Here is a 132,430-nt window from a genome sequence, read left to right as displayed (position 1 = left end):
TGTTGAGAGAGGGGGAGAGAAATGGTGATTGTCGAGGGATATTTTTATATTTATCTTTCATTACTGATTTGGTAGTGTATAAAGATTTGAAATACAAAATGATAACTATCTTTGAGTCCCTCTTCATCGAGTTCGATCAAACGAAGTACGAAGAATACTTGTCTTCGACTTCCTCTTGTGGCAAAACATCACGCAAGCACCGAAAGGTTATGCGTGTAAGTCGGCCTAAGAAAATCGAGAATTCTACCCAAGGAAGCGCTGGGGGTTCTATTCCCCCCAAGGCTGTTGAGACCAACCAAGAGGCCGAGAACAAGTGCCAAGTTCCCAATTCAGGTTAACTACGTCAATCAGGCGAGCCCACCTCCTCAGGCGGGCTTTGCTCCGTTAGCAAATTTCTCAAATTTGATGAACTGTCCAAACCTAGCATACTCAACAATTTAGGTGAAGTTCCTAATTCTGGCAAACTTCAAAAATCTGGCAAACTCTGTAGTTCGAGCGGGCTTCATAAAACAAGCAGACTTCATCAAGCTCGCCAGACAGCCAAAGCTCACTTGCAATTTAAAATAGGCGGACTTCACCAAGATCACCTGATGTCCTAAGTTCGCCAGACGGTGGAACTTTGCCAACAAACCAGAGCTCACCTAACGGCCCAACTTCACCCGCAAGCTGACCTTTGCCAGAGAGGCAAAGCTATAGCTCGCCCAACAGGCAAACCTCGGCAGGCCGAACCTCGCCAACACATGCGAGCTGGCCAACAGATGCAAGGTTGTCGACCACGCGAACCTCGCCTAAATGAACTGGAGTTTGAACTTCGCCAATAGGCCCAAGCTCACCTATCTAGGCAAGGTCGTCTGAATTCAATGCTTAGGAAATTTCCCAAGTGTTACCTTTTGGACTCACCTGAGTCTCCTTCATTTGAGTGCCAGCAGTCGTCTGAGGCTCAGGCTTGCCTTGAACCTCGCCTGAACGACCAGTCGGCCAGACCTCGCCAGCACTCGACTAAAGGTCGCCCAAATGTTCGAGCTCGCCTGCAGTCGGCTAGAGCTCACCCATATTCTAGACCTCGCCTGTCTCGGCAAGGTCGGTTGGATCCGACACTTAGGGAATTTTCCGGGTGTCCTCATTCTGACTCCTTTGAGTCTCCTGTATGTGATTGTGCACTTGGTCCTTCAGACGCTGGGGGTTGCCACCACCAACCCGTAGGGAATCTCAGTGACCATCTGATTCGCAAACGCACTCTTCATGAGACAAACCCTCAGTGCCATTGCGAGAGACTCATCTAGGCAGTACTTGTGGATTGCCGATGTTCCGAGGAGCCAAAGTCATTAGTGTTCGGGAGGCTTTCTCAACAGTCTCCTAAGCCGAGACCTCTCCTCCAGAGATGCAATCGTCAGAGGAGACGAGCTTCCGATGATCTAGAGCTCCCCGCTACAACTATCAATGTGACGGGAAAATCCAAGGCCATTGAGCGTGAAGGTATCCACCAACGCACTCGTGCCCAAATGGGGGTAGCCATTCCTTTTGACTACACATGCTTAGTACCCGTCTCTGACGACGATGATGATGATTGCTTGGCAGTGGCAACGTCACAGGCTTCAAGCTCTATTCAGGATGAAAGTACGGAAGTGCACATGACCAACACCCCTGATGAGATATCTAGGAGACTCGACGAGCAACAAGCAACCATCAATTCCCTGAAGGAGATTTTGGAACAGCTTCTGAACGAGAAGAAGAAGAAGAAGAGAGAGAGGACTTCGCGTGCTTCACATAAATCCTCGAAGCACAAATAGCGGATGCCTACTCCATCTCACTCCTCATCCGAGTCATCTGGAAGAGCATCATAGAGCGTCATCTTTGGGTCATAATCCAAGGGACAAAAGGGTTGACGAATTCCAAAGTCAACTCGACGTCTTAAAGCTCCTGAAGCATATGGACAAGCTTAGGTTGTCAGACCGTATCTAATCAAATGAGATACAGTCTCATACCCGGCGAAGTTTCAGCCACTAGACCTCCTGCAGTCCGATGACAAGGGTTCTCCTACCCAGCACATTTACTATTTCTAGGCGCAAACTGGACACATAGTGGGGAATGATCCCATTATGACCCGACTGTTCATTGGCACCCTCAAAGGGATCGCTTTTGAATGGTTTCGCAGATTAGATCCTAAATCCATCACCTGTTAGAAGGACATGGAAAATCTCTTCATGGCCAGATTCTTCGACGATGACAAAGAAGTATCTGTGACCACCCTACTAACTTCAAAGCAGGGAAAGACAGAGTCTGTAAGAAGCTTTGTCAAGAGGTTCAGGAACCAATCGCTGCATACACGTGATCAGGTTTCTGAGGCCACCCTCATTGAGATGTGCCGGAACAATCTCTCCATCGACACCCTATCTAATATGGGCGCAGTCGTAGCTTGCTCGTGGAAAGACTTAATCCGCCAAGGAGAACAAGTCGAGAGCATGCTCAAGCGTATGGATATTGAAGAGCCACGTGGATTTGAAGGAGATAATGACCAAAGCAATTTCACTTTGGTAGTGGAAACCACTTCCCCTCTCGATGCCTTCCAAGAATGAGAGGTCCACTTTCTGGACGATCAATCCTTCTCACAGTCCGGTGCATCCCAAATCTTCCACTTGGTCAAACCTTCCTACTGTTAGGGCCAAAGCTAAATTCCCTCGCCGATCCTTTCTAATAAGACGGTGGGTCCCCGGAACTATCAAGTTAACTGCCACCTCTGATAGCCATTTCTCCATCAGTTTCGTTCAACTGGACGATGGATCTGGTAAGACTATCAAGTTAACCATTACCTCTGATAGTCTCCTCCAAATTTCTTCTGTCGATCCTCTCCAATAGGACAATGGGACCACTCCCACTTTCATGTTAACAGTCATTTCTGACAAATCAACTTACCAGTCCTCTTCAATAGGATGGTAAGTCCATAGAGTTACTTAAATCGCAACAAACTCCCACTGTCATGTTAACACTACACCTCTGACAGAATCAACTTTCCAATCCTCTTTTATAGGATGGTAGGTCCTCAAAGTCGTTCCGATCGCGACATTCCCTATCATGTTAGCATCACACATCTGACCAGAATCTACTTACTTACTCTCTTCAATGGAGCGGTAGGTTCACAAAGTCGCTCCAATCGCGGTAATTCCTATCAGGTTAATGATCACCTCTGATAGCCGACATCGTCATTCCTGCAAATGACGTGGTCTGATCAGTCGTCGTACTCATATGTCCCTGAACGACCTAATCCTTTCCGAGCATTCTAATATTCTTAGAACAATCAATGGGTAGTGGCCTACCATGCGATGGCTCCTATAACAATCAATCGTCACACTCATACGTCCCTGAACGATTTGATTTCCCCAGCATTGTCTTTCCTGCAAAAGGCGTTGCTATTTGATAATGGCCTACCAGGTGATGTACCTTTATCCAAATTGTGGCCTACCATACGATGTGCTGCTAAATCAGGGTTCGTCTTTGTCCTAAGAGAAGACAAATTCAGGTTCGTCTTTGCCCCAAGAGAAGACAAATCAGGGTTCGTCTTCGCCCCAAGAGAAGAAAAATCAGGGTTCGTATTCGCCCCAAGAGAAGACAAATCAGGGTTCATCTTCGCCCCAAGAGAAGACAAATCAAAACTCCAATAGGTATACGAGTATAAACTGTTTCTCAAACCTCCAACTGGTATACGAGGCTAAACTGTTCCCTTACTTTCAACCGGTACACGAGGCTAAACTGCTCCCTTTACTCCGACAAGTATACGAGTATAAACTGCTGCTCCTTACCTCCAACTGGTATACGAGGCTAAACTGTTCCCTTTCCTCTAACCGGTGCACGAGGCAAAACTACTCATTTCCTCCAACCGGTGCGTGAGGCTAAACTGCTCCCTTACCTCCAACCGGTACACGAGGCTAAACTGCTACCTTTACTCTGACAAGTATACAAGTATAAACTGCTGCTTCTTTCCTCCAACCGGTGCATGAGGCTAAACTGCTCCCTATACTCCCACTAGTGCAAAGGTCTAAATTGCTCCTTTCCTCCAACCGGTGCATGAGGCTAAACTGCTCCCTATCCTCCAACCGGTGCATGAGGCTAAACTGCTCCTTTCCTCTAATCGGTGCATGAGGCTAAACTGTTCCCTATCCTACAACTAATGCACAAGGCTAAACTGCTCCTTTCCTCCAACCGGTGCACGAGGCTAAACTGCTCCCTATCCTCCAACCGGTGCATGAGGCTAAACTGCTCCCTATCCTCCAACCGGTGCACGAGGTTAAACTGTCCCCTTATACTCCCACTGGTGCAAGAGTCTAAACTACTTTTTTCCTCCAACCAGTGCATGAGGCTAAACTGCTCCCTATACTCCCACTGGTGCAAGAGTCTAAACTGCTCCTTTCCTCCAACCGATTCATGAGGCTAAACTGTTCCCTATCCTCCAACCAGTGCACGAGACTAAACTGATCCTTTCCTCTAACCGGTGCATGAGGTGAAACTACCCCAATCCTCCAACCGGTGCATGAGGCTAAGCTGCTCCTTTCCTCTGACTGGTACACGAGGTTAAACTGCTCCTTACGTCCAAACACCTCAAATGGCTAAGGATAGAGGAGAAATCTTAGTATTGAGCCTAAGAGAAGCTTCTCAAAAACCTAGCATGCTAAGGGCAAGAGCATGGCTAGTCCAACTCAAACGACAGTTGGTAAAGATAAATCAAGTCCGTTGATAGCTGAGGGTTTGCTAAAAATCCTAATCTTGTCGAGTTCGATTGGAAGGTGCCTCGCTCCATTTGAGCAGTGATCACTTTACAAGTCTTCATATCCATAATGTTCTAGACCCCATGTAACCTGATTCAGGTATGAAAACTTTGGAGGGAGTTCTGTAGGCAATAAAAATTATCTTTATCCCTATCAGAGAAGTTCAGAACAAGACTGCTAAAGCCTCATCCGAAAGAGCAAAAAGAGGGAAAACGCTGATATCTCTCAAACCGTAAGGAATTTAAAAAAACGGAGGTGGTAAACACCCTTTGAAGGATTGGTTGGCCCCATCTCGTCGAGATAATCGATTTTCATATATAATTTGTCAAATTCTGACTTACGGTTTGAAAGTTATGGCCTTTTCTTCGAAGCATGTTCAGTAGCTCGCCTAAAGGCTGAAGCTCTCCTGTAAAGGCTGAAGCTCGCCTGCAAGGAAGTCTGTCTGCAAGGATAGAGCTCGTCTAACAGCATTGAAGCTCGCCTGAATGAGATTCGCCTACAAAGCTCGCCTGCACAGCTTCGCCTGCACAGCCTCGCCTGCACATTAAACCAAGCTCTCCTGTAAAGGCTGAAGCTCGCCTGTAAGAAAGTCCGTCTGTAAGGATAGTGCTCGCCTAACAGCATTGAAGCTCGCCTGAATGAGATTCGCCTACACAGCTCACCTGCATAGCCTCGACTGCACATTGAACCAAGCTCGCCTGAAGGTTTAAAGCTCGCCTGAAGACTGAAACTCGCCTGCTTGACCCATGCTCGCCTGAAGGCCTAGCTCGTCCGATAGCTCGAAGCTCGCCTGTTTGGCCGACTTGCCAGCATGAAGGTTGGAGCTCGCCTGAAGGCCAAGCTCGCCTGACAGCCTGCACCTCGCCTGCGCAGACTAAGCTCACCTAACAACTAGAAAACCGCCAGCATTGTCAGCTGCCCACTTGGAGTATGGTAACAGTCACGTTAGTAGTCAAATCCCACGAAACCCGCCAGCATTGTCAGCTGCCCACTTGGAGTATGGTAACAGTCACGTTAGTAGTCAAATCCCACGAATCAAGGGAGAAAGCATGACGCTCCTCACCTAGCAAGAATAGGGCGGCTGACAGGATCCCCTAAGTGGTCACATCCTACAGCTAGGGCGGCTAGCTCCCCCACCCCTACTAGTGGTCAAATCCCACAAATCAAGGGGTGACCCATGCCATCCCTTGTCTATTTAAAGCCACATTCAGCCAACGTGAAAAAGGTTAATTGGCTGCTGCTTGCTTGGTTGGCTAATCTTCCAAAGGTTGAACCTTGACTCATTTGCTAAAGAGTCCCTCATTTGAAGAGACTCGTCTGAACTCTCAGACTTGAGGCTCTTAGGCTCTTTGCAAGCTCTTGCATGGTAGCCCTCTCCAAGCAGTCAGTCGACAAGCACAAGCCCCGTGTTTGGCCTCGGGTATAGTCAAACTCGATCAGCACAAGCTTCTACTGTGTATTGAAGCTTGCCCACAACTTCAATCGGATCGTTCAAGGGAAGCAACCTCGGTGCAAGAACCGAGGGAGGCGTCCTATCGCTACCAAAGTCCCCACGTTAAACAAGGAGGGTATTCCCTCCGCTTCTGTTGTAAATTTTGATTCATTAGTTTGTAATAAGCTATTCTTATAAATACAAACGAAATCCATATTTCGGGAGATCAAAATTTACACCTACAGAAGATGGCGACCACAGTGGGAGTAACCATTCGTTCAGATGAATTGGTGGTGGCGTAGTTCGATGAAGTTGTAGAAGGGACTATCGTTGAGTCCCTCTTCATCGAGTTCAATTAAACGAAGTGCGAAGAATACTTGTCTTCGACTTTCTCTTGTGGCAAAACATCATGCAAGCACCGAAAGGTTATGCGTGTAAGTCGGCCCAAGAAAATCATAAGTTCTACCCAAGGAAGCGCTGGAGGTTCTATTCCCCCCAAGGCTGTTGAGACCAACCAAGAGGCTGAGAACAAGTGCCAAGTTCCCAATTCAGTTTAACTATGTAAATCATGCGAGCCCACCTACTCAGGCAGGCTTCGTTCCGTTAGCAAATTTCTCAAATTTGGTGAACTGCCCAAACCTGGCGTACTCAAAAATTTAGGCGAAGTTCCTAATTCTGGCGAACTTCACAAATTTGGGAAACTCTACAGTTCGAGCGGGCTTCATAAAACAAGCAGACTTCATCATACTCGCTTGACAGCCCGAGCTCGCCTGCAATTTAAAATAGGCGGACTTCACCAAGATTGCCTAACGGCCCAAGTTCGCCAGACGGCGGAACTTTGCCAACAAACCAGAGCTCGCCTAACGACCAACTTCGCCCGCAAGCTGACCTTCGCCAGAAAGGCAAAGCTGTAGCTCGCCTAATAGGCAAACCTCGGCAGGCCGAACCTCGCCAACACATGCGAGCTGGCCAACAGATGCAAGGTTGTCGACCACGCGAACCTCGCCTGAATGAACTGGAGTTTGAACTTCGCCAACAGGCCCAAGCTCACCTATCTAGGCAAGGTCGCCTGAATTCAATGCTTAGGAAATTTCCCAAGTGTTACCTTTTGGACTCACCTGAGTCTCCTTCATTTGAGTGCCAGCAGTCGTCTGAGGCTTAGGCTTGCCTTGAACCTCGCCTGAACGACCAGTCGGCCAGACCTCGCCAGCACTCGACTAAAGGTCGCCCAAATGTTCGAGCTCGCCTGCAGTCGGCTAGAGCTCACCCATATTCTAGACCTCGCCTGTCTCGGCAAGGTCGGTTGGATCCGACACTTAGGGAATTTTCCGGGTGTCCTCATTCTGACTCCTTTGAGTCTCCTGTATGTGATTGTGCACTTGGTCCTTTTGACGCTGGGGGTTGCCACCACCAACCCGTACGGGATCTCAGTGACCATCTGATTCGCAAACGCACTCTTCATGAGACAAACCTTCAGTGCCATTGCGAGAGACTCATCTAGGCAGTACTTGCGGATTGCCGATGTTCCGAGGAGCCAAAGTCATTAGTGTTCGGGAGGCTTTCTTAACAGTCTCCTAAGCCGAGACCTCTCCTCCAGAGATGCAATCGTCAGAGGAGACGAGCTTCTGATGATCTAGAGCTCCCCGCTGCAACTATCAATGTGACGGGAAAATCCAAGGCCATTGAGCGTGAAGGTATCCACCAACGCACTCGTGCCCAAATGGGGGTAGCCATTCCTTTTGACTACACATGCTTAGTACCCGTCTCTGATGACGATGATGATGATTGCTTGGCAGTGGCAACGTCACAGGCTTCAAGCTCTATTCAGGGTGAAAGTACGGAAGTGCACATGACCAACACCCCTGATGAGATATCTAGGAGACTCGACGAGCAACAAGCAACCATCAATTCCCTGAAGGAGATGTTAGAACAGCTTCTGAGCGAGAAGAAGAAGAAGAGAGAGAGGACTTCGCGGGCTTCACATAAATTCTCGAAGCACAAAGAGCGGATGCTGACTCCATCTCCTAGAAGAGCGTCATCTTTGGGTCATAATCCAAGGGACAAAAGGCTCGACGAATTCCAAAGTCAACTCGACGCCTTGAAGCTCCTGAAGCATATGGACATGCTGGGGGTTGTCAGACTGTATCCAATCGAATGGGATACAGTCTCATACCCGGCGAAGTTTCAGCCACTAGACCTCTTACAGTCCGATGGCATGGGTTCTCCTACCCAGCACATTTACTATTTTCAGGCGCAAACTGGACACATAGTGGGGAATGATCCCATTATGAACCGACTGTTCATTGGCACATTCAAAGGGATCGCTTTTGAATGGTTCCGCAGATTAGAGCATGGATCCATCACCTACTGGAAGAACATGCAAAAGCTCTTCATGGCCAGATTCTTCGACGATGACAAAGAAGTATCTGTGACCACCCTACTAACTTCAAAGCAGGGAAAGACAGAGTCTGTAAGGAGCTTTGTCAAGAGGTTCAGGAACCAATCGCTGCATACACGTGATCAGGTTTCTGAGGCCATCCTCATTGAGATGTGCCGGAACAATCTCTCCATCGACACCCTATCTAATATGGGCGCAGTCATAGCTTGCTCGTGGAAAGACTTAATCCGCCAAGGAGAACAAGTCGAGAGCATGATCAAGCGTATGGATGATGAAGAGCCACGTGGATTTGAAGGAGATGATGACCAAAGCAATTTCACTTTGGTAGTGGAAACCACTTCCCCTCTCGATGCCTTCCAAGAATGAGAGGTCCACTTTCTGGACGATCAATCCTTCTCACAGTCCGGTGCATACCAAATCTTCCACTTGGTCAAACTTTCCTACTGCTAGGGCCAAAGCTAAATTCCCTCGCCGATCCTTTCTAATAAGGCGGTGGGTCCCCGGAACTATCAAGTTAACTGCCACCTCTGATAGCCATTTCTCCATCAGTTTCGTTCAACTGGACGATGGATCTGGTAAGACTATCAAGTTAACCATTACCTCTGATAGTCTCCTCCAAATTTCTTCCGTCGATCCTCTCTAATAGGACAATAGGACCACTCCCACTGTCATGTTAACAGTCACCTCTGACAAATCAACTTACCAGTCCTCTTCAATAGGATGGTAAGTCCATAGAGTTACTTAAATCACAACAAACTCCCACTGTCATGTTAACACTACACCTCTGACAGAATCAACTTACCAATCCTCTTTAATAGGATCGTAGGTCCTCAAAGTCGTTCCGATCGCGACATTCCCTATCATGTTAGCATCACACATCTGACCAGAATCTACTTACCGACTCTCTTCAATAGAGCGGTAGGTCCACAAAGTCGCTCCAATCATGGCAATTCCTATCAGGTTAACGATCACCTCTGATAGCCGACACCGTCATTCCTACAAATGACATTATCCGATCAGTCGTCGTACTCATACGTCCCTGAACGACCTGATCCTTTCCGAGCGTTCTAATATCCTTACAACAATCGATGGGTAGTGGCCTACCATGTGATGGCTCCTATAACAATCAATCGTCACACTCATACGTCCCTGAATGATTTGATTCCCCCAGCATCATCTTTCCTGCAAAAGGCGTTGCTATTTGATAATGGCCTACCAAGTGATGTACCTTTATCCAAATAGTGGCCTACCATGCGATGTGCTGCTAAATCAGGGTTCGTCTTTGCGCTAAGAGAAGACAAATCCGGGTTCGTCTTTGCCCCAAGAGAAGACAAATCAGGGTTCATCTTTGCCCCAATAGAAGACAAGCTTCTCCTCAAGACTCCAATGGGTATACGAGTATAAACTGTTTCTCAAACCTCCAACTGGTATACGAGGCTAAACTGTTCCCTTACCTCCAACTGGTGCACGAGGCTAAACTGCTCCCTTTACTCCGACAAGTATACGAGTATAAACTGCTGCTCCTTACCTCCAATTGGTATACGAGGCTAAACTGTTCCCTTTCCTCCAACCGGTGCAAGATGCGAAACTGCTCATTTCCTCCAACTGGTGCGCGAGGCTAAATTGCTCCCTTACCTCCAACCGGTGCATAAGGCTAAACTGCTACCTTTACTCTGACAAGTATACGAGTATAAACTGGTGCTCCTTTCCTCCAACCGGTGCATGGTGCTAAACTGCTCCCTATACTCCCACTGGTGCAAGAGTCTAAATTTCTCCTTTCCTCCAACCGGTGCATGAGGGTAAACTGCTCCCTATCCTCTAACCGGTACACGAGGCTAAACTGCTCCTTTCCTCCAACCGGTGCATGAGGCTAAACTGTTCCCTATCCTACAACCGGTGCACGAGGCTAAACTACTCATTTCCTCCAACCGGTGCACGAGGCTAAACTGCTCCCTATCCTCCAACCAGTGCAGGAGGCTAAACTGCTCCCTATCTTCCAACCGGTGCACGAAGTTAAACTGCCCCCTTATACTCCTACTGGTGCAAGAGTCTAAACTTCTCCTTTCCTCCAACAGGTGCATGAGGCTAAACTTCTCCCTATACTCCCACTGGTGCAAGAGTCTAAACTGCTCCTTTCGTCCAACCGGTGCATGAGGCTAAACTGCTCCCTATCCTCTAACCGGTGCCCGAGGCTAAACTGCTGCTTTCCTCCACCCGATGCACGAGGTGAAACTGCCCTTATCCTCCAACCAGTGCATGTGGCTAAAAACTGCTCCTTTCCTCCGACTGGTACACGAGGTTAAACTGCTCCCTACGTCTAAACGCCTCAAATGGCTAAGGATAGAGGAGAAATCTTAGCATTGAGCCTAAGAGAAGCATCTCAACAACCTATCATGCTAAGGGCAAGAGCATGGCTAGTCCAACTTAAAAGGCAGTTGGTAAAGAAAAATCAAGCCCGTTGATAGCTAAGGGTTTGCTAAAAATCCTATTCCCGCCGAGTTCGATTGGAAGGTGCCTCACTCCATTTGAGCAGTGATCACTTTACAAGTCTTCATATCCAAAGTGTTCCAGACCCCATGCGGCCTGATTCAGGTTTGAAAACTTTGGAGGGGCAATAAAAATTATCTTTATCCCTATCAGAGAAGTTCAGAACAAGACTGCTAAAGCCTCATCCGAAAGAGCAAAAGGAGGGAAAATGCTGATATCTCTCAAACCGTAAGGAATTTAGAAAAATGGAGGTGGCAAACCCCCTTTGGAGGATTGGGTGGCCCCATCTCGTCGAGATAGTCGATTTTCATATGTAATTCGTCAAATTCCGACTTACGGTTTGAAAGTTATGGCCTATTCTTCGAAGCATGTTCAGTAGCTCGCCTAAAGGCTGAAGCTCGCCTGTAAAGGCTGAAGCTCTCCTGCAAGAAAGTCCGCTGCAAGGATAGAGCTTGTCTAACAGCATTGAAGCTCGCCTGAATGAGATTCGCCTGCACAGCTCGCATGCACAGCTTCGCCTGCACATTAAACCAAGCTCTCCTGTAAAGACTGAAGCTCACCTACAAGAAAGTCCGTCTGCAAGGATAGAGCTCGCCTTACAGCATTGAAGCTCGCCTGAATGAGATTCGCTTGCACAGCTCGCTTGCACAGCTTCGCCTGCACAGCCTCGCCTGCACATTGAACCAAGCTCGCTTGAAGGCTTAAAGCTCGCTTGAAGACTGAAACTCGCCTGCTTGACCTAGGCTCGCCTGAAGGCCTAGCTCGTCCGATAACTCGAAGCTTGCCTGTTTGGCCGACTCGCCAGCACGAAGGTTAGAGCTCGCTTGAAGGCCAAGCTTGCCTGACAGCCTACACCTCACCTGCGCGGACTAAGCTCGCCTAACAACTAGAAACCCGCCAGCATTGTTAGCTGCCCACTTAGAGTATGGTAAAAGTCACGTCAGTAGTCAAATCCCACGAATCAAGGGAGAAAGCATGACGCTCCTCACCTAGCAAGAATAGGGCGGCTGACTGGACCCTCTAAGTGATCACATCCCACAGCTAGGGCGGCTGGCTCCCTCACCCCTACTAGTGGTCAAATCCCACAAATCAAGGGGTGACCCATGCCATCCCTTACCTATTTAAAGCCACTTTCAGCCAACGTGAAAAAGGTTGATTGGTTGTTGTTTGCTTGGCTGGCTAATCTTCCAAAGGTTGAACTTGGCTCATTTGCTAAAGGCTCCCTCATTTGAAGAGACTCGTCTGAACTCTCAAACTTGAGGCTCTTAGGCTCTTTGCAAGCTCTTGCATGGTAGCCCTCTCCAAGCAGTCAGTCGAAAAGCACAAGCCTCGTGTTTGGCCTCAGGTATAATCGAACTCGATCAGCACAAGCTTCTACTGCATACTGAAGCTTGCCTGCAACTTCGATCGGATCGTCCAAGGGAAGCAAACTCGGCGCGAGAACCGAGGGAGGCATCCTATCGCTACCAAAGTCCCCACATTAAACAAGGAGGGCATTCCCTCCGCTTCTGTTATAAATTTCGATTCATTAGTTTGTAATAAGCTATTCTTATAAATAAAAACGAAATCCCTATTTCAGGAGATCAAAATTTACACCTACGGTTACCTCTTGGAGATCTTGGTAACCCTGTGATAAAATTCATTGTAATTTTCTCCCACTTCTATATTGGTATGTCGAGATTTTGAATTAATCTGGCACGTCTCTAATGCTCTACTTTTACTTGCTGACATATTTCACACTCTGAAACATATTTGCTAGTATCTCTCTTCATATTATTCCACCAGTATATCTCCTTCAAATCTTTGTACATTTTGGTTCCACCAGGATGCATTGTATATCCCGAACGATGAGCCTCCGTCAAAATCTTCTTCTTCAATTTGAATTATTCGGAACACAGAGTTGATTTCTAAACCTAAGGGAGCCATCACCGCATATAACAAAATCTGGTTGTTTACCATCTTCCACTCATTTTCGAATGGCTTTCAAATCCAAGTCATCTTTTTGGGTAACCTTAATCTCATCAACCAGAGTAGGTTGTACCTGCATGTTATTTAATTCGGTCGATAGTTGTTGACATCGGATCTCAATTCTTAACTGATCCAAATCTTCTAATATATGCCTTTGTCGAGTAATGAGACAAGCTATATTACTCTTTTGACTAAGGGCGTCAACAACTACATTTGTTTTCCCTAGGTGATAATTAATACTAACATCATAATCTTTAAGTAGCTCTAACCATCTCAACTACATTTGTTTTCCCTAGGTGATAATTAATACTAACATCATAATCTTTAAGTAGCTCTAACCATCTCCTATGCCTCATGTTCAACTCCTTTTAAATTAATACTAACATCATAATCTTTAAGTAGCTCTAACCATCTCCTATGCCTCATGTTCAACTCCTTTTAAGTAAAAATATATTTTAAACTCTTGTGATTGGTGTAAATATCACACTGCACTCCATAAAGATAATGTCTCCAAATTTTCAAGGAAAAAATAACAGTCGCCAACTCTAAATCATGTGATGGATAATTTTGCTCATAAGGTTTCAATTGTCGAGAACCATAAGCTACCACTTTTCCATTTTACATGAGCACACATCCCAAACCTTTATGAGAGGCATCACTATACAAAGTGAAATCTTCTCCTATAATTAGTATAGTGAGAATTGGTGCAGATACTAGTATGTTCTTTAACTCTTGAAAACTCATTTTGCTTCCTTTAGACCAAACAAATATGACTCCCTGTTGAGTCAAACAGGTCAAAAGTGAGGCAATACGAGAAAATCCTTCTACAAACCTCCGATAATAACCCGCCATGCTAAGAAAGCTGCGGATTTCATGAACATTTGTTAGTCATTTCCAATTCACAACTGCTTTAATTTTTGTTGGATCTACTGAGACTCCATCCTTCAAAATAACATGTCCTAGAAAAGACACATTATCTAACCAAAACTCGCACTTCTTAAATTTTACATAGAGTTTTTCCTTTCTCAAAAGACCAAGCACACGTCATAGATGTTCCTCATGCTCCTTCTGGTTCTTCGAATATATCAAGATATCATCTATAAATATCACATCAAAATGAGCTAAGAAGGACTTGAAGACCCTATTCATGAGATCCATGCAAAATGTAGGTGCATTCATTAACCCGAATGGTAACACAAGAAATTCATAATGACCATAACGGATACGAAATGCAGTCTTTGGAATATCTTCATCCTTAATCTTAAATTAATGATAGCCCAATCATAGATCAATCTTGGAAAACACCTGAGCTCCTTGTAATTGGTCGAACAAATTGTCAATTCTTGGTAAGGGATATTTATTCCGTATAGTCACCTTATTAAGCTCTCGATAATCAATACATAACTGCAAGCTACCATCTTTCTTCTTCACAAATAACACTGGTCCGCCCCAAGGTGAAACACTGGGTCTAATAAATCCTTTATCCAGAAGTTCTTGCAACTACACCTTAAGTTCCTTTAGCTCTGTTGGAGCCATTCTATAAGGGGCCTTTGAGATCGGACTTGTCTCTAGAACTAATTCAATAGTTTAGCTCTGTTGGAGCCATTCTATAAGGGGCCTTTGAGATCGGACTTGTCTCTAGAACTAATTCAATAGAAAATTCTATTTCCCTATCAGGTGAAAGGGGCCTTTGAGATCGGACTTGTCTCTAGAACTAATTCAATAGAAAATTCTATTTCCCTATCAGGTGACATTCCAGGGAGATCTTTTGGAAAGAAATCGGGAAATTTACGCACGATAGGAATATGATGCGGACTAACTTCTTTTTGGCTTAAGACTTGCATTGATGCTAGAAAACCAATGCACCCGCTTCTCAACATGGGATGAGCTTGAAGGGCTGATATAATGTGCATAGGTTTTTGCACATTACTATCCTCAAAGAAAAACTCTGATTAATCGGGAATTCTAAACACCACTCTTTTCTCTCGACATAGAATAGATACATGATTTCTAGATAACTAATCCATTCCTAGAATGATGTCATAATAATGCATATTAAGGATGAGCAGTTCCGCTGGAAGCTTCATATCCACTATTTTTATCTTAAATTTGTAATACTTATTAGATATTATTATGCTATCTCCTGGTGTGCTAACATACATTTCATGCTCTAGTGTATGACATTGCAACCCTTGCTTTCTAACAAATTGTTCAGCAATAAAAGAATGCGAAGCTCCAGAATCAAATAGAACTCGAGCAAAAATAGAAAATATAGGTATAGTACCTAACACCAAATCATTATTTGCCAGACCCTCTTGCTCGGTTAGAGAGTAAACTCGAGCCTTCACTTGAGGACGCTGATCACATTGAGATGTCTTATGACCTGGAGTTTTTTCAACTTAGGGCAATCTGCAATCTTGTTATCCTTTTGGGCACACCTCAGACAAGCACCTGTAACTCTCCAGCAATTATTCGCTTCATGATTAGGCTTGTCACATATAGTGCATCTCATCAACTTCTGGTTCATAGTCTGCTTTCCTTTTGAATCCACATTTTGTCTGTTGTTTTGCCAGTTCTTGTTGTGACCTCCACATCCATCCGATCTGAACCTGTTCTTCATATCATCATTCTTGCGATCATCAATCGAAAAAATTTCTTGTCATTTCTTTTTCAATCACTAAAGCTTTCTTCAATACCGCTGCATAACTGGAGAGTTCAAATGAGCTCACTTGAAATCTTATCTTGGGTTGAAGACCGTCCTCAAAACGACGTGCTCTATCTTCTTCAGTTGTAACAAACTAGGGTGCAAACTTGGATAGATAAGTAAATTCCTCCTCATATTTAGCCATAGTCTTATCATTTTGCTTCAGCTCATGGAATTCCTTCTCTTCTGCTAGCGAACAGTCTTTGGAAATTATTTCTCATAGAAGACTTTCTTAATTTCTTCCCAAGATATTTGGTCAGCACCATCTCCTAGAATCCTCTGCTGCATTTTCCACCAGCCATATGCACGTCCTTTAAACATATATTGCATAAGCCACTTTTTCTCCATCGAGACACTTCATATAAGTAAAGACTTTCTACATCACCGTGATCCAGTCTTTAGCTACCATATGATCTACATTTCCTTCGAAGGTAGGTGGTTACAACCTCTTAAACTCTACCATACTGCTTCGCAATTGAGGATGATCATTGTCTCGAGAATTTTGCTGTTTGTTAAGTTATTGCTACTGATTTTGTATCACAGTAGTGAGATTTTGCATCATATGCATCATAGTATTTGCATCCATTTGATTTTCTCTAGAACCAAATCTACGTACACTTCTACAACCAAACATTTGCCCCAAAGTCTGGTGCAAATCAATTTCTTGAGTTGAAGTAGTGTTCGTGTTGTTCCTAGCCATCTAGTTATAAAGCAAACAAATAATATATCAATAATCCAGTTGAAGTAGTGTTCGTGTTGTTCCTAGCCATCTAGTTATAAAGCAAACAAATAATATATCAATAATCCCTAAAAGCAATTCTAAAATTTATTTGTTATAAAGCAAACAAATAATATATCAATAATCCCTAAAAGCAATTCTAAAATTTATTTCTAAATGCTACTGTCTATAGATTTATAAGCCTAGAACTTCTAAACCTAGGTTTTGATCCCACAACTTGTCACTCCCCCAAATTGCACAACTTATTTTGAGATACGTGACAATGAAAATATGTGCACAAAATACATGTTAAGCCTACGGTGCACTTACATAATACAATAAACTTCATTTAAAAAAAAATTATTGGCAAATAGAGAAGTCTCAGAGCAAAGCTACATTATAATAAGTTCACTCTAATGAGTCAAAAGACTCTTATTACATATGCATAGTAGCAAGATTTGTATAACTTTAACTTTCATCATCAAACACCCTAAATGTTCATTCTCATATTCCAAAGCTCTGAGATATAGATAGAGCTATATAGTTTTTATCTGAAAAGATTGAAAAACAATGGGGTGAGTTTACACTCAGTGAGCAGAAAACTTATCATTAGCGGATCAGACAAGTTTAAGAATTTATCAATACTAAAATTTAAATAAGTTATCGTCAAAAAAGACGATTAAGAAACACATAATATTTTGAATAAGAGGAATTTCAAAGAATAGATGTGATATTTCATAAAAGAAAATTCACAAATTATGAAATAATACGAATGAACACTAAATACTTTTAAAATCATAATTATCCATCTAAATTCACACTTGCAAAACTTCCTCAGTTGTCACACTAAGGAATTATAGCCTAGTAGCATGGGAATGCGTATCAAATTACTATAAGTCAAACCGGGGACAGAATGTACCTAACACTAGCATAGGTTGCTCGAGGGCCACTTCACTTTTGCCAAAAGGCCACTTTATCACTGGTCGGTACATTCATACCATATGGTAGGCTTCAACAAATTACTTCAGTCCATAGCGGACTTTTGAGGATTTTTAATATTAAAACACTTTTCTTTTTTGCTCAAAGTATCACTCACAATTTCCACTTGTACGTAAAGCAATATAAAAACTTAAACACTTTTGCAAACTTTTCTCATATCAATTTCATGAAAATAGAATATTCATGAATTTAAAAAAATAAATACTTTTTTTTGTTAAATAGAACTCTTCAAATAATGCATTTGAACAGTAAATTTGAAATGATATATTTTCAAAAAATCTCATATACTAAACAATATTTATCTTGTAAAAGATTAATAGCTATCACAATCAAATTTGTTAACAATTACTATAAATGAATAGAATAACATGTCTGATCCCTAATTTCTCTACACAAAAATAAAATTATTATTTAAATAATATATAATAGAAAATAACCAATGATAAGAAATCTACTCACATCAAAAGATTTGACAATGATTTAGAGAACCGTAGTCTAAGAACCTACTCCTCGATCAAACCTATAATCACACAAGATGCATAAAAACTAAAGATTCTATACTCAAACTATTTTGGATATAAAACTAATATTTTTAGTTTCCAACTAATATTTTTAGTTTCTAACTAATATTTTTAGTTTCTAGGGGGGTTTCTAAAATTTATTTCTATTCTTTTTAAATAGAACTTGGGCCTAACAGCAACGTTTCTAGTTTAATGGGTCAAAATGAGAATCTTTTCATTAATTAGGTTTTGTACAAAATCACCTTTCCAAAGATTTTGTACTCAAACCTAATTTCTGTAATTCTAGGGGTCTAGCAATAATTTTCCTTTTCTTCTTCCTCTTATTTTCCTTTTTTTTACGGCTTATGAACCCAAATGGGTTTTCTTGGGTTCGGCGGTCATAGAGGACACCACCGATGAAACCGACGACCGTGGATGACCGGAGTTCTTCTGATGTCGCCGGAGATAGCATCGATGGCCGGAAAAAGGTTATTATTTATCTATTCTATTTATGTTTCTAACCAAAACAAAAATAACTAACCTCTTAGAAGCTAGCATTCGTCCTCTTCCTTCTCTGATTCTTCCAGAACACTTTCTTTCTCTTTTTGTTTGTGTGCATGAAGGCAAGGGATTCTGCCATCTTATATAGGATTTCCAATGACTCTTGAGATTTGTAACTGCTTTCATATTACCTCCAAACAACATTTATTCCTAATTAAAGAAACTGAAAGGCCCACTAGTGATCCTGATACATAATTTAACTTGGAAGACCTTTGATTTTCCTCTTTTTATTAATTGAGAAAAGAAATGGCTCTCTACAGGATAAGCTAAGAAGATGCTAAGAAGGCGAAATAGACTAATCTACATTTCTTAATCAAGGCATCATGAATGCCGCCATAACACAAAGATATGTAGTGAAATAATAACAATAACAAGCAAAACAGTAAACAATGCAAATCACAGAAAATAATCGCAGCCATAACACATACAATATTATAGTGGTTCAGATAATTAAATAATCCTGCATCCACTCTTGCTTCTCGCGAAGAGGCATCTTAACAATGTGAGAGTTCTCTAAATTACACACCTGATTCAAGAGACTTATAAGTCCGAAAACTTAGTTTCTCCTAAACTAGTCATCTAACCTAATTCTTCATAGTGAGTAATCCTAGCCCTAGCTAGTAATTAATCAATTCCTCAACTAATACCGACTTAGAGTAAGCCGTAAATTATCAATTCACATCGGCTTGTGTGCATCGTAAAAACAAGTTTAATGTAAGGAAGTAAATATCAATTAAGCATAACTAGAAAGGTATTACAGTTCTTAGATTATACAAGTGTAATAAATTGATATTAATCCCTCTGTTATATAATCCATTCAAATAAGTTACTGGGGTTTTTCAATATTAGTCCCTTAAATCTATAGTGTTTTGCTACTAGTTCTCTAAATCATTAAAATTTGTTATTAGTCTCCCAAATCTCAATATCATACTGATATTAATCCCTTTCTCATATAATCCGTTCAAATAACATTGTTTAGTTCCAAATTATTTACAAAGTCTTTGTTTGTAGTAAGAACGTGAGGATAATGTCCAGTGGAGTCGCGTCAAAAACATCAAGGAAAGATACTGAAATTAAAAAAAAATCAAGGAGAGGTGCATGTAACATTCATGGATTTTGGGTTTAATATTTAATACGGGTCAAACCCGTTTTCATGAAACCTATTCATAATGGGTTTGGGTTTTTAAAACCCACTAGAAAGATAAACTCAATAAATTCCCCGCCACTATTCCACATGCAATTCTGAAGTTTGGGTGACGATTTTAGTTTTGTAATCAAACATATTTTAGGTTTGAATTTGATTGGTTATCGTTAACTAATGAAAAGCTTACTTGTTGTTTAGTTTTGTTGTACCCATTAATGACGTATTCGTGAAAGAAAGTAATACATTCTCCCACATGTGAAATGTAAATTATTCTATTTCTTTCAAGGAAGTATATAGTAAGAAAATTTCATAATTTAAAATCATTCAGAAACTAGCACTCAATTCTTGTTTTATTAATTTATTTTTTCCCATTCCTCGAAACATTTTGTGATCGGAGTGTGAAAGCATCTAATACGTATCTTTTGTTAAGCAAGTATCTGATACATATCATCAAATATGATATTTAAAATGTATTGTCTATGATATAATATTTGCATCTCTAACGATGATTTAAGGCTCATTTACATCAAAATATATCATTTCTTGCTATAATTTTGTTATTGCTAATTACTGTGAAGTCCCAAGGCAAATTAACATCATAATCACCATCAAGATAGTTCCTTATGCAAAAGGTTAAAACACTCTGTACCTTGGTTTTTAAGCTTGAACAAACGTATCTTAAGAATCCTTTTTTTATTTCAAATGACAACAGGAGATTTGGATACAAAGCATCTCGTGCAGATACGTAAAATCTATGAGAAGCTCATATTAGCGCATTCATCCCTGACCTCATCAAACAACTGTGTGCTGATATATCTCTCTCCTCCACTTGAAAACATCGTAACAATCATCTTGCCTTTGTTTTCAACTCTCTTCGCAACCTGTCAAACAATAGAAGTAGGAACTGTTAATGTGATCATGTAAACAACATTGATAGCGTTGACTATAAAATTATAGCCCTCAATCCTTATAACAACTTTGAAGGTTATGCATTCAAAGAGACTTTAAGCTCAAGTCATACAGGACATTAAAGGTGGAGTTTAAGAAAATAGTATTTATACGTAAAATAGTTCAGATTATAATCCATGGAAATAGTATTTATACGTAAAATAGTTAAGAAAATAGTATTTATACGTAAAATAGTATTTAAACGTAATTTCTGTATTACCCTTTTCGGGTAACTATAGAAAGAGTAGATTAGACTTTTTTTAATCTCTCTGTTAACACAGTTTATAAGGAAAAAATAAAAAAGGTAGAGCATATATAACCTTTAAGCATGCAGTTAAGTTTGCTCCTGAGGATATGCCTACAAGCAAACCTTCTTCTCTTGCAATCCTTCTTGCATGAACCATTACTTCCTCTGTGGTTACTGTTATGATCTCATCAACATGCGACATATCCACATTCTTTGGAATGATACCCGGCCCTATCCCTTGGATATTGTGAGGACCCGGTTGACCCCCTGTATAAAATTATCAAAATCCATGGTTATGGTTTTAGTAAGGAGCTTTGCTACAGGGACCCAAAATATGCGACCAATAAAGGGGACAAGTGAGGTGTCCCCCTCCTATTGGATAATGAGTTGGTTATCATTAATGATGGCCAACTTATTATCTAATAGGAGGGGAACACCTCACTTGTCTCCTTTATTGGTCTCATATTTTGGGTCCTTAAAGAATTTTTCTTTAGTAAGTCATAAGCTAAGAACTTATGCCTATGGTTCCTTTGTTACGTATTTAATGAGTATATCAGTGGAAAATAAATTGAAGTGTCCTGAGTCCAGATCACATTTACTGTAGAATCCTCTATAGAAGTTTGTACCAAATTGAAACTACTACTTTTCTCTGATTCCAAAATCAAAATTACCTGAAAGGACTGCACTTTCTGCAGGTTCAACGCAAATTATTTTGATATCGGGATTTTTCATTTTGAGATATTTTCCTACACCGGTCAATGTACCTCCTGATCCAGTACCACATACAAAGATGTCTACCTTTCCCGCCGTGTCATTCCAAATCTCTGGTCCTGAAATTCGATGCAATAGGTTACGATTAGAACTCTCGACAATTTATTATAATCTTTATCAGAGTGATCATTATAAGAGAGAGAAATAGCTAGACAGAAAAAATTTCTTCAATGGAAATTAATTTTACTTGAAAGATAACCAAACTTGAGTTACTTATGTAAGCATGTTATGACAAACTGGATAAAGGATACTGATGCCCAACTGTCAGAGATAAATATTATTAATGAAGTATTCAGGAGATTAGATAGTGAATAATCTGAATAAACACAACGTAACGTAAAGAAGCATCAACAGAGTCACTAAATATTACATTATGTACTCAACATCCAAATTTGGGTTTTGTAACATGTCGATAAAGTCACTTCTTCTGGTACGATGGATGCTGTCAAAGTCCATTCGACTACCACAAACTTCAAAGCTATCATATTCCTACAGATTCTTAGTACTTTTCGTGGACTAAAACTTGAGCTTTTTTTACATGGCCATACCTTTTCCTAATATGCTTCAAGTACAAGCCTGGTGAAATTTGAACCTGGATTATTCTGTTACTAAAACCCTTCCAGTACGCCAAATTTGGAAGTTGCACTAAAAACTTCGGTCATAATTATATTTACAGCATTAGTCTGCCTACTTGCTTGACTAGCAAAATGGCATGTTCTAATTCTCTTCAGGAATGAAAAATTGCGATGAACTAATTGAAATATATCACTAAGAATTAGCAAAGTTGCATAAAAGTACCGGTGCCTGTAAAATGTGCATCAGGATTTGCTGGATTGGTAAACTGATCAAGAACATAAACATTTGGATCATTCTCTTTCAGCTGCTCAATTCTTTCAACCATTCCCTGAAATCCATGTTTAGGATCTACGAAAACACCAAGCAATAGAATCTATAATTAGTTAAATGGTATTATGAATCGAAAAAGGAAAAGAGACTATCTGAATATAATTGCAACATATAAATAAAAGAAAGAACAAGAAAACCACAATATGAACTTTCTCCTCTCCAAAAGTCTACTCCACCATATCAAAACTCCAAAATATGGATCAAAACAAGACATCACAGGTTCAACTTCCCTTTCTTATGAACAAATTAAACCTGAGGTTTTTTATGCAATGTTATTTTTTTAAGTCTGCTTTAAAATACACACCCGTTCAGCTATGAACATGGATTGCTCTGATACCATCTCCACTTACTTATAATCAAAAGTAACTTTCAACAATGATATGTATTACCAGAACAAGTAGGAAGTACAGTAATCAAGTAATTCTTTTGCATAAATTGTGAACGTGGGGCCACATGAGGAGATAAGGCAGTGGGGAAACCCGTGAACAGCGAATGTGGGCGCCACAAGCATGAGTCTTTTGGGCCTGGAATTTTTTTCCACGTGTTGTACAACCGCATCCGTTTATCAGCCTATAAATAGGAACATAGTCTGTTCCTAGGTTAGTGTGCAAATGAAAAGAGGGGACGTGCAGAGAAGAAAACCGCAGATCTTTTTTTGGCTGATGCAAGGGGAGAAAGCATAGGAGAAAAAGGGTATTGGCAACAGTCCTTTTGGGGGAGATATTTGTGTGAGATTTGAGAGCTTGTTTGAGGGTTTAATTTGTGAGATTATAAACCCTATTTGTATTCTCTCTCTAATAGTAGATCTCCCTCCTCGTTGCCCCATGAACATAGGCAATTTGTCGAACCACGTAAATTTCGTTTGTTTCACTGTTTGTGTGGTTTGTAATAGCTTATTTAGGTTCCCTCGACAAGTCAATCATAGAACTGATGAGAGGAAGAGCTGATATCCCACTTTGTTAAGATATTTTGTTTTTGATTCTTGTTTTCTTGGTGAAACAGGAATTCCTATTGTGATCTTACTCTCTTGTTGGGCCGAGGTGCTGCCGAAATTTCTGATTCGCACAACAAGTGGTATCAGAGCTCAGATTTTAGATCTAGGGTTTTAGAATTAGGTGGAGGAAAATTCTTGTGTGAATCTTGGTTCTCTGGGTTCTAGGTTTCGGTGGAGATAGCATTAGGAGTTGCCGTTGGAGATTTTGCTATCCTCGTGTGGACAGATGATCTATTTAGAATCTGATCTAGAGTTTTGTTGGGTAATTCTTAATTTCTATGAAAGTTTAATTCATTCTCTACAATTTGGAGTTAGTTTGCAATGGGAGAAGAAGGTGAAAGCAGCGAGACGATGGAGATCATAGTTCAAGTTGGTTTTCAAAACACCAAAATTAGTATGGTAAAGTATGACAGTAAAATTAACTTTGGTTTGTAGATGAGCGATGTACAACATGCGCTCAATGTTCAGAACTTGGAGGAGACCATCATGGTCCATGAGAGACTACCAATATATGAAGAGGTGATATGAGAAAAGATGAATAGGAACGCTTGTGGGATGATCAGGTCATGCTTGGAACAGGAACTAAAGTATGATGTGATTGAGATGACATCTGTAATGAAGATGTGAGAAATTCTTAACAATAAGTACCTTACAAAGAGTGTTGAGAATCGGTTGCACTTGCTGCGTAGGTTATTCAGATTCCAGATGTCCAGAGGCACCTCGCTTGCGACTTATGTGAACAACTATACGAAGTTGTTGTCGGTCTTGGAGAATGTTGATAAGAAGATTTCGGATGAGGACAAGGCTATCATATTATTGGGCCCCTTACCGGACGAGGAATATGACACTTTTGTGCTCACTTTGTTAAACGGGAGAACTTCTATCAGCTATAGTGAAGTTACTAATACATTGACAAATTATAATTTGATGAGGAAGGACAATGAGACTTCTCGTGTTAGTACTTCAGGTGAGACCTTGTCGACGAGAGGTAGAAGCCCATATCTGAAAGGTGGTAATAGAGGGGGGTCAAAGTCAAGAAGCTGCCACCAATTAGCAAAGAACAATGTGCATTCTGTAAGGAGCAGGGATATTGGAAGAGAGACTACCGGATGCTCAAGGAGAAGGAGAATGACAAGAAAAGGGGCTCGAAAGATAATGAGGTGAATATTACGAAAGGCAATGATTCTGATGATTCGAGCTTTTCTCTACTGATTACTCCAGAGGTGAACCACTTGGATGCATCAGATTGGATGCTTGATTCCGGTGCTACCTATCATGTGACCCCTAGGCGAGATTGGTTTGCATCTTTTGAGAAGCTCGATGGAGGAGTTGTAGTCATGGAAAATGATCAGTCCTATGACATTTGTAGGATAGGTACTGTGAGGATTCGGATGCACGATGGAATAGTTCGTGAATTGAAGAAGGTGAGATTTGTTCCCTAGCTGAAGAAGAATCTTATTTCTGTTGGAGCTTTGGAGGCAAAAGGATTCAAAGTGACCTTTAAGAATACTGCAGAAAATGTTACTAAGGGATCTATAGTGGTGATGAAGGGAGTCCGCAGTCAAAACTTGTATTATCTGAAGTGGAGCATCGAGATTGGCTAGGTAGCTTCAGCTATTTTAGAGGCGGACATGAGTAGACTTTGACATTACAGATTAGGACACATAGGTGAGAAGTTACTACAGGCACTATGCAAGAAGGGACTATTTAAAGGAGCCAAGAGTGGGAAGATTAAGTTCTATGAGTATTGTGTTCTTGGCAAAAAGACGAAGGTGAAGTTCGGGACTACCATGCATCAGACGAGGGGTATTCTGGACTATGTGCACACAGACCATTGGGGTCCTACCAAGACTGCATTACTTGGTGGTCGACATTGGTTCGTCACGTTCGTTGATGACTATTCTGGTCCTACCAAGACTGCATTACTTGGTGGTCGACATTGGTTCGTCACGTTCGTTGATGACTATTCTAGGCGATGTTGGGTGTACACCATGTGGTCGACATTGGTTCGTCACGTTCGTTGATGACTATTCTAGGCGATGTTGGGTGTACACCATGGCAAATAAGAGTGAAGTCCTAGATATATTCGTGGAGTGGAAAAAGATGTTGGAACTACAGGCTGGGAGAAAGATCAAGACGTTGCGATTCGATAACAGCGACGAGTACATATCAGACCCCTTTCTGCAGCTATGTCGAGATGAGGGCATAGAGAGGCACTTTACGGTTATTCATACATCGTAGCAGAATGGGGTGGCAGAGAGGTTAAATTGGTCTTTGCTGGAGAAGATCCGATGTTTGTTGGCGCATAGTGGTTTAGAGAAGATCCTTTGGACTGAGGCACTTTCATATGCGAGCCACCTCATTAATAGGTTGCCTTCATCTGTGATCAAAGGGAAGATCCATATGGAGTTATGGTTGGGAGTGCTAGCACGAGATTATGACCAGCTCAAGGTATTTGGGTGCCCTACATTTTATCATGTGAGAACAGATAAGTTGGAACCTCGATCTAGGAAGACCATATTTGTAGGATTCAAGTGTGGTGTCAAAGGATACAAGCTATGGGATCCAGTTGATAGGAAGATTGTGCTGAGTAAACACGCCACATTCGATGAGGCTTCTATCTTGAAGCTTCCCATTTCTCATCAAGTGGAGAGAGACCCGACAGAGGAGATATCATAGGTGGTGGAGATCGATACAGTTCCACATTGTCCAGATAGTACAATATCCATTAAGGTGTCAACTAAGGTGATGCCAGGCGAGCACATCGACTTCGAGGAGGATACGGGTACAGCTCAAGTACAAGATTCTATTATGGTTCGGAGACAGATGAGAGACATACGGATACCGGTATGGTATGCCGACAAAGTTACGTATGTACTTCTGATAGAGAGTATCGATGAGATGGTACCTACTACATTCAGAGAGGCCGAGCATAGTTCGGAGGCTGATTCATGGTAGGTAGCTATGCTGGAGGAGATGAAGTCTCTTCACAAGAATGATATGTGGGAGCTTGTTGAGCTTCCAAATGGGCGGAAGGTAATTGGTTGTAAGTGGGTATACACAATGAAATGAGGGCATTGAGGGCACTCCAATGAGGTTCAAAGCTATATTAGTTGCGAAGGGCCATGCACAAGAGGAAGGTATTGACTATAATGAGGTTTAGTCACCGGTTGTAAAGCACTCTTCGATTCGGATTTTGCTAGCTTTGGTGGCATAGTATGGTTTGGATTTAGATCAGTTAGATGTAAAGATAACATTTCTTCATGGTGATCTTGATGAAGAAATATATATGACTCAGCCATTGGGATTCCGAGCTGCAGGGAAGAAAAAATTGGTTCGCATATTGAAAAAATCGCTATACGGTTTGAAACAGTCTCCTCGACAGTGATATAGACGATTCGATGGTTTTATGATTAGTCATTTGTACACTCGAAGCCAGTTTGATCCTTGCGTATATTTTCGCAAGTTAAAAGGAAGTGCGTATATCAATTTTTTACTTTATGTTGATGACATGTTGGTTGCCTTTATTTCTACATATGCTATAGATGAGTTAAAGGCACAACTTTCAAAGGAGTTTGAGATGAAGGGTTTGGGTAAGGCAAAATGTATTTTAGGAATGGAGATTGGCAGAGACAAGAAGAATGGCAGAATTTGTTTGACACATGTGGCTTATTTGAAGAAGGTTCTATAACGATTTCATGTTAGCATGGATACGAAGCTACTTAGTGTACCATTGGGAGCCTATTTAAAGCTTTTAACTGATCTTTCATTGAAGACAGTTGAAGATTGAGAGTTGATGTTGAAGACTCCATATATGAGAGCGGTTGGGAACTTGATGTACGTGATGGATACGAAGCACATTAATGTTCGCTATTACTTCGTTCGGGATGTTCTTGAAGATGACGATGTGGAGATTGTGAAAGTCCACATGAAGGATAATCCGATGGATATGCTCACTAAGGTGGTTCCGAACAACAAGTTTGGTCATTGTGGAAACATGTTGCACATTCGTGATTATTGAGGCCGTTGGCGGCCATTCAGGTGAATTACGTGAGGCTTGATTCCTTGGGCAAAAGGATACATAAGCAGTCTTTACGATGTAGCGAGTTTAGATTAGTTGATTTTGATGAGGCTGAGATTGTTTGTAGTCTCGTTCGGGTTCCCAACTTGTTGTGGATTGAGTCCGTTATTGTGAATTAACTTCATAACGTACTGAACACAACAAGTGAGACATTTGGATGCTTTGGTGTCGGCTCAGTTTTGGGAAAACTTCACCGAGGTAGAGAATTATGAATGTGGGGCCACATGAGGAGATAAAGCAGTGGGGAAAACCGTGAACAACGAATGTGGGGGCCACAAGCACGAGTCTTTTGGGTGTGGAATTTTTTTCCGCGTGTTGTACAACCTCATCCATTTATTAGCCTATAAATAGGAACATGGTCTGTTCATAGGTTAGTGTGCAAGTGAAAAGAGGGGACGTGTAGAGGAGAAAACCGCAGATCTTTTTTCGGCTATTTCAAGGGGAGAAAGCAGAGGAGAAAAAGGGTATTGGCGGTTGTCCTTTTGAGGAAGATATTTGTGTGAGATTTGAGAGCTTGTTTGAGGGTTTAATTTGTGTGATTGTAAACCCTATTTGTATTCTCTCTCTCTCTAATAGTAGATCTCCCCCCTCCTTGCCCCGTGGACGAAGGCAATTTGCCGAACTACGTAAAATTCGTTTGTCTCGCTGTTTGTATAGTTTGTAATAGCTTATTTAGGTCTGCTCGACTAGTCAGTCCTAGAAATAATGAGAGGAAGAGCTGATATCCCACTTTGTTGAGATATTTTGTTTTTGGTTCTTTTTTCCTTGGTAAAACGGGAATTCCTATTGTGATCTTACTCTCTTATTGTGCCGAGGTGTTGTCAAGTTGCTGCCGAAATTTCCGCTTCGCACAACATAAATTTGCACAATATAATCCAAATTCTCCTTTTAAAATGGTAATGATACAAAACTCTCCTAAATTTTGTGGTGTTTGCGCAAAACTCTTCGCTGCATGAATTGTAGAAAATCACCACGAACTTGATTCACTTGAATCCTCTGACCGATGGAAAATAGTTTAAGTTGTCATGTGCAAAATTATCGAGAGAGTTTTTTAGATTAGTATTAATAAATAAATAAGAATAGTTTAAAAGTCAACCTGTCTATGACAATTTCAAATAGTTCTGTTGGATTTTGTATAATTTTATAAGTTTTAGCTGGTTCTGTGTAGAACAACTGAAAGTCTTGGGGCTATGAAATTTAGCTTGAACAACAACAAAAAAGTGTGGAAAGAGAGCCAATAAAGTTCATTATAATAAGAAATTCTTCCTCACCAGTTATGTAAACTTCGGCGCCCAAATATTTCAATAGCATCCTTTTATCAAGTGAATAATAAGCAGGCATGACTCCAATGAACTTGTAACCTTTTCTTGCAGCTACGTAAGCCAAAGCAATCCCTAAATTTCCACCTGTGCCTTCAACTAATATCGTGATCCCAGGTTTAATCAGACCCTTCTCCTCAGCATCCTCCATCATTCTACAGAAAAAGAAAATATATGTAATTAATGTGAGAAAATATTTTATTACATTGCTTATAGTAACTTAGAGTAGAAGAATCACTTGATAGATTGCATGAAATCATCACACCAATGCTCTTCTCATTATTTGAGTAACCAAGAAATTTATTAACTAGAGAAAATAAATGCAGAGTATACATAAAGAAGAGAGAAAAGTACAGTAGGATGAGCTAAGAAGATGCTAAGAAGACGAAAAAGACTAATCTACATTTCTTAATCAAGGCATCATGAATGCCGCTCTACGATGGTCATCTACTTGGATGTTGAGGAATGTTGTCATACTAGATGAAAATGATCATACAATCAAGCTATGGGGAACGTTAGCACCTCTGAGTTAATTCTTAAATGATCATATCGAAGTAGCATGCTAGGAAAGAACAATCTGACTGATTAAGGAGATGTAATAAATTATCTGATGCCACGAGTCCCAAAATGCTGCATTCACTGATGATAGCGGATTGGAGCAATATTCAACGAGAATAGGGTTCCAAATATAGTAAGTGTAAGAGCAATGGAGGAAGATCACTGTGACACTGTCCGTCGACCTAATTTTGTTGCCGTTCTCATCATTGCATACTTGTGATAAAGCTTTTGTGACTGAATAACTTAATTGGAGATGCATGGTTTGATCAGATTCAACACAAAGAAATGTACTAGATATCTACCTTCAGTGACTTTTCGTTAGATTTTTGTTCAAAAAAACACTGGTCGGGGAAGTTACCAAATGTTACCAATTGCTGCTTGAGGACTTAAGTTTTTGGGTAAAACGATTGCTGACATTCATAAACAAACAAGCCAAATAAGAGGCAATCAGTAAATCAAAAAGCTTCATTGCGTAAATAGGAAACGACATGCAAGTACAGAGAGCCAAATTGGCATGGACTTTCACTAAGGACATTGTTACTTGTGTATGTTCTTTGCGTCATTTAGCTCAAAAGGCATCATCACTTCCTTCATTCCTAATTGTATACAGTAAGAACATACTTCCTTTTATGATCTACTGTGGGATAAATAGGGTAGGTTTCACAAAGCACCACTGAATTTTGGGCATTTTGCACAGCCACTGAGCTTTCCAGACTTTAAATATACACCTATGGACTATTAGAAAGTCTCATAGACAATGTTACTTGGTAGAGTAGTTTGAATTATGGTAAATAATGATTATTGATGAAAATTTTTAATGAACAATATTCATGTAGGAGAACAAGATAAAACAATCAGCTCACATTTTTAAATTTTCTACTTTGCAAGTCAATGCTATTTATCAGATCTTCCAATAGTTCGGAGAGGTTTAGCATGGGATTTTCTCTTATTTATAAAGTTCTCATGTTTTTGTACAAAAGTTCAGGGGAGTTTGTCAAGGTTCTGAATGTAATCTGTTATGGTATTTTCAAATGCCAAAGTGCAGCCCTTTGCCAACAACGTGTTGTGCTGACGGCGGCGTCGAGGAACCAAAACAAACGCCGATGCAAGAAGGCCAAAAACAACCAAATATCAATGCACAAACCAAACACCAATTTTAACGTGGTTCGGCAATTGCCTACGTCCACGGGGCAAGAAGGGGGAGGGTTTCCACTAATAGAGAAGGAGAGTACAAATTGAGATTACAAATCGCTCAAACGAACCAACTAATCTCACCAACAAATCTCTCAACCTCTCAACCAATAACCCTAACAAATAGCTCAGAAAGATCTCTCTTTTTGTGCTCAAAATCCCCCAAAACGCTCCTACAAAACCCTCAAATCGTATTGGTATTTATACCAAAACAGAAACCCAAACAGACTGCAAATAGGAACCTGAACTTTCCAAAAAACCCGTCGTAAGTCGACTTATCAGTCTGCAAAAGTCGACTTGGCAGAGCGAAAAACGACAACTGGAGAAGAGATCATAAGTCGACTTATCAGACCTGATAAGTCAACTTGCCAGAGCCCAAAATCAACAATCCAGAGCAGATCGTAAGTCGACTTACGACACAAACATAAGTCGACTTACCATAAGTCGACTTATGCCTGTGCATGAGTCGACTTATGACCAAAAAACTGCTTTTTCCAAGTTCTCCTCCACAATTCTCCACCTCGGCGAAGTTTTCCCAAAACTGAGCCGACACCAACCAAACAAATGCCTCACGTGTTGAGACCCAAATGGGAGTGCGAACACTCACCCCAAATGACGATATTGCTCACCAAATCGGCTGCATCATAAAGACTGCCTACGTATCCTCTTGCCCAAGGAATCAAGCCTTCACGTAGTTCACCCAAACGGCCTCCAAAGGCCCTCAAACAAATAGAAAAGTATGCAACTCTTCCCTAATATCGTCGACGGATCTGCAACTGATAGCGGCCCCAAACTGATACAAATCAAACACCTCCATATGAGGTGAACCAATGGCCGTATCCAAATCATGTCCACCAGCTGCAACCGAATCCAAAACCAATCCATCATCTGCATCCGAAATCAAATGATTCCCAACCTGTGTCACCTCAGCTGGAATCCCAAATGACGCAGTATGATCTGGAGTACGTGGAGTAATCTCCACCCAACGTGGAGTTGCATCACTCTCCACCTGCTGCGATATCTAAACGACCTGATCAACACTCTCCACCTGCTGAGAGTCAAAAGTGACATACCTGCTCAGAACAAAATCAGAAGCTCCCAAACGATAATCAACTGAGCCTCCGAACCCCAAACGCGCAATCGGATCAAATCTCACATCCTTAATGTGACCAAATGCCGGGTATCCAAATATCCAATGCAACCCAAAATCTGAATCAGCTCTACCAGATCCAATAACTCCTAATGCAGTAGTCGGCGACCTGTGACTAAGATGACCCAAATATGTCGAAGCTCCAGAACCAATGCTCGACAACCAACGCTGATCCTCCTCCAGAAAGGAACGACCCATCGAAACTGTCATCTCATCTCGTCGTCCCAAAGTCTCCACACCAATGAAGTGTCTCCTACTGCCGTGAGCTCGGCACAAACGCAAGAAAGGACCCCTACCAAAGCTGAAACAACGAGTTACCTTTCTGCCAATACACTTCTTCCAACTGTTGTTGACTTCTAGGACTTTACACCAACGAGAACTGGTCGCGACCCAATAATGCCTAGATCAATCATCAACTGCGGAAACCAAGATACGATTACCTCCCAATGATGCCTCCTTGGAAGGCCCCCAAATGCCTGACTGAACACCTCCTAAAAGACCCCTCGCTCGATGGATAGGAGTGCCAAACTCCACCACGGTCTTGCTCATCCCAATGTGCTCACAGGACTTCAATCTGCAGGTCAAAGCACTCCTCAACAACCCATGTTACCAATCATATACCCCAGCACCAAACAATGCCACAGTCTAGCCGAATCTGATGAAGTCGTCATTTCCCTATCAATCACCGTGCTTCCGTGCAAATAATACAAATTTCTTCTTCTGACGCCCTTCATCACAATCATGGACCCAAATGTAACCTTCAAGCGTGCATCCGCCAAGGTCACCCTATAGCCTGCTGCCTCCAAAGCTCCAAGTGAAATGATGTTCTTCTTCAACTTAGGAATGAACCTCACTCCAACCAACTCCCGAATCACCCCGTCACTCATCCTGATCCGAACGGTACCGATACCACCAATAGAGCATTTGTGATCATTCCCCATGAGCACAAAATCCCCTCTTTCTAACTCCTAAAAGCTGGAGAACCAATCCCTCCTAGGGCAAATATGGTATGTAGCCCCCGAATCCAACATCCACTCTATAGAGTAGGCAACACAAACTGACGGCAGTGCAGATAACGAGTAGCCCGAAGAATCCGAATCTGAATCGTTGCCATTTGCCTTGACAACATTCGCCTCTGAAGCTTGAATAGCTTTTCCCTTATTCTTCCCGGCTCGATCAACTAACTTTGGGCATTCGGCTTTCCAATGTCCATCCTCTTTGCAAAAGGCACACTGATTCTTACGAACTCCAAGATGTGCCCCTCTAGACTGCGACCTCCCACTACGGTTTGGACCCTTTGCTCTTGCGACCAACGCCCCCGCTACCGGCTCAAACGAAGTCTCCTTATCCTTCTTTCGAAGCTGATAATTCACAAGTGCAGCGGTGACCTCACTATACGAAAGAGATGCCTTCCCATTAATAAGAGTAAGAACGAAGGTCTCATATTCCTCGTCAGGCAAGGAACTCAATAGCAACAACGCCTTGTCCTCATCTTCAATCTTAACATCCACATTCGCCAAATCCGCAAGAAGCTTCGTGTAGTGGTTCATGTGATCACCAATGGAGGTTCCTTTCTTCAACTGGAAGCGGTAAAGCCTCCTCTTCAAATGCAAGCGATTCTCCACACTCTTGGTCAAATACTTGCTCTCAAGGATCTCCCAAATCTTCTTTGCAGAAGTCTCATTGATCACATCATACTTTAGATCTTGAGTGAGACAAGACCTAATCACACCACACGCCGTTCGATTCATCTTTTTCCAAACCTTCTCATCAATGTTGTCCGGTTTCCCGTCCAACTCCAACGTATCTTCCAAATTTTGCGCGTTGAGCGCATCCATGACTTCGCATCGCCAAAGTCCAAAATTGTTTGTGCCATTGAACTTTTCCACATCAATCTTCATTGAGTGGATATTCAAGCTTTGGACGGTCTTCACGCCGGAAGTACTGCCCACAACTCCTTCTTTCTCGGCCATAATCCTCAAGGCACCACCAAACCAATGCGGAAACAAACGAGAAATAGATCCAAACTGAAAAAGACGAGATTTTTACCAAAAAGATCTCACCTTTATCACAAAACGAAGCCCTAGATGAACTTCCAAAGCGATCTACTCCTCCAAATAGCCCAAGCGTAGCCCGAGCTCTGATACCACTAGTTGTGCTGATGGCGGCGCCGAGGAACCAAAACAAACACCGATCTAAGAAGGCCAAAAACAACCAAATATCAATGCACAAACCAAACACCAATTTTAACGTGGTTCGGCAATTGCCTACGTCCACGGGGCAAGAAGGGGGAGGGTTTCCACTAATAGAGAAGGAGAGTACAAATTGAGATTACAAATCGCTCAAACGAACCAACTAATCTCACCAACAAATCTCTCAACCTCTCAACCAATAACCCTAACAAATAGCTCAGAAAGATCTCTCTTTTCTGTGCTCCAAAATCCCCAAATATGCTCCTACAAAACCCTCAAATCGTATTGGTATTTATACCAAAACAGAAACCCAAACAGACTGCAAATAGGAACCTGAACTTTCCAAAAAACCCGTCATAAGTCGACTTATCAGTCTGCATAAGTCGACTTGGCAGAGCGAAAAACAACAACTGGAGAACAGATCGTAAGTCGACTTATCAGACCTGATAAGTCGACTTGGCAGAGCAAAAAACCAACAATCCAGAGCAGAACGTAAGTCGACTCATGCACCAACATAAGTCGACTTACCATAAGTCGACTTATGCCTGTGCATGAGTCGACTTATGACACAATGCCCTCTTTGTTTTGTGTGGGGACTTTAGGGTGCTATAGGATGCTTCGCTCGATGCTCGTGTCGAGTCTGCTTCCCTTGGACCGTTCGATCGAGGTTGCTGGAGAGCTTCAGTTCGTAGTAGAAGCTCGAATCGATGGAGTTCGGGTATGCTTAGTTCGCCGGCGATCGGAGCTCGGAACTAGACAGTGGTGCTGCAATGCAAAGATTATGCAGAGAGCTTGGTCTCAACTCTTTTCTCTAAGTTTGCGACCTCTCCTCCAGTGTGCTGGAAGGGGCTTTTAAATGGAAGAAGGACAGCTTGACTACTCCTTGAATTATGGGATGTGACCAGGAGAGTACAAATTGAGATTACAAATCGCTCAAACGAACCAACTAATCTCACCAACAAATCTCTCAATCTCTCAACCAATAACCCTAACAAATAGCTCAGAAAGATCTCTCTTTTTCTGTGCTCCAAAACCCCAAAACTCTCCTCACAAAACCCTCAAATCGTATTGGTATTTATACCAAAACAGAAACCCAAACAGACTGCAAATAGGAACCTGAACTTTCCAAAAAACCCGTCATAAGTCGACTTATCAGTCTGCATAAGTCGACTTGGCAGAGCGAAAAACAGCAACTGGAGAAGAGATCATAAGTCGACTTATCAGACCTGATAAGTCGACTTGGCAGAGCAAAAAACCAACAATCCAGAGCAGAACGTAAGTCGACTCATGCACCAACATAAGTCGACTTACCATAAGTCGACTTATGCCTGTGCATGAGTCGACTTATGACCAAAAATCTGCTTTTTCCAATTCTTCTCCACAATTCTCCACCTCGGCGAAGTTTTCCCAAAACTGAGCCGACACCAACCAAACAAATGCCTCACATGCTGAGACCCAAATGAGAGTGTGAACACTCACCCCAAATGTCGATGTCGCTCACCAAATCGGCTGCATCAAAATGACTGCCTACGTATCCTTTGCCCAAGGAATCAAGCCTTCACGTAGTTCACCCAAACGGCCTCCAAAGGCCCTCAATCAAATAGAAAAGTCTGCAACTCTTCTCCAATATCACCAAACGATCTGCAACTGATAGTATTCCCAATGACCCCAAATTGAGACAAATCAAACACCTCCACCTGAGGTAAACCAATGGCCATATCCAAACTATATCTACCAGCTGCAACTGAATCCAAAACCAATCCATCATCTGCATCCAAAACCAAATGATCTCCAACCTGTGTCACCTTAGCTGGAATCCCAAATGACGCAGTATGATCTGGAGTATGTGGAGTAATCTCCACCCAACGTGGAGTAGCATCACTCTCCACCTGCTGCGATATCCAAATGACCTGATCAACACTCTCCACCTGCCGAGAGTCAAAAGTGACATACCTGCTCAGAACAAAATCAGAAGCTCCCAAACGATAATCAACTGAGCCTCCGAACCCCAAACGCGCAATCGGATCCAATCTCACATCCACGATGTGACCAAATGCTGGGTATCCAAATATCCGACGCGACCCAAAATCTGAAGCAGCTCCACCAGATCTAATAACTCCTAAAGCAGCAGTCGGCGACCTATGCATAAGATGACCCAAATATGTCGAAGCCCGCACACCAATGCCAATGCTCGACATCAAACGCCGATCCTCCTCCAGAAAGGAACGACCCATCGAAACTGTCATCTCATCTCGTCGCCCCAAAGTCTCCACACCAATGAAGTGTCTCCTATTGCCGTGAGCTCGGCACCAACGCAAGAAAGGACCCCTACCAAAGCTGAAACAATGAGTTACCTTTCTGCCAATACACTTCTTCCAATTGTTGTTGACTTCTAGGACTTTACACCAACGGGAACTGGTCGCGACCCAATAATGCCTAGAACAATCACCAACTGTGGAAACCAAGATACGATTACCTCCCAATGATGCCTCCTTGGAAGGCCCCCAAATGCCTGACTGAACACCTCCAAAAAGACCCCTCGCTCGATGGATAGAAGTGCCAAACTCCACCACGGTCTCGCTCATCCTAATGTGCTCACAGGACTTCAATCTGCAGGTCATAGCACTCCTCAACAACCAATGCACGGTATTACCAATCATATACCCCAGCACCAAACAATGCCACAGTCTAGCCGAATCTGATGAAGTCGTCATTTCCCTATCAATCACCGTGCTTCCGTGCAAATAATACAAATTTCTTCTTCTGACGCCCTTCATCACAATCATGGACCCAAATGTAACCTTCAAGCGTGCATCCGCCAAGGTCACCCTATAGCCAGCTGCCTCCAAAGCTCCAAGTGAAATGATGTTCTTCTTCAACTGAGGAACGAACCTCACTCCAACCAACTCCCGAATCACCCCGTCACTCATCCTGATCCGAACAGTACCAATACCACCAATAGAGCATTTGTGATCATTCCCCATGAGCACGAAATCCCCTCTTTCCAACTCCTGAAAGCTGGAGAACCAATCCCTCCTAGGGCAAATGTGGTATGTAGCACCCGAATCCAATATCCACTCTGTAGAGTAGGCAACACAAACTGACGGCAGTGCAGATAACGAGTAGCCCGAAGAATCCGAATCTGAATCGTTGCCACTAGCCTTGACAACATTCGCCTCTGAAGCTTGAATAGCTTTTCCCTTATTCTTCCCGGCTCGATCAACTAACTTTGGGCAATCGGCTTTCCAATGTCCATCTTCTTTGCAAAAGGCACATTGATTCTTACGAACTCCAAGATGTGCCCCTCTAGACTGCGACCTCCCACTACGGTTTGGACCCTTTGCTCTTGCGACCAACGCCCCCGCTACCGGCTCAAACGAAGTCTCCTTATCCTTCTTTCGAAGCTGATAATTCACAAGTGCAGCGGTGACCTCACTATACGAAAGAGATGCCTTCCCATTAATAAGAGTAAGAACGAAGGTCTCATATTCCTCGTCAGGCAAGGAACTCAATAGCAACAACGCCTTGTCCTCATCTTCAATCTTAACATCCACATTCGCCAAATCCGCAAGAAGCTTCGTGTAGTGGTTCATGTGATCACCAATGGAGGTTCCTTTCTTCAACTGGAAGCGGTAAAGCCTCCTCTTCAAATGCAAGCGATTCTCCACACTCTTGGTCAAATACTTGCTCTCAAGGATCTCCCAAATCTTCTTTGCAGAAGTCTCATTGATCACATCATACTTTAGATCTTGAGTGAGACAAGACCTAATCACACCACACGCCGTTCGATTCATCTTTTTCCAAACCTTCTCATCAATGTTGTCCGGTTTCCCGTCCAACTCCAACGTATCTTCCAAATTTTGCGCGTTGAGCGCATCCATGACTTCGCATCGCCAAAGTCCAAAATTGTTTGTGCCATTGAACTTTTCCACATCAATCTTCATTGAGTGGATATTCAAGCTTTGGACGGTCTTCACGCCGGAAGTACTGCCCACAACTCCTTCTTTCTCGGCCATAATCCTCAAGGCACCACCAAACCAATGCGGAAACAAACGAGAAATAGATCCAAACTGAAAAAGACGAGATTTTTACAAAAAAAGATCCCACCTTTATCACCAAACGAAGCCCTAGATGAACTTCCAAAGCGATCTACTCCTCCAAATAGCCCAAGCGTTGCCCGTGCTCTGATACCACTTGTTGTGACTGATGCTTTGAGAAACCAAACCAACGAACGCCGAGAGAAAGACCAAACAAAACACAAACACCAAGGTTTTACGTGGTTCGGCAAATTGCCTACGTCCACGGGGCAAGAAGGGGGTGGGTTTTCACTAATAGAGAAGGAGAGTACAAATTGAGATTACAAATCGCTCAAACGAACCAACTAATCTCACCAACAAATCTCTCAATCTCTCAACCAATAACCCTAACAAATAGCTCAGAAAGATCTCTCTTTTTCTGTGCTCCAAAACCCCAAAACTCTCCTCACAAAACCCTCAAATCGTATTGGTATTTATACCAAAACAGAAACCCAAACAGACTGCAAATAGGAACCTGAACTTTCCAAAAAACCCGTCATAAGTCGACTTATCAGTCTGCATAAGTCGACTTGGCAGAGCGAAAAACAGCAACTGGAGAAGAGATCATAAGTCGACTTATCAGACCTGATAAGTCGACTTGGCAGAGCAAAAAACCAACAATCCAGAGCAGAACGTAAGTCGACTCATGCACCAACATAAGTCGACTTACCATAAGTCGACTTATGCCTGTGCATGAGTCGACTTATGACCAAAAATCTGCTTTTTCCAATTCTTCTCCACAATTCTCCACCTCGGCGAAGTTTTCCCAAAACTGAGCCGACACCAACCAAACAAATGCCTCACATGCTGAGACCCAAATGAGAGTGTGAACACTCACCCCAAATGTCGATGTCGCTCACCAAATCGGCTGCATCAAAATGACTGCCTACGTATCCTTTGCCCAAGGAATCAAGCCTTCACGTAGTTCACCCAAACGGCCTCCAAAGGCCCTCAATCAAATAGAAAAGTCTGCAACTCTTCTCCAATATCACCAAACGATCTGCAACTGATAGTATTCCCAATGACCCCAAATTGAGACAAATCAAACACCTCCACCTGAGGTAAACCAATGGCCATATCCAAACTATATCTACCAGCTGCAACTGAATCCAAAACCAATCCATCATCTGCATCCAAAACCAAATGATCTCCAACCTGTGTCACCTTAGCTGGAATCCCAAATGACGCAGTATGATCTGGAGTATGTGGAGTAATCTCCACCCAACGTGGAGTAGCATCACTCTCCACCTGCTGCGATATCCAAATGACCTGATCAACACTCTCCACCTGCCGAGAGTCAAAAGTGACATACCTGCTCAGAACAAAATCAGAAGCTCCCAAACGATAATCAACTGAGCCTCCGAACCCCAAACGCGCAATCGGATCCAATCTCACATCCACGATGTGACCAAATGCTGGGTATCCAAATATCCGACGCGACCCAAAATCTGAAGCAGCTCCACCAGATCTAATAACTCCTAAAGCAGCAGTCGGCGACCTATGCATAAGATGACCCAAATATGTCGAAGCCCGCACACCAATGCCAATGCTCGACATCAAACGCCGATCCTCCTCCAGAAAGGAACGACCCATCGAAACTGTCATCTCATCTCGTCGCCCCAAAGTCTCCACACCAATGAAGTGTCTCCTATTGCCGTGAGCTCGGCACCAACGCAAGAAAGGACCCCTACCAAAGCTGAAACAATGAGTTACCTTTCTGCCAATACACTTCTTCCAATTGTTGTTGACTTCTAGGACTTTACACCAACGGGAACTGGTCGCGACCCAATAATGCCTAGAACAATCACCAACTGTGGAAACCAAGATACGATTACCTCCCAATGATGCCTCCTTGGAAGGCCCCCAAATGCCTGACTGAACACCTCCAAAAAGACCCCTCGCTCGATGGATAGAAGTGCCAAACTCCACCACGGTCTCGCTCATCCTAATGTGCTCACAGGACTTCAATCTGCAGGTCATAGCACTCCTCAACAACCAATGCACGGTATTACCAATCATATACCCCAGCACCAAACAATGCCACAGTCTAGCCGAATCTGATGAAGTCGTCATTTCCCTATCAATCACCGTGCTTCCGTGCAAATAATACAAATTTCTTCTTCTGACGCCCTTCATCACAATCATGGACCCAAATGTAACCTTCAAGCGTGCATCCGCCAAGGTCACCCTATAGCCAGCTGCCTCCAAAGCTCCAAGTGAAATGATGTTCTTCTTCAACTGAGGAACGAACCTCACTCCAACCAACTCCCGAATCACCCCGTCACTCATCCTGATCCGAACAGTACCAATACCACCAATAGAGCATTTGTGATCATTCCCCATGAGCACGAAATCCCCTCTTTCCAACTCCTGAAAGCTGGAGAACCAATCCCTCCTAGGGCAAATGTGGTATGTAGCACCCGAATCCAATATCCACTCTGTAGAGTAGGCAACACAAACTGACGGCAGTGCAGATAACGAGTAGCCCGAAGAATCCGAATCTGAATCGTTGCCACTAGCCTTGACAACATTCGCCTCTGAAGCTTGAATAGCTTTTCCCTTATTCTTCCCGGCTCGATCAACTAACTTTGGGCAATCGGCTTTCCAATGTCCATCTTCTTTGCAAAAGGCACATTGATTCTTACGAACTCCAAGATGTGCCCCTCTAGACTGCGACCTCCCACTACGGTTTGGACCCTTTGCTCTTGCGACCAACGCCCCCGCTACCGGCTCAAACGAAGTCTCCTTATCCTTCTTTCGAAGCTGATAATTCACAAGTGCAGCGGTGACCTCACTATACGAAAGAGATGCCTTCCCATTAATAAGAGTAAGAACGAAGGTCTCATATTCCTCGTCAGGCAAGGAACTCAATAGCAACAACGCCTTGTCCTCATCTTCAATCTTAACATCCACATTCGCCAAATCCGCAAGAAGCTTCGTGTAGTGGTTCATGTGATCACCAATGGAGGTTCCTTTCTTCAACTGGAAGCGGTAAAGCCTCCTCTTCAAATGCAAGCGATTCTCCACACTCTTGGTCAAATACTTGCTCTCAAGGATCTCCCAAATCTTCTTTGCAGAAGTCTCATTGATCACATCATACTTTAGATCTTGAGTGAGACAAGACCTAATCACACCACACGCCGTTCGATTCATCTTTTTCCAAACCTTCTCATCAATGTTGTCCGGTTTCCCGTCCAACTCCAACGTATCTTCCAAATTTTGCGCGTTGAGCGCATCCATGACTTCGCATCGCCAAAGTCCAAAATTGTTTGTGCCATTGAACTTTTCCACATCAATCTTCATTGAGTGGATATTCAAGCTTTGGACGGTCTTCACGCCGGAAGTACTGCCCACAACTCCTTCTTTCTCGGCCATAATCCTCAAGGCACCACCAAACCAATGCGGAAACAAACGAGAAATAGATCCAAACTGAAAAAGACGAGATTTTTACAAAAAAAGATCCCACCTTTATCACCAAACGAAGCCCTAGATGAACTTCCAAAGCGATCTACTCCTCCAAATAGCCCAAGCGTTGCCCGTGCTCTGATACCACTTGTTGTGACTGATGCTTTGAGAAACCAAACCAACGAACGCCGAGAGAAAGACCAAACAAAACACAAACACCAAGGTTTTACGTGGTTCGGCAAATTGCCTACGTCCACGGGGCAAGAAGGGGGTGGGTTTTCACTAATAGAGAAGGAGAGTACAAATTGAGATTACAAATCGCTCAAACGAACCAACTAATCTCACCAACAAATCTCTCAATCTCTCAACCAATAACCCTAACAAATAGCTCAGAAAGATCTCTCTTTTTCTGTGCTCCAAAACCCCAAAACTCTCCTCACAAAACCCTCAAATCGTATTGGTATTTATACCAAAACAGAAACCCAAACAGACTGCAAATAGGAACCTGAACTTTCCAAAAAACCCGTCATAAGTCGACTTATCAGTCTGCATAAGTCGACTTGGCAGAGCGAAAAACAGCAACTGGAGAAGAGATCATAAGTCGACTTATCAGACCTGATAAGTCGACTTGGCAGAGCAAAAAACCAACAATCCAGAGCAGAACGTAAGTCGACTCATGCACCAACATAAGTCGACTTACCATAAGTCGACTTATGCCTGTGCATGAGTCGACTTATGACCAAAAATCTGCTTTTTCCAATTCTTCTCCACAATTCTCCACCTCGGCGAAGTTTTCCCAAAACTGAGCCGACACCAACCAAACAAATGCCTCACATGCTGAGACCCAAATGAGAGTGTGAACACTCACCCCAAATGTCGATGTCGCTCACCAAATCGGCTGCATCAAAATGACTGCCTACGTATCCTTTGCCCAAGGAATCAAGCCTTCACGTAGTTCACCCAAACGGCCTCCAAAGGCCCTCAATCAAATAGAAAAGTCTGCAACTCTTCTCCAATATCACCAAACGATCTGCAACTGATAGTATTCCCAATGACCCCAAATTGAGACAAATCAAACACCTCCACCTGAGGTAAACCAATGGCCATATCCAAACTATATCTACCAGCTGCAACTGAATCCAAAACCAATCCATCATCTGCATCCAAAACCAAATGATCTCCAACCTGTGTCACCTTAGCTGGAATCCCAAATGACGCAGTATGATCTGGAGTATGTGGAGTAATCTCCACCCAACGTGGAGTAGCATCACTCTCCACCTGCTGCGATATCCAAATGACCTGATCAACACTCTCCACCTGCCGAGAGTCAAAAGTGACATACCTGCTCAGAACAAAATCAGAAGCTCCCAAACGATAATCAACTGAGCCTCCGAACCCCAAACGCGCAATCGGATCCAATCTCACATCCACGATGTGACCAAATGCTGGGTATCCAAATATCCGACGCGACCCAAAATCTGAAGCAGCTCCACCAGATCTAATAACTCCTAAAGCAGCAGTCGGCGACCTATGCATAAGATGACCCAAATATGTCGAAGCCCGCACACCAATGCCAATGCTCGACATCAAACGCCGATCCTCCTCCAGAAAGGAACGACCCATCGAAACTGTCATCTCATCTCGTCGCCCCAAAGTCTCCACACCAATGAAGTGTCTCCTATTGCCGTGAGCTCGGCACCAACGCAAGAAAGGACCCCTACCAAAGCTGAAACAATGAGTTACCTTTCTGCCAATACACTTCTTCCAATTGTTGTTGACTTCTAGGACTTTACACCAACGGGAACTGGTCGCGACCCAATAATGCCTAGAACAATCACCAACTGTGGAAACCAAGATACGATTACCTCCCAATGATGCCTCCTTGGAAGGCCCCCAAATGCCTGACTGAACACCTCCAAAAAGACCCCTCGCTCGATGGATAGAAGTGCCAAACTCCACCACGGTCTCGCTCATCCTAATGTGCTCACAGGACTTCAATCTGCAGGTCATAGCACTCCTCAACAACCAATGCACGGTATTACCAATCATATACCCCAGCACCAAACAATGCCACAGTCTAGCCGAATCTGATGAAGTCGTCATTTCCCTATCAATCACCGTGCTTCCGTGCAAATAATACAAATTTCTTCTTCTGACGCCCTTCATCACAATCATGGACCCAAATGTAACCTTCAAGCGTGCATCCGCCAAGGTCACCCTATAGCCAGCTGCCTCCAAAGCTCCAAGTGAAATGATGTTCTTCTTCAACTGAGGAACGAACCTCACTCCAACCAACTCCCGAATCACCCCGTCACTCATCCTGATCCGAACAGTACCAATACCACCAATAGAGCATTTGTGATCATTCCCCATGAGCACGAAATCCCCTCTTTCCAACTCCTGAAAGCTGGAGAACCAATCCCTCCTAGGGCAAATGTGGTATGTAGCACCCGAATCCAATATCCACTCTGTAGAGTAGGCAACACAAACTGACGGCAGTGCAGATAACGAGTAGCCCGAAGAATCCGAATCTGAATCGTTGCCACTAGCCTTGACAACATTCGCCTCTGAAGCTTGAATAGCTTTTCCCTTATTCTTCCCGGCTCGATCAACTAACTTTGGGCAATCGGCTTTCCAATGTCCATCTTCTTTGCAAAAGGCACATTGATTCTTACGAACTCCAAGATGTGCCCCTCTAGACTGCGACCTCCCACTACGGTTTGGACCCTTTGCTCTTGCGACCAACGCCCCCGCTACCGGCTCAAACGAAGTCTCCTTATCCTTCTTTCGAAGCTGATAATTCACAAGTGCAGCGGTGACCTCACTATACGAAAGAGATGCCTTCCCATTAATAAGAGTAAGAACGAAGGTCTCATATTCCTCGTCAGGCAAGGAACTCAATAGCAACAACGCCTTGTCCTCATCTTCAATCTTAACATCCACATTCGCCAAATCCGCAAGAAGCTTCGTGTAGTGGTTCATGTGATCACCAATGGAGGTTCCTTTCTTCAACTGGAAGCGGTAAAGCCTCCTCTTCAAATGCAAGCGATTCTCCACACTCTTGGTCAAATACTTGCTCTCAAGGATCTCCCAAATCTTCTTTGCAGAAGTCTCATTGATCACATCATACTTTAGATCTTGAGTGAGACAAGACCTAATCACACCACACGCCGTTCGATTCATCTTTTTCCAAACCTTCTCATCAATGTTGTCCGGTTTCCCGTCCAACTCCAACGTATCTTCCAAATTTTGCGCGTTGAGCGCATCCATGACTTCGCATCGCCAAAGTCCAAAATTGTTTGTGCCATTGAACTTTTCCACATCAATCTTCATTGAGTGGATATTCAAGCTTTGGACGGTCTTCACGCCGGAAGTACTGCCCACAACTCCTTCTTTCTCGGCCATAATCCTCAAGGCACCACCAAACCAATGCGGAAACAAACGAGAAATAGATCCAAACTGAAAAAGACGAGATTTTTACAAAAAAAGATCCCACCTTTATCACCAAACGAAGCCCTAGATGAACTTCCAAAGCGATCTACTCCTCCAAATAGCCCAAGCGTTGCCCGTGCTCTGATACCACTTGTTGTGACTGATGCTTTGAGAAACCAAACCAACGAACGCCGAGAGAAAGACCAAACAAAACACAAACACCAAGGTTTTACGTGGTTCGGCAAATTGCCTACGTCCACGGGGCAAGAAGGGGGTGGGTTTTCACTAATAGAGAAGGAGAGTACAAATTGAGATTACAAATCGCTCAAACGAACCAACTAATCTCACCAACAAATCTCTCAATCTCTCAACCAATAACCCTAACAAATAGCTCAGAAAGATCTCTCTTTTTCTGTGCTCCAAAACCCCAAAACTCTCCTCACAAAACCCTCAAATCGTATTGGTATTTATACCAAAACAGAAACCCAAACAGACTGCAAATAGGAACCTGAACTTTCCAAAAAACCCGTCATAAGTCGACTTATCAGTCTGCATAAGTCGACTTGGCAGAGCGAAAAACAGCAACTGGAGAAGAGATCATAAGTCGACTTATCAGACCTGATAAGTCGACTTGGCAGAGCAAAAAACCAACAATCCAGAGCAGAACGTAAGTCGACTCATGCACCAACATAAGTCGACTTACCATAAGTCGACTTATGCCTGTGCATGAGTCGACTTATGACCAAAAATCTGCTTTTTCCAATTCTTCTCCACAATTCTCCACCTCGGCGAAGTTTTCCCAAAACTGAGCCGACACCAACCAAACAAATGCCTCACATGCTGAGACCCAAATGAGAGTGTGAACACTCACCCCAAATGTCGATGTCGCTCACCAAATCGGCTGCATCAAAATGACTGCCTACGTATCCTTTGCCCAAGGAATCAAGCCTTCACGTAGTTCACCCAAACGGCCTCCAAAGGCCCTCAATCAAATAGAAAAGTCTGCAACTCTTCTCCAATATCACCAAACGATCTGCAACTGATAGTATTCCCAATGACCCCAAATTGAGACAAATCAAACACCTCCACCTGAGGTAAACCAATGGCCATATCCAAACTATATCTACCAGCTGCAACTGAATCCAAAACCAATCCATCATCTGCATCCAAAACCAAATGATCTCCAACCTGTGTCACCTTAGCTGGAATCCCAAATGACGCAGTATGATCTGGAGTATGTGGAGTAATCTCCACCCAACGTGGAGTAGCATCACTCTCCACCTGCTGCGATATCCAAATGACCTGATCAACACTCTCCACCTGCCGAGAGTCAAAAGTGACATACCTGCTCAGAACAAAATCAGAAGCTCCCAAACGATAATCAACTGAGCCTCCGAACCCCAAACGCGCAATCGGATCCAATCTCACATCCACGATGTGACCAAATGCTGGGTATCCAAATATCCGACGCGACCCAAAATCTGAAGCAGCTCCACCAGATCTAATAACTCCTAAAGCAGCAGTCGGCGACCTATGCATAAGATGACCCAAATATGTCGAAGCCCGCACACCAATGCCAATGCTCGACATCAAACGCCGATCCTCCTCCAGAAAGGAACGACCCATCGAAACTGTCATCTCATCTCGTCGCCCCAAAGTCTCCACACCAATGAAGTGTCTCCTATTGCCGTGAGCTCGGCACCAACGCAAGAAAGGACCCCTACCAAAGCTGAAACAATGAGTTACCTTTCTGCCAATACACTTCTTCCAATTGTTGTTGACTTCTAGGACTTTACACCAACGGGAACTGGTCGCGACCCAATAATGCCTAGAACAATCACCAACTGTGGAAACCAAGATACGATTACCTCCCAATGATGCCTCCTTGGAAGGCCCCCAAATGCCTGACTGAACACCTCCAAAAAGACCCCTCGCTCGATGGATAGAAGTGCCAAACTCCACCACGGTCTCGCTCATCCTAATGTGCTCACAGGACTTCAATCTGCAGGTCATAGCACTCCTCAACAACCAATGCACGGTATTACCAATCATATACCCCAGCACCAAACAATGCCACAGTCTAGCCGAATCTGATGAAGTCGTCATTTCCCTATCAATCACCGTGCTTCCGTGCAAATAATACAAATTTCTTCTTCTGACGCCCTTCATCACAATCATGGACCCAAATGTAACCTTCAAGCGTGCATCCGCCAAGGTCACCCTATAGCCAGCTGCCTCCAAAGCTCCAAGTGAAATGATGTTCTTCTTCAACTGAGGAACGAACCTCACTCCAACCAACTCCCGAATCACCCCGTCACTCATCCTGATCCGAACAGTACCAATACCACCAATAGAGCATTTGTGATCATTCCCCATGAGCACGAAATCCCCTCTTTCCAACTCCTGAAAGCTGGAGAACCAATCCCTCCTAGGGCAAATGTGGTATGTAGCACCCGAATCCAATATCCACTCTGTAGAGTAGGCAACACAAACTGACGGCAGTGCAGATAACGAGTAGCCCGAAGAATCCGAATCTGAATCGTTGCCACTAGCCTTGACAACATTCGCCTCTGAAGCTTGAATAGCTTTTCCCTTATTCTTCCCGGCTCGATCAACTAACTTTGGGCAATCGGCTTTCCAATGTCCATCTTCTTTGCAAAAGGCACATTGATTCTTACGAACTCCAAGATGTGCCCCTCTAGACTGCGACCTCCCACTACGGTTTGGACCCTTTGCTCTTGCGACCAACGCCCCCGCTACCGGCTCAAACGAAGTCTCCTTATCCTTCTTTCGAAGCTGATAATTCACAAGTGCAGCGGTGACCTCACTATACGAAAGAGATGCCTTCCCATTAATAAGAGTAAGAACGAAGGTCTCATATTCCTCGTCAGGCAAGGAACTCAATAGCAACAACGCCTTGTCCTCATCTTCAATCTTAACATCCACATTCGCCAAATCCGCAAGAAGCTTCGTGTAGTGGTTCATGTGATCACCAATGGAGGTTCCTTTCTTCAACTGGAAGCGGTAAAGCCTCCTCTTCAAATGCAAGCGATTCTCCACACTCTTGGTCAAATACTTGCTCTCAAGGATCTCCCAAATCTTCTTTGCAGAAGTCTCATTGATCACATCATACTTTAGATCTTGAGTGAGACAAGACCTAATCACACCACACGCCGTTCGATTCATCTTTTTCCAAACCTTCTCATCAATGTTGTCCGGTTTCCCGTCCAACTCCAACGTATCTTCCAAATTTTGCGCGTTGAGCGCATCCATGACTTCGCATCGCCAAAGTCCAAAATTGTTTGTGCCATTGAACTTTTCCACATCAATCTTCATTGAGTGGATATTCAAGCTTTGGACGGTCTTCACGCCGGAAGTACTGCCCACAACTCCTTCTTTCTCGGCCATAATCCTCAAGGCACCACCAAACCAATGCGGAAACAAACGAGAAATAGATCCAAACTGAAAAAGACGAGATTTTTACAAAAAAAGATCCCACCTTTATCACCAAACGAAGCCCTAGATGAACTTCCAAAGCGATCTACTCCTCCAAATAGCCCAAGCGTTGCCCGTGCTCTGATACCACTTGTTGTGACTGATGCTTTGAGAAACCAAACCAACGAACGCCGAGAGAAAGACCAAACAAAACACAAACACCAAGGTTTTACGTGGTTCGGCAAATTGCCTACGTCCACGGGGCAAGAAGGGGGTGGGTTTTCACTAATAGAGAAGGAGAGTACAAATTGAGATTACAAATCGCTCAAACGAACCAACTAATCTCACCAACAAATCTCTCAATCTCTCAACCAATAACCCTAACAAATAGCTCAGAAAGATCTCTCTTTTTCTGTGCTCCAAAACCCCAAAACTCTCCTCACAAAACCCTCAAATCGTATTGGTATTTATACCAAAACAGAAACCCAAACAGACTGCAAATAGGAACCTGAACTTTCCAAAAAACCCGTCATAAGTCGACTTATCAGTCTGCATAAGTCGACTTGGCAGAGCGAAAAACAGCAACTGGAGAAGAGATCATAAGTCGACTTATCAGACCTGATAAGTCGACTTGGCAGAGCAAAAAACCAACAATCCAGAGCAGAACGTAAGTCGACTCATGCACCAACATAAGTCGACTTACCATAAGTCGACTTATGCCTGTGCATGAGTCGACTTATGACCAAAAATCTGCTTTTTCCAATTCTTCTCCACAATTCTCCACCTCGGCGAAGTTTTCCCAAAACTGAGCCGACACCAACCAAACAAATGCCTCACATGCTGAGACCCAAATGAGAGTGTGAACACTCACCCCAAATGTCGATGTCGCTCACCAAATCGGCTGCATCAAAATGACTGCCTACGTATCCTTTGCCCAAGGAATCAAGCCTTCACGTAGTTCACCCAAACGGCCTCCAAAGGCCCTCAATCAAATAGAAAAGTCTGCAACTCTTCTCCAATATCACCAAACGATCTGCAACTGATAGTATTCCCAATGACCCCAAATTGAGACAAATCAAACACCTCCACCTGAGGTAAACCAATGGCCATATCCAAACTATATCTACCAGCTGCAACTGAATCCAAAACCAATCCATCATCTGCATCCAAAACCAAATGATCTCCAACCTGTGTCACCTTAGCTGGAATCCCAAATGACGCAGTATGATCTGGAGTATGTGGAGTAATCTCCACCCAACGTGGAGTAGCATCACTCTCCACCTGCTGCGATATCCAAATGACCTGATCAACACTCTCCACCTGCCGAGAGTCAAAAGTGACATACCTGCTCAGAACAAAATCAGAAGCTCCCAAACGATAATCAACTGAGCCTCCGAACCCCAAACGCGCAATCGGATCCAATCTCACATCCACGATGTGACCAAATGCTGGGTATCCAAATATCCGACGCGACCCAAAATCTGAAGCAGCTCCACCAGATCTAATAACTCCTAAAGCAGCAGTCGGCGACCTATGCATAAGATGACCCAAATATGTCGAAGCCCGCACACCAATGCCAATGCTCGACATCAAACGCCGATCCTCCTCCAGAAAGGAACGACCCATCGAAACTGTCATCTCATCTCGTCGCCCCAAAGTCTCCACACCAATGAAGTGTCTCCTATTGCCGTGAGCTCGGCACCAACGCAAGAAAGGACCCCTACCAAAGCTGAAACAATGAGTTACCTTTCTGCCAATACACTTCTTCCAATTGTTGTTGACTTCTAGGACTTTACACCAACGGGAACTGGTCGCGACCCAATAATGCCTAGAACAATCACCAACTGTGGAAACCAAGATACGATTACCTCCCAATGATGCCTCCTTGGAAGGCCCCCAAATGCCTGACTGAACACCTCCAAAAAGACCCCTCGCTCGATGGATAGAAGTGCCAAACTCCACCACGGTCTCGCTCATCCTAATGTGCTCACAGGACTTCAATCTGCAGGTCATAGCACTCCTCAACAACCAATGCACGGTATTACCAATCATATACCCCAGCACCAAACAATGCCACAGTCTAGCCGAATCTGATGAAGTCGTCATTTCCCTATCAATCACCGTGCTTCCGTGCAAATAATACAAATTTCTTCTTCTGACGCCCTTCATCACAATCATGGACCCAAATGTAACCTTCAAGCGTGCATCCGCCAAGGTCACCCTATAGCCAGCTGCCTCCAAAGCTCCAAGTGAAATGATGTTCTTCTTCAACTGAGGAACGAACCTCACTCCAACCAACTCCCGAATCACCCCGTCACTCATCCTGATCCGAACAGTACCAATACCACCAATAGAGCATTTGTGATCATTCCCCATGAGCACGAAATCCCCTCTTTCCAACTCCTGAAAGCTGGAGAACCAATCCCTCCTAGGGCAAATGTGGTATGTAGCACCCGAATCCAATATCCACTCTGTAGAGTAGGCAACACAAACTGACGGCAGTGCAGATAACGAGTAGCCCGAAGAATCCGAATCTGAATCGTTGCCACTAGCCTTGACAACATTCGCCTCTGAAGCTTGAATAGCTTTTCCCTTATTCTTCCCGGCTCGATCAACTAACTTTGGGCAATCGGCTTTCCAATGTCCATCTTCTTTGCAAAAGGCACATTGATTCTTACGAACTCCAAGATGTGCCCCTCTAGACTGCGACCTCCCACTACGGTTTGGACCCTTTGCTCTTGCGACCAACGCCCCCGCTACCGGCTCAAACGAAGTCTCCTTATCCTTCTTTCGAAGCTGATAATTCACAAGTGCAGCGGTGACCTCACTATACGAAAGAGATGCCTTCCCATTAATAAGAGTAAGAACGAAGGTCTCATATTCCTCGTCAGGCAAGGAACTCAATAGCAACAACGCCTTGTCCTCATCTTCAATCTTAACATCCACATTCGCCAAATCCGCAAGAAGCTTCGTGTAGTGGTTCATGTGATCACCAATGGAGGTTCCTTTCTTCAACTGGAAGCGGTAAAGCCTCCTCTTCAAATGCAAGCGATTCTCCACACTCTTGGTCAAATACTTGCTCTCAAGGATCTCCCAAATCTTCTTTGCAGAAGTCTCATTGATCACATCATACTTTAGATCTTGAGTGAGACAAGACCTAATCACACCACACGCCGTTCGATTCATCTTTTTCCAAACCTTCTCATCAATGTTGTCCGGTTTCCCGTCCAACTCCAACGTATCTTCCAAATTTTGCGCGTTGAGCGCATCCATGACTTCGCATCGCCAAAGTCCAAAATTGTTTGTGCCATTGAACTTTTCCACATCAATCTTCATTGAGTGGATATTCAAGCTTTGGACGGTCTTCACGCCGGAAGTACTGCCCACAACTCCTTCTTTCTCGGCCATAATCCTCAAGGCACCACCAAACCAATGCGGAAACAAACGAGAAATAGATCCAAACTGAAAAAGACGAGATTTTTACAAAAAAAGATCCCACCTTTATCACCAAACGAAGCCCTAGATGAACTTCCAAAGCGATCTACTCCTCCAAATAGCCCAAGCGTTGCCCGTGCTCTGATACCACTTGTTGTGACTGATGCTTTGAGAAACCAAACCAACGAACGCCGAGAGAAAGACCAAACAAAACACAAACACCAAGGTTTTACGTGGTTCGGCAAATTGCCTACGTCCACGGGGCAAGAAGGGGGTGGGTTTTCACTAATAGAGAAGGAGAGTACAAATTGAGATTACAAATCGCTCAAACGAACCAACTAATCTCACCAACAAATCTCTCAATCTCTCAACCAATAACCCTAACAAATAGCTCAGAAAGATCTCTCTTTTTCTGTGCTCCAAAACCCCAAAACTCTCCTCACAAAACCCTCAAATCGTATTGGTATTTATACCAAAACAGAAACCCAAACAGACTGCAAATAGGAACCTGAACTTTCCAAAAAACCCGTCATAAGTCGACTTATCAGTCTGCATAAGTCGACTTGGCAGAGCGAAAAACAGCAACTGGAGAAGAGATCATAAGTCGACTTATCAGACCTGATAAGTCGACTTGGCAGAGCAAAAAACCAACAATCCAGAGCAGAACGTAAGTCGACTCATGCACCAACATAAGTCGACTTACCATAAGTCGACTTATGCCTGTGCATGAGTCGACTTATGACCAAAAATCTGCTTTTTCCAATTCTTCTCCACAATTCTCCACCTCGGCGAAGTTTTCCCAAAACTGAGCCGACACCAACCAAACAAATGCCTCACATGCTGAGACCCAAATGAGAGTGTGAACACTCACCCCAAATGTCGATGTCGCTCACCAAATCGGCTGCATCAAAATGACTGCCTACGTATCCTTTGCCCAAGGAATCAAGCCTTCACGTAGTTCACCCAAACGGCCTCCAAAGGCCCTCAATCAAATAGAAAAGTCTGCAACTCTTCTCCAATATCACCAAACGATCTGCAACTGATAGTATTCCCAATGACCCCAAATTGAGACAAATCAAACACCTCCACCTGAGGTAAACCAATGGCCATATCCAAACTATATCTACCAGCTGCAACTGAATCCAAAACCAATCCATCATCTGCATCCAAAACCAAATGATCTCCAACCTGTGTCACCTTAGCTGGAATCCCAAATGACGCAGTATGATCTGGAGTATGTGGAGTAATCTCCACCCAACGTGGAGTAGCATCACTCTCCACCTGCTGCGATATCCAAATGACCTGATCAACACTCTCCACCTGCCGAGAGTCAAAAGTGACATACCTGCTCAGAACAAAATCAGAAGCTCCCAAACGATAATCAACTGAGCCTCCGAACCCCAAACGCGCAATCGGATCCAATCTCACATCCACGATGTGACCAAATGCTGGGTATCCAAATATCCGACGCGACCCAAAATCTGAAGCAGCTCCACCAGATCTAATAACTCCTAAAGCAGCAGTCGGCGACCTATGCATAAGATGACCCAAATATGTCGAAGCCCGCACACCAATGCCAATGCTCGACATCAAACGCCGATCCTCCTCCAGAAAGGAACGACCCATCGAAACTGTCATCTCATCTCGTCGCCCCAAAGTCTCCACACCAATGAAGTGTCTCCTATTGCCGTGAGCTCGGCACCAACGCAAGAAAGGACCCCTACCAAAGCTGAAACAATGAGTTACCTTTCTGCCAATACACTTCTTCCAATTGTTGTTGACTTCTAGGACTTTACACCAACGGGAACTGGTCGCGACCCAATAATGCCTAGAACAATCACCAACTGTGGAAACCAAGATACGATTACCTCCCAATGATGCCTCCTTGGAAGGCCCCCAAATGCCTGACTGAACACCTCCAAAAAGACCCCTCGCTCGATGGATAGAAGTGCCAAACTCCACCACGGTCTCGCTCATCCTAATGTGCTCACAGGACTTCAATCTGCAGGTCATAGCACTCCTCAACAACCAATGCACGGTATTACCAATCATATACCCCAGCACCAAACAATGCCACAGTCTAGCCGAATCTGATGAAGTCGTCATTTCCCTATCAATCACCGTGCTTCCGTGCAAATAATACAAATTTCTTCTTCTGACGCCCTTCATCACAATCATGGACCCAAATGTAACCTTCAAGCGTGCATCCGCCAAGGTCACCCTATAGCCAGCTGCCTCCAAAGCTCCAAGTGAAATGATGTTCTTCTTCAACTGAGGAACGAACCTCACTCCAACCAACTCCCGAATCACCCCGTCACTCATCCTGATCCGAACAGTACCAATACCACCAATAGAGCATTTGTGATCATTCCCCATGAGCACGAAATCCCCTCTTTCCAACTCCTGAAAGCTGGAGAACCAATCCCTCCTAGGGCAAATGTGGTATGTAGCACCCGAATCCAATATCCACTCTGTAGAGTAGGCAACACAAACTGACGGCAGTGCAGATAACGAGTAGCCCGAAGAATCCGAATCTGAATCGTTGCCACTAGCCTTGACAACATTCGCCTCTGAAGCTTGAATAGCTTTTCCCTTATTCTTCCCGGCTCGATCAACTAACTTTGGGCAATCGGCTTTCCAATGTCCATCTTCTTTGCAAAAGGCACATTGATTCTTACGAACTCCAAGATGTGCCCCTCTAGACTGCGACCTCCCACTACGGTTTGGACCCTTTGCTCTTGCGACCAACGCCCCCGCTACCGGCTCAAACGAAGTCTCCTTATCCTTCTTTCGAAGCTGATAATTCACAAGTGCAGCGGTGACCTCACTATACGAAAGAGATGCCTTCCCATTAATAAGAGTAAGAACGAAGGTCTCATATTCCTCGTCAGGCAAGGAACTCAATAGCAACAACGCCTTGTCCTCATCTTCAATCTTAACATCCACATTCGCCAAATCCGCAAGAAGCTTCGTGTAGTGGTTCATGTGATCACCAATGGAGGTTCCTTTCTTCAACTGGAAGCGGTAAAGCCTCCTCTTCAAATGCAAGCGATTCTCCACACTCTTGGTCAAATACTTGCTCTCAAGGATCTCCCAAATCTTCTTTGCAGAAGTCTCATTGATCACATCATACTTTAGATCTTGAGTGAGACAAGACCTAATCACACCACACGCCGTTCGATTCATCTTTTTCCAAACCTTCTCATCAATGTTGTCCGGTTTCCCGTCCAACTCCAACGTATCTTCCAAATTTTACGCGTTGAGCGCATCCATGACTTCGCATCGCCAAAGTCCAAAATTGTTTGTGCCATTGAACTTTTCCACGTTAATCTTCATCGAGTGGATATTCAAGCTTTGGACGGTCTTCACGCTGAAAGTACTGCCCACAACTCCTTCTTTCTCGGCCATAATCCTCAAAGCACCACCAAACCAATGCGGAAACAAAAATAGCTCAGAAAGATCTCTCTTTTTGTGCTCAAAATCCCCCAAAACGCTCCTACAAAACCCTCAAATTGTATTGGTATTTATACCAAAACAGAAACCCAAACAGACTTCAAATAAGAACCTGAACTTTCCAAAAAACCCGTCGTAAGTCGACTTATCAGTCTGCATAAGTCGACTTGGCAGAGCGAAAAACGACAACTGGAGAAGAGATCATTGTATGGTGTAAATTTGATTTCCCGAAAACAGGGAGTGTTCGTTTGTATTAATAAGAAAGCTTATTACAAACTAATAATCAAATGGTTACAACAGAAGCAGAGGGAATGCCCTCTTTGTTTTGTGTGGGGACTTTAGGGTGCTATAGGATGCTTCGCTCGATGCTCGTGTCGAGTCTGCTTCCCTTGGACCGTTCGATCGAGGTTGCTGGAGAGCTTCAGTTCGTAGTAGAAGCTCGAATCGATGGAGTTCGGGTATGCTTAGTTCGCCGGCGATCGGAGCTCGGAACTAGACAGTGGTGCTGCAATGCAAAGATTATGCAGAGAGCTTGGTCTCAACTCTTTTTCTCCAAGTTTTGCGACCTCTCCTCCAGTGTGGTGGAAGGGGCTTTTAAATGGAAGAGGGACAGCTTGACTCATCCTTGAATCATGGGATGTGACCATATACTCTTCGGAGACGTCTAGCTGCTCCTCGATACCATGAATGGTCATTCGAGGGATTGTGCTTTATGTCCTGTCACCTAAAATGGGAAGGCTCATCCTTGTATATGAGGCAACGGCCGTCTGCTATCCGAGTGGACTTGACCAGCATTAATGAACCGCATTTATGAGTTCGCAGATCGATGAAGTGTCTGTCCGATCACTCGTACTGTGCGTGACCGCCCGGCGTGCTTTGAGCACGGTGCTTTCTCCTTTCCGGTCAGGAGAGGCGGCGAAGTAGGTGCACAGTACTCGAGTGGGTCTAACCAACTTACCGAGTGCCAGCGGATCCAGCTCTTGACCCAGACAGCTGAGGTGAGTCGCATTTATGAATGCTCAGGTTGACTCGACACCTATCCAGGCCTTCGTACTGTGGGCGGCCGCTTAACGGTCTGGGGGGACCGTGCCTTCTCCCTTCGGGTCGAGAGAGATGGGATGGCCCATCCCAGCACGTGGGGTAGCGGATACCCAGCTGTACTAGTGGCCTTGAGGTTTGCAGGCGGATTCGTCTTTGGACTCGGGCGGGCGAGTCGAGTAAGAGGCGAACTTCCGCTATCCTAATTGATTTTAACTCGTGCTGGCGAGCCGATCATTTAGGCGAACCTAGCATCGAGTACATTTGACGCCTACATGGTTTAGGCCTGCGCTAGAGGACCGAGCGTGTGATTTCTCCTCGCAGGCGAATTTCCTGTAAGCCCATAGAGGTATTTTTTACCGTCTACAATCATAAGTCGACTTATCAGACCTGATAAGTCGACTTGCCAGAGCCCAAAATCAATAATCTAGAGCAGATCGTAAGTCGACTTACGACACAAACATAAGTCGACTTACCATAAGTCGACTTATGCCTGTGCATGAGTCGACTTATGACCAAAAAACTACTTTTTCCAAGTTCTCCTCCACACAACGGACATGTGTACTTCTACATGCAATGGTCCAATCAAATTGACGGTCAAAACTACCAAGGATCTTGACTTAGCTGACCCCCCGATTCGACATCCCCTTGTGTTGGCCTTCTTGTTTTGATGATGATTTACAAATAATTTACATCTAATATTGTTTGTCTAGTATTTGTGTTTTATATTTATTTTAGGCAAACAATATGTTGGAGGATGGATGGAATTAAGCTTCAACGAATATATCCAATGGAAGTTGGCGGAACAGTGATGAAGCATTGCAATTCAAGTTGAATATCTAAGTTCAAGCTTCATCCGCAAGTGTACCGAAATAGAGCTTCGTTGAAGATCACAAGCTTGGGTATAATTAGTTTAGGGTTTTTATTATGTGTGTTAGTACTTTAAGCTCAATCATATACACACATATACGTTTTGGTTTTGTATATATTTAGTTATATATATATACATATATGTTTTGGTTTGATAGTTTTCAAGTTTTAATATGAAACAATTGAATATAATTGGAAAACATATTTTTGTTTCATACTTACAAACATATATATTTTTTCATCAATATCAATTTTATTTAGTTCAATGAAATCATATTTACTTTTGAAATGTTTGCAAAATATGCAATTTTGTGAAAATATTATTTTCTTGGTTTATGAACTTAATAACAATCATATACATCTTTTATTAAGTCTATATAATTATTTTGTAATATTTCAAAACATGGTTAACCTAAAATGTCAAAACTCATATTTTTTATTTGGGACTATTTTGCAAAATGATGATATTTTGGACTATTTTGAAAATTAATGAAATTTTTTATTTGGGAGGTCCTTTTGAAAACTAGTTGTTGTAGCATGTTTATTATCATGTCTACAATTATTTTCTAAAGTTTTATAATTTTTAGAATTTATTTGATATTTTTAAATAAGGTTTTAAAATCAGAAAATAACTTTCAAAACCTGAATATTTCTTATGTTTGTCTGCGGTCGACCACCACGGTTGACCGCCTTGAGTCCAGAGACTCAGATTGGTTTTTGATGGCTCGCGATCGACCGTGCCAGAAAGTTTCACAATCGACCGCCACGGTCGACCGGCTGATGTCCAGAGCTAAAGTTCTGTTTCTGACCTGATCGCGGTCGACCGCACGTTTCCCACGATCGATCGCCGATCTGTCATTCAGCTTCTAACGGCTAGTTTTCAGAGCTGTTTTTTGGGTTGGTTTTTTGGTCTTTTCTTGGCTTTCTCTTGGCTTTGGGTTTCATATAAATATCCCATTATACCTCAGTTCTCAAAAAAAACATCCAAGAAATGTTTTAAACAAGTTTTAAAAGAGTTTAAGTTGGTTTTAAGTTTGTTTACGGGTTTGTTTTGTGAAAACAATTTCACAAGAGCTTGATGAAGATCATCCATTGGTGTTTGAGCATCCAACTCTTTTCCCTCCACTCTTGATCTATTGAGAAGTTTTCTAAACTCTATTTCTAGCTCTTTTATATATTTGATTATCATTGTTATTAAGTTAGAACTATATTGAGTTTAGTTTTGATTTATATCTCTTTGTTCACACACAACCTATTAAGCTTATTGTATTTATATTCATAGTATAATTTGGGGTTGTGGGTTTGTGACTAAGAGTTATGCCTAATTGAGTTCTCGCCTTATTTAGAGAACATTCATTTGTTGTATTGAGCGTTAATTGTGAGGTTCACTTTGTATTACACTAGTACACCGAGAGGAGTGTGTGGTGAGAGACTAGGTCGCTTCCAAGAGAAGTGAGGTCGGTAGTAAATCCTAGAGAGGTGGTAATTCTGAGCAATTGAGGAAGGACATGGGCTAGAGACCAACACTTAGAGGGTGTGGAGTGTAGTTACATTGTGAGATTATGAACGTTGATCGGTGAGCATTGAAAACCGATATTGTATGGTGTAAACATTATTCGGGTGAGCGTAGAAAACCCAGTTGTGATAGTGGATTTTTTCCTAGGAGTGGGGAGCGGAGACGTAGGACAGAAGGTCCGAACTCCATGATCATATTATGTTTGCATTGTTTATATTGCCCTATCACATTTGTTTCTTTAGTTTAGATTGTTTATTTCACCCTTGTATTAGTTTATATTTCCTTACATATAATTCACTATATATCTCTTTGCTAGGATATATCCCTTTGCTCATATTGCTTATTCTTGCTCATAATTGGTTGTATATTATACTTGCAAGAATATATTTGTTAATTAGTTTTAATTGACATAAAACCAGATTAGATTAGCATAAGACCCTAATCACCCCCCCTCTAGGGTCTAACAATTGGTATCAAAGCTTAGTGCTCTTTGATTTAAGGTCTAATCGCCTTGAGTTAAAGATCCAAGTTATCTTTTTGTGCTAATCTAATTTTTAATTTTTGTATCTTGCTTGCATATATACATTATGGATATGAACGATGCACCTAGTTTAGGTTATACCATTAATGTTGCTCCTCATTTGGATATTTTTCCCTATGCTCAATGGTGTGTTAGATTCAAACTTTTTGTTCGATCTAGACCCTTCGATTTATGAGAAATTATAGATGATGCTTATATTATGCCCATTTCAGAGAAATCCAAATGGAACAAAAATAATCATCGTATGTTTACAATGAACAAGATTTTGTTAGAATTTTTATATAATGCGTTCAATTCATCTTTTTCTAACAAGCTTGATTCTTTTGATAGTGCTTACACATTGTGGAAACTTATAGAAGCACATCAAGGGAATTTAGAGGCAATCTGACAAGCTTTGGAGGATTCCGCTTCTAGTTCATGTGGAGCTTCATTTTCATGCACACGGCCACTAGGCGATAGCCCTAGTGAGATTTACGAGTTCGAATCCATAATGATTTATCTAGTGATGAACTTGCTTGTGCTAGTGAAAAGTTATTGCATGCCTATAACAAATTGTATAAAGATTTTATTGATTTAAAAAGCAAGCAAGATAATTTAGAATCCGATCATGATGAGCTAGTGTCAAAATTGGATGTCATTACAAAAGAAAATATCATGGTTAAAGAAAACAATGACATGTTAATTTTGGAAAATAAAAAATTTGTTGGCCTTCTTGTTTTGATGATGATTTAACAAACAATTTATATCTAATGTTGTTTGTCTAGTGTTTGCTTCTTGTTTTGATGATGATTTAACAAACAATTTATATCTAATGTTGTTTGTCTAGTGTTTGTGTTTTCGTATTTATTCTAGACAAAGTTGTTTGTCTAGTGTTTGTGTTTTCGTATTTATTCTAGACAAACAACGAGTTAGAGGATGGATGAAATCGAGCATTCACGATCATATCAATGGAGGTTGGCGGAATTGTGGAGTGAAGCTTATGCATTCAAGTCAAGATCTAAGTTCAAGCTTCTTCCACAATGTTTACCAAGAAGAGCTTCATTGAAGATCACAAGCTTTGGTAAATTAGTTTAGGTGTTATATTATATGTGTTAGTACCTTAAGCTCAATATAATATACACATACATATTTATTGGTTTCCATGTATATATATAGTTATATATATACATATATGTTTTGGTTTATTAGTTTTCAAGTTTTACTATGAAACAATTGAATACAATTGGAAAAGATATTTTTTTCATACTTATATGCATTTATATGATTTCATCAATATCAATTTTATTTAGTTCCATGAAATCATGTTTTAGTGTATTACATGTGTATTTTAATAAAATACTATATTCATTGTTTATAGACTTCATAACAATAGTTTACATCTTCTATTAAGTCTATAAAATAATTTTGTATTGTTTCAAAATATGATTTAGCCAAAATGTCAAAATTCATATGTTTACATTTTCATGTTTTGGACTATTTTACAAAATGATGATATTTTTATTTAGGAGGTCATTTTTAAAAACCAATTTTTGTAGCATGTTTATTATCATGCCTACAATCATTTTCCAAAGTTTCATAATTTTTGGAATTTATTTGATATTTTTAAACATGGTTTTAAAATAAGCATTTCACTTTCAAACCTGAAATATTTTGTATCAGTTGGCGGTCGACCATCACGGTCGACCGCGCCTATGTTTTTCTCTGAGTGGGCAGCAAAAACTTTCATGGTCGACCGTGGCGGTCGACCGTCAAGCTGAAAATTCCCACGGTCGACCGTCACGGTCGACTGTTGAACTCTTTGGAAGTTTTCTCTTCTTTGATGTCCTTCGCGATCGACCCCCAAGGTCGACCGTCGCACTGTCAAATCTGCTCCAACGGCTAGTTTCTAGAGCCGTTGTTGAGCTGGTTTTTTGGTCTTTTCTTGGCTTTCTCTTGCCTTTGGGGTTTCATATAAATACCCCCTTATACCTCAGTTTTCAAAAGCAAACCAAGAAGTTTTTAAAACAAAAGTTTAATAAGGGTTTAAGCTTGGTTAGTTTGTTTTAAGTTTGGGGTTTTACAAAGAGGAGCTTACATCAGTTGTTGAAGAGTTCATTTTTAATATTTCATCATCCTCTCTTTGTGTTTATAGAAAAGTTTTCTAACTCTTTTCTCTAGCAATTTTATTATTGATTTTCATATTCTTATTATTGCTAGTTTGCTATTTGAGTTAGATTTTATTTCACTCATTGTTTACACACACCCACTTGAGCTTATTATATTTGCATACATAGTATATTTGGGTTGGTGAGTGTTGTAACATTGAGAGTGAGCCATATTTAAGAACAATCATTTGTTATTTTGTGAGATTGTAAAGTTTTCGGTGAGCTAGAAAACCAAGTGTGAGAAGTGTAGACGTTGATCGGTGAACGTTGAAAACTGATATTGTGAGTGTTTGTGAATGTTAATCGGTGAGTATTGAAAACCAACATTGTGAGATGTAAATATTATTCGGGTGAGCGTAGGAAACCCGGTTGTGATAGTAGATTTCTCCCTGGGAGTGGGGAGCGGAGACGTAGGACGGAAGGTCCGAACTCCGTGATCATTTGAGTGTGTTTGAGTTTGTCATTGGTGTTCGCGGGAAAAATCGCCTTCATTGAATTCATTGTCATCTTGAATAACAACTTTTTGAGTTACAAAAGATCCGGTCTTTTTTAGATCCGGTTACAACGAAATCAAAGAAAAAGAAAAAATTACAACTTTCCTTTTACAACTTTCCTTTTGAACGAATCGCAAGATCCTGTTTTGCGGTCTCTTGCTTGTGTGGGTTCTTTGCCGACGCCGGGGTTAATCCGTGGACCACCGCGCGATCTAGATCCGGTCGGATCTACATGATTTGACGGGTATTATTCCACAAAGGGAATAATAGCCGGGGAGGATTAGTTAACCAAGGAAATAATCGTCCAAATCTCGGGATCAAAGGCCAAGCTTTGATCCGGAGTGTAGTTTCGTGTAGATCTCAGATCTGAACTTTACCTCTTTCAAACTCCTGCCTTTTATGACGTAGATGCTCGCCGAGAATTAGATCTGAATCTTCAAGTCCTCAAGTCTTCAAAACTCCAAGCTCGATCTTCAATTCGGCAGAGTATCGTCTCTCAAAGTTCCAACCTTTTCAAATGAACCACCTTTGGCCTATTTATAGGCACCCAGATCTGTGCCTAGGCACGGTTGATTTGTCTGGACTCGATTTGTTGACCTGATTTGGCAGTCGATCCGAATCCTGATTTGGCAGTAAGTCCACTTCTGTGTTCGAGTCCGAAACCAATCTTGATTCGATCGTGATTCGTCCGAGTCCGCTCTTGTTTGAATGACTCGTTGATTCCCCGAACTGTTGGCTTGATTCCACGCTCGAATGGATGTATTCCGTTGCTTGCGTGCGGTTCGTCAACCTCGTCGCCTCGTTAGTTCGTCGGTTTGTGCCGAGCTATGCTAAGTGACCTATAAGCAATTTTATATGCCTACAGATACCCCCTCCAAAGTATTTCAGCCTCGTTCTTTTATAGAAGAGTCTGGAATACTTTGGATATGATTGTCCCAATCTTCAGTCGGTATAACGGGACTTTGGAATGACTTCTGTTCTTGATTCCTTCAATCTTCCAGGCTATTCGGTACTTTGTCGAATGTCTGTAAGAGTTCCGGTGCTGCATTTATTGTCTGATCGTTGTTGGAATTTTAAACTTGAAGTCGATTCCTGATTTCCTAATCTTTAGCTGACCATCGATTGTTGGCGTTGAGTTTTTATTTGCGACGCGTTGTCCGGCGTAGTGTTGTTGAGTTATCCTTAAGAATATTTATGAAAAATATTCTCCAGGAACTTCTCAACCAAAAATAGGGAATAGTTTATACTCGTATACCTTATTGGAGTATTTTCTGTGCTCAAATGAGCTGAACCAGCTTGATAATGAGCCAAAAAAGGCAGTAATTCGGCTCAAAAAATCTTCTGATTTTTCCGAACATGTGGGAGAGGCAAGAATAATTCAAGGACTGAATCCTCTGACGATTTGAAGTTGTTTTGATGCTCGATTCAGCTTCAATTTGGATTCTGGTTCAAACCAGGTCTGGTCCGGTTTAACTTGGTCTGGTCTGGTTCAATTTGGTCCTGGTTCAACATTATAAAAGAGGGTTTTTTACCCCTTACTAGGGCCGGCCCCCTTCTCTCTTTCTTTTTCACTTTTCTCTTCCCTCGAGCATCCGTTCTCCCTCAAAACTTCATAGTTGCGTTAGATCTAGTCTTCCTTTGGATCTTTGACTGAGAAATTTCTCCAAAGCTCCATATTTAGAATTCCTCTCAGGCCCCTCGAGCACGTGGTCTGAGCCTCTTTCAAGCTTTGATTTTTGTCGGATCTTCGAGCTTTCCCTCAGGTAAATCCTCCATAATTTTGGCATGTTTAATTTAGTACATGAATTTATGAGGTTGCATATGAGGGTTAGGATTATGATTTGGCACCTCGAGCTCCTCTTTCAGGGGTTAGAATTGCAATAAAAAGAGGAATCTTTTTTTTTTGACCTGATCCCTTAATTTATTTTGCAGATTACCATGTCTCGTATTGCGAGGGGTCAATCCTCTACCGCGTCGGCTGATGGCGCGCCTCCCTCTTATGCCGGTGAGCTATTTTTTTGGAAATTTACAAATTAGTCCATTTTTTCTTGGAAATTTGCAAATTGGTCCTTTTCACCCCATTTTGTTCTCCTTGGCGAGGCAATCGGGAAGAGCCTTGATTCTCCTTGGCGAGGATCGACGCCCTATCTTATGAACGCACAACGTGGCCAAATCGTCTCACCCTTTATAAGGCAACGACTCTATCTTACCCATTCGTAAGATGAGTTCAATTTCCTTTTATAACTGGAATTAACAAACGTTTCATTGCTTGTTTTCAGTTGAGCATCCTTCCGGAGCATCTTCATCTCATGCGGTGAACGGACGTCGTGGGGATGTTTTATCTTCAGTTTCCACCAGGCAGGCTATCGGTCCACTTCCTCGGTTGAGTCCCAAAATCATCCTAATATCCGACGATGAAGGGGAAGGGGATCCCATTGCTGCAATTATGTCTGACCAAGAATCTGTCTTCCTGGTCTCTGAATCCTTGCATGACATCCTCCAAAAAGTAGAAAAGGTTATACAACAAACGGTCACCGACATTAGTTCTGGATGGGGAAGAGATTATGATTTGCTCCCTTTCATAACAGATAGTCTTAAAGACATTGAGCGTGTAGGTGGCATCCGGCTAGCTGGACGATGTGAGATCAGATTGACCTGCTTAGAGGAACTCATATATCTTTTGGAAGAGCTAGTAGACTTCGACTCGCATGATGAGGCCACGCCGCTCATGATCGATGCTCAGACTCAGATGGTGCGAGAGCGTAAAGCCCGAGCGAGATGCATATCAGAGCAAGAAGTCATCGTTGCAAACTTGTACGAACGTCAACGTCGTCTGCAGAGTAAGATGGATGCTTATAATGACATTGCTGATAGGACGGGGGTCAGGACCGTCCAAGGGGAGAGGACTCTAAAAGATTTTGAGCTCGAGAGCGCCAGGGTTCAAAATGTTTATAGAGGAGAGCTGGAGGTTCTTCACGCGTTACGCCGAGAAGACGTAACTGCCGATGCTGCCGCCATTCTTGCTCATACCAAGCTTCAGAAGGAAGAAGAGGAGAGGGTTCAAGTGGAACACGCCGAGAAACTTGCCGCTGTTAAGGCTAAGATTGCTTCCTTCAGCTTGTTAGATCTGATCTGAGATGTCTCCTTGTATCTGTACTTTTATTTGCTGAATGTTTTGACTTTTGATCTTTTTAGTGGAACTGATTTCTTTTATCTTTATTTTTATTATGATTCCTCATTCCGTTTGAAATGATTGACCATAATACTTTTAGGATTTTTGGCAAACCCTCAGCCATCAATGGATTTGATTAGCCTTTACCGACTACCGTTTGAGTCGGGCTAGCATGCAGATTGTCTAAATCCGTTCCGCATGTCACGTTGCGCTAAGAGAGTAAATTCTCTGAGACTTTCGTGCTATGATGTTGAATACATAGACTTCGCCATTGTTACGGGAATAGGCTACCCGGCGACACTTGTTAGATGTTGACTTTAGGATTTTTGGCTAACCCCAGCCTTTAACGGGTTTGATTAGCCTTTACCGACTACCGTTTGAGTCGGGCTAGCATGCGGATTATCTAAATCCGTTCCGCATGTGACGTTGTGCTAAAAGAATGAACTCCCTTAGACTTGATGCTACAACTTCGAATATGTAGACTTCGCCATTGTTATGGGAATAGGCTACCCAGCAACGTGTTTTAGACGCTGACTTATCCCTACTTAGGCTTCGGGATAAAATTCCCCAGAATCGAACTCTGGTGTCTTTTTCTTCGGAGAAAGACTAAACCGGCGACGCGTGTTAGGCGTCGGCATATCCTTTCTTAGGATTCAGGATGAAATTCCCCATGCGTGTAAGGCATGGATTCTGGTGTTATTAATAACAACCTGTCACAATGTTGAATATGCGGACGGGTGTTCTTTTTAACGGTTAAGAACTAACCGGCAGCGCGGGTTAAGCGCAGACTTATCCTTGCTTAGGTTTCAGGATAGAATACCCCAGAATCGAATTCTGGTGTCTTTTTCTACGGAAAGAGACTAAACCGGCAGCGCGTGTTAGGCGCAGACTTATCTCTGCTTAGGATTCGGGATAAACTTCCTAGGATGAATCCTAAATTGATAAATTTTGGAAAAGATTAATGCGGGAAAGGAAGAATTTTATATTCTATTTCCCGGTCCTCTTTTAGGGTGAAGGCGAACCCGGAAAACAAGGAAGGAAGAATTTTATATTCTATTCCCTGATTCTGGAAAGGAAGAATTTTATATTCTATTTCCAGCGAAGAAGAAACTAGAAGTGGGATCTCCACTCCGAGAATCTGGAAAATCTAGATAAACCTACCTTTTATAGGATTGGTTATAAACTTTCAACTTCGGTCATAGCCATGAGAGGGCTTACCCAAGGAGAAGAAGAAGAAGGGAGTTCTTTCATTTATAGAAAGGGAACTCCGAAATGAAAGTGGACATCTTGTTCATGGAAAGAGTCAAGAGGGCCAGAAAGACATTTTTAGTGGACCCACTGTCAATTGAAATTGATCAGTGAGGGATTTTGGTGGTGAAAAAGATTTTGGGTTATCCTCTAGAATATTAAATGTAATATTCTTCAAGGAACTTCCCGGTAAATGGGTTATCCTGAACATACTAGGGATAGTATTTTTTCAGGAACTTCCCATTTATTGGCATTAATTGCCTGGCGCCCTCTGGAGTAATTAGGCGATATGCGCCGTTTGAGTAGACTATGTCTATCACAAACGGGCCTTCCCATTTGGGTTCGAATTTACCTTTCTTCTTGGAGGTGAGAATTATTGGTCGGCGAGCAGCGAGGACCAGATCTCCTTCCTTGAAGCTTCTCTGTCGGACTCTTTTGTTAAAAGCCCTTGACATCCTGGCTTGGTAAAACTCGATGTGTTGTTGAGCCTCCAAACGCTTTTCATCCAGCCTCTCGAGCTCTTCGAGACGCTTCTGATGTTGTTCCTCCGTCGTCATCTCCGTTGCGAGGGCGATCCGAAGGGACGGAATCTGAATTTCCAGCGGTAGCACAGCATCCGTATACCAACGAATATGGGATGGCCCCTGTAGGTGTGCGTATGGTGGTGCGATAAGCCCAGAGTGCTTCACCGAGTTTATCGTCCCAGTCTCGTTTATTGGCCTTCACGAGCTTTGACATGATCTTGATGATCGTCTTGTTGAAAGCCTCATCTAGTTCGTTTGCGGCGGGATAATAAGTTGTCGACGAGACATCTTCAATCTTGAATTTGTCACAAAACCTGATGAAGGCGTTGCTTATGAACTGTGGACCGTTGTCGTGAATGATCCGTCTTGGCACGCCGTGTCGGTAGATGACATGATGCTTGATGAAATTAATGACGTTGTTCGTCTTCACTTCTCTAAGCGGAATCGCTTCAGCCCACTTTGAGAAATAATCTGTGATCGCGAGGATGAACCGATCACCTTTGACTGAAACAATGTCCATACCCCATGTCTCGAACGGCCATGACGTGGTTGACGTGTGCAACTGCTCTGGCAGTTGATGCATATAATTCGCATGTATCTGACAAGCGTGGCACTCTCGTGCGTGTTCGATTGCATCTCGAACCATCGTTGGCCAGAAATATCCCATTCTCCTGATACGATCATATAGTTTGGGACCGGGCTGATGCGCGCCACATTCTCCTTCGTGCGCTTCATTAAGAACTTCTTATGCTTCTTTGTTCGAAAGGCATCGGAGTAATAAACCATCGTACCCCCTACGGTATAACGTATGGGTCTCGGCAGGGTCTCGGCATTATAGAAGAATCTTGGTGCTCTTCGGTGAATTGATTCCCTTTCTCTTACGTCTTCTGGCAGAATACCATACTGGACGTAGTCAATGATGGGAAAACGCCAATCTCGGGACTCAGACCCAATTTGAGTTGAATTCACCTCTTTGGCGTTCACGTTTCTATCCTCTTCTTCTTCAATCTCCATATCGTATATGGGTATGCAGAGTTGATGCGTCAGTTCTGCCATTTTGATGGTCTCTTGGTGGTATGGGATCAGGTCTTGGTTCCTGACTTCATACTCTCCCCGGACTTGGTTGACTATCAATTGAGAATCCCCAAAAGCTTCGAGATATTCGACCCCCAGCTCCTTGGCGAAACTGAGTCCAATGAGAAGCGCGTTGTACTCGGCTACATTATTGGAGCACGAACTAGTCAATGAATAAGCCCGAGGCATCACATGCTTCCCCGGGGAAATTAAGACAACTCCAACTCCGGAGGAAACTGTAGAACCTCCCGGGGTTATTACCCTATTAACTGACCTTGAAGCACCATCGAAATATAATTGACCGCTTCGCATCCATATACTAACGAGTACGGAGTAGCTCCCGTAGGAGTGCGTATGGTGGTGCGATAAGCCCAGAGTGCCTCCCCAAGTTTATCGTCCCAGTCTCGTTTGTTGGTCTTCACGAGCTTAGACAGGATTTTAATGATCGTCTTATTGAAAGCTTCAGCTAATCCGTTTGCAGCTGGATAATACACTGTTGATGATACATCCTCGATCTTGAAGCACCATCGAAATATAGTTGCCATATTTGTTGATGCGACGATGTAGTATTAACCTCGTGGGTTTCATCCGGCAAGTCATCATATACTTCCGCCGTATCTGTGGTCGGGCTTGCCGCCAAAAGATCACAAATTGCTTGTCCCTTGACCGACTTCTGCTGTTTGAAGTGCAAATCGTACTGGGATAGGAGGAGGGCCCATTTTGCCAAACGCCAGTTCATCGAACCCGGTTGTGTCATAAATACTCGCACGGGATTAACGCCGGAGATTACGTAAATCGTCTGTCCCACTAAGTAATGCCGCATCTTTTGCACTGCGAATACCAATGCGAGACATTCTTTCTCGATCATCGGATATCGGGACTCAGCGCCCACCAAAGTCCGACTTAAATAATAAACTGCCTGTTCGTGACCATTGTCATCATCTTGTGCTAACAAAGCACTGATCGAATGGTTCATCGCCTTGATGTAAATCAAGAACGGTTTACCTGATTTTGGTGCAACGAGAACAGGAGGATTTGTTAGATATGTTTTAATATCTTCAAATGCTTTTTGACAGGCGTCGTCCCAGATGAATGACACCCCTTTCTTGTTTAGCTTAGAAAAAGGTTGGCATTTCCCAGAAAGATTTGAGATGAACCTCCGGATATAAGCTAAACGCCCCTGCAATCCTCTAAGCTCTCTCAGATTCCTTGGAGGTTGCAGTTCGTGTATCGCCTTTACTTTATCGGGGTCGATGTGTATACCTTTAGTGGTAACGACGAATCCAAGGAATTTTCCGCTGGACATTCCAAGGAAGGATTTAGTAGGGTTCATCTTCAACTGGTGGCTCCGCATGAGATCGAACATCGTCTTCAGGTCCTTGATGTGATCCCCTTTGCTGCGGCTTTTTACAACCAAGTCATCAACATAGCATTCGACTGTTTTCCGGAGGTGCTCTTGGAAAATCTTAGTCATCGCCCGCTGGTATGTGGCACCGGCATTCTTCAGGCCGAAAGGCATCACTGTATAGCAGAAGACACCGAGAGGTGTTCTAAACGCCGTATGCTTCTCATCCTCCGGATGCATCTTGATTTGGTTATATCCCGAAAAGCCGTCCATGAAGGACATCCTCTCAAATCCGCATGTATTGTCGATGATGACGTCCGTGATTGGGAGAGGAAAATCATCTTTTGGGCATGCTTCATTCAGATTCCTGAAGTCGATGCAAATCCTGATTTTGCCATTTTTCTTCATGACGGGAACGATGTTGGCTAACCAGTCTGGATGTTGTTCCTCTCGGATAAATCCTGATTCGATCAACTTCTTAACCTCTGCCTCAATGGCTTCCATAATCTGCGGACGAAACCGTCTTTGCTGTTGTTTGACAGGTTTGGCATCCGGCTTGATGTCGAGGTGATGCATTGCCACATTAGGATCAAGCCCTGGCATATCTTCGTAGTTCCAGGCGAAGACGTCGATATATTCCCTGATGAGGGCGATTAGTTCCTCTTTCTCATCTGGGGGAAGACTACCGCTGATGAATATGGGTTTTGGATTGGCCTCATCGCCCATATTAATTTGGACTACTTCATCTTCGGTTGGTGGTTCTCTCTGTTCGAACCTGTCACCGTACTGCATACTTAGGTGATGTACCCACGGGTCTTCCCACGTTGGCATTTGATCATCATCCTCCAGCGTGGATGGATCTGCTGTAGTCATGTTTGACATTAAGGTTTTGAACATTTCTCCCAGACTTGTATCAGAGTCCCACTCTGAAGCATCGGGAGAGTATCCATTCTTAGGCTTGTTAGCAATTTGATCAATGATCTGCCAACTACATTCCTCATCTGATGAAACATAACCTAAGCCTCGTCCATATTTATAATAATCCTCAGGCTTCCCTTTCGGTACATATACTGCTTTGGCTGGATTACGAGGACCTCGATCGAAGTATAGACCTTCTCCGAGTGTGAAATCATATCCCTGTTTTTCCATGAGCTTGCGCGCTTCCGAGCTATACCTAGATAAATGCCGACCAGGTTTGTCATCATTCTCATTTTCCCTTAAGAAATGATCTGGTAATGGAGAGATTTTTCCTTTACCGTAAATCACTTCTTTTGCGCCTCCTATTTTGGTCGGGATGACCAGGGTTGTTCCGAAAGAATGCTGGAGGCGTTCCTTTGTTACATAGGACGACCGAAGCGGCATATACAAATCAGGATTATCATACAATTCTGTTATCACATCATCAAGAGACAGGGAGTACTCTAAATCGTTATTTATTTCATTATTGGCAAGTTGCCAGTTACAACTGCCCTCTGACGTTTGATCATCGTCAAGGTTGATTACAAAGGGTACAATGTCATTTAGAACATAATCTCCATTGTAATCAAATCCGGCTTCGGTATCAGCTTCTCCTCCGCTGTCCGTGCCTTGGGCCGATGATTCAGTATCGGATTCGTTACCATAAAGGAGAGAATCAGTGAAATAATTCTCATACCCTTTGAATGGTTGCTTATCCGCGACCACCGTCCTAACCTTATTATCAGTGTCGACATACTTTAAACACTGATGGAGTGTGGAGGGAATTATAACATTACTATGGATCCAAGGCCGACCCAATAGTAAGTTATATGACGTCTCAGCATCAATCACATAACATGTGACTTCTGTCTTCAAATCTCCCATTTGACACTTTATCCGGATTTTACCTAAAGGTCTTGACCCGCTGGTATTGAACCCGTAGATAACAGTGCCTGTGGACGCCAACTTGCTAACTGGAATACCAAGGAAGTGCATCAAGCGAAGCGGCATAATACTCACAGCAGAACCCGGATCCACTTGGATTCAGTTGACTTTGCTGGAGCCGATGTATCCGATGAAATATAGCGGTCGATCGTGGTTCGAATTCTTCGTCTGCATGTCCTCTTTGGTGAAGGTAATGCAGGGAAGGTTTTTAGTCGCTATGTTGCACTGTTGACTCAGCGGTTCTGGCTGTTCAGGCACCGGCTTGATTTGAGTCAGAAACACCTCTGAATTGGCCAACGCTTCTTGCAAAGCCTCCCTAGTTTCCTTGGACAGCCGCAGCAATTCATACAGCGTTATCCGTGCTGGAATATTGGCTAGTTGAGCCATTATATCGAAGACTTGCGGAGTCTTCGAGCTTTCCGTTTTGTCTTTTCCAATCGGGCGAATGAAACGAGACTGCTTCGGATTCTGCACCTCCTGGGGATTCTTCTCTTTCGGCTTATGTAGGACTTGTAATCACCCCCATCTCCGTGAGAGTTTTGGCTGGTCCCCGTTTATTCACCCCCTGCTCACTAGGTGGTGGATAGTTGTAGTGATACTCATTTCCGCTTCGGGTCGCAAAAACTTCTTGTTCTTCTTCAGAGAGCGGGAAAGCTATGATTCTTTCGTCATCTTCTCCTGGGATAGCAGAGACTCCGCAGCAAGACTTTCCTTTCCCTTTGGACTTCTTCTTGGATGACGACCCGGCCCATTGTTCATCTTCAATCAGGTCGGGGTGAACCCAGAGGATTTCGCCGTTTGGAGCTGTATGTGCCACAAGTCCTTTTTGGCGCTGTCTATGCGGGTCATCGTTTACTGTCTTCATTCCCACTTTGGTGATGCGTTTTGGTTCAAACCACGCTGTGGGCACTGATCCAAAGCTGATTGAAACCGCGTTTGCTCCAACATTCTTGGACGGCTTTGGGGTTATGACGCCTACATCAATTAGCGCCTGGATCTTGTCCTTGAGATAGTAGCACGATTTAGTAGGGTGATGGACCGCTCTGTGGTACGCGCAATACCTCGGATCCGTCACTTTGTTAGCCCCTTCTTGATCCACAATCGCTGGCAGCTGAATTTTGTTGTTCTCCAACAGGTACTTAAAGATGCCGGGAACTTCGTCATCTTTGAAGGAGTACACTTTGGGAAACCTCGGCTCTGAAGATTTCAGCTTCTGAGGCGTGACTGCGATTGTTGTGGCGCTCGTTGCTGCTGCCGCTGTTGTTGTTGCTGAGGTTGCAATTGAAAGGTTTGATTAGCATCAACTGCATTAGCATGTGCCTTACCTTTCCCCCGTGGGACGAAATTTTGTTGCGGAGCATTATTCGCCTGTTGGCCTCTTTCCACCTTCTTTCTTCTGATGAATCGCTCGGCCTGCTCTCCTCGGACCTTCAGATCCTTCCATGTCTTAGACGGTGCTGTCCCCATTGCTTCCAACACGTCCAGGGCGAGGTTGTTGTGGCAAGTCTGGAGGATGAATTCCTCGGTGATCGGGTCCCGACAGTTCATCGCCTTGTTCCGGAACCTCTTGACGAAGGTGTCCACCAATTCTCCGTCTTTCTGCTTCTCGTCCAGCAACGATCCGATGGATATCTCTGTGTCGTCGTCGAAAAAGTTGGCGAGGAACTTGGTCTCCATGTCGTCCCAGCTGTTCACACTACCTGGCTTGAGGCGGCGATACCAATCGAAGGCGGCTCCGCGAAGAGTGCCAACGAATGACCGCACCATCAGAGGCTCATTGCCGGAGATAACTCCCAGGTGCGATTCGAAATAAATCAAATGTTGAGTGGGGAAACCCATCCCATTAAATGGCGTGAAGTTGATTAAGTTGAACTTCGCCGGATATGGGATTGATTCCCACTCTCTTGGGTATGGACAAGGGATGCCCGTTTTTTGGTCTCTTGAGCGGAAATCAACGTATTGATTTTGCTCTCGAGGTTTTTAATTTTCAGGCTTTCACCTGTGTCTTCGTTAGCATTTTCGTTACCACCCCCTGCGTTGACGGGAGGATTATTGGCATTATGAGCTTCATTTGTATCCTCATCTTCCTGATGAACTTGGTTACGACGACTTGGTTCGCCTTGCTGGTTCGTCAGTGCATGGATCTGTTGGTCATGCATCTCTCTCATGTTCTGCATGGCCATCTGCATTTCGAACTTGAAGGTTTCCTGCTGCTTAGCTAAAGCGTCTTCAAGCATTTTGGCCACTTGCTCCGCACTTATCATAAACGCCTCGCGGGGCTGTCCCTCGCTGGACACTGTATTATCTGATGCGACCGCGGAGCCGGCATCAGATTCTTCATCTTCTGAGGGGAGCCTTGTTCGAACCCTACCGTAGGTTGCCCGCTTGATGGTTCCGGACTGTAGACGGGTTCTAGGCCGGGATGCTTTCCAAATTGACTCGAGATTATCTCGTGCCGATGTCCCTCTGCTGGTCATGTTAGTGGTGACTCTCGGAAATTCTCCTTCTTCAACCACCGTTCTTCTTCGTTGGGAACGCCTAGGCCTTGTCTTCGGCGTTTCGGTACTGAGCCTTTTGAAAACCAAAACTCGTTCGGGGACCGCCTTGATGCAGCTGCATTCAGACAATACTGCCCGAATGAGTTTGGAACAGGGGCACTGAGTTTCCTGTTTTTGGGGACTCCTTTTCCTGGTTTTATTCGTACCCCCAGCACGATAGTACAACTCGTCTGCTTGACGATCGGAGTAACCTATTGTGTGTTGGCACGACTTCTCAGGTATAACGCTATCGCCATCAGACGATAACGTTTCCTTCTGAGGGGGAATTACTTTCTTAGGGTTTTCGAAAGTTACACGCCTCGAAACATGCCTTTTTGGGCGTGAGTTCTCGGCGGGCTCCTGGACTTCAATGCGCAAGTTGGTGCGCGTAGCTGTCCTCGTCTCTTTGTCATGTTGGAGGTGACTGCGACCCCCAGCATGTTGCGTCATTCGGGGCTTCTTCATCGGGCTCAAACGATCTTGGACGGGAGCTTTGCCTCTCTCGTCGGGAATCGGACCGAGGCGCTCCAAGACTGGCTTCTTCCTTTGGGACAATTCTGCATGATCTCCCGGAGAAGCTATTGGGATTACCGGCGACTTTGGTTGGTTCACCTGAGATTGAACTTTGGTTGGAGGCTGCTTCGGCCTCCACACTTGGCGGGTTGATGGCGGCTTCTTGGCCACTCTTCCTTTCTTCAACTCCTCAGCCTTCTGTACGAGGATCCTTGCTTGTGCAAGCAATGCGCGGTGTTTGTGAATCCGCTCTTCGAGTGCCGAACGGTTCCGTTTGATCCGGATCCATTCGTTAGTCGGCGGCTTGGAGGAACCGCCATTCTTCAATTGTTGAGGCTGTTTGCCTCTCCTATTCTTCAGATCCACGTTGTAGCGGACCCCGTCCGTGGACTCCATCGCTTTGGCGAATTGCCGCGCAAGGCGTTGACGTCGCCTCTGGCGGGCTCTCTTCGAGAGAGTCACAACGCCTTCAACGGTAGAAGCGTTGACGAGAACAGGTTTGACCTCGTTGGAGGTCGGTGGAACTTCACCTGACGCAACTTTGGCGTCAGCCGGGGTGAGAGCTTCGTTGGCGTTCTGAACTTCTTCAAGCCACGAGCCTTCTTGCTCCTGAGGAGAACTTCTTGGACTTTGCGGGGTGGAGGTAGACTCCGGACGTAGGACTGAAAGGTACTTCCTCGAACTGTGCTGGTCGAAATTCATACTGCTACCTCGCTCCTCGACCGAGATTTGAGCTCCGCGGCTGAGCGACGTGATGATCTGCGGCAGGCGAGATCGGTGCTGCGCCCACTGTGGTCGCCAGATTGTTCCAGGGTCGAGAAAATCGGCGCTTCATTGATTCATTGTCATGCGTTGAATAACAACTTTTTGAGTTAGCAAAAGATCCGGTCTTTATTTAGATGCCGGTTACAAAACGAAATCAAAGAAAAAGCAAAAATTAACACTTCGCTTTTACAGCTTTGCCTTTTGAACGATCGGCAAGAAGTCCTGTTTTGCGGTCTCTTGCGTGCTTGTGTGGGTTCTTTTGCCGACCCGGGGTTGAATCGCGTGGCCACCGCGAGCGATCTAGATGGCCGGTCGGATCTACGACGATTTGACGGGTATTGATTCTGCGCAAAAGGGAATAAATAGCCGGGGAGGATTAGTTCACGCATAGGAAATAAATCGTCCAATGCTCGGGATAAAGGCGCAAGCTTTGATCGGAGTGTAGTTTCGTGTTAAGGATCTCAGATCTGAAATCTTTATCGTCTCTCGAACTCCTGCCTTTTTGTGACGGTGGACGCTCGCCGGAGAATCAGATGCTGAAATGCTTCAAGTCGGCTCAGTCTTCAAACTCCAAGCTCGATGCTTCCAATTCGCAGAGTTTCGGACTCTCCAAAGTTTCGCAACCTTTTGAAATGAACAACCCATGGCGCTCTTATAGCACGACGCAGATGCTTGCCCAGGAACAGATGCTGGGTGAGGTGGCTGCGCGCACAATTGGCCGGCCACCCGCTAGGTGGGCTGCAGGTCAATGCGGAGCCAGCCTGGGGTGGCTTCGGCACCGAGCCAACCGCTCAGGGGTGGGTCGCCACCGATGCGCACCGTCCGGGTTGGCTGCGGCTTGGGCCGAGCACGCTGGAAGTGGCTCGGTTTCGGGCCGAGCCGGCCTCAGGGTGTTTGGGTTTTGTGATTTTGTCCGTTGTATCCGTTTTTGTCCGTGATTCGGTTGTGTGGTTGATTTGTCTAGACTCGATTTGTTGACCTGATTTGGCAGTCGATCCGAATCCTGATTTGGCAGTAAGTCCACTTCTGAGTTCGAGTCCGAAACCGATCTTGATTCGATCGTGATTCGTCCGAGTCCGCTCTTGTTTGAATGACTCGTTGATTCCCCGAACTGTTGGCTTGATTCCACGCTCCAATGGATGTATTCCGTTGCTTGCGTGCGGTTCGTTAACCTCGTCGCCTCGTTGGTTCGTCGGTTTGTGCCGAGCTATGCTAAGGGACCTATAAGCAATTTTATATGCCTACAATTGGCGCATTTACTTATGCATTTATCTTATATCACCAATTGCCTATAATTTGCCCTATCACATTTGTAGTTTGTTTATTTTTACCCTTGTGTTAGTTTACATATCCTTGCTCATATATTTGTAATATCTCATTGCAAGGATATATTCATTTGTTCATATTGCTTATCCTATCTCATATATCTTGTTGTATTTCATACTTGCTAGGATAACTTATTAATTGCTTATCCTATCTCATATATCTTGTTGTATTTCATACTTGCTAGGATAACTTATTAATTAGTTTTAATTGGTATAAAATCGATTTCATACTTGCTAGGATAACTTATTAATTAGTTTTAATTGGTATAAAATCAGATTAGATTAGCATAAGACCCTAATCACCCCCCCTCTAGGGTCTAACAAAATTAATCACATCTATAACTAGCTTATCTCATGAAAAAGATAATGCGACATTAGAAGTAGAGAATAAAAAAATTGATACTGCTTCCTTTATAAATGACTATATATGTTCTACTTCTAATAAAAATGTATATGTGCCAAATGATGAGTTGAATGTTATTAAAAAATTGTATTTCATCTTTAGACTCAACTCTTAAAACATGCATTATTAATAATAAGAAACTTATGGACTTACGTGCAAAGTATCGTATTAATTCTTTCAAATCCAACACTCACTATGCACATATTTATAGCAAAATTTACAAATGCTTAATTTGTGATCGTAAAGGCCACATTGCTAACTTTTGCTATGATGCATAAAAACCTACAATAAATAATCATAATTGTGCATCCCATCAAATTTCGTCATCATCACATGTACACACACATACACCTATTGCTCATCATAAGCATGCTCTTGTGTATAGATGTGATATTTGTGGTCGTTTTGGTCATTTGGCCAAATATTGTTTTGATTTGAAAAGAAAATCTATTTTGCCAAATGTTTCTAGTAGACCACATGTTTATAAATATGATGTTTATGGTAGATTTGGCAACTTAGGAAAGTTTTGTTTTGATAATGTTTCATATTTGCAAAAAGCTTCAAATAAATTATTTTTGTTTGCAAATGTTTCCCGTGCACGAGCTAATGGTCCACAAAAACAAATGGATCTCTTTCATTGCACAAATTATAATCAGAAGGGTCATTTGAGTGATTATTGCTTTGACCGTGTTAGTACACCACATGTGCCCAAACGGGTTCATAGCCCAAGGGCTTTGAGCTTAAATGATAGGAGTCATGTCCCTAAACCGTTTGGTACCAAGAATACTTGGGTACCAAAACAAATTTGATTTTAAACCAAGAATTTTAGTGTTTTTATTTTTCTTTTTTCTTGGTTTTGAAAATGTGCTTTGAAAACTTTTAATATGAAAACATTTTTTTGATCAATTCCTTTGTTTTCATGATTATTAGTTTCGATTTTGATGAGAGGTTTTTGTTTATATAACCCCCAGGATTATTAGGTGTTTATTCTCAAATCTTGTTTACCGGGTGCTAAAATACTTATATGGGTTGATATAAGCTCAAGACCTTAATATGGTTACCTCTCTTATTATTTATGAAAATCAATGATGATTTGGTTTTATACTTTTAAAGATTTTTTTCCCGTACTTCATGATTCTTGTATGTTAATTTTGAACTATGAAAATTTTGCTTTGATTTGTTGCTTTGAATTCATTATATAGCACAAATAGATGATTCAAATTTCAAATAAACTTTATAATGCATTTTATGAGTGGTTTGATCAAGTTCTTTACAAAGGAAATCTCCTTTATTGATCAAACATTATTTTTGGGCTTAAATCTTGATTTATAATTTCATTTGATTGATTTGTTTTTATTTGAAAACTTTTTCCATGATTTTCATGTTTTTTTCTTTTGATTTTATAAATCTATTTTTATACATGATTTTTATGTTTATGTTTTGAGACACATTATTTCAATGGTACATCCATATGTGTTCTCGTTATCTTATAGTATGTGAGTGATATTTAGCATATTTATTTATGCTTGCTCACATATGATTGCCTTAGCCTTCATTTCATACATTCATATGTATGATAATTATACTTTGTATATTCATTTCCTTTTATGCATATATCTTTTTTGTAAATTGTTTGTCATCATTAAAAAGGAGGAGATTGTTGATCTTCTTATTTTGATGATGATTTACAAATAATTTACATATAATATTGTTTGTCTAGTGTTTGTGTTTTATATTTATTCTAGGCAAACAATATGTTGGAGGATGGATGGAATTAAGCTTCAACGAATATATCCAATGGAGGTTGGCGGAATAGCTGTGAAGCATTGTAATTCAAGTTGAAAATCCAAATTCAAGCTTCATCCACAAGTGTACCAAGATAGAGCTTCATTGAAGATCACAAGCTTGGTTATAATTAGTTTATGGTTTATATTATGCGTGTTAGTACTTTAAGCTCAATCATATACACACATACACGTTTTGATTTTGTATATATATAGTTATACATATACATATATATTTTGGTTTGATAGTTTTTAAGTTTTAATATGAAACAATTGAATATAATTGGAAAATATATTTTTGTTTCATACTTACATGCATATATATGTTTTCATCAATATCAATTTTATTTAGTTTAATAAAATCATATTTACTTTTGAAATGTTTGCAAAATATGCAATTTTGTGAAAAAATTGTTTTCTTGGTTTATGGACTTAATAACAATCATACACTTTTATTAAGTCTATATAATCATTATGTAATGTTTCAAGACATGGTTAAGCTATAATATCAAAACTCATATGTTTACATTTTTATGTTTTGGACTATTTTGTAAAATGATGATATTTTTCATTTGGAAGATTCTTTTTGAAAACCAAATATTGTAGCATGTTTATTATCATGTCTACAATCATTTTCCAAAGTTCTATATTTTTTGTAATTTATTTGATATTTTTAAACAAGGTTTTAAAATCATAAAACAACTTTCAAAACCTGAATATTTCTTATGTATGTTTGTGGTCGACGCCACGGTCGACCGCCTTAAGTTCAGAGACTCAGATTAGTTTTTGATGGCTCACGATCGACCGTGGTGGTCGACCGGATGTAGTCCAAAAAGTTTTGCGGTCGACCGGATGTAGTCCAGAAAGTTTTGCGGTCGACCGTCACGGTCGACCGACTGATGTCCAGAGCCAAAGTTCTGTTTCTGACCTGCTCGCTGTCGACCGTGCGTTTTCCACGGTCGACCGCCGATCTGTCATTCAGCTTCCAACGACTAGTTTCCAGAGCTGTTTTTTGGGTTGGTTTTTTGGTCTTTTCTTGGCTTTCTCTTGGCTTTGGGTTTTCATATAAATACCCCCTTATACCTTAGTTCTCAAAAAAACATCCAAGACATGTTTTAAATAAGTTTTAAAAAAGTTTAAGTTGGTTTTAAGTTTGTTTAAGGGTTTGTTTTGTGAAAATAATTTCACAAGAGCTTGAGGAAGATCATCCATTGGTGTTTGAGCATCCAACTCTTCTCCCTCCACTCTTGATCTATTGAGAAGTTTCCTAAACTCTATTTCTAGCTCTTTTATATATTTGATTATCATTGTTATTAAGCTAGAACTATATTGAGTTTAGTTTTGATTTATATCTCTTTGTTCACACACAACATATTGAGCCTATTGTATTTACATTCATAGTATAATTTGGGGTTGTGGGTTTGTGACTAAGAGTTGTGTCTAATTGAGTTCTCGCCTTATTTAGAGAACATTCATTTGTTGTATCGAGCGTTAATTATGAGGTTCACTTTGTATTACACTAGTACACCGAGAGGAGTGTTTGGTGAGAGACGGGGTCCCTTCCAAGAGGAGTGGGGTCGGTAGTAAAGCCTAGAGAGAGGTGGTAATTTCGAGCACTTGAGGAAGGACACAGAAAATATGATTATCAAATACCCCCACACCTAAACTTTTGCTAGTCCTCTAGCAAAGAAAATTAAAAAAAATCCTAACTTACTTTCGCAGAAATCGCGGTTGTATTTAGCGCATACAACAAGCCTTTAAACCCCTAGATTACCCTAGTGGACGAGTTGTAGTCTCGTGAGGGTTTAAGAGGAGTGGGGTCGGTAGTAAAGCCTAGAGAGAGGTGGTAATTTCGAGCACTTGAGGAAGGACACAGACTAGAGACCAACACTGAAAGGGTGTTTAGTGTAGTTACATTATGAGATTGTGAACGTTGATTGGTGAGCGTTGAAAACCGATATTGTGTAGTGTAAACGTTATTCAGGTGAGCGTAGAAAACTCGGTTGTGATAGTGGATTTCTCCACAGGAGTGGTGTAAAACCCTGATAATTTTTGAATGATATATTAATATGAGATTAATTATGATATATGGATATTTAGTATGATAAATATCATTAAATGGTATATGAGTATAATACCATGTGTTTTGAGTATGAACAAGTTCATACATGAGAGAGAAAAGAGTCGAAGCATGCACAATGACCAAACCCTTGAAAAACTAGAAATACTTAGTCCGAATCCTGTTTTGAGTTGGTTTCGGATTTCTAAACCCATATTCATTTTCCCTGATATATATATGATTTTTTCACGTTTTTCTCAGTTTTCCTAAGAATCCTAACAACCACCAAAACCCCCAAACCCTAGTTTGATTTCTTGGAGAAGATTGGAGGCTTTCGAGCGGGATTTTATTGGTTTTTGGCTTTTGGAGTGGAGATTTCTTTCAACCTTGCTTCTAAAATTTTTATTGACAATGTCATGTGAGTATCATCTCTGCTAATCCCCCTCCTAGTTTTCAAAATGCTTTTAAAGAGATTTAAACATGTTTTGTAGAGCCTAAATGACTAGTTTATGAATAAAAGACAGCTCGTTTGTATTATATGTATAAAGATTAGGTCTTTTCATGCTAAAAAGGCTGAGAACGAATTTTACAGATGTATTTAAGATCTGAAGATGATTTTAAAATGTGGTTAATCTAAAGAAAGAAGTTTGATTCATCGTTTTGAGCTTTTATACATGTTTTAGGGTTTTGAATATAGATATAATGCATAAAATCATGGTTATATATGTTGATTTTGTTTTCAGATATTTCTATTTGCTGTAACATATTTGTATGCAAGATTCATAAAGTTTTTATCATGTTTAAATCACAAAAACATGACGTGAACACGACACACACAAAAAATCCTGGAAAAACTGGATTTTGGGCTCACGGTCGACCCGGGTAGTCTCTGGAGCCCGCCACGGTCGACCGCCAGTCTGATGTTGGCCTGTGCATGGTTTTTGTTTGATTTCTGTTTGTCGAGCATTTCTCTTGACCTTGTGATGATTAACTAGAATGTTAAAACTTGTTAAACACCTAGGATGATGGTGAACATCAGATGCAGATACGCACACCGAGATATGTGCACTTATGCTTAGTTTGTGTGAATTAACACACTTTTGTTTCAAGATAAAATTTATAAATACACATGACTAGTATTTGATCTTTCATGTATCCAAAAATAGGAAGATAAAACCTATTACTGTAGAACGATTGAGTAAGAGTATTACAATACTATCGTTATTACATGTATCCAGAATAGGGAGATAATAAATCCTATTGCCGCAGAGCGATTGAGTAAGAACATTATAAGAGTATCGCTATAACACAAGATGATGCACACATAGATATTTGATCAGTTGTAATTTTTACTTCCATGATAGATTACCCGCGAGTAGGGTATTTCTTTTGAGATTTTGTCACACCCGTTATGGACGGCAGTTATATTCATTTTGGTTTTGTTGACATCCTCTTATATTAGAGCAAGCTACTCGGATGTAATTCGAGATGATGTATGTATTCTTTATGTTGGAGATTTGAGTATGTTTCCTCGAATATTTGTTTCTCATAGAGAGCTATATGAATGATTTGATATATGTAAGTACTGACTCTATTTTCTTATACACTCCTACCCCCTTCCCCTGGGGAGAGATAGTGATAATCTTGCTAGCGCTTTAACGCTCGTTGTTTCCCCTCTTTCAGGCAGCGAGTCCGGCGCATGGAGTGTCGCAGGATGATGGGACTCCTTAGTTATCCATTTAGCTATTTATTATACTTTGTAGTTATTGCAGAACTCCACATGTAGTTAATTATTTTCAGACTCTAGATTGGTACTTTATTTTAGAGTTGAGAGCTCTTGTGAGACTTTGTTTATTCGACTCATCGTATTTGAGATCCAGTTTACACTCAGAGATATTTCTATTCTATTATAGTTGGGCTCATTCTTGATATTTCTTATGCTTTTGCTGTGTATATCCAATATTGCCTATTTCTATTTTTCTTGTCTGTACCTTCACCTATTTATTGTTTCCACTAGAGAGATAGTGATTGTGATGGTGAAATATGTCGTAGCATGGTGGTTGGTGCTTGGTAGGTTTGACAATCCGGATTTCATCTGGGACTGCAGCCTTGTGTGAACCCTGGAGCGTCATAGTTGGTATCAGAGCTCTAGCTAGTTCCAATATCCTTAGGATCATCCCTGTGTCATATTGTGGAGTTAGGATAGAGTTTACTAGGGATCATGTCATATTGTGGAGTTAGGATAGAGTTTACTAGGGATCATGTATACAGTCCGCTAGGAATCCTTAGTATGAGTGAGGACGTACTATATATGTACGCGAAAAATCTAAATTTTTTTATGATCTATTTGCTTTGAATAATAAAGCATGATATGAGATATATATGATATGATTTACTTATTGGTATATGTTATATCCTTCATGCTTGAGATCCTATTTACTGCGTAATAAGCTCTATTTTGGAATTATAGATGTCAGGAAGAAGTCGTGGACGCCGAGTTACTCGTGCTTAGGGAGTTGAGTAGGATGATAGGGAGCCTGAGTCATAGCAAGCTCCGCAGTACTTAGTAGATCTCATAGCGTCGTTGGTAACTCGTTTGGCGGCTATTGAAGAGCAATTAGCAGATCAGGCTCGACGGGGAACTCCCATTCAAGAGGAGATACCATAGAGGTCACCAGTAGTTTCACCACCACCTCCAGTTGATGATGGAGTGGCTGAGCAGGAGGCTTGGCTTAGTTTGGTAGAGAGGTACCAGAAGTTGAAGGCTCCAGAGTTTCATGGTTCGACGGACTCTATTGTCGCACATAAATGAAAGGAAGATGTCAATAACATCTTGGATATGCTGAATGTTAATTCTATACAGAAGCAGAGGCTAGCGGCTTTCAGACTTAAAGGCGATGCAGGAGGATGATATAGACCCCGTTTCACCCCAGAGCCGAGGATGTCGGTCTCGTGAGAGACTTTTATATATCTTTTTGATGAGCACTATGTTTCGGCAATAGCGAAAGCCAAAAAAGAGTTAGAGCTGACTCGATTAGAGAAGGGGGATATGTCTGTCATGGACTTTGAGAGTAAGTTCATGTCATTGCTTAGGTTCACCGATATGTGGCACACAGAGGAGCGTCATGCTCAGATGTTCCTGATGGGACTTCGTCTAGGGTTGCGCTGGTATATAGTATCTCGGAGGTTTTGTTCAGTGCGAGAGGTGGCAGATGCTACCATGGCTCAAGAGACAGATACAACCATATTCATAAAGGGCAAGGATAATGGTAAATCAGGACAGTCCAAAGAGTAAGGAAAAGATAAAAGACCATTTGGAGGCTTAGGAGAACCCCGTTAGTAGGGTAAGGGTCCGTATCAACAGGGTCCCCATAAGAAGGGCCATCAGCAGGACCAGAGAGCGTAGCAGCAGCGCCAATTTTAGAGAGCTTGTTAAAATTATAACAAGATTAGACTTAGAGCAGCAGAGTGCCGCAGTGCATCCGCAGCAGGCCAGCAGGGCAGGACTCAGCAGCATTCGCAGAACCGTGCTCGGGGACGTGGTCAGGGCTAGCAGCTAAGGATTGAGGCACCCCTAGTAGTCCCGAGGATTAAGGGATAGTTTCGAGCGGTCCAGGAGACTCGGCAGAGACAGATGGCACCATTCACTCCAGGAGATGCAGTGCAGTAGACCGGTAGAGTGTATACAGTTGTTCCTCACGATCATGGCGCGAGCGGAGCTGTGGTGGAAGGTACGTTTCGTGTGAACTCCTTTTCAGCACGAATTCTTTTTGATTCTGGCGCTTCGCATTCTTTTATCTCCTATAATTTTACGGTTAGACATCATCTTGTAGCTCAGCCGTTAGATTTTTCTTTATATGTATCCACTCCGTTGGGAGAGATGTCTCTGTTAGAGAATGTTTATAGGAGATGCATCGTCAGCTTGGATGATTCTGAGTTCGCAATTGATTTGATCATGTTGCATATGTCTGAATTCGATGTGATTCTTGGTATGGATTGGCTATCTTCCTACCATGTGAGTATCGACTGTTTTGCGAAAAAAGTCAGTTGGCGAGCATTTGATGGGTCTGAGTTAGTGGTAGCTACCTCCAGAGACAACCAGTTTGTGGAGTCATTTCTGGCATACGTAGAGAATGTGATATTGCAGGATCGGGGCGCAGATTTGAGTGAGATGCGAGTAGTCTCAGAGTACCAGGATGTCTTCCAGGACATACCAGGATTACCTCTAGTGAGAGAGGTTGAGTTTTGCATAGAGTTCCAGCCAGGCACCGCACCGATTTCCCGAGCTCCTTACCGTATGGCGCCTGCTGAGATGAGGGAGCTACAGATCCAGATAGATTAGTTGTTGTTTCAGGGCTTCATTCGACGGAATCATTCTCCGTGGGGAGCACCGGTCCTCTTTGTGAAGAAGAAGGACGGGAGTATGCGATTATGTATAGATTATCGCGAGTTGAACAAGGTCACTATCCGTAATAGGTACCTATTACCGAGGATCGATGACTTGTTTGACCAGTTACAGGGATCGTAGTGTTTCTCAAAGATAGATCTGCGTTCTGGTTATCATCAGTTGCGAGTTCGGGAGATGGATATTCCTAAGACCGTTTTCTTGACTCGATATGGGTCTTTCAAGTTTCTTGTCATGCCATTTGGGCTGACCAATGCACTCGCAGTATTCATGGATTTGATGAATCGGGTTTTTCGTCCTTATTTGGACCAGTTCGTGATAGTTTTCATCGACGATATTCTTATCTATTCGTGGTCGGAGGCCGAGCACGAGCAGCATTTGAGGTTAGTATTGTAAATATTGAGAGAGTACCAGTTGTATACCAAATTTAGCAAGTGTGAATTCTGGTTATTAGATGTTAGATTTTTGGGCCACGTTATCAGCCGAGAGGGCATTGCAGTAGATCCGGCTAAGGTAGAAGTCGTACTTGATTGGGAGTCACCGAAGATAGTTACCGAGATTCGTAGCTTCCTAGGTCTGGCAAGCTATTACAAAAAAATTCATTCAGGACTTCTCGAGGATTACCACACCGCTTACATACCTTACTAAGAAGGGTGTACAGTTTATTTGGAGCCTAGAGTGCCAGAAGGCATTTGAGACTTTGAAGACTAAATTGACTTCAGCACCAGTTTTGGTTATTCCTAGCAGTGATAAGACTTTTGTTGTCTACACTGATGTATCCTTATTGGGTCTTAGAGGTGTATTGATGTAGACCCAAGGAATTGTAGCTTATGTTTCGAGGCAGTTGAGGACTCATGAGCAGAACTACCCCATGCATAACTTGGAGCTAGCAGCAGTGATATTTGCATTGAAGGTGTGGAGACATTACTTATACGGAGTACAGTTTGAGCTATTCACGGATCACCAGAGTTTAAAATACCTCTTTTCTCAGAAAGAACTTAATCAGAGATAGCGTCGATGGATAGAATTTATTAAGGATTATGAATTTGCTATTTAGTACCATCCGGGAAAGACGAATGTGGTAGCAGATGCATTAAGCAGAAGCGTCGTCGTGGCTAGCAACTTTGAGATGTTCACTTCATCGGGATCTTAATATCCTCAGTCACTTTGATTTTAGGCCAGAGATTGGCACGAGCCGTGTGTTTTTAGGAGCTTTACCTGTACAGCCATCTTGGAGAGATAGAGTGGTCGAAGCTCAGATAGAGGATTCTTGGATTAAAACCCGTATGGGAGAGATTTCAAATGAGTCCAAGGATGATTGGACTATAGGGATAGATGGAGGCTTTCGGATGAAGGGCAAAATTGGTATACCGTACAATTTACAACTAAAGAAGGAACTTTTTGATGAGGCACATCGTAGCAGATATACAATGCATCCAGGCATAACAAAAATATACAAGGATCTGAAAAGGCATTTTTGGTGGAGCGGTATGTGCAGAGAGATTTTAGAGTATGTGGCTAAGTGTTTTATATGTTAGCAGATTAAGGCAGAACATCAGAGACCTGCAGGAACCCTACAGCCTTTACCCATTCCCGAGTAGAAGTGGGCAGATATTTCTATGAATTTCATAGTAGGGTTGCCTAAGTCAAAGAAAGGAAATGATTATATTTGTGTCATAGTGGACAGATTGACTAAGTCTGCACATTTCTTACCAGTGAGGACGACTTATACGGCAGATATGTATGTGAGGATCTTCATTCGGGAGATTATTAGATTACATGGAGTCTCGGAGATAATTGTATCAGATCGGGGCTCAGTCTTCACATCTTATTTTTGGAGGAGTTTTCAGGATGATTTTGGCAGTCAGTTGTTATTTAGCAGTGTTTTTCACCCCCTAGACAGATGGTCAGACCAAGAGGGTGAATCAGATCTTAGAGGACATGCTGAGAGCGTGCATTATGAATTTTCAGGGTAGCTGGGAGGATCACATCCCACTGATTGAATTTACATATAATAACAGTTATCAAGCTACCTTCGGGATGGCACCGTATGAATCTTTGTACGAGAGACCTTGCAGATCACCCATAAGTTGGGCAGAGCCAGAGGATAGTCTATTTATTGGTCCGAAGTTAGTTAGACAGACCACGGAAAAGGCAGCATTGATTCGAGAGCGCATTCTTGCAGCCCAGAGTCGGCAAAAGAGCTATGCAGATAAGAGAAGACGACATTTAGAGTTTCAGCTCGGAGACTTAGTTATGTTGAAAGTATCACCGATGAACGATGTTCAGCGTTTCAGGAGACGGGGGAAGCTTGCCCCGAGATATGTTGGTCCTTTCCGGATCATCGAGCGCATTTGAGCTGTTTCTTACATGTTAGACCTACTAGCATCGATGTCGAGTGTACATGATGTTTTTCATATTTTGATGCTTAAGAAGCATCTACGAGATAATGAGCAGCAGAGAGTGATTGACTCACCAGAGATTGAGATCCAGGATGACTTGACTACCGTAGAGATTCCGGTATGCATACTTGCTAGAGAGAATAAAAAGCTTATAAATAAAGTCATTCCATTAGTAAAAGTGCAGTGGAACCGGCAAGGAGCCGAAGAGATTTCTTGGGAACGCAAGGAGGATGTTCGTCACGACTACCCGTACCTGTTTGGACATGTATGATGTTGATGCTTTGATAATTATCATTTATCTATGTTGTTTAGACACAATAATATTTTTAACACATTTATATTTATCTTTAACACTAGAATGAGGATATTGTCACCTGATCCTTAATCATTTGAAACATATGGTATATACATGAGGGTTTCCTTGTTTGGTTTATTTCGCTCGACGTACCAATTTTGTTTGATTAGGGATTTAGGTGAGAATGTTTGTATTCTAAGTTGTTAACTTTAAATATCTTTGTGCTAATACTATAAGATGGGTGCAGAAGGTTTTCTATGTATGAAATACACCTTCTTAATGAGTTTTCCCAGTTATTAAGCTTTGTGATGCGACTACGGAATTTCGAGGACGAAATCCTCTTAAGGGGGGGTGAATGTAAAACCCTGATAATTTTTGAATGATATATTAATATGAGATTAATTATGATATATGGATATTAAGTATGATAAATATCATTAAATGGTATATGAGTATAATACCATGTGTTTTGAGTATGAACAAGTTCATACATGAGAGAGAAAAGAGTCGAAGCATGCACAATGGGTCGACCGTGACGGTCGACCGCGAAAACTGCAGAGTATTTTTGAATCCTGTTTTGAGTTGGTTTCAGATTTCTAAACCCATATTCATTTTCCCTGATATATATATATATGAGTTTTTCACGTTTTTCTCAGTTTTCCTAAGAACCCTAACAGCCATCAAAACCCCAAAATCCTAGTTTGATTTCTTGGAGAAGATTGGAGGCTTTCGAACGGGATTTTCTTGGTTTTTGGCTTTTGGAGTGGAGATTTCTTTCAACATTGCTTCTAAAACTTTTTTCGACAATCTCATGCGAGTATCATCTTTGCTAATCCCCCTTCCAGTTTTAAAAACACTTTTAAAGAGATTTAAATATGTTTTGTAGAGCCTAAATGACTAGATTATGAATAAAAGACAACTCGTTTGTATTATATGTATAAAGATTAGGTCTTTTTATGCTAAAAAGATTGAGAATGAATTTTACAGATGTATTTAAGATCTAAAGATGATTTTAAAACGTGGTTAATCTAAAGAAAGAAGTTTGATTCGTCGTTTTGAGCTTTAATGCATGTTTTAGGGTTTTGAATATAAATATAATGCATAAAATCATGGTTATATATGTTGATTTTGTTTCCAGATATTTCTATTTGCTATAACATGTTTGTATATAAGATTCATGAAGTTTTTACCATGTTTAAATCACAAAAACACGACGTGAACACGACACACACAAAAAATCATGGAAAACTAGATTTTGGGCTCACGGTCGACCGCCACGGTCGACCGCATGTAGGGCAGAGACCTGGGTAGTCTCTGGAGCCCGTCGCGGTCGACTGCCACGGTCAACCGCCAGTCTGATGTTGGCCTGTGCATGGTTTTGGTTTGATTTCTATTTGTCGAGCGTTTCTCTTGACCTTGTGATGATTAACTAGAATGTTAAAACTTGTTAAACATCTGGGATGATGGTGAACTTCAGATGCGGACACGCACACCGAGATATGTGCACTTATGCTTAGTTTGTGTGAATTAACACACTTTTGTTTCAAGATAAAATTTATAAATACACATGACTAGTATTTGATCTTTCACGTATCCGGAAATAGGAAGAAAAAATCTATTATCGCAGAACGATTGAGTAAGAGTATTAAAATACTGTTGTTATTACATGTATCCGGAATAGGGAGATAATAAATCCTATTGTCGTAGAGCGATTGAGTAAGAACATTATAAGAGTATCGCTATAGCACAAGATGATGCACACATAGATATTTGATCAGTTGTAAGTTTTACTTCCATGATAGATTACCAGCGAGTAGGGTATTTCATTTGAGATTTTGGCACACCCGTTATGGACGGCAGTTATATATTCGTTTTGGTTTGGTTGACATCCTCTTATATTAGAGCAAGCTACTCGGATGTAATTCGAGATGATGTATGTATTCTTTATGTTAGAGATTTGAGTATGTTTCCTCGACTATCTGTTTTTCATAGAGATCTATATGAATGATTTGATATATGTAAGTACTGACTCTATTTTCTTATACACTCCTACCCCCTTCCTCTGGAGAGAGGTAGTGATGATCTCGCTAGCGCTTTAACGCTCGTTGTTTCCCCTCTTTTAGTCAGCGAGTCCGACGCACGAAAAGTCGCAGGATGATGGGACTCCTTAGTTGTCCATTTAGCTATTTATTATACTTTGTAGTTATTGCAGAACTCCACATGTAGTTGATTATTTTCATACTCTAGATTGGTACTTTATTTTAGAGTTGAGAGCTCTTGTGAGACTTTGTTTATTTGACTCATTGCATTTGAGATCCAGTTTACACTCAGAGATATTTCTATTCTATTACAGTTGGGCTCATTCTTGATATTTCTTATGATTCTTCTGTGTATATCCAATGTTGCCTGTTTCTATTTTGCCTATCTGTACCTTCACCTATTTATTATTTCTACTAGAGAGATAGTGATTGTGATGGTGAAACATGTCGTAGCATGGTGGTTGGTGCTTGGAAGGTTTAACAATCTGGGTTTCATCAGAGACTGCAGCCTTGTGTGAACCCTGGGGCGTCACAAGTGGGGAGCGAAGACGTAGGACGGAAGGTCCAAACTCCGTGATCTTATTGTTTTTGCATAGTTTATATTGTCCTATCACATTTGTTTCTTTAGCTTAGATTGTTTATTTCACCCTTGTATTAGTTTATATATCCTTGCATATAATTCACCATATATCTCTTTGCTAGGACATATCCCTTTGCTCATATTGCTTATTCTTGCTCATAAATGGTTGTATATTATACTTACAAGAATATATTTGTTAATTAGTTTTAATTGGTATAAAATCGGATTAGATTAGCATAAGACCCTAATCACCCCCCCCTCTCTAGGGTCTAACATCTTGGACGACTCGAATGGCGGTACTAGTCGGTCCTCTTATCGAAGACGACTCGCCATAGGAGCCCACTCGACCAATTATTCAGCGTCTTGTGAGACGACTCGAAAGGCGTTACTTCTCGACCAAGTCACAGGATGACTTCATCCTCAAGCTTCCCCCACTGACAACGTGTTAATATTGCATTTAATGCTTGGTAGGCGCCATCATGCCTTTAGCCCCAATAGCCTTCATGACTCATCGGACCACGTTGGCACTGCCATGCCTCTAGTCAACTTGCATTTAATGCTGAGGTGATCTCTCCTCCACTCGCCGGACGACACGTGCAAAGTAAGTGCTGACACAACAGCCACGCTATGCTCATTTGTTGCCCTACTGTGCTCTGCCGAAGTGACCACTCTACCCTTCTTCTACCATTATAAGAAGAGTTACTATTCCAGATACCAAGGTAACTAATTCTAAGTTATTCTAAGCCATTCTTGACAATTTCTAAGCAATATCGCGCTTAAGAACTCACACAGTTCTTCATTATTTCCCCACTCAAGCTCACAAACGGACTGGATCGTCGGAGGAAGCACGAAGGAACAAAGCCCAGTCCTCTGCAAAATGTTCTTTTTGTAGACTTCAGCTACTCAACTTAGAACCAAATATTTAGGGAAGGGAGCGGCCCCTCAACAACCTCATCCAACCATTTTAATTGACTGTGTGATCATTGACATCAACATAATCTAAACAACTAAAAATGTGTATCCTGTTAAAACACATGTGTATGAAATGAAACTCAGATCGAGCGACTGAAATCATTGGTAAGAGTTTGAAAATATGACATGCAAACCTGAGCGCAGTACGGTCTTTTACTGAAGAAAGAGGTTGGTAGAACTCCATTTTAGCGATTAATCGAGCATCAACTCCTTCCTTTTTCGCTATATTTTTCAGTTCTATCAATGGTGTCCATCCTACAAGCTAGACATACAAGCAAAACATTGATCATCCTATTTACCATAAAATTAAGGGTAAATAACACTAAACCCCTATGAACTTTTAGTGTTTTGCAGTAAACCCCATGAACGTTCAAAATCACATTAAACCCCGAATAACTTTTGTAGAAAACCCATATGAACTTTTAAAAAAATTACACTAAACCCCCCATGAACTTTCAAAATGCCTTTTTATTTGGTTCTAATTTATGGGGTTATCTACAAAACTCAGAAAGTTCATGGGGGTTTTGTGCAATTCCTGAAAGTTCATGGGCGTTTAGTGTGATTTTAAAAGTTCATGGGGGTTTACTGCAACGCTGAAAGTTCATGGGGATATAGTGTAGTTTTTTAAAGTTGATCAGAGTATGGATTTTGACAATACTTGATAATCTTACAAAATGATCTCTGAAATATAATTGTATTCTTGGCAAGTAAAATGGTCACAGAAGTCATAATTCCAAGTTACCATCAAGATTCAGGCAAACTATAACATATATCTGACTTGGGTGATGCATCAAAATAGGCATCAAAAGAATAGCTGAAAGTAATTAAGAAAACATGATTTTTTTCATCTAAAATAGGAACAAGAACATCTAGATGAAGCAACCCCAAACCATAACAAAAATTTTATTTTAAAAATAAATAATACAAGCAATTTGTATACCTGGGTGATGTCTGAGACAATGTTCTCTCTATCACCATCATTATGCGCCGAAGCAAAAGAAGCTAGGCCTCTTCTAACTTCCATTTCCTTCTGGTTGTTGTTTCCTCAATTTCCCTCTCTACAGCGAGACCCACGAGCGCTCTATCTTAGAATTTATTATTATTCTATGTTGGAAAGTGATAATATGCACCAGCCCTGCTTTTTAACTCGCGGCCGCCCAACTCGCGGGCGGGTCTTGCGAGCCGCCCGCGAGTTGGGCGGCCGCGAGCCAAAAAAACTTTTTGGAATATGCACTGAAGCAAAAGAAGCAAGGCCTCTTCTATCTTCCGTTTCTTTGTGGTGTTGTTTCCTCAATTTCCCTCTCTACAGTGAGCCCCACGAGCGCTTTATCTTAGAATTTTCTATGTTGGAAAGTGATAATATGCACTGAAGCAAAAGAAGCAAGGCCTCTTCTATCTTCCATTTTTTGTGGTGTTGTTTCCTCAATTTCCCTCTCTACAGTGAGCCCCACGAGCGCTTTATCTTAGAAGGATGTTGATGGGCATTCATTTTTTGCTAAAAAAAGTAAATATTTATTATTAAACTTTCGCTGATTCATCTCTTGTTTGTGAAGTTGCACTAATTTCAGGTGTTGCCAGTCAAGGTATGCTAGTTCATGATTATTTGGTATTAGCATGGTAAGAATTTAAGCATTTAGTGTTATCATGCTAAATGTATTTCTTTTGATTGCAGGACCTGCGCATTGCGAATTGTCGTCCTCTATTGAACCCGAACCTTCATTTGACCCGAGTATTATGAGGAGCAAAAATTTAGAGAAAGCCTGGAGATCTCTTCTAGCAAGTTTCTTTCAAAAGAAGCTTCTTGGGGAGATGGTTATGGCAATGGATTTTGCTCTCGCGGTTAATGCTCTAGTGAAGTCTGTTGTTCAATTGGGCATACCTCCAAGTGATTGGATTTCACAATGCCGAGAGGTTGAAAAACTCCTTTTTAAAAATGATAGAATGCGCGCGCCTCTTCACAGTTTCAAGTTGCTAGAGAAGCAAAACTGAAAGATATCGAAATATGCTACTCGGTGCTTCTTGACCATGTGCTAGTGCTAGATAAGTCTCAATAGAAGGTGGAAAATACGGTGGCTGAAGTCGACAAATTGACGCATAAAAGTGAAGAAACTCAAAAGAAAATTTGTTAACTGCTATGAAAGCTGGGAGACAAAAGCATGCATACGAAACTGAGTTATTATCCGTCACCAAGGATGAACTTAGCAAGAAGCAAGAGACTGTCAGAGAATTACTTTGTCAAAAAGAGTGTTTTCAAAAGGCTAGGGAGGAGGCAAAAACTTCGATCAACTGATATTCCTTAGACTTCTTTTTGGATTTCAGTTTATTTGCTTTTCTTCTTTTTTTAGTAGATTATTACTAAGAAACTCTATCTGTCTCTCTCCTTTCTTTTCTTTTTTGAACATTTTGTTTGTTTTGCTTTCATTGCGAACAACTTTGAATAAAGTTATAGTAGATGTATTAGATAACCAGTGCTTTGCATGCATGCCACATCTCATATCGATTAGTAACAATATTCACATAGGTTTGTTGTTTTCGTTAAAGGATAAACTCAAACATTGTCAGTTTATTTTTTAAGTTGTTTGGAGATAAGAACTCTGATTAGTTTTCAGGTCTTAGAATTCTGTTTAGTTTAGTTTTTTGTTTACAGTTTGTTTTTTTCAGAGATTATTAATAGAGTTGTACTCGGTTAAAAGGAATAAGAGAGAAGGAAAATATATGATTAAGAGTTGATAGAAAAGCTCAATCTGTTCTTGTTTTATTTCCTCTTCTTCAGCAATCAGAAATCTGCACGTTTCTATCATCTGTTCTTGTTTATTAGCATTCTGTTTTTGTCAAATTGGTATCAGAGCTATGGTGAATTCAGGGAGTACATCGCTGGGGCAGATACCGTTGCCACGACTCACCAAGACAAACTATGATAACTGGAGTATTCAGATGCGTGCGTTGCTTGGTGCGCAAGATGCATGGGAAGTAGTCGAAGTTGGCTATGAAGAGCCGGAAGCAACGGCTAATCAGACTGTGAATCAGATAAAGGCGTTCAAAGAAACGCGTATGAAAGACAAGACCGCTCTCTATTTATTGTTTCAAGCAGTGGATGAGTCGGGTTTCGAGAAAATTGCTGGTGTGTCAACTTCAAAGGAAGCGTGGGACACTTTGCAGAAGGTGTTCATGGGCGCTGACCGAGTTAAACAAGTGCGGCTTCAAACTCTTCGAGGCGAGTTGGAGGCCATGAAGATGAAGGAGTCAGAAGGAATATCCGACTACATCACGCGTGTGCAAACAGTGGTGAATCAACTCAAACACAACGGAGAAACCCTAACCGAGGCAAGGGTTGTGGAGAAGATTCTACGGTCATTAATCGAGAATTTCGAGAACGTTGTATGTGCAATTGAGGAATCGAGAAATTTGGAAGATATGATTGTCGATGATCTCGCTGGTTCTCTTGAGGCACATGAACAACGGAAGAAGAAGAAGAAACAAGAGCTGCACGAGGAGGCCTTACAAGCTAAAGCAACTATCAAGGAGGACAAGGAGATGTACACACAGCAAAACCGAGGAAGGGGACGTGGCCGTGGAGGTCGCAGTTTTGGTCGTGGTGGAGGCCGCGGATGTGGAAATAATTATGAAGAAAAGGGCCAGCCGAGCCAACAAAATTGGCGTGGTCGAGGACGTGGTCATGGGAGAGGTGGCCGGTCAAATCGTTCAAATGTCGAATGTCACAACTGCGGCAAGTATGGGCACTACGTAAAGGAGTGCTATTCAAGTGTAGAGTGCTACAATTGCGGCAAGTATGGGCACTATGCAAAAGATAGAGGATGGGAAAGTATGGGCAAGTATGGGCACTATGCTACAATTGCTACAATTGCGGGCACAAACACCTCTTTGTGGAGATGCAAAAGATAGAGGATGGGCACGTGTCATTTGGAGATGCGTCGAAGGTTCAAGTCAAGGGCCGAGGTAAAATCTGTTTTTTTCAGAAAGATGGTAAAGAAGGGTCGATTGAGAATGTTTACTATGTGCCCGAATTGAAGAGTAACATCCTTAGCATGGGGCAACTAATGGAGAAGGGATATTTAGTTTTTATGAAAGACAGGATGTTGCATTTGAAGGACAAAACAGGTCGGTTGCTTGCACATGTGGAGATGGCCAAGAATCGTATGTTCAAACTCAACTTGAGAAACGTGCAAGAAAGGTGCTTGCAAGTTAACATGGAGGATAAAGCCTCGCTGTGGCACCTACAGTTCGGACACTTATATTACGGCGGCCTAAGAGAATTAGCAAAGAAGGATATGGTACACGGGCTACGAGACATGGATTACATCAAGAAATTCTGCGAGGATGTGTGCTCGGAAAACAAGCGAGGAATACTTTTCCAAAGAAGGCTGAATATCGTGCAAGGAGGTCTCTCGAATTGATACACACCGACATATGTGGTCCGATCACACCTAAATCATTTAGTGAGAAGAGGTACTTTATTACTTTCATTGACGATTACACAAGAAAGACTTGGGTGTATTTTTTGAAAGAAAAATCTGAGGCACTCGAGGCGTTCAAGAAATTCAAGGTGTTAGTAGAGAAAATGATCGGTCTTTATATCAAGGCTCTACGGTCAGATAGAGGCGGAGAATATATGTCAACCGCCTTCACGAGCTATTGCGAGGAACATGGGATCAAGAGATTCTTAACCGCACCCTACTCACCTCAGCAAAATGGTGTGGCCGAGAGGAAGAACCGGACTATTCTTGACATGGTTCGGTCAATGTTGAAGAGCAAAGAGATGCCGAAGAATTTCTGAGCAGAGGCAGTGCAGTGTGCTGTGTATGTGCAAAACCGCTATCCACATGCAAAACTGGAGGATAAAACACCGCAGGAAGCTTGGAGCGGACAGAAACCAACCGTATCACACTTAAAGGTATTCGGGAGTGTAGCCTACGTGCACGTACCAGATCAAAGAAGAACCAAACTAGATGATAAGAGCAAGAAATATGTCTTCATCGGTTATGACAAGAAGACAAAAGCTTACAGGTTATTCGACCCAATTGAAAAGAAGGTTGTTGTGAGTCATGATGTGCAGGTGAATGAAGAAAGCACGTGGGATTGGAATTGCCAAAAGGAGGTGACGCAAAAGGAAGGAAAAGAATCATCAATCGCTGCACAATAATCAAACTAACAACCCCTCAAGAATCTGATGATGAAGAAGAGCCGAGACAACCAAGGATGCGAAGTTTGCAAGACCTATATGAATCAACAAGCGAAGTACACTTGGTATGCTTGTTGGCAGATGCCGAGAATATCACCTTCGAAGATGCAGTGAGAGATAAGAAATGGCGAGGCGCGATGGATGAAGAGATAAGAGCTATCGAAAGAAATGAAACCTGGGACTTGGTGGAGTTGCCAGAAGGATATCAGCCTATAGGAGTAAAATGGGTATATAAGAAAAAGATGAATGTTCAGGGCGAGATAGAAAGGTATAAGGCACGGCTAGTTGCGAAGGGCTATAGACAAAAGGTGGGGATTGACTATGATGAAGTGTTTGCCCCGGTTGCGAGAATGGAAACAATTCGGCTTCTTATATCCCAAGCGGCACAATTCAGGTGGCTGAGTTTTCAAATGGACGTAAAATCAGCCTTTTTAAATGGTGTGCTTGAAGAGGAAGTATATGTGGAGCAACCACCCGGATACATGAAAGCCGGGGAGGAGAATAAAGTGTTGAATCTAAGGAAGGCGCTGTATGGGCTGAAGCAAGCGCCTCGAGCTTGGAACACACGAATCGATACCTATTTCAAGGAGAACGAGTTCATACAGTGTCCCCACGAGCATGCTTTGTACATGAAGAAAGAAAAGAGTAACCTATTGTTTTTTCTCTTTATGTTGATGATCTTATATTCATGGGGAATAATGAGGAGATGATAAAAGATTTTAAGGAATCTATGACTCAGGAGTTCGAAATGACAGACTTGGGGTTGATGAAATATTTCCTTGGTCTTGAGGTTAGACAAGGAAAATCTGGAATATTTGTGTCTCAAGAGGCATATGCAAAAGACATTTTGAAGAAGAACAAGATGGAAGAATGCAACCCAGTAGCAACACCAATGGAACTCGGTACGAAACTCTCCAAGTTTGATGGAGGAGATCAAGTTGAAGCAAACAAATACCGGAGTTTGGTTGGGAGTCTACGGTATCTCACCTGTACAAGGCCAGACATTGCATATAGTGTTAGCATAGTGAGTCGGTTCATGGAGGAGCCGAAACACTCGCATTTGAAGGCTATTAAGAAGATTCTTCGATATATTCGGGGAACAGAGTCACTCGGGTTACTCTACTCAGAGACAAACGAATATAAACTGGTGGGTTACTCCGATAGTGATTGGTGTGGAGATATAGATGATCGGAAAAGCACATCAGGATATGTGTTTTATATGGGAGACACGGCTTTCACATGGCTCTCGAAGAAGCAGCCAATAGTGACATTGTCAACATGTGAGGCAGAATATGTCGCAGCATCTTGGTGTGTGTGCCATGCAATATGGCTAAGAAATTTGCTCTACGAGCTAAAACTCCAGCAACACGAGGCAACAGAAATACGAGTCGACAACAAATCGGCAATTGAGTTGGCAAAGAATCCGGTGCACCATGAGAGGAGTAAGCATATAGATGTTCACTTTCATTTTATTCGAGAACAGGTGAAAGAAGGTAATGTGCGAATGAGTCATGTTGCGAGTCGGGACCAAGTGGCGGATATCTTTACAAAGCCGCTACCAACAATGCTATTCGAAAATTGTAAGATGATGATTGGAATGAAGGATGGAAAATGTTTGAGTTTAAGGGAGGAATTTGTTAAAGGATAAACTCAAACATTGTCAGTTTATTTTTTAAGTTGTTTGGAGATAAGACCTCTGTTTATTTTTCAGGTCTTAGAATTCTGTTTAGTTTAGTTTTCTGTTTACAGTTTGTTTTTTTCAGAGATTATTAATAGAGTTGTACTCGGTTAAGAGGAATAAGAGAGAAGGAAAATATATGATTAAGAGTTGATAGAAAAGCTCAATCTGTTCTTGTTTTATTTCCTCTTCTTCAGCAATCAGAAATATGCATGTTTCTGTCATCTGTTCTTGTTCATTAGCATTCTGTTTTTGTCAGTTTTTGTTTTAATGTTCTTGCAAAGGTTCCCATTAAAGAAATTGACCCTGGATGTCAAGAATTACAGATGTAGGCATATAAAATTGCTTATAGGTCCCTTAGCATAGCTCGGCACAAACTGACGAACCAACGAGGCGACGAGGTTGACGAATCGCACGTAAGCAACGGAATACATCCATTCGCGTGTGGAATCAAGCCAAGTGTTCGAAGAGTCAACGAGTCATCCAACCAAGGGCAGACTCGGACGAATCACGATCGAATCAAGATCAGTTTCAGACTCAAACTCAGAAGTGGATATACTGCCAAATTAGGTCAACAAATCGAGTCCAGACAAATCAACCGCACAGCCGAATCACGGACAAAACGGGAATAACGACAAAACGACGGAACCCAAACACCCTGAGTGTGGCCGAGCCACCTCAGCCCAGATCTGTGCCTAGGCACAGATCTGGGTGCCTATAAATAGGCCAAGGATGGTTCATTTTCAGGGTTAGAACTTTGAGAGCCGAAACTCTGCCGAATTGAAGATTGAGCTCAGAGTTTTGAAGACTTGAAGATTCAGATCTGGTTCTCGGCGAGCGTCCACGTCACAAAAGGCAGGAGTTCGAGAGAGGTAAAGATCAGATCTGAGATCTACACGAAATCACACTCCGGATCAAAGCTTGGCCTTTGATCCCGAGAATTAAGGGCGATTATTTCCTTGGTGAACTAATCCCCCCCGGCTATTATTTCCTTCACGAAATAATACCCGTCGAATCGTGTAGATCCGACCGGATCTAGATTGCGTGGTGGTCCACGGATTAACCCCGGCGTCGGCAAAAAACCCACACAAGCGAACGACCGCAAAACAGGAGCTCGCGATTTGTTCTAAAGGAGAAATTGTAATCTTTTTATTTTCTTTGATTTCGTTGTAACCGGATCTAAAAAAGACCGGATCTTTTGTAACCACAAGATGACAATTATTTCAATGAAAAAGATTCAATGAAGGCAATTTTTCCCGCGAACAATCTGGCGACCACAGTGGGAGCCACCGATCTCGCTGCCGAGATCGTCACGTCGCAGCCGCGGATTCCAATCCCGGTCGAGGAGGAGGTCGAGTATGAATTCGACCAGGCCAAGTTCGAGGAGTACCTTTCATCCTCGTCCGGATCAACCTCCCCCCGTAAGTCCAAGAAGTTCTCCTCCAGGAGAAAAGCTCGTTGGTTTGAAGAAGTTCAGAACGCCAACGAAACTCTCACCCTAGCTGATGCCAAAGTCGCGTCAGGTGAAGTTCCACCGACCTCCAACGAGGTCAAACCTGTTCTTGTCAACGCTTCTACTGTTGAGGGCGTTGTGACTCTCTCGAAGAGAGCCCACCAGAGGCGACGTCAACGCCTTGCGCGGCAATTTGCCAAAGCGATGGAGTCTACAAACGGAACCGTTCGACACTTGAAGAGCGGATTCACAAACGCCGCGCATTGCTTGCACAAGCAAAAATCCTTGTGCAGAAGGCCGAGGAGTTGAAGAAAGAAAGAATGGCCAAGAAGCCGCCATCAACCCGCCAAGTGTGGAGGCCGAAACAGCCTCCAACCAAAACTCAACCTCCGGTGAATCAACCAAAGTCACCGGTAATCCCAATAGCTTCTCCGGGAGATCATGCAGAATCATCCCGAAAGAAGAAGCCAGTCTTGGAGCGTCTCGATCCACTTCCCGATGAGCGGGTCAAAGCTCCAGTTCAAGAGCGTTTGGGCCCGATGAAGAAGCCTAGAATGACTCAACATGCTGGGGGTCGCAATCACCTCCAACGTGACAAAGAAATCAGGGCAGCTACGCGCACCAACTTGCGCATTGAAGTCCAGGAGCCCGCCGAGAACTCATGCCCAAAAAGGCATGTTTCGAGGCGCGTAACTTTCGAAAGCCCTAAGAAAGCAATTCCCCCTCAGAAGGAAACATTATCGTCTGATGACGATAGTGTTATACCTGAGAAGTCGTGCCAACACACGATAGGTTACTCCGATCGTCAAGCAGACGAGTTGTACTATCGTGCTGGGGGTACGAATAAAACCAGGAAAAGGAGTCCCCAAGAACAGGAAACTCAGTGCCCCTGTTCCAAACTCATCCGGGCAGTATTGTCTGAATGCAGCGGCATCAAGGCGGTCCCCAAACGAGTTTCGGTTTTCGAAAGGCTCAGTACCGAAACGCCAAAAACAAGGCCTAGGCGTTTCCGACGAAGAAGAAGGGTGGTTGAAGAGGGAGAATTTCCGAGGGTCACCACCAACATGACCAGCAGAGGGACATCGGCGCGGGACAATCTCGAATCGATTCTAAAAGCATCCCGGCCTAGAACCCATCTGCAGTCCTGAACCATCAAGCGAGCAACCTATGGTAGGGTTCGGACAAGACTCCCTTCAGAAGATGAAGAATCTGATGTCGGCTCCGCGGTTGAATCAGATAATACGGTATCCAGCGAGGGACAACCCCGCGAGGCACTTATGATAAGTGCGGAGCAAGTGGCCAAAATGCTTGAAGACGCCTTAGCTAAGCAGCAGGAAACCTTCAGGTTCGAAATGCAGATGGCCATGCAAAACATGAGAGAAATGCATGACCAACAAATCCAGGCATTGACGAACCAGCAAGGCGAGCCAAGTCGTCGTAACCCGGTTAATCTGGAAGACGAAGACACTAATGCGAATGAGACGCATAATGCCAATAATCCTCCCGTCAATGCAGGGGGTGGTAATGAGAATGCTAGCGAAAACACAGGTGAGAACTTGAAGATTAAAAATCTCGAGAGCAAAATCAATACATTGATTTCCGCTCAAGAGATGAAGAAAATAGGCATTCCTCGTCCATACCCAAGAGAGTGGGAATCAATCCCATATCCGGCGAAGTTCAACTTAATTAACTTTACGCGGTTTAATGGGATGGGTTCCCCCACTCAACATTTGATTTATTTCAAATCACACTTGGGGGTAATCTCCGGCAATGAGCCTCTGATGGTGCGGTCATTCGTCGGCACTCTTCGCGGAGCCGCCTTCGATTGGTATCGCCGTCTCAAGCCAGGAAGCGTAAATAGCTGGGACGACATGGAGACCAAATTACTCGCCAACTTCTTCGACGACGACACAGAGATATCCATCGGATCGTTGCTGGACGAGAAGCAGAAAGACGGGGAATTGGTTGACACCTTCGTCAAGAGGTTCCGGAACAAGGCGATGAACTGTCGGGACCCGATCACCGAGGAATTCATCCTCCAGACTTGCCACAACAACCTCGCACTGGATGTGTTGGAAGCAATGGGGACAGCACCGTCCAAGCCATGGAAGGATCTGAAGGTCCGAGGAGAGCAGGCCGAGCGATTCATCAGAAGAAAGAAGGCGGAGAGAGGCCAACAGGCGAATAATGCTCCGTAACAGAATTTCGTCCCACGGGGAAAAGGTAAGGCACATGCTAATGCAGTTGATGCTAATCAAATCTTTCAATTGCAACCTCAGCAACAACAACAGCGGCAGCAGCAACGAGCGCCACAACAATCGCAGTCACAATGGCAACAACGGCCTCAGAAGCAGAAGTCTTCAGAGCCAAGATTTCCCAAAGTGTACTCCTTCAAAGATGACGAAGTGCCCGGCATCTTCAAATACTTGTTGGAGAACAACAAAATTCAGCTGCCAGCAATTGTGGATCAAGAAGGGGCTAGCAAAGTGACGGATCCGAGGTATTGTGCGTACCATAGAGCGGTCCATCACCCTACGAAGTCATGCTACCACCTCAAGGACAAGATCCAGGCGCTAATTGATGTAGGCGTCATAACCCCGAAGCCGTCCAAGAATGTTGGAGCAAACGCGGTTTCAATCAGCTTTGGATCGGTGCCCATGACATGGTTCAAACCGGAGCGCATCACTAAAGTAGGGATGAAGACAGTGAACGACGACCCACATGGACAGCGCCAAAAAGGACTTGTGCCACACATAGCCCCAAACGGCAAAATCCTATGGGTTCATCCTGATCTCATTGAAGACGAACAGTGGGCGACTTCCTCGAGAAGAAAGGGCAAAGGCAAGTCCTGCAATGCTACTTCCACAATCTTCGAGGAGGATGGCGATGAAGCTCCTACTTTCCCGCTCTTCGAAGAAGAACAAGAAGTCTTCGCCACTAACAGCGGAAATGAGTATCACTACAACTACCCACCACCTAGTGAGCAGGGGGTGAATAAACGGGGACCAGCCAAAACTCTCACGGAGATGGGGGTGATTACAAGTCCTACACCGGGCGAAGAAGCTCGACGACAACCGGTAAATAAACCGAAAGAGAAGAATCCCCAGGAGGTGCAGAATCCGAAGCAGTCTCGTTTCAGTCGCCCGATTGGAAAAGACAAACCGGAAAGCTCGAAGACTCCGTAAGTCTTCAATATAATGGCTCAACTACTTGATGCACTTCCTTGGTATTCCAGTTAGCAAGTTGGCGTCCACAGGCACTGTTATCTACGGGTTCAATACCAGCGGGTCAAGACCTTTAGGTAAAATCCGGATAAAGTGTCAAATGGGAGATTTGAAGACAGAAGTCACATGTTATGTGATTGATGCTGAGACGTCGTATAACTTACTATTGGGTCGGCCTTGGATCCATAGTAATGTTATAATTCCCTCAACTCTCCATCAGTGTTTGAAATATGTCGACACTGATAATAGGGTTAGAACGGTGGTCGCGGATAAGCAACCATTTAAAGGGTATGAGAATTATTTCACTGATTCTCTCCTTTATGGTAACGAATCCGATACTGAATCATCGGCCCATGGCACGGACAGCGGAGAAGAAGTTGATACCGAAGCCGGATTTGGTTACAATGGTGGTTTTGTTTTAAATGACATTGTACCCTTTGTAATCAACCTTGACGATGATCAAACGTCAGAGGGCAGTTGTAACTGGCAACTTGCCACTAATAAAATAAATAATGATTTAGAGTACTCTCTGTCTCTTGATGATGTGATAACAGAATTGTATGATAATCCTGATTTGTATATGCCGCTTCGGTCGTCCTATGCAACAAAGGAACGCCTCCAGCATTCTTTCGGAACAACCATGATCATCCCGAACAGGATAGGAGGTGCAAAAGAAGTAATTTACGGTAAAGGAAAGAGCTCTCCGTTACCAGATCATTTCCTAAGTGAAGATGAAGATGATGACAAACCTGGTCGACATTTATCTAAGTATAGTCCGGAAGCGCGCAAGCTCATGGAAAAGCAGGGGTACGATTTCACACTCGGAGAAGGTCTATACTTCGATCGAGGTCCTCGTAATCCAGCCAAAGCGGTATATGTACCAAAAGGGAGACCTGAGGATTATTATAAATACGGGCGAGGCTTAGGCTATGTTTCCTCGTCCGATGATGAATGTGGTTGGCAAATCATCGATCAAATTGCTAACAAAACTAAGAACGAATACTCTTCTGATTCTTCAGCTGGGAATTCCGACATAAGTCTAGGGGAGGCATTCAAAGCCTTAATGGTAAACATGGCTACAACTGATCCGTCTACAATAGAGGACGATGATCAAATGCCAACATGGGAAGACCCGTGGGTTCATCATCTGAATATGCAGTATGGTGACAGGTTCGAACAAAGAGAACCCCCCACTGAGGATAAAATAGTCCAAGTTAACATGGGCGATGAGGCCAACCCAAAGCCGATATTCATCAGCGATAGTCTTCCCTCAAATGAGAAGGAGGAGTTAATTGCTCTTATCAAGGAGTATATTGATGTCTTCGCTTGGAACTACGAGGATATGCCCGGGCTCGACCCCAATGTGGCAATGCACCGCCTCGATATCAAGCCGGATGCCAAACCTGTCAAACAACAGCAAAGACGGTTTCATCCGCAGATAATGGAAGCCATCGAGGCAGAGGTTAAAAAATTAATTGAATCAGGATTTATCCGAGAGGAACAACATCCAGATTGGCTAGCTAATATCGTTCCAGTCATGAAGAAGAATGGCAAAATCAGGATTTGCATCGACTTCAGGAACCTGAATGAAGCATGTCCGAAAGACGATTTCCCTCTCCCGATCACGGATGTCATTATCGAATGGGTTTTCAGGATATAACCAAATCAAGATGCACCCAGATGACGAGAAGCATACAACGTTCAGAACGCCCCTCAGTGTCTTTTGCTACACCGTGATGCCTTTCGGTCTAAAGAATGCAGGCGCCACATACCAACGAGCAATGACTAAGATTTTCCAAGAACATCTTAGGAAAATAGTCGAGTGCTACGTTGACGATTTGGTTGTAAAAAGCCGCAACAAAGAAGATCACATCAAGGACGTGAAGACGATATTCGATCTCATGCGAAGTCATCAATTGAAGATGAACCCTACTAAATCCTTCCTTAGAATGTCTAGCGGAAAATTCCTTGGATTCGTCGTCACCACTAAAGGTATACATATCGATCCTGACAAAGTGAAGGCGATACACGAACTGCAACCTCCTAGAAATCTGAGAGAGCTCAGAGGATTGCAAGGGCGGCTAGCTTACATCCGGCGGTTCATCTCAAACCTTTCTGGGAAGTGCCAACCATTCTCTAAGCTAAACAAGAAAGGAGTGTCATTCATCTGGGACGACGCCTGCCAAAAAGCATTCGAAGATATCAAAACGTATCTGACGAATCCTCATGTTCTCGTTGCACCGAAATCGGGTAAACCGTTCTTGATTTACATCAAGGCGATGAACCACTCGATAAGTGCTTTACTAGCACAAGACGACGATAACGGTCACGAACAGGCAGTTTATTACCTAAGTCGGACCTTGATAGGCGCCGAGTCTCGATATCCGATGATTGAGAAAGAATGCCTCGCATTGGTATTCGCAATGCAAAAGATGCGGCATTACTTGGTTGGACAGACGATTTACGTCATTTCCAATGTTAATCCAGTACGGGTGTTTATGACGCAACCGGCCTCTATGAATTGGCGGTTAGCGAAATGGGCTCTTCTCTTGTCCCAATATGATTTGCACTTCAAACAACAGAAGTCGATCAAAGGACAAGCGATTTGTGATCTTCTGGCGGCAAACCCGACCACAGATACGGCAGAAGTATATGATGACTTGCCGGATGAAACCCACGAGGTTAACACTACGTCGCACCAACAAGTATGGCAATTATATTTCGATGGTGCTTCAAGGTCAGTTAATAGGGTAATAACCCCGGGAGGTTCTACAGTTTCCTCCGGGGTTGGAGTTGTCTTAATCTCCCCGGGAAAGCATGTGATGCCTCGAGCTTAAACCCGACCACAGATGCGGCAGAAGTATATGATGATTTGCCGGATGAAACCCACGAGGTTAACGCTACGTCGCACCAACAAGTATGGCAATTATATTTCGATGGTGCCTCAAGGTCAGTTAATAGGGTAATAACCCCGGGAGGTTCTACAGTTTCCTCCGGGGTTGGAGTTGTCTTAATCTCCCCGGGAAAGCATGTGATGCCTCGAGCTTATTCATTGACTAGTCCGTGCTCCAATAACGTAGCCGAATACAACGCGCTTCTTATTAGGCTCAGTTTCGCTAAGGAGCTGGGGGTCGAATATCTCGAAGCATTTGGGGACTCTCAATTGATAGTCAACCAAGTCCGTGGAGAGTATGAAGTCAGGAACCAGGACCTGATCCCGTACCATCAGGAAGCCATCAAAATGGCAGAATCTTTTGAAGAATTCTTCATTGAATATATCCCTCATCTCCAGAACGCTTATGCGGATGCACTGGCAGCACTAGCGGTTTCACTTGCGCAGCCTCCCGAGACTGAGCTGTTAGTCACAGTAAGGACGCATCAACTCTGCATACCCATATACGATATGGATATTGAAGAGGAAGATGACGGAAACATTAACGCCAAGGAGGTGAATTCAACTCAAATTGGGTCTGAGTCCCGAGATTGGCGTTTTCCAATCATTGACTACGTCCAGTATGGTATTAAGAGCTCCAAGATTCTTCTATAATACTGAAACCCATACATTATACCGTAGAGGGTACGACGGTCTTTTACTCCGATGCCTTTCGAACAGAGAAGCAAAGGAAGTTCTTAAGGAAGCGCACGAAGGAGAATGTGGTGCGCATCAGCCCGGTCCCAAACTGTATGATCGCATCAGGAGAATGGGATACTTCTGGCCAACGATGGTTCGAGACGCAATCGAACACGCACGAGAATGCCACGCTTGTCAGATACATGCAAATTATATGCATCAACCGCCAGAGCAGTTGCACACGTCAACCACGTCTTGGCCGTTCGAGACATGGGGTATGGACATTGTTGGTCCTATTTTTCCCCCTTCAGTCAAAGGTGATCGATTCATCCTCGCAATCACAGATTACTTCTCAAAGTGGGCTGAAGCGATTCCGCTTAGAGAAGTGAAGACGAACAACGTCATCAATTTCATCAAGCATCATGTCATATACCGACACGGCGTGCCAAGACGGATCATTCATGACAACGGTCCACAGTTCATAAGCAATGCCTTCGTCAGATTCTGCGACAAGTTCACTCGCAACTGAGATGACGACAGAAGAACAGCACCAAAAACATCTCGAAGAACTCGAGAAGTTGGATGAAAAGCGCTTGGAGGCTCAACAACAAATTGAGTTATATCAAGCCAGAATATCTAGGGCCTTTAACAAAAGAGTCCGACAGAGAAGCTTCAAGGAAGGAGATCTGGTCCTCGCTGCTCGCCGACCGATAATCCTCAATTCCAATAAGAAAGGTAAATTCGAACCCAAATGGGAAGGATCGTTTGTAATAGACACAGTCTACTCAAACGGTGCATATCGCCTGATTACTCAAGAAGGCGCCAGGCAATTAATGCTAATAAATGGGAAGTTCCTGAAAAAGTACTATCCCTAGTACATTCAGGATAACCCATTTACCGGGAAGTTCCTTGAAGAATATTACACTTAATATTCTAGAGGATAACCCAAGATCTTTTTCACCACCAATATCCCTCACTGATCAATTTCAATTGACAGTGAGTCCACCAAAAATATCTTCCTATCCCTCTTGATTCTTTCCCTGAACAAGAGGTCCACTTTCAGTTCGGAGCCCCCTTTCGATAAACAAAAGAACTCCCTTCCTTTTCTCTTTGGTTAAGCCTTCTCATGGTTATAACCGAAGTTGGAATTCCACTTCGATAAACGAAGAACTCTTTTCTCATCTTTAGATAACCAATCCTATAAAAGGTAGGTTTATCTAGAGTTTCCAGATTCTCGGAGTGGAGATCCCACTTCTAGTTTCTTTTGCGCTGGAAATAGAATATAAAATTCTTCCTTTCCAGAATCAGGGAATAGAATATAAAATTCTTCCTTCCTTGTTTTTCGGGTTCGCCTTCACCCCAAAAGAAGACCGGGAAATAGAATATAAAATTCTTCCTTTCCGGCACTGATCTTTTCCAAAATTTATCAATCTAGGATTCATCCTAGGAAGTTTATTCCGAATCCTAAGCAGGGATAAGTCTGCGTCTAACACGCGCTGCCGGTCTAGTCTTTTTCCGTAGAAAAAGACACCAAAGTTCGATTCTGGGGTATTCTATCCTGAAACCTAAGCAAGGATAAGTCTGCGCTTAACCCGCGCTGCCGGTTAGTTCTTAACCGTCAAAAAGAACACCCGTTCACATATTCAACATTGTGACAGGTTGTTATTAATAACACCAGAATCCATACCTTACACGCACGGGGAATTTCATCCTGAATCCTAAGAAAGGATATGCCGACGCCTAACACGCGTCGCCGGTTTAGTCTTTCTCCGAAGAAAAAGACACCAGAGTTCGATTCTGGGGAATTCTATCCCAGCGTCTAATACACGTTGCTGGGTAGCCTATCCCCATAACAATGGCGAAGTCTACGTATTCGGAGCCGTAGCATCAAGTCTAAGGGAGTTCATTCCTTTAGCACAACGTTACATGCGGAACGGATTTAGACAATCTGTATGCTAGCCCGACTCAAACGGTAGTCGGTAAAGGCTAATCAAACCCGTTGAAGGCTGGGGGTTAGCCAAAAATCCTAAAGTCAACACCTAACACGTGTCGCCGGGTAGCCTATTCCCGTAACAATGGCGAAGTCTATGTATTCAATATCATAGCACAAAGTCTCAGAGAATTTACTCTCTTAGCACAACGTGACATGCGGAATGGATTTAGACAATCCGCATGCTAGCCCGACTCAAACGGTAGTCGGTAAAGGCTAATCAAATCCGTTGATGGCTGAGGGTTTGCCAAAAATCCTAAAAGTATTATGGTCAATCATTTCAAACGGAATGAGGAATCATAATAAAGATAAAGACAAAAACCAGTTCCACTAAAAGGATCAAAAGTCAAAACATTCAGCAAATGAAATCATACATCAAAAACATGGCCAAAAATCTGCTGATTAAGCTTAGACAGCTTCTCATCATAAGCTTGCCTCAGATCAGCTCTAATGGACTCCTCGTTGGTGGCTAATGTCTTCGCAGCAACCTCCTCCGTCTCGGTCAGCTTCTGCTTCAAAGATTTCAACTCCTCAGATAAAGCAGTGTGGGCTTGCTGATCCTGTATCTTCGTCATCTGAAGAATACTCAAAGTCTCCTCTTTCTCACGGAGTTCTCTTCGGAGCTGGTCTATCTGGGTCTCACAAGAGGTAATAGAAGAGTCAAGCTCAGTGAGTGAAGATGATCTAGCAGCAAGGTGGGCCTCAACTCGGTCCACTCGATCCCGTTGCATCTGAATCTCGAGCTCAGCAAAAAGCCGAGTATCGCGCCATGTCTGTAAGCGAGTATCAAACTCGGCAGCAATGAATGAAGAGGCACCTGCATCCCGGAGCTCACGAAACATCTGAAGCTCACGCTCTAGGCAGTCAAGATCATCAACAATAGACTTCGCCAGATCTGGGTACCCTGCATCCCTTATTGAATTTATCTTAAGATCAAGGAATGGCTAAAACTGGTGAAGGGAAAGTCCACCGTGGAAGAGCTTGTCAATCATAGCATTCACAAAGGAGAAGAAGGAACGGATCTCTATACAGATAACAATCTTCTCTGGGTCGCTGTCTGATAACAACTCCTTCACAAGGACGTGAAGCCGAGAAGAAAGCCCTACACAAAAAGGAGAAATCCGTCAAAAGCCTTGATGAAGAAATGAATGACATTCCTCAGTTGCTCAAGTTATACCTTCTTCCCCTTGAATCACCGGGGGTGGTGGAGGTGTAACGGCTGGGGGTGTATCAACTGGTGTAGTTGGTCCCACAGCCGGCTCAACAGGATCAGTCTCGACAAAAGCTCCTGTCAAATACAAAATAGAATTCTCAGATGCATCATATTATAGTTGCATTAGTCAAAAATTGACTGGTCCTATAATTAACTTGAGAAGAACTACGTACCTTCAGAAAAACCATCCTCGGGATTCTTAGGGAGCGTAGACTCAGGAAATACATCTCCAGGCAACTGGTCATCAATTTGAGGAGAACCATACATGAAGTGGAGCATAGGAGTGTCCACAAGCAAGCCTTCCTCGTCAAAATCATCAGTCGAGAAATCTGACACAAGAGAATATAAGTACGAAAGGAGAATAAAGAGACTACGACCAATAGAAATGAGTTACCTCTTATGGGTGCGTCAGCCTCTCTATTCCCAAGATCCACGTTTGCCTCCTGCGAATTATCTAAAAGAGCAAGAAGTATAGAGACAAGTAGAGAATGCACAAATTCCAAATCATTCAACTCCTTTGTGTATTGTTAATGGTAGATGTACCTGGATTCATCGAACCGGGTCCTACATCGACGGTCTCCCTAATGTCACCAGCTTCTGCAGGCCTTTCTACCTGGTGCGGTGAGTCGGGCTCACCAGAAGATATAGAATCGTGAAAAACAGGATCAGGACTCATCTCGCTCTCCCCACGCTCTCCTATATAGAAATGGAAAAGCATGAATCAAAGTTCTGAATGATCAAGAGGCTAGTCTATAGGGTAGATGTTACCTCCATCACTAGCAGGATCGTCACCGGCCAAATCCATATCAGATGCTTGCGAAACTACACGCGGCTTGCGTGCTAATCTATTCCGCCTAACGGCTATGGCAACAATCGAAGGTCTCGCTTAGGGAGAAGGACGAAACTCTTCATCCTGGTCAGCTGTGGTCCCTGAAACATCAAACCATTGTCAGGCTTAATAATTCTGGAAGATAAAAGGAAAGAGTAAGAAACTGACCTCGTTCAGAACAGTCCTCGTAATCTTCAAGATCTCCGCCTGAAGCCTCATCAGCAGAATGAAAGATCTTATTTCCCTCTTCGTCAATCCGACGGGTCTTGTGCCGTGCCCTTTGTGATCGAGAATTTTCCCAAATCATACGGGAATCAGCCTGAGAAGCCTCCTCAGCCTCTAGCTCTGCAATCGGCTTCACAGGAATAGTCTTATTGGCTGCTAACAACCACTTGCAGCTTAGGAAGGTGAGGTTCAACTGCCGCTCAGAACTCGGGAGACTGAACTTAGCACCAGTACAACCCGTCACGGTCCACAACCATGCACGAAGACCGTCCACCAAACCGCCGTGGGTCCGAAGCTGCTGACGTGGATTCCCGACATAAAGCTGATCATAGCCAAACTGGCGAGCGAATCGGCAGGGTAGGTATGGCTCTATGAAACACTGATTCCTCACCCGGAAAGTCAGATAACCCGGCCTGATGTTCACCAGCCAGTTAAAGCAGCCGACGTCTAAATGAGTTCGATACCCCCTCGGCTTTTCCTCATCAATCAGACACTCGCCGTATCGGCCGGAGAACTGTGGAAAACAAGTGGAAAACGCCCAACACTTGTGGACCTGTAGCTGCTGTCTGACGTCAGGGAATCCTCGCCCCTCCCACTTGCCATTTTCAAACAACTGTAGTAGGGGAGCGGAGGGGTCTGTGGCATACGGTACTGACATCATATCGGAACGATGAAGGACGAACCAAGCCATCAAATAAGTATACGGAAGCTCCACCTTAATGGTAGGAATCTGAGTCGGCGATTCACTTTCTTTCCTTGTAAAAGTACTAGAAATCTGTCGAAGCCCTCGATGAATGTTAGCCACCATCACCGGAAGAAGCGAAAGTTCCTTTTTGTAGGCAAGCTAAACCGCTGGGTAGAGCACCTCCAATGGCAAGATATCACTAGACTGATACGGGACCACGCATTTCTTCAACCAGATAGCGAGGTAACCGGCTAGAAGGGTCATCGGTCGAATCGGCGCGGTCGCATGCCACAAGAATGATTTAAACTTGGTCCCTGTAGGAAAACCACTCTCAGGACTGCTAATGGTATAGGAATGAGCATCAACCTTCTTCAGTAGACTATTAACCCCTGAAGGAGTGAGTGGTGCCAGCTCACAAATAGCCTCGCCAGAATTGCTCTCTAGATTCCTGAACAAATAAGACGCAAACTGTTTCTGGCTCACATGGGATTTAGCCCTCTTCGCTAAAGGTTCAGACTGCGCCAAAGCAATATGATAGTGACATGTGAGATCCCATAAAGTCTCGTAGCAGTCGGGCATGCGATCCTTCAGCTGACTTAATTCTTGGTTGGAGGGAAAATATTCCTGATATAGCATCTGTCCCATGGGCAAACCAGAAATCCTGTGCATCTCATGGAGGGCCAAGCCCAACTCCCCTTGCCGTGTTAGAAAAGTGTTCGAATCCGGATTGTAGAGCTCGCACAAAGCGAAGAAATGCTTCGTGCTAACAGGCAAACCATACATGGTGGCACGAACGGCTGCATACAGACCACAAGCGTGCAACTCCTCGCTCCACCGGCTCAAGACGTACTTCGTCATGCGAGTCCACCAAAGCTTGTCCAAAGAATGGACCCAACCATAAAACCTGTGGCATGTCGTAGGCATCTCCCGTCCTAAAGCAGCGCGGCTTCTTCAAAGTAGAAGCAGCGGCAAGAAGCTCGTTACGTGGCGGTGCATCTAACCCCAATACTCCAGGATGCAATCCAGTGATGTGACTCCTGCTCGAACCAGGAGCTGCCTGATGAGTGATGTATCCGCAATGAACACTCTCATGCTCCTCCGTCAAGCACCACGACATCTCCCGTGTCACAGCCTGACGCCTGGGCTCAGTCAACGAACGATGCCGAGGAATCTTCGGCAAATATATGAAACCACTACCAGTCTTATGAAGCCACTGCTCGGCATCAATAAACACTGTATCCGGATCTCTGACAGAGTCGCCAAATAAAAAGTCAGTCTTCCTGAGAGACTGAACAGAACTAGCATCCTTCACGAAAGGCGCATCTGTAATCAACTGTCGAAGAGCTCGATGTCCACCTTCCTTCACCACTTGGGCAACCTCTGTCGACGTGCCCGAAGCAAACCGAGGAGTGACTGGGATAGGGGAAAAATCGTCGGAAGTCGAATAATACTCGCCACGACGCCCGTACACTGCGTGAGATGAGAACGCCCCAGAAGGATATTCCACTGGAAGCAAAAATTTAAATAGTTGTTAGTCTCAATCATAAAAGGAAGTTGAACTCATCCTACGAATGGGTAAGATAGAGTCACTGCCTTATAAAGGGTGAGACGATTTGGCCACATTATGCACTTATAAGATAGGGTATATCGACTATATATCCCTGCCTTATAAGGCACAATGCAGCGTCAAAACGCCCCCTTTATTGATTTTGAGATATGGTTTTGACCAAGCAAAACATATCTTTAAAGCGTCGATCCTCGCCAAGGAGAATCAAGGCTCTTCCCGATTGCCTCGCCAAGGAGAACAAAATGGGGTGAAAAGGACCAATTTGCAAATTTCCAAGAAAAAATGGACTAATTTGTAAATTTCTAAAAATAGCTCACCAGCATAAGAGGGAGGCGCGCCATCAGCCGACGCGGTAGAGGATTGACCCCTCGCAATACGAGACATGGAGACCTGCAAAATAAATGAAAGAATCAGATCTAGAAAAAGTTCCTCTTTTTTGCAATTCTCCCCCCTGAAAGGTGAGCTCGAGGCGCCTAATCTTAATCCTAACCCTCGCATGCGACCCCACAAATTCATAAATTGAATTAAGCATAAAATATGCTAAAATGGTTGAGGATTTACCTGAGGAAAAGCTCGTGGATCCAATAAAAATCAGACCTTGAAAGAGACTCAGACCACGCGCTCGAGGGGCCTGAGAGAAATTCTAAATATAGAAGTTTTGAGGGATTTCTTAGTCAAAGATCCAAAGGAAGACTAGATCTAATGCAACTATGAAGTTTTGAGGGAGAACGGATGTTCGAGGGAAGAGAAAAGTGAAAAAAAAGGGTTAAGGGGGGGCCGGCCCTAATGAGAAAAAAAATCCCTCTTTTATAATGTTGAACCAAGACCAAGTTGAACCAGACCAGACCAAGTTGAACCGGACCAGACCTGGTTTGAACCAGAATTCAAATTGAAGCTGAATCGAGCATCGAAACAACTTCAAATCGACCGAGGGTTCAGTCCTTGGTTTATTCTTGCCTCTCCCACATATTCGGAAGGATCAGGAAATTTTTTGAGCCTAATTACTGCCTTTTCTGGCTCATTATCAAGCCGGTTCAGCTCATTTGGGCACAAAAATTACTCCAATAAGGTATATGAGTATAAACTGTTCCCTATTTTTGGTTGAAAAGTTCCTGGAGAATATTTTTATAAATATTCTTAAGGATAACTCAACAACACTAAGCCGGACAACGCATCACGAGTAAAGACTCAACGCCAACAATCGATGGTCAGCTAAAGATTAGAAAATAAGGAATCGACTTCAAGTTTAAAATTCCGACAACGGTCAGACAGTAAATGCAGCACCGGAACTCTTACAGATATTCGACAAAGCACCGAATAGCCTGGAGGATTGAAGGAATCAAGAACAGAAGCCATTCTAAGGTCCCGTTACATCGACTGAAGGTTGGGACAATCATATCCAAAGTATTCCAGACTCTTCTATAAAAGAATGAGGCTGAAATACTTTGGAGGGGTTATCTGTAGGCATATAAAATTACTTATAGGTCCCTTAGCATAGCTCGGCACAAACCGACGAACCAACAAGGCGACGAGGTTGACGAATCGCACGTAAGCAACGGAATACATCCATTCGCGTGTGGAATCAAGCCAAGTGTTCGAAGAGTCAACGAGTCATCCAACCAAGGGCAGACTCGGACGAATCACGATCGAATCAAGATCAGTTTCAAACTCGAACTCAGAAGTGGATATACTGCCAAATTAGGTCAACAAATCGAGTCCAGAAAAATCAACCGCACAGCCGAATCACGGACAAAACGGGAACAATGACAAAACGACGGAACCCAAACACCCTGAGGGGCTCGGCCGAAACCGAGCCACCCCAGGGTGGCTCGGCCAAGACCGAGCCACCCTGAGGTGGCTCGGCCAAAGTGAGCCGAGCCACCCAGGGGTGGCCGGCCACTTGTGGCCGAGCCACCTCAGCCCAGATCTGTGCCTAGGCACAGATCTGGGTGCCTATAAATAGGCCAAGGGTGGTTCATTTTCAGGGTTGGAACTTTGAGAGCCGAAACTCTGCCGAATTGAAGATTGAGCTTAGAGTTTTGAAGACTTGAAGACTTAAAGATTCAGATCTGGTTCTCGGCGAACGTCCACGTCACAAAAGGAAGGAGTTCGAGAGAGGTAAAGATCAGATCTGAGATCTACACGAAATCACACTCCGGATCAAAGCTTGGCCTTTGATCCCGAGAACTAAGGGCGATTATTTCCTTGGTGAATTAATCCCCCCCCCGGCTATTATTTTCTTTGCGAAATAATACCCGTCGAATCGTGTAGATCCGACCGGATCTAGATCGCGCGGTGGTCCACGGATTAACCCCGGCGTCGGCAAAGAACCCACATAAGCAAGAGACCGCAAAACAGGATCTTGCGATTCGTTCGACAAATAAGGAGAAAGTTGTAATTTTTTATTTCTTTTGATTTCGTTGTAACCGGATCTAAAAAAGACCGGATCTTTTGTAACCAAAAAATCAATTACTTGAGATAACAATGAATTCAATGAAGGCAATTTTTCCCGCGAACAACAGAAAAGACCCTTTTTATGCGGGATTTGCAAAAATGCCCCAGTTTCTATCCAGAATTATAAAAATAATCCTATTTCCGTCCAGAATTGCAAAGAAGTCCCTGTTTCTATACAAAATTAGAGAAAAGCCCCTGTTTCTATCCAAAATTGCAAAAAAATGACCCTGTTTTTATCCAAAATTGCAGAAATATCCCCATTTCTGTCCAGAATTTCAAAAATGATACTGTTTCTGTCTAGCATTGTGAAAATAACCCTATTTCTACCCAGAATTGCAGAGAAGTCCTTTTTTCTGTGTAGAATTTATAAAACGTCCTCCTTTCATTACATTTGGCTTTCATAGGTAATATTCGAATCACTCTGTTTATACTGTTGGATTACTGTGGCAATTATCCGGGTCTTATTTTGAGCTCAATTATTTAATTTAAGCTGACATTCTTTTTGTAAGATTGTCACATGATTTAAGATTCCATTCATGTGATACTTGATACCATCAAACCCTACTACACATATTGTTTGCAGGTTCATTTGGTATTTATTGGCACCTCCATATTGTTTACTGTGACTGTGTCTTCTTGATTATTGTTGCTTTGAGTATACCGTTATTTAGAATCAGTAGCAATTTTCATGAAGCTTCATATTAATCCCTTTATTTTTTTAGCCCTTAGTTGTAGTTGTGCCAAAATATCATTTGCATGATATTAGGAGCAAAACTCTTTATAGGACAAAGAAAAAGAAGAAAGGAAAAAAGAAGAAGAAGATAAACAAAAGAAAGAAAAAGGAAATAAACAAATAAATAAAAATAAAAAAAATAAAAATTTGGGGTTGAATCCTCAGCCTGTCACCAATTTGAAGCATCAAAAGACACATTATCAGTAGTAACTCATCATTGGACTCGGGGGTGGTTTGGTGTTTTTTTTCCTAATCTGGTGCCTTTTTTTAGGTTCTCGCCATGGTTAGTTCCACTAATGTGATTTTGCCCATAGGCCTTTTCAGGTTTTCCTATAGCGAGGGCTTATCACTTTTTCCTGTGGGGGCATACCACAACCGAGTTTTTTTACAATTTTACCCATGGGCACTTTCGGGTTTTCACCTGGTCCATCGATGGCTCATTTTTGCCGGTGATTCTTTTTAAATAAAATCACATCCTCCGCCTTTTTTTCTTATTTTTTCTCCTTTTTTTACTTTTTTTTGATAAAATTGTAGGCTATCTAAAAATCACAATAGATAGTTGATCCCCCCATCAAACACCGATGATGAAAGTTACAATCTGACGACTTTCACACCCTAAAATAGCCAAGGCAAAGATCACTCAACAATGGTCTTTACAACGCTCTACAGAAGAAGTTATAAGTCATTAGCTCCTTCTAAAACGCGGAATTCACCTTCGCATTTCAGTTCTTGAAACACAGGCGACCCCCGCGTTTCCAACCCGGCCCTCAGCAAACAAAACGCCGACGACCCTCGTGTTTTTCAACATCTAGTGGGCGACCCTTGCATTTTTCAACATTTAGTGGGTACCCAATGTTCGCGGTGAAAATTGCCTTCATTGAATTCATTGTTATCTCAAGTAATTGCTTTTTGGTTACAAAAGATCCGGTCTTTTTTAGATCCGGTTACAACGAAATCAAAGAAAAAAAAAGATTACAACTTTCCTTTCGAACGAATCGCGAGCTCCTGTTTTGCGGTCGCTCGCTTGTGTGGGTTCTTTGCCGACGCCGGGGTTAATCCGTGGACCACCGCGCGAGCTAGATCTGGTCGGATCTACACGAGTTGACGGGTATTATTTCGCGAAGGAAATAATAGCCGGGGGGGGGGATTAATTCACCAAGGAAATAATCGCCCTTAGTTCTCGGGATCAAAGGCCAAGCTTTGATCCGGAGTATGATCTCGTGTAGATCTCAGATCTGATCCCTCTCTCTCTCTCTCGAACTCCTGCCTTTTGTGATGTGGACGCTCGCCGAGAACCAGATCTGAATGTTTAAGTCCTCAAGTCTTTAAAACTCCAGGCTCGATTCTCAATTCGGCAGAGTTTCGGCTTTCAAAGTTCCAACCCTTTAAAATGAACCAATGGGGGCCTATTTATAGGCTCTCTGAACTGTGCCCGCGCACAGAACTGGGTCGGCCACCTATGGGTGGCCGGCACTGGGCCGAGCCCCCCTTAGGCTTTGGGTTTTGTCTTTTTGTGTATTTGGTTGAGTCCGTGATTCGGTTGACTTAGACTCTGATTTGTTGATCTGATTTGGCAGTAAATCCAATTCCTGATTTGGCAGTAAATCCACTTCTGAGTTCGAGTCCGAAACTGATCTTGATTCGATCGTGATTCGTCCGAGTCTGCCCTTGGTTGGATGACTCGTTGACTCTTCGAACACTTGGCTTGATTCCACACGCGAATGGATGTATTCCGATGCTTGTGTGCGATTCGTCAACCTCGTCGCCTCGTTGGTTCGTCGGTTTGTGCCGAGCTGTACTAAGGGACCTATAAGCAATTTTATACGCCTACAGATACCCCCTCAAAAGTATTTCAGCCTCGTTCTTTTATAGAAGAGTCTGGAATACTTTGTATATGATTGTCCCAACCTTCAGTCGGTGTAACGGGACCTTGGAATGGCTTTTGTTTTTTAGTCCTTCAATCCTCCAGGCTATTCGGTGCTTTGTCGAATGTCTGTAAGAGTTCCGGTGCTGCATTTATTGTCTGACCGTTGTCGGAATTTTAAACTTAAAGTCGATTCCTGATTTTCTAATCTTTAGCTCGTGTTTGTTGGTTCAACATAGAACTGACCATCGATTGTTGGCGTTGAGTCTTTATTTGCGACGCGTTGTCCGGCGTAGTGTTGTTGAGTTATCCTTAAGAATTTTTAGAAAAAATATTCTCCAGGAACTTCTCAACCAAAAATAGGGAATAGTTTATACTCATATACTTTATTGGAGTATTTTCTGTGCCCAAATGAGCTGAACTCGCCTGATAATGAGCTGAACCGGCTTGATAATAAGCCAAAAAAGGCAGTAATTAGGCTAAAAAAATCTTCTGATTCTTCCGAATATGTGGGAGAGGCAAGAATAAACCAAAGACTGAACCCTCGGTCGATTTGAAGTTGTTTCGATGCTCGATCCAGCTTCAATTTGAATTCTGGTTCAAACCAGGTCTGGTCCGGTTCAACTTGGTCTGGCCCGGTTCAACTAGACTTGGTTCAACATTATAAAAAAGGGTTTTTTCTCCTCATTAGGGCCGGCCACCCTCTCTCCCTTATTTTTGGATTTCTCTTCCCTCGAGCATCCGTTCTCCCTCAAAACTTCATAGTTGCATTAGATCTAGTCTTCCTTTGAATCTTTGACTGAGAAATCCCTCAAAATTTCCATATTTAGAATTTCTCTCAAGCCCCTCGAACGCGTGTTTTGAGTCTCTTTCAAGATCTGATTTTTATTGGATCCACGAGCTTTTCCTCAGGTAAATCCTCAACCATTTTAGCATATTTTATGCTTAATTCAATTTATGAATTTGTGGGGTCGCATGCGAGGGTTAGGATTAAGATTTGGCGCCTCGAGCTCACCTTTCAGGGGGGGAGAATTGCAAAAAAGAGGAACTTTTTCCTGGATCTGATCCCTTAATTTATTTTGCAGGTCTCTATGTCTCGTATTGCGAGAGGTCAATCCTCTACCGCGTCGGCTGATGGCGCGCCTCCCTCTTATGCTGGTGAGCTATTTTTTAGAATTTTACAAATTAGTCCATTTTTTCTTGAAAATTTGCAAATTGGTCCTTTTTATCCCCCATTTTGTTCTCCTTGGTGAGGCAATCGGGAAGAGCCTTGATTCTCCTTGGCAAGGATCGACGCTTTAAAGATATGTTTTGCTTGGTCAAAACCATATCTCAATATAAAGGGGGCGTTTTGACGCTGCATTGTGCCTTATAAGGCAGGGATATATAGTCGATATACCCTATCTTATAAGTGCATAATGTGGCCAAATCGTCTCACCCTTTATAAGGCAGTGACTCTATCTTACCCATTCGTAGGATGAGTTCAACTTCCTTTTATAATTGAGACTAACAAATGTTTAAATGTTTGCTTCCAGTGGAATATCCTTCTGGAGCGTTTTCATCTCACGCAGTGTATGGGCGTCGTGGCGAGTATTATTCGACTTCCGACGATTTTTCCCCTATCCCAGTCACTGGAGTATTGGGGTTGGATGCACCGCCGCGTAACGAGCTTCTTGCCTCTGCTTCTACTTTGAAGAATCGCCTCACTGCTTTAGGACGAGAGATGCCTGCGACACGTCACATATTTTATGGTTGGGTCCATTCTTTGGACAAGCTTTGGTGGACTCGCATGACGAAGTACGTCTTGAGCCGATGGAGCGAGGAGTTGCACGCTTGTGGTCTGTATGCAGCCGTTCGTGCCACCATGTATGGTTTGCCTGTTAGCGCGAAGCATTTCTTCGCTTTGTACGAGCTCTATAACCCGGATTCGAACACTTTTCTGACCCGGCAAGGGGAGTTGGGCTTGGCCCTCCATGAGATGCACAGGATTTCTGGTTTGCCCATGGGACAGATGCTATATCAGGAATATTTTCCCTCCAACCAAGAATTAAGTCAGCTGAAGGATCGCATGCTCGACCGCTACGAGACTTTATGGGACCTCACATGCCACTATCATCTCGCTTTGGCGCAGTCTAAACCTTTAGCGAAGAGGGCTAAATCCCATGTGAGCCAGAAACAGTTTGCGTCTTATTTGTTCAGAAATCTAGAGAGCAATTCTGGCGAGGCTATTTGTGAGTTGGCACCACTCATTCCTTCAGGGGTTAATAGTCTACTGAAGAAGGTTGATGCTCATTCCTATACCATTAGCAGTCCTGAGAGTGGTTTTCCTACAGGGACCAAGTTTAAATCATTCTTGTGGCATGCGACCGCGCCGATTCGACCGATGACCCTTCTCGCCGGTTACCTTGCTATCTGGTTAAAGAAATGCATGGTCCCATATCAGTCTAGTGATATCTTGCCATTGGAGGTGCTCTACCCAGCAGTTCAGCTTGCCTACAAAAAGGAACTTTCGCTTCTTCCGGTGATGGTAGCCAACATTCATCGAGGGCTTCGACAGATTTCTAGTGCTTTTACACGGAAGGAAAGTGAATCACCGGCTCAGATTCCTACTATTAAGGTGGAGCTTCCGTACACTTATTTGATGGCTTGGTTCGTCCTTCATCGTTCTGATATGATGTCAGTACCGTATGCCACAGACCCCTCCGCTCCCCTACTACAGTTGTTTGAGAATGGCAAGTGGGAGGGGCGAGGATTCCCTGACGTCAGACAGCAGCTACAGGTCCACAAGTGTTGGGCGTTTTCCACTTGCTTTCCACAGTTCTCCGGCCGATACGGCGAGTGTCTGATTGATGAGGAAAAGCCGAGGGGGGTATCGAACTCATTTAGACGTCGGCTGCTTTAACTGGCTGGTGAACATCAGGCCGGGTTATCTGACTTTCCGGGTGAGGAATCAGTGTTTCATAGAGCGGTTCAGTCTCCCAGGTACTGAGCGACAGTTGAACCTCACTTTCCTGAGCTGCAAGTGGTTGCTAGCAGCTAATAAGACTGTCCGTGTGAAGCCTATCGAAGAGTTGGTGGCCGAAGAAGCCTCTCAGCTTGATTCTCGTGTTATCCAGGACGGTGCTCGATCACAGAGGGCTCAGGGCAAGACCCGCCGACTTGATGCAGAAGGTCACAGGGCCTTTAGTTCTGCTGGAGAGGCCTCAGGCGGAGACCCTGAAGACTACGAGGCAGATTTGGAGCAAGGTTAGTCACCTATTTTTTCTTTTTCTCTGCATTTCCAAGTTGCTATTCCTGACCACTATTTGATATTTCAGGGACAGCGACCAATAGTGACGACGAATTCCGTCCTTTTACCCGGGCAAGACCTTCGATTGCTGTCCGTGCTGATAGGCGGAAAAGATTAGCCCACAAGCCGCATGCAAATTCACGAGCATCTGAGATGGACTTGGCTGATGAGGATCCTGTTAGTGACGGAGGTAACGTCTATTCTATAGATCATTTTCTTGATCGTTTAGAACTTCTGGCTCATGCTTTCCCATCCTATGCAGGATATCGTGAGGAAGGCGAGATGAGTCCCGATGATTGTGCATCTCCTGGTGAGCCTGACTCACCGCACCAGGTAGAAAAGCCTGCAGAGACCGCCCATGTTGGGGAGTCTGTCAATGAAGGACCCAGTTCGGTGATTCCAGGTACATCTTCAAGAGGTAACTTGTCTCTATTGGCCATAGTTTCCTTCCTCTTCCCTTATATCTTTTTATGTCAGATTTTTCGATTGATGACTTCGATGGGGAGGGCCTGCCTATGGACACTTCTATGTTCAGCTTCATGTATGACTCTCCTCAGATCGATGGCCAGCCGCCTCAGGATATGTTTCCTGAGTCTGTACTCCCTCAGACTCCCGGGAACGGTTATTTTGAAGGTGCGTGCCTCTTCTCAAGCTAACTATAGGACTAGCCAATTCCTTGACTAATGCAACTATAATATGATGTTTCTGTTTTGTGCCTAACAGGGGCTTTTGTTGAGGCTGACCCTGTTGAGCCGGCTGTACGACCAACTCCACCAGTCGATGCAGCTACAGTCCTTACATCTCCACCACCCCCAGTGACTCGAGGGGGAGGAGGTATAATTTAATTAACTGAGCAAAGCCATTCATTTCCTTATTGAGGCTTTTGACGAATTTCTCTTCTTTGTGTAGGGCTTCCTTCTCAGCTTCATGTCCTCGTTAAGGAGTTGTTATCGGGGAATGACCCTGAGAAGATCATCATCAGCGTAGAAGTCCGCTCTTATTTCTCCTCCCTGACTGCTATAATTGGCAAACTCCTCCACGACGGACTTTCTCTTCGCCAATTTAAGCCCTACCTCGATTCCAAGATAAATTTGATTAGGGACATAGGATGTCCGGATCTGGCGACGGCTATGGTTGATGACCTTGATCGCTTAGAGCGTGAGCTTCAGATGTTTCATGAGCTCCGGGATACAGGTGCCTCTTCATTCGTTGCTGCCGAGTTGGATGCTCGCTTACAGACATGGCGCAGTACTCGGATGGTTGCCGAGCTCGAGATTCAGGTGCAGCGGGGCCGCATAGATCGAGTTGAGGCTGATCTTGCCACTAGATCATCTTCCCTTGAGGAGCTTGATTCTCAGATAGATCAGCTCCGACGAGAACTCCGTGAGAAGGAAGACACAAAGATGCAGAATCAGCAAGCAAATGCTGCTTTATCTGATGAGCTGAAGTCCTTGAAGCAGACACTGGCTGAGACAGAGGAGGTTGCTGTGAGGACTTTAGCCGCGAACGAAGAGTCTGTCAGAGCTGAGTTGCAGGAGGAGCTTAGACGCTCTTATGACGAGAAGTTATCTGAATTCAGTCAGCAGATTCTTAGCCATGGGCTTGATGTATGATTTTATTTGCTGAAAACCTTGACATTTGATTCTCTTTAGTGGACCTGATTTTTGTCTTTATCTTTATTATGATTCCTCATTCCGTTTGAAATGATTGACCATAATACTCATAGGATTTTTGGCAAACCCCCAGCCTTCAACGGGTTTGATTAGCCTTTACCGACTACCGTTTGAGTCGGGCTAGCATGCGGATTATCGGAATCCGTTCCGCATGTAACGTTGTGCTAAGGGAATGAACTCCCTTAGACTTCGTGCTATGATGTCGAATACATAGACTTCGCCATTGTTACGGGAATAGGCTACCCGGCGACACGTGTTAGGTGTTGACTTTAGGATTTTTGGCTAACCCCCAGCCTTCAACGGGTTTGATTAGCCTTTACCGACTACCGTTTGAGTCGGGCTAGCATGCGGATTATCGGAATCCGTTCCGCATGTAACGTTGTGCTAAGGGAATGAACTCCCTTAGACTTCGTGCTATGATGTCGAATACATAGACTTCGCCATTGTTACGGGAATAGGCTACCCGGCGACACGTGTTAGGTGTTGACTTTAGGATTTTTGGCTAACCCCCAGCCTTCAACGGGTTTGATTAGCCTTTACCGACTACCGTTTGAGTCGGGCTAGCATGCGGATTATCGGAATCCGTTCCGCATGTAACGTTGTGCTAAGGGAATGAACTCCCTTAGACTTCGTGCTATGATGTCGAATACATAGACTTCGCCATTGTTACGGGAATAGGCTACCCGGCAACGTGTATTAGACGTTGACTTATCCCTACTTAGGCTTCGGGATAAAATACCCCAGAATCGAACTCTGGTGTCTTTTTTTTCGGAGAAAGACTAAACCGGCGACGCGTGTTAGGCGTCGGCATATCCTTTCTTAGGATTCAGGATGAAATTCCCCATGCGTGTAAGGCATGGATTTTGGTGTTATTAATAACAACCTGCCACAATGTTGAATATGTGAACGGGTGTTCTTTTTAACGGTTAAGAACTAACCGGCAGCGCGGGTTAAGCGCAGACTTATCCTTGCTTAGGTTTCAGGATAAAATACCCCAGAATCAGACTCTGGTGTCTTTTTGTGCGGAAAAAGACTAAACCGGCAGCGCGTGTTAGGCGCAGACTTATCCCTGCTTAGGATTCGGGATAAACTTCCTAGGATGAATCCTAGATTGATAGATTCTTAGAAAAGGTTGGTGCGGGAAAGGAAGAATTTTATATTCTATTTCCCGGTCTTCTTTTAGGGTGAAGGCGAACCCGAATACAAGGAAGGAAGAATTTTATATTCTATTCCTTGATTCTGGAAAGGAAGAATTTTATATTCTATTTCCAGCGCAAAAGAAACTAGAAGTGGTATCTCCACTCCGAGAATCTGGAAAATCTAGATAAACTTGCCTTTTATAGGATTGGTTATCTAAACTGAAAAATGAGTTCTTCGTTTATCGAAGTGAAACTTCAACTTCGGTTATAGCCATGAGAGGGCTTAACCAAAGAGAAGAAGAAGGGAGTTCTTTCGTTTATCGAAAGGGGACTCCGAAATAAAAGTGGACCTCTTGTTCATGGAAAGAGTTAAGAGGGCCAAAAAGATATTTTTGGTGGACCCACTATCAATTGAAATTGATCAGTGAGGGATTTTGGTGGTGAAAAAAATTGAGGGATTTTGGTGGTGAAAAAGATTTTGGATTATCCTCTAGAATATTAAGTGTAATATTCTTCAAGGAACTTCCCGGTAAATGAGTTATCCTGAATGCACTAGGGATAGTACTTTTTCAGGAACTTCCCATTTATTGGCATTAATTGCCTGTCGCCCTCTTGAGTAATTAGGCGATATGCGCCGTTTGAGTAGACTGTGTCTATCACAAACGGTCCTTCCCACTTGGGTTCAAATTTACCTTTCTGGAGTTGAGGATTATCGGTCGACGAGCAGCGAGGACCAGATCTCCTTCCTTGAAGCTTCTCTGTCGGACTCTTTTGTTAAAAGCCCTAGATATTCTGGCTTGATAAAACTCGATGTGTTGTTGAGCCTCCAAGCGCTTTTCATCCAACCTCTCGAGTTCTTCGAGACGTTTTTGATGCTGTTCTTTTGTCGTCATCTCGGTTGTGAGGGTGATCCGAAGGGATGGGATTTGGATCTCTAATGGTAGCACAGCTTCACATATGTATACCAACGAATACGGGGTGGCCCCTGTAGGTGTGCGTATGGTGGTGAGATAAGCCCAAAGTGCTTCACCGAGTTTATCGTCCCAGTCTCGTTTATTGGTCTTCACGAGCTTTGACAGGATCTTAATGATCGTCTTGTTGAACGTCTCAGCTAATCCATTCGCAGCGGGATAATAAGCTGTTGACGAAACATCTTCAATTTTGAACTTGTCACAAAACCTGACGAAGGCGTTGCTTATGAACTGTGGACCGTTGTCATGAATGATCCGTCTTGGCACGCCGTGTCGGTATATGACATGATGTTTAATGAAATTGATGACGTTGTTCGTCTTCACTTCTCTAAGCGAAATCGCTTCAGCCCACTTTGAAAAATAATCTGTGATTGCGAGGATGAACCGATCACCTTGACTGAAGGGGGGAAAAATAGGACCGACAATGTCCATACCCCATGTCTCGAACGGCCAAGACGTGGTTGACGTGTGCAACTGCTCTGGCGGTTGATGCATATAGTTTGCATGTATTTCACAAGCATGACACTCTCGAGCGTATTCGATTGCGTCACGAACCATTGTTGGCCAAAAATATCCCATTCTCCTGATGCGATCATACAGTTTGGGACCAGGTTGATGCGCACCACATTATCCTTCGTGTGCTTCCTTAAGAACTTCTTCTGCTTCTTTGTTCGAAAGACACCGGAGTAACAAACCATCATACCCTCTATGGTATAACGTATGGGTCTCGGTATTATAGAAGAACCTTGGTGCTCTTCGACGGATTGATTCCCTTTCTTTTATGTCCTCTGGTAAAATACCATACTGGACGTAGTCAGTGATGGGAAAGCGCCAATCTCGGGACTCAGACCCAATTTGAGTTGAATTCACCTCCTTGGCGTTTATGTTTCCATCGTCTTCCTCTTCAATATCCATATCGTATATGGGTATGCAGAGCTGATGCGTCCTTACTGTGACTAACAGCTCTGTTTCGGGAGGCTGCGCAAGTGAAACCGCTAGTGCTGCCAGTGCATCCGCATAAGCGTTCTGGAGATGGGGGATATATTCAATGAAAAATTCTTCAAAAGATTCTGCCATTTTGATGGCCTCCTGGTGGTACGGGATTAGGTCTTGGTTCCTGACTTCATACTCTCCACGGACTTGGTTGACTATCAATTGAGAATCCCCAAAGGCTTCGAGATATTCGACCCCCAGCTCCTTACCGAAACTGAATCCAATGAGAAGCGCGTTGTATTCGGCTACGTTATTAGAGCACGGACTAGTCAACGAATAAGCTCGAGGCATCACATGCTTCCCCGGGGAGATTAGGACAACCCCAACCCCGGAGGAAACTGTAGAACCTATTGGGGTTATTACCCTATTAACTGCCCTCGAGGCACCATCGAAATATAATTGCCATACTTGTTGGTGCGACGTAGTATTAACCTCGTGGGTTTCATCCGGCAAATGATCATATACTTCTGCCGTATCTGTGGTCAGGTTTGCCGCCAGAAGATCACAAATCGCTTGTCCTTTGATCGACTTCTGTTGTTTGAAGTGCAAATCATATTGAGACAAGAGAAGATCCCATTTCGCTAACCGCCAATTCATAGAGGCTGGTTGCGTCATAAACACCCGTACTGGATTAACATTGGAAATGACATAAATCGTCTGTCCAACCAAGTAATGCCGCATCTTTTGCATCGCGAATACCAATGCGAGGCATTCTTTCTCAATCATCGGATATCGAGACTCAGCGTCTACCAAGGTCCGACTTAGGTAATAAACTGCCTGTTCGTGACCGTTATCGTCGTCTTGTGCTAGTAAAGCACTTATCGAGTGGTTCATCGCCTTTATGTAAATCAAGAACGGTTTACCCGATTTCGGTACAACGAGAACAGGAGGATTCGCCAGATACGTTTTGATATCTTCGAATACTTTTTAGCAGGCGATGAATGACACCCCTTTCTTGTTTAGCTTAGAAAATGGTTGGCATTTCCCAGAAAGGTTTGAGATGAACCGCCGGATGTAAGCTAGCCGCCCTTGCAATCCTCTGAGCTCTCTTAGATTTCTAGGAGGTTGCAGTTCCCTTAGTGGTGACGACGAACCCAAGAAATTTTCCGCTGGACATTCCAAGAAATGATTTAGTGGGGTTCATCTTCAACTGATGACTCCTCATGAGATCGAACATTGTCTTCAAATCCTTGATGTGATCTTCCTTGTTGCGGCTTTTCACAACCAAATCATCCACGTAGCACTCGACTGTTTTCCTGAGATGTTCTTGGAAAATCTTAGTCATTGCTCGTTGGTATTTGGCGCCTGCGTTCTTTAGACCGAAAGGCATCACGGTGTAGCAAAAGACACCGAGGGGCGTTCTGAACGCTGTATGCTTCTCGTCATCTGGGTGCATCTTGATTTGGTTATATCCTGAGAAACCATCCATAAAAGACATTCTCTCAAATCCGCACGTATTGTCGATAATGACATCTGTGATTGGGAGAGGAAAGTCGTCTTTTGGACATGCCGTATTCAGGTCCCTGAAGTTAATGACATCCATGATCGGGAGAGGAAAGTCGTCCTTTGGACATGCCGTATTCATGTCCCTGAAGTCAATGCAAATCCTGATTTTACCGTTCTTCTTCATGACTGGAACGATATTGGCTAGCCAATCTGGATGTTGTTCCTCTCGGATAAATCCTGATTCGATCAACTTCTTAACCTCTGCCTCAATGGCTTCCATAATCTGCGGACGAAACCGTCTTTGCTGTTGCTTGACAGGTTTGGCATCCGGCTTGATATCAAGGCGATGCATTGCTACATTGGGGTCGAGCCCTGGCATGTCTTCATAATTCCATGCGAAGACGTCGATATATTCCCTGATGAGAGCAATCAATTCCTCCTTCTCATCTGGGGGAAGACTGTCGCTGATGAATATAGGCTTTGGATTAGCTTCATCACCCATGTTAATCTGGACTATTTTATCTTCAGTGGGTGGTTCTCTTTGCTCGAACCTATCACCATACTGCATATTCAGATGGTGAACCCACGGGTCTTCCCATGTTGGCATTTGATCGTCGTCTTCCAGGGTGGATGGATCGGCTGTAGCCATATTTTTTTGGTACATATACTGCTTTGGCTGGATTACGAGGACCTCGATCGAAGTATAAACCTTCTCCGAGTGTGAAATCGTAGCCCTGCTTTTCCATGAGCTTGCGGGCTTCTGGACTATACTTGGATAGATGTCGACCAGGTTTGTCATCATCTTCGTCTTCACTTAGGAAATGATCTGGTAACGGAGAGCTTTTTCCTTTACCGTAAATCACTTCTTTTGCGCCTCTTATTTTGTTCGGGACGACCATGGTTGTTCCGAAAGAATGCTGGAGGTGTTCCTTCGTTACATAGGATGATCGGATCGGCATATACAACTCAGGATTGTCGTACAGCTCTTTTATTACATCATCAAGAGACAGGGAGTACTCTAAATCGTTATTTATTTTATTATTGGCAAGTTGCCAGTTACAACTGCCCTCTGACGTTTGATCATCGTCAAGGTTGATTACAAAGGGTACAATGTCATTTAAAACAAAACCACCATTGTAATCGAATCCGGCTTCGGTATCAGCTTCTTCTCCGCTGTCCATGCCATGGGCCGATGATTCAGTATCGGATTCGTTACCATAAAGGAGAGAATCAGTAAAATAATTCTCATACCCTTTGAATGGTTGCTTATCCACGACCACCGTCCTAACCTTAAACCCTATTATCAGTGTCGACATATTTCAAACACTGATGGAGAGTTGAGGGGATTATAACGTTACTATGGATCCAAGGCCGACCCAATAGTAAGTTATACGACGTCTCAGCATCAATCACATAACATGTGACTTCTGTCTTCAAATCTCCCATTTGACACTTTATCCGGATTTTACCTAAAGGTCTTGACCCGCTGGTATTGAACCCGTAGATAACAGTGCCTGTGGACGCCAACTTGCTAACTGGAATACCGAGGAAATGCATCAAGCGAAGCGACATAATACTCACAGCAGAACCCGGATCCACTTGGATTCGGTTGACCTTGCTGGAGCCAATGTACCCAACGAAATATAGGGGTCGATCATGGTTCGAATTCTTCGTCTGCATATCCTCTTTGGTGAAAGTAATATAGGGAAGGTTCTTAGGCTGTTCAGGCACCGGCTTGATTTGAGTCAGAAACACCTCTGAATTGGCCAAAGCTTCTTGCAAGGCCTCCCTGGTTTCCTTGGACAGCCACAACAATTCATATAGTGTTATCCTTGCTGGAATGTTGGCTAGTTGAGCCATTATATCGAAGACTTGCGGAGTCTTCGAGTTTTCCGGTCTGTCCTTTCCAATCGGGCGACTGAAACGAGACTGCTTCGGATTCTGAACTTCCTGGGGATTCTTTTCCTTCGATTTATTCACTGGCTGTTGTCGAGCCTCTGCGCCCGGTGTAGGACTCGTAATCACCTCCCATCCCGTGAGAGTTTTGGCTGGTCCCCGTTTATTCACCCCCTGCTCACTAGGTGGTGGATAGTTGTAGTGATACTCATTTCCGCTTCGGGTCACAAAAACTTCTTGTTCTTCTTCAGAGAGCGGAAAAGCTAGTATTCTTTCGTCATCTTCTCCTGGGATAGCAGAGACTCCGCAGCAAGACTTTCCTTTCCCTTTGGACTTCTTCTTGGATGACGATCCGGCCCATTGTTCATCTTCAATTAGGTCGGGGTGAACCCAGAGGATTTCGCCGTTTGGAGCTGTATGTGGCACAAGTCCTTTTTGGCGCTGTCCATGTGGGTCATCGTTTACTGTCTTCATTCCTACTTTGGTGATGCGCTCCGGTTTGAACCATGTTGTGGGCACCGATCCAAAGCTGATTGAAACCGCGTTTGCTCCAACATTCTTGGACGGCTTCGGTGTTATGACGCCTACATCAATTAGAGCCTGGATCTTTTCCTTGAGGTGGTAGCACGACTTGGTAGGGTGATGGACCGCTCTATGGTATGCGCAATACTTCGGATCCGTCACTTTGTTAGCCCCTTCTTGATCCACAATCGCTGGCAGCTGGATTTTGTTATTCTCCAACAGGTACTTAAAGATGCCGGGAACTTCGTCATCCTTGAAGGAGTATACTTTAGGAAACCTCGGCTCCGAGGATTTCTGCTTCTGATGCCGTTGTTGCCATTGCCCCTGAGCTTGTGATGGTGCTTGTTGCTGCGGCTGTTGCTGAGGTTGCAATTGGAAAGTTTGATTAGCGTCAACTGCATTAGCATGTGCCTTACCTTTCCCCCGTGGGACGAAATTCTGTTGCGGAGCACTATTCGCCTGTTAGCCTCTTTCCGCCTTCTTCCTTCTGAGGAACCGCTCGGCCTGCTCTCCTCGAACCTTCAGATCCTTCCATGTCTTGGACGGTGCTGTCCCCATTGCTTCCAACACGTCCAGTGAGAGGTTGTTGTGGCAAGTCTGGAGGATGAATTCCTCGGTGATCGGGTCCCGACAGTTCATCGCCTTGTTCCGGAACCTTTTGACGAAGGTGTCCACCAATTCCCCGTCTTTCTGCTTCTCGTCCAGCAACGATACGATGGATATCTCTGTGTCGTCGTCGAAGAAGTTGGCGAGGAATTTGGTCTCCATGTCGTCCCAGCTATTTATGCTTCCTGGCTTGAGGCGACGATACCAATCAAAAGTGGCTCTACGATGAGTGCCAACGAAGGACCGTACCATCAGAGGCTCATTACCAGAGATAACCCCCAGGTGTGATTTGAAGTAAATCAAATGTTGAGTGGGGGAACCCATCCCATTAAACGACATGAAGTTAATTAGGTTGAACTTCGCCGGATATGGGATTGATTCCCACTCTCTTGGGTATGGACAAGGTATGCCTGTTTTCTTCATCTCTTGAGTGGAAATCAACGTATTGATTTTGCTCTCGAGATTTTTAATCTTCAAGTTTTCACCTATGTTTTCGTTAGCATTCTCATTACCACCCCCTGCATTGACGGGAGGATTATTGGCGTTATGCGTCTTATTCGCATTTGTGTCCTCATCTTCCAGATTAACCGGGTTACGACGACTTGGCTCGCCTTGCTGGTTTGTCAATGCCTGGATTTGTTGGTCATGCATCTCTCTCATGTTTTGCATGGCCATCTACATTTCGAACCTGAAGGTTTCCTGTTGCTTAGCTAAGGCGTCTTCAAGCATTTTGGCCACTTGCTCCGCACTTATCATAAGTGACTCGCGGGGTTGTCCCTCGCTGGATACCGTATTATCTGATGCGACTACGGAGCTGGCATCAGATTCTTCATCTTCTGAAGGGAGTCTTGTTCGAATCCTACCATAGGTTGTTCGCTTGATGGTTCCGGACTGCAGACGGGTTCTACGTCGGGATGCTTTTAGAATCGATTCGAGATTGTCCCGCGCTGATGTCCCTCTGCTGGTCATGTTGGTGGTGACCCTCGGAAATTCTCCATCTTCAACCACCGTTCTTCTTCGGAGAAAACGCCTAGGCCTTGGTTTTGGCGTTTCGGTATTAAGTCTTTCAAAAACTGAAACTCTTTCGGGGACCGCCTTGATGCAGTCGCACTCAGACAATACTGCCCGAATGAGTTTGGAACAGGGGCATTGAGTTTCCTGTTCTCGGGGACTCCTCTTCCTGGTTTTACTCGTACCCCCAACACGATAGTACAATTCGTCTGCTTGACCTATCGTGTGTTGGCACGACTTCTCAGGTATAACATTATCGCCATCAGACGGTAATGTTTCCTTCTGAGGGTAAATTGCCTTCTTTGGGCTTTCGAAAGTCACGCGCCTCGAAACATGCCTTTTTAAGCGTGAGTTCTCGGCGGGCTCCTGGACTTCAATGCGCAAGTTGGTGCGCATGATTGCCCTGGTCTCTTTGTCATGTTGGAGGTGACGGCGATCCCCAGCATGTTGCGTCGTCCGGGGCTTCTTCATCGGGCCCAAACGATCTTGAACAGGAGCTTTGCCTCTCTCGTCGGGAATCGGACCGAGGCGCTCCAAGACTGACTTTTTCCTTCGGGATGATTCTGCATGATCTCTCGGAGAAGCTATTGGGATTACCGGCGACTTTGGTTGATTCACCGGAGGTTGAACTTTGGTTAGAGGCTGTTTCGGCCTCCACACTTGGCGGGTTGATGGAGGCTTCTTGGCCACTCTTTCTTTCTTCAATTCTTCGGCCTTCTGCACAAGGATTTTTGCTTGTGCAAGCAATGCGCGGCGTTTGTGAATCCGCTCTTCGAGTGTCGAACGGTTCCGTTTGACTCGGATCCATTCGTTCGTTGGCGGCTTGAAGGAGCTGCCATTCTTCAATTGTTGAGGCTGTTTGCCTCCCCTGTTCTTCAGATCCGCGTTGTAGCGGCCTCCGTCTGTGGACTCCATCGCCTTAGCGAATTGCCGCGCAAGGCATTGACGTCGCCTCTGGCGGGCTCTCTTTGAGAGAGTCACAACGCC

General features: G+C 43.3%; 1 protein-coding gene across 1 annotated transcript; it reads right to left on the bottom strand.

The window, feature by feature from the left end:
• LOC109846428 (bifunctional cystathionine gamma-lyase/cysteine synthase-like) lies at window positions 20,245–92,299 on the bottom strand. Its single transcript, XM_020415663.1, has 7 exons — window positions 92,152–92,299; window positions 91,346–91,473; window positions 28,890–29,092; window positions 22,436–22,561; window positions 21,538–21,696; window positions 20,940–21,133; window positions 20,245–20,552 (listed from the first exon to the last, which is right to left on the bottom strand). Exons 1-7 carry the CDS (start codon window positions 92,233–92,235, stop codon window positions 20,424–20,426), a joined length of 1,023 nt encoding a protein of 340 aa, XP_020271252.1. The 5' UTR covers window positions 92,236–92,299; the 3' UTR covers window positions 20,245–20,423.

This window comes from Asparagus officinalis, chromosome 6, assembly GCF_001876935.1.
Source record: "Asparagus officinalis chromosome 6, Aspof.V1, whole genome shotgun sequence".
Classification (NCBI taxonomy): domain Eukaryota; kingdom Viridiplantae; phylum Streptophyta; class Magnoliopsida; order Asparagales; family Asparagaceae; genus Asparagus; species Asparagus officinalis.
Note: the sequence above shows the minus strand (reverse complement) of the source record. Positions and strands in the feature narration are given on the sequence as shown.

Coding starts and splice junctions, on each gene's coding strand:
- LOC109846428 (XM_020415663.1), bottom strand. CDS start 92,235: ATGGAAGTTAGAAGAGGCCTAGCTTCTTTTGCTTCGGCGCATAATGAT. Junction 91,474..92,151: donor TTGTCTCAGACATCACCCAG/GTATACAAATTG, acceptor TTGTATGTCTAG/CTTGTAGGATGGACACCATT. Junction 20,553..20,939: donor ACTTAACTGCATGCTTAAAG/GTTATATATGCT, acceptor ATTGTTTGACAG/GTTGCGAAGAGAGTTGAAAA.